General features: G+C 31.2%; 2 protein-coding genes and 1 long non-coding RNA gene across 6 annotated transcripts; all 3 read left to right on the forward strand.

The window, feature by feature from the left end:
• Positions 1-2,480: 2,480 nt before the first annotated feature.
• Positions 2,481-8,935, forward strand: LOC110282974 (uncharacterized). The gene is made up of 3 exons (XR_015431486.1): positions 2,481-2,713; positions 5,333-5,451; positions 8,214-8,935. It is a non-coding gene; the product is annotated as an uncharacterized LOC110282974 (long non-coding RNA).
• A 34,449-nt stretch (positions 8,936-43,384) lies between these two features.
• LOC147815968 (uncharacterized) lies at positions 43,385-47,954 on the forward strand. Its single transcript, XM_087157929.1, has 4 exons — positions 43,385-43,501; positions 44,689-44,796; positions 46,700-46,813; positions 47,640-47,954. Exons 2-4 carry the CDS (start codon positions 44,702-44,704, stop codon positions 47,797-47,799), a joined length of 369 nt encoding a protein of 122 aa, XP_087014055.1. The 5' UTR covers positions 43,385-43,501; positions 44,689-44,701; the 3' UTR covers positions 47,800-47,954.
• A 2,981-nt stretch (positions 47,955-50,935) lies between these two features.
• LOC147815969 (eukaryotic translation initiation factor 4 gamma 3-like) lies at positions 50,936-108,034 on the forward strand. Of its 4 annotated transcripts, XM_087157931.1 has the most exons (26): positions 50,936-51,252; positions 52,069-52,147; positions 55,060-55,158; positions 56,826-57,117; positions 57,203-57,333; positions 59,195-59,296; positions 62,202-62,358; positions 64,446-64,543; positions 65,060-65,165; positions 65,900-65,997; positions 69,578-69,799; positions 76,655-76,813; positions 77,748-77,954; positions 78,019-78,159; positions 78,274-78,350; positions 81,244-81,406; positions 84,363-84,461; positions 84,547-84,625; positions 91,213-91,307; positions 95,005-95,177; positions 99,666-99,870; positions 102,777-102,875; positions 102,958-103,089; positions 104,232-104,307; positions 104,386-104,532; positions 106,975-108,034. In XM_087157931.1, exons 3-26 carry the CDS (start codon positions 55,060-55,062, stop codon positions 107,160-107,162), a joined length of 3,345 nt encoding a protein of 1,114 aa, XP_087014057.1. In that variant the 5' UTR covers positions 50,936-51,252; positions 52,069-52,147; the 3' UTR covers positions 107,163-108,034. The 4 variants fall into 4 exon arrangements, with proteins under 4 accessions (XP_087014057.1, XP_087014059.1, XP_087014056.1 ...); XM_087157933.1 differs by lacking the exon at positions 104,386-104,532; XM_087157930.1 differs by lacking the exon at positions 52,069-52,147 and having other exon boundaries at positions 50,940-51,252.
• Positions 108,035-121,896: the final 13,862 nt, after the last annotated feature.

Here is a 121,896-nt window from a genome sequence, read left to right on the forward strand (position 1 = left end):
GATCCGAAGACATGCCATCACAATTTTGATCCTCTGCAGAGGGGATGGCACCCCCGCTTCGGTAGCCCAACGACCTGCACGCGAAGTCGAGCACTTTACGGTAGCACAGTTTAACGAGGACCAATACCGCACACTCTCGGTCCCTACGCAGACTGATCCAAGTTGTCACCCACCCGCACACTGACCGCAGCCAGTGATGCTTGACTTCGGTGATCTGTTGGAAACCGTGTCTTAACGATCAATCCACTGTGGGACTTATGCCTTAGTTCATTTCTCTTCTCAGCTATAATTTTTCCTCGAGACGTAAAATATAGGTCACATTCCTTTGCTAACTCAAGAGGTTTAAACAATTTTTTCCGCCTGCCATATGTGAGGCTATAACGCGATCTAGAGTCTGAAACTATGAATCGCTTTTAAGTTTCAAATACGGCTTGTTTACTCATTAGAAAATGCGGTTGATCGATATAAAAACATTATATGCTGATCGTTTTGTCGTAGTGGTCTTTCAGAGATTTCGGGGAACGAATCTGTTCATATCACTAAACCGAATTTTTGCTTCTTGGCTACCCTGCTAGATTGTCTTGCAAAAACTTCATCAAGTTGAATGGTACTGGAGGAGTGATATGATTTGATTACTTTATTCACATGAATAAAATAGAAATTCAAACAAAAACTTCATTTTATTCGATTTGACCCTTGTCAATCGAAGAGCAGATAGCACAAATTCGATATAGTTACAATCAGGGATAGAACGGAATTCGAACCCGATTCCTCGGAACTTCAAAATATTCGGCAGGAGGACCATATGTATCTTGACAAAATGATTAGAGAAAAAGCATAGACTTAATGGGAGGGTAACTGAGTATCTAATGTCTAAAGAGAAGCTGAGAGTCTAATGTCTCGGACGGCAAAGTAGAAGGTTTCAAGTTCGTGTCCAAAGTCACTAAAGAACCTCAACGCTGTAACGGAGTGGAAGAAACACCAACTGCATGAAGATAATACGTCGATTATACCACAGAAATCAAAATCATCACCTTCTTCGCACCATAAGCATTTAATGAATGGTTAACAGAAGTGAACTAACAACAGCAATATATTTTATTTATCAGGCTGATCAAAGTGGTCACCCACCCGCTTACTGACCACAGCCAGTAATACTTGACTTCGGTATTCTACTGGGAACCGTGTCTTTAAGATCTGCCCAATGCGGGACTCAAGCTTGAGAAGAACATCACAACGATGTATTCAGGATGGCGGTGTTGTTGTTGTAGTTCATTTACGTCGCACTAGAGCTGCACAATGGGCTATTGGCGACGGCCTGGGAAACATCCCTGAGGATGATCCAAAGACATGCCATCACAATTTTGATCCTCTGCAGAGAGGATGGCACCCCCGCTTCGGTAGCCCAACGACCTGTACGCGAAGTCGAGCACTTTACGGTAGCACAGTTTAACAAGGATCAATACCGCACACCCTCGGTCCCTACGCAGACTGATCCAAGTGGTCACCCACCCACCTACTGACCGCAGCCAGTGATGCTTGACTTCGGTGATCTACTGGGAACCGTGTCTTAACGATCAGTCAACTGCGGAACAGGATGGCGGTGGAATCCTTACCCGTTACTTCCAATCTAGAGAGCGTTTGGTGGAATGGTGAGACCACTTGTCCAGGGAGGCCCCTTTTATCGTTCTGTAAAAAAGTAATTACCCTACAACCTCATTTTTCCTCAGCACCTTTTGCTAGAATTTTTCCCAACCCTGAAAAGTAACCTCAGCTCACTCAAAGCACAGAGGATATATTACATATGAGTATTTTATTCATTGATACTTGCATGCTTGTGTGCTCAATTACATGCAAATGCTCAATTACATTACATGCATTCAATTATACAAGTACGACTTTTGAGTCTTTATTAGGTAGAAAGACAGATAGAACAATTCAAATAAGAACAATACGAAGATACATTCGGGGTAGGGCGGGTTTCGAACCCTCTACCTCCACGCTACAGAACGTTAGGCTCGTGGTTGTGGTTTATTTACATCATACTAGAGCTGCACAATGGGCTATTGGCGACGGTATGGGAAACACTCCTGAGGATGATCCGAAGACATACCGTCACAATTTTGATCCTCTGCATAGGGGTTGGCTTTGGTAGCTCAAGGACCTGCTCGCGAAGTCGTGCACTATACGGTAGAACAGTTTAATGAGGACCAATACCGCAAACCCTCGGTTCCTTCGTAGACTGACTCAAGTGGGTCACCCACCCGCACACTGACCGCAGCCAGTGATGCATGACTTCGGTGATCTGCTGGGAACAGTGTCTTAACGATCAGTCCACTGCGGGACCACAGGGTGGCCCCAAAAACGCGAATAGCATAGATCCACTTCATCATCAACTCAACTCAACTTTGACAGACAATAATTGCCAATCGTTATCGATATGAAAGGATATAAAATACGGAGCAAGACTGGTTTCCAACGAGCTCTTCATATCTCTGCCTTGTTGTTGCTTTTTTTTATTTATGAGTTGGTATAGATAGTGTATTTCGTCCAGCTTTACGTATCAAGATGGATGTAGTACGTGTTTTTAAATCTAGTGTTTTTTTTTTAATTTGTCTTAAAGAAATTCTGAAGATCTTAAATTAATGTTCGCCAGCTATTATGATATTCTGGAAGGTAGTTTATCGATGTCTCATCTGACGAGAACTTTAAAGTAAGTCTTTTTCTATTATTCACTACTTTTACATACTTAAAATTTTTCATGATAAAGGATGGTATGCTTGTTATTCTCCAAAATTGCGATTGAGTGTTTATGAGAAACAGTAAAACGAGAGTTTTATGAAACAATAGATTTAAATACTTAAACTCTTTTTTTTTCAAATATATTTTTAACAGCATTTAATATATCTAATAGTCTACTTTTTAAAACTCTGCTCTTTTTTTTCCTTCTCGGATGTTGATTTGAGCAGAATTCCCACTCAATTCTAAAATCTTGTATATTCAAGATTAATATTTTAATAGAGATTAGTGTAAGACATTTTTTTTAAATATTTGGGTTGCACAAACTATTAATTTTGATTAAACAAAATCAATGTCTTCTATATTTACTCTTGGCGATTAAGCTGTAGTTTGTCTAAATGAAGAACTTCCCTAGCCATTTGTCTGGATCAGTGGCGGTAACTATGGTCTTGAGGTTAGTGGGTTAAGTAAAAACTACTTCTAAAATACAAAACGATATAAGTTTTAAAATATTTGAGATGAATGAAATTACGATTTAATTTTTAAAAGTTACTTATATTAGTTCTTACGTAGGGGGTAGTTCTTACTGTAGACAAACTATAGGTTCACAAGTCCGATTCATTTTTATTCGGTTTCGCAACACCATATATGTATCTGGGATCTTTCCTCTCCTTTTCTGCTCTTAGACCAGGGAAGTAAAATTTCGTTATGTCGTTTATTAGTTTTTCATGTAGTTAAGCAAATGTTTCAACCTTTAGCCAGTGCGATTAAGGCAAATGGTTTTCTTCGAATTTAAAGTAAATCAATACTTAACTATTGTGAAATAATTTCTTCCTTGAAATGTGATTACTTTATCTGCAAATTTTGCTCATAATTCTTAGGATGAATAATGGTGACTAACTGGTTTGCAGGGAAATTTTAATCTGGAATAGCAGGGCAATTTTTTAAATTCCTTCAAAACCTATGAAAACTAAAGGATGGAAAATTTCGTTTAGTCTAAAATTTACTTTCGAAACTTTCAGATTTAAAAATTTCTTTATAGGGATTCTACTGTATTTTGATAAGAAATTTATTATAGTATTGAAATCTGCAAATCATTTGCTAATTTTATTTAGATATGTTAAATAATTTCGTAATGAAACACACTTAAATTGTTATATAGAATATACTGGTTGTGTATACTCAGGATTTTACCTGAATTGTTGGCTTATTTTAATTTTATGTATAATCTATTTGATTTTAAACGATGTAAAGGAATGAACTGTAACTTCCTACAAGGAGGTTGGGAAGTTTGCTGCCTACTTGAAATTTCCTTCGTAGGTCAACCATGACTAGCTGCGTTCATCAATTTACAATTGTGTAGGGCCCCGTGGCTGAATCGCCGTGACACGGCGACATTGTCGCAGAGCGTTAGAGTTCTTGCAGAAAGATTTTTCTTATGAAAAGTAAAAAAATACTTTTCATTTCTGCAGAAATTTTCACGTAATATTTGAATCGTGCATTTAAATCACTTTTTGACGCGCTAAATTTACGCCGATTGTATCGTAACTCCATGTAATGTTTAAATTTTATTGTCAGCAGTTATTGATGTTGATTTTCACGCGGATTTTAGATATCCCGATATATTTCAAACAATAGGGAACATTCGAATCGCGCATTTGAGCATTTACTTAAGGCGATAATTTAGCGAATTTTCAGCGGTTATTGCTATTGATTTCTCTAGCTTTTAAATCCGATAATTTTTTTATACAATATATATATCTCCAATTCTTCTCAGACTTGGAGATTTTAATTTTACCGCATAAATATTTAGCACCGAACTCTAGTATTGTAGCATTAGTCTACATCGTGCGTAGCGTTTTTAAAAAGTGCTTAAAGGTGCTTATTTTCGTTATTTAAAAGCCCTTAAAGGTGCTATTGTCATTGGATGTTTTTAAAAGTGCTTAATTTTCCCTTCTCGAAACATTTTTTTTTTTCGTTACCATGTCTATTTTCGCCACGTATAAGCAAAAGCAAGCTTTTCACAATATTCTATTCAACTTTTATTCATTTCGGCGTACCGTCGGTCCATAGCGTATGAAAGCGCCAATCACTTTGCATGTTTGATGAAATGCTTGCGAGTTCGTATGCGCGTCTATTGAGCTGGGTTCGGTGAGATATTTGCTATCTCATGTGCAACTCTGCTGCATTTTGCAAGATATTCTCAATTTCAGACTTCAATTTCCACCCTCTGATATCGAACCGAAAAATCGCTCGATCATTTTATAACTGCTAATATAATAAAAAAAGAGTTCTTTGTCAGAAACTAGTTATTTTATCATGATTATCTAAAGTCTTTGAGATAATTTTTCATTTTGTTAATGTAGTATATAGTGCTTAAAAATATTTTTGAGTGCTTAAAAAGTACTTAAAAGGTGTTTATTTTTTGTTGAAAGTTTTGTCTACGCACCCTGGTATAATATTATTGATTTATTAGTCATAAGTATAAAATGTCATCAGCCAACCTAAATTCTATTTCGCAAAAGTATAAAAACATATGCCGTTGCATATAGCAAATTTTATATTTTTCATGACATTTCCTATTTCCTTGCAGGATCCAAGAATCTACCATAAAATAGATGTTTGATATTCTACTATCGAAAGTGGCTTATGCTAGATTAAAAATATATTCCTTGCATAAGAATGTTGATTATCATTATCAGATTTAGATGGGTAAGTAAGCTTAGATTTATTTTGATCTAATTAAGAAACTGTTTAATAAATTTCATATAACACTTGAAAGATCGAAATTTAGTAAATACCTAAATTGCCCAAAAGCAGTCAAAATGACTACCTTGTGAAAGAATAGCTAATGTATAAAAAAATTTGTTTAAAATTTTTAATATCTTTTATATAACTTTAAATCCTCATATAATAAAACTTTAAATCTTTATATAACTTTAAATCTTTATCTTTTATAGATTTGCAGTTATATAAAAAGTTATTAGTAAATATTAACAATAAAAAAAATTATGTTGTACGAAAAGTCATAAAATTCTAAGAAATTTTTTCATTACATGCATTGTTTTTCTAATCGAAATTAAAAAGCAGTCAAAATGACTTGAAAGACCGATCTAGTGTTAATGTATCTGTGTAATGGGCCATCTAGTGTTAATGTATCTATTCTAGTCTATCATTTATTGAATTATAAAACATTTTACACATTGAACTATTCCATAAATAAAAATTTAAGGTATTAGACTAGGTAAAAAATAGGTTATTTCGACGAAAATTTAGAATTTTATTAACCTTGTTTGATTTCAACGAAGAGATTCATTGGATTTTCAAAACCCTTTTTGATCTCCGATTTTTAGAAATTGTGGTAATTTTTCCATACTGATAAATGAAAATGAAGGTACGGCCATATTAGATGCACTATAAGATTCTACGAAAAATCTTAATTATCAGGTGATACTGTACAACTCTGTTTTTAAGCGACTGAAACCGGTTGGCACTTGTTTACGTCCAGGTAATTGGTTAACATTGAAGTGCAAAACGTCAAAATTAAATACAAACAGGAAGTATATAAAAACTCTTGAATTAAAATCCATTACATGTGTGTTTAAATATAAAACTATTGCCTTTGTGCAAAACATGCAATTATTAGAGCACTACAGTGGGTCTAATTATTATGTATGTAAATATAATACGGGATATAATAAATATTCTATATTTGTCTTTTAATCGTTTATTTTATATAGCCTAATTTAATGAATTGCTACACGAACGTAAGCAAGTGCAAACCGGTTTCAGTCGCGTAAAAACAATAAATCTGTATAATATCTGATAATTAACATTTTACATAGAATCTAATAGTGCGTCTAATTTTTCAAGGAAACTGCTGAAGACACTTAAATATTTAAGCTTTGAAAATTTAACCTTTTTTATTTGAATAAATTACAACTTATTTAACATTATATAAATTTTATTTATTAAGAAAAGTATCTTTCTGAAATTTTCGCAATTTTTGTTCTCAAAATTTTGTTAAAATATAAATGCATTTTATGAACATAGATTTGGAGACTTTTAGGCCAGCACACAAGGCAAAAGTTCACTTCCTTGAAATTTTCGCATGTAGATTTTGTATAATGGTGCAAGTGTGACTTTGTTTTATCAAGCTTTAAGCATATTAAATGTTTCTTTAAAGATTTAATACTATATAGTTTTTAATTCTTTTTGAAATTATAAAATAGTTAAAAACTCGGGTAATAACATTCATCTACATATTTTTGTAATTTATGAAATAAAATTTACTGTAGAGTTGTTAGCGTAAAATGAGTAGTTTTGAATTCAGTTGATTTGACAAATATTTTATACATTTTTAAACAGGGTATCTGCTACATTTTAGATTTTCAAATTCATGACTAATTCCAAGAATTTTTATGACTTAACGAAGTTACTATTTTCTCCGACAAAAACATAGCAATAAATTTAAAGCATTATAATAAAATTAACTGAAATGATAGGTATAACCAAAACTGTCATACTCTGCTTCATTAGATTTTAGATTTAAAAAAAAAAGTTATATTGTGAGTGACAAATTTATTTCAATACAGAAATTCATGACTTTCCAGGTGAACAGAAACCTTGTATAAACTTTACATTAAATTTAATTTTAAAGCCCTGCTTACAAAATGTAGCCTTAAAATTGTGTAAATCCTTCCACGATCAATCTGACGGCAAGGAGCTTCTAACTCATGCTCCGATAGACTATATTTTACGTCAGCACTGTGGTCGGTGCTAGCAAAGAGCAGAATTTGTATCGACCAGTCTATGCTTAGGCAGAATCATTGATTGGAAGCGAACGCTAGGGGGCCACTACGGCTTTTAGTTGGTTTTAAAGTACTAAACTTTTGTCTCGCTGAAAAACTGAACTTGTTTGGACAAAACTTTATAGCATTAGTATTGCGTCCTATGTAACTTTCGTCATATCTAAAACTTATGTTTAATTTAGTTTATTGGTTGCAGATGTTTAACTTCTGCTGATAAAATCTCCTACTGATCAGGAGGCTAATAAATTTAGTCGTGTTTCACAAAGCTCTAAAATAATAATCTTAATGAATATCAGACTAATGTTCCCTCACGGTCAAAAGATAAATCTCTTCATTCCGTGGTTATTTAGAGTTTTGGATAATCGAAATTTTGACAACGCCATTAAGTTCTCATTTGAACTTCGTCTGCATTTGTTAATATAGATTTCTGTGTTACTCCAGCGTTCTTAAAAGTACGCACATAGCTCAGAGGTCCTACGAGCAGGAATTAAATGTTCGGATTAATAGGATCACCGTTATAAGATTTAAGAATTTTGTTAAATAATGCAGACCCTATGAATAAAACTTTACTTGATTCAATACCAAACACTGCCTCTGACTAGAGTGAAATTATTATGTTAATTTGACCAAAAGAGTAAAGACATTTTGCATTCTTAACACTAGGCTTTGCATTGAGTACTTCATCGCCAGATTCCTTGAGGATCAAATTTTGAAAGATCTCCATGACTGACCTAGTTACCATGAGGCCTGTTGTCTGCCAAGATCTCCATGACTGACCTAGTTACCATGAGGCCTGTTGTCTGCCAAGATCTCCATGACTGACCTAGCTACCATGAGGTCCGTTGTCTGCCAAGATCTCCATGACTGACCTAGCTACCATGAGGTCCGTTGTCTGCCAAGATCTCCATGACTGACCTAGTTACCATGAGGTCCGTTGTCTGCCAAGATCTCCATGACTGACCTAGCTACCATGAGGTCCGTTGTCTGCCAAGATCTCCATGACTGACCTAGCTACCATGAGGTCCGTTGTCTGCCAAGATCTCCATGACTGACCTAGCTACCATGAGGTCCGTTGTCTGCCAAGATCTCCATGACTGACCTAGCTACCATGAGGTCCGTTGTCTGCCAAGATCTCCATGACTGACCTAGCTACCATGAGGTCCGTTGTCTGCCAAGATCTCCATGACTGACCTAGCTACCATGAGGTCCGTTGTCTGCCAAATCTCCATGACTGACCTAGCTACCAGAGGATCGTACTCTGCTGAGGTGACCTACTTCAGTTGCCTGGTGGACATAACAGAAGCGCTGACTGTACATGATTTTTCAACTGAACAAAAGGTTTATTTTAAATATTCTCCTTGAATAATAAAATTCAATTTTCGGTATTTTGATTATTAAGAAATATAAATATTTTCTCTTATGAGAATTAAGCTATATAAATATTTTTAATTAAATCTAAATCCTTAATTATAAATTATATGCAATTAGAGTACATCGTTTAAAAGTTAATTTCAAGTATTTTTCTTAAACGTAAAGAATAATTTAAATCGTATTTACCTAATTATTCCTTTTTTATTTATATCAAATCTAAAAATTTTTGTCTTAAATAATTTTAAGTAATATTTAACAATTTATTGTCTTAAATTAATTATAGTTGAAATCTTAGTCTCTGCAAATTAGATGCACCCTATCTTATCTCTCGGCTATGTGTTATATATTCGTACTGTTAATGGTCTTGAAATTTTTTAAGAGAAGCTTATTGTTATCTGTTGCCCGTTATCAGCTATGACATAAAATTCATGAAGAATTAAATTTTAGAGCAAAAGAACTAGTTTTTATTGGTGCTTTTTCCTTTAAACTGTGGTTCAGTACATGAGCTAAAATCTAAAATTGTAATACTCAAAAGATTTTTAGTGTACCAGTTTTAAATTTAAATTCAAAATACTAAATTCAGAGAATTATTAAAAATTAAAATACTTTCGTTCGATTTTCAGACAAAACATACATTTAGATTAATAAAACTTTATATCATATTTTATTTTGTAATATTACAAATTCTTAAATATTCCTTTTCAATGTATTTCCACCAAATACATCTTGCGTTATTTTCATATTTTACAATCGGTTGAAGTAAATGTGGGTTAATTTCAAAGTCTACGATTAAAATAAACTCAATCTGAAGTTTAAGCAAAAAGATTTGAGGAATTTATATCTAATAGACAAAATTCGCATCTCAAATTTGCTGGCAATAAACTAAGTCTTAAACTTGTTTTAATCTTCAAAAAAAATTCAAGCGGGCACGTAAAATCCGGTGTAGTTTATTAAATAGACATTTTAGAATTTCAAAACTGAGGTAACTAGATGTTTGGAAACCGTAAAACCAGAACATACAATATCGCAAATTTAGCTTTACCTCAATAAAACACACGGTATCAAATTGATAGTTATGAATAAATCCCTCCTCATCAGTAAAATACATATTAAATACCAGTTTACGATTTTAAAGTAACCCGTACTATTCGAAATACAAATCTTATCTTACTATTCCAGATCTGTCGGTTTGTTTACCTATCACTTAAATTATTTAAAACCCTTCAAGCTAATGAATTGCTGTAGCGTCATAGCATCGCATTTTTCAAATTTTATTTTTGTCCTAATCTTAATTAGCTTTGATGGAAAACAATGTTGTGTAGTTAGCACTTTACACATTACGTTTTTATTTACGTAGCAGTATTATAAATTTCACTAAACAAATCTAAATTTATAATTTGTCCATCATTTATGTAGTATCTAATAACAATTCTATGTATTCAAACTAAATTTTAAAAGAATTAATGCGCATTATATAAAGTTTGAGAACGAAACTATTAAAAGAAAATTAATGAAGAATCAAGACTGTCTAGTAATTAAGTTAGCGCAGCGGAACGCAGTAGAGGTTTTTCTCAAGAAATGTTCTAATTTTGTCACTCAAAAGAAAACTGGTAGCTTTTAACACGCTTTGGGGTAACAGAAACTTTTATCTGTAGTTAGCACTAATTATACACATTATCGCATGCTCTGAAAATGTTAAATTAGTAAGAAGTTTGGTAAATAAAATGTTTCAAATTGTCAGTTGATTTTCTTAAGATAAACGAAAATTATATTTCTAATAAAATATATTGGATACATTAATAAATGGGCTTCTACAAAACTAGTCTTGTTTTTAATCTTATTTCTCTGCCGAGTCTATTTGCATAACGAAAATCTTTAAATGGATTTACCTCAATTTGCTTCATCTCACCTCTTAAATATTTATAGCCGTTTTGATACATATTCAGTGCTCAAAAGTATCTGTTCAACTAAATATTTAAACACTGAACACTATTACGGATGATTCGGTTAGTTTAGTTATGCGAAACTGGCTATGAGTATAGCACGTGATAAAAGGATATTTTATAAATTTTAAAAGAATCGGTGACGCACTATTTAGCCATAGTTTCAAAAAGTAAATTTGGAAAATTTTGAAGTTATCCCTTTTTTAAATGTAAATATCTCAGGATGAGCAAATTTAAAGTAATTCATGTTAAAGGAATTTCGTTATGCATTCATATTATTCATTCATCATCGGGCTAACTACTAACAGGAGACTAACTATAACACATATTTTAACCATAAGCTAACATCAATTCATTGACTCGGCGGCTAAATAAGTTTAAACAATGGGGCATAGTTACGCGGTATAAGTTATTTTATTTAGAGTATATTCAAAATTTATATTTTAAAATTATATTAGATTTTTATAAATTATGAGATGGTAAAATTTTTTAATTAAGATTATGCAGTTTCGAACATTTTCAGTTATTTTTCCAAGTTTAGTGAAAATAACGTGGAAAAAACGTTTAGAAATATTTTGGAAATACTGAAATTCAGCTTTGTTCGAATTTTGAAATTTCTAATTCGGATAAAATAAAAATTTTGTAACAGGTGCATTAAAGATACACACATTTTTAAAAAAATGCATCTATTTTAATGACTATAAAAGATAAAAATTAATTTCTGACTTTGTATAAACTAAAACAAATTCTAAACACATTAGGCTGTCCAGCTAAATATTGTGACTGAAATCCCGCTGTAATACGGGTAGACTTCAAAAACGTTCTTTCTTGTATATTAAATTAGTTTCATTATAAATTGTTTTCGACTAAGTATGAATCGATTAAAGGTTGACAACGTTTCACATATAGAGCCGTACATCCACAGCACTAATCTCTTTTCGACCCAGGTTTCAAACACCCTGGAAAGTACTCAGCGAGCTTTAAAACTTGCATAGCTATTAAAAAGAATAACACATGACAGCTGCTAGGCATTACGATATGAGGAACTTTATTTAACTATACTGGATCCTTAACTAGACATAAAGCTGATCTAAAACAAGAAAAATGGGTATTGGACAAATTAGTTTTCAAAGCATAAATGGTAGAGTTTAGTTTAAAAAAAAGGTTCATACACAAATTAATAATTATAGAATATTCCATAATCTGATAAATTTATAGTTTTAATAATTTGATAATTTCAAAAATAGGTACATAATTCCTATCGATCTTCAAAGTCTAAATCAAATTATAGAATTTACTTCAAAACTAAGTTACATGACAAAAATTGAAACGTGAACTTAATACGAGTATTACATCAAAAGTCTTTAAATGTATTCGTAAATTTAAAACAATATGAGTTGTGTATGTTTTAGTATTTATTACAACCAGATTTATTCGTCCTATTGAAATTTAGGATAATTTAATTTTAAAATTTTAAGGAAATTTAAATCTTTCAACGTGCATATGTATCTAATAAAATGAAATGGCTATTTAGTATTTGTAATAGATTGCGTGATTTTAAAAAAATAATAGATTTAACGTATAAATTAAATGTTACCAATTTAAGATTTTCAAAAATCTGATTTTGGTGCTACGTAAAGTAAATATTGATTTCCACCCAAATAAGTGTTTAAAGAGTTCTCGAACACAGATTTTTAAACTGAACTATTTCTCTTAACTATACCGATCCCGTGAAAAAGCTACAAATATAGGTTCTTGGTCAGAGAAGGCAAAATTTGATAGAAAATTGAATCTACTATTTGAACAGAAGCCGAAACAATCCACTGGGTAAAGTATAAGCAAATGTTTTTAATGTGTTCATTTTTAGATCTAACAGTAAAATTTTGAATTTTCCGTTTCTCATAGTATGTTGCAATTGCGTTTAATACTTAAGAATTAATGACATAGATAACAATAAGCTAGTTTAATAAAAATTTGTTTATTCAACTATTATATGAAAAGCAGATTTGCAATTCCGAGACATGTTTTTTTTAATCTACAAATTCATTGATTTGAATTCTATCCTAAGCGGATCATTGCTAAAACGGGCGAGAAATCTTCTATGCAAATATAAATTCAACAAAATGTTATAGATAAATAGAAATCGGGGTCATATAACTTTTGTAATCGCTAACAATTTTGAGCTAAGTTAAATTGTCGATTAAGTAAATTGTGAGATACTACATCGAAATTGCAACTGTATCATTTCATAGTTGTCGAGAACCAAATTTAAACCTGATAGCACGTATATATTAATAGACTGTGATTGAAAAACAGTCAGTACTACCGCATTTATAGTCGATGATATAGCAGATCTACACAATTTGGGGATATCGATCTGCTGCATGAGTGTGCAAGTGTGAGTTGGAAGCTTCGGAATGTTCTAGACCAGTGTGGATAATGACGTGGAGGTGGTAGTCGGCCGTTCTGCTTTCTCGTCATGTTTCACACTCGTCCAGCCGTTTCGGAACTTCTCGATTCACACATGTGCGCTTCTGTAGTGGATCAGTATCCTTGTGCTGTGTAGAAATATTTAACGGCAGTGTCTCGCTGTAAGAACTTGAAACTAGTTATTCCCTTTTGATGTGTACTCATTCAGCTTTGACTCTAAACAGAATAAATAGGATACAACAATGAATTTTCGAACGAAAGAGTTCTCCGATATCTTCAGACTCTATACTCATAGTGTTTAAAAAATCGAACGTTATCTATTTTGCTCAAAACACTAAGTAGTAGTAAATCTTTAGGATTTCAATATACACCAGCAGGTGAAAAAAATCCGTTCTTAGAAAAAGATGTAGCTAATTTTTGTAAAAAAAAAATTACATTTTTTAACTGCCCCTTTCTGAAAGATATAAATTAGCAGTTTAAATTTTTACAGCCTTATAACTTGAATTGAAAGTGAAAGGTAGTGCCAATTTTATGTAAAATTGCAGGCTAAAATTTAATCTAGAGAAACTCAATGTGCAAATCTGCCTTTCATATAAATTAGTTTGAAAAATTACATTTTCAAAATATAACTTAAATTTTTCGGAAATTAAGTTTCAGGTGCAAGAGACTTTTCAATTTTAAAATGAAATCTTTAAAAAACTTTTTTTGACGTTTTTTTAGGCACTATTTAAAGTGACAAAATTGAGAATTAAATTTTAATGCATTCAGGTTCATTATTTTTGTTCTGATACATATTTTTACAAGGAGAATTTTCAATAGATTATAAATTTTCATGACTCTCGCATTGTGTAATTAAATATCAAAGTTGCCGTTTGATAGCTTATTGTGCATTTTAAGAAATCCATGTTAATATTTCGTTGCAAGTTTAATGTGAAATGTTGCTTAAAAAAACTCCATTGTAAATGTTAGAGCTCCATGTAAAATAAGGCAGATATTGTTTAAAACTAATTTGTAAATGAGACACATGTAATGCCTAGATGCAGTTTGAAATATATGTAACTGTTAAATGTTTTAATAAAAATATTTGATCGACAAACTTGTTAGTTTTACTTTTGTTATACATAAGAATTTCTTTTTCTTCCAGACTAAGTTATTCAGTTTTAAGTTACTATTTTACAGATTAATGATATTCAAATTTATCTCGATTCGAGATTTTACTTGAAATTTACATTAGGGAAATATTACGCTGTTAGTTGAACTCTTCTCTGAATACTTTACGGATAATTATCAAAGCAAATGTAGATTTCATCAGAACCGAATTTAGTTAAATGTTGAGACACTAGACAAATATTTAGAAACATTTTATGCCCGTCAACATGTACACTTTTTAAAGAACTTTTCTTAGTGAAATATCTAATTGAAACAAGTAGACATTGACAGTAAAATTCTCAACTGACAAGAATAAGTGCTTTTATCTGGTACACATTGGTTTTTCTTCATTATTCTCGAGAATTGAGACCCAGATTATGTTCTTTGACTCACAATTTGTATTAAACAGAAAGGGGGCTGACCCCCCTGTTCGCTACCGCTCAAGAATCTCGATGATTTCATCTCAATAGTTGCTGTTTCTTGGCAGAAAACGGCTTTTCTTTAGTTAAAATTGCTCACTTACATATACGTACTAAAAGTAATTGTGTTTGCTTACACTTGTGCCTCCACTTCCCCAAGTCCAAATATTATCTATTGGTCGTATTATAAATATTTTGATTTAGAGTTGAACAAAAGTAATTTTTCTAAGTAATATTTTTTTATAACGTTTATATTGTTTAAGCAAATTTGAGTTCACGACCGTAATTTAATATTTTCGCTTATCAATCTGGCAGATATGTTAAATACCATTTTTGCTTGCATCATATTGTGCATGAAGCTGATCATTAAGTTTTATAACAATATATTAATGTTTGCACAAAATAATTATAAAACTCTTAATAAGATCAGACACCTTTTTTAAGTAACTTTATTTTAAAATGTAGCCCAGAATTACGTTATAATAAAATAAAAAGCAATTCTCTTAGTTTTAAATTCTTGAATTAAAAGTGTAATAGTTGTAGAGAAAATTACCTTTAAATTAGGGATACACATATTTATAGAAAAACAATACCTTTTGATTTTTATGCTGATAACAATCTGGATATGAGTGAGGAAAAAGTGTATCCTGCCATGTGCTTTTTCCAGTCAATGTAAGTGCTCCGACAACAGGGAAAAACTGTCAATTGTGTTTCTATGTTATATCTATTTCATACCTTTTAATTTTATTATAAGTTCAAAGCAAATGAAACCATATTAAGCATTTTAATTTTCTATTATAAAGTATTGAATGGCAGCATTTTTTCTCCTTTAAAAGTAAAATTTTTAAACCGCTTCTCATTTCCATTATTTAAAAATTTGCTTTTATTTGCAGTTAATTAGAACTAAGAAATAGTTATTCATCACTGAAATTTATGCGATTAACAAAATATAAAAGTTTTTGAAATATAACTGAAAATTTCTTATTTGGATTTTATATTCTAGTATAAAGTACCGATAATCCAGCAGGTTTTTTAATAACTATTAAACAGTTTTTAGAATTAATAACATCAAAATACATTTTTACTTGTAATTAGACAGCCTGAAAAATATATAAAAGGGAAACCGGTGTCCCATCTGCATCAAAGGTTAAAGAATTTTTTCACTGGGTATTAGTAGTTTAACAAACTAAATTCCGTAAATTTTATCGAATTCTTTTTATTCATTGAAAGTTCTTTTGAATTTAATTACCAAAGTTAAAAAGTTTTTGTATTTAAAGGTTAGACTAAAAAAGTTAATTTTAAAGCATTTTTAAAACTTTCAAAATCATAAACTTCAAAACTTTTTAGTAAAATTTTGTGACTAGTTTGAATAGAATGAAATAAACTGTTCAAATGGTTTACTTATTTTCTTCAGAATTCTTTTTTAAATGCTGAGGGAAGAGATCTTTCCAAAACCATTATTAAATGTCATTCTTAGTTTTTCATTATTACTCGAACTTAATAATCTAGTTATATAAATTCTCATAAGCAATCTACTGATTAAAGTGTACACATTTCCAATAAAGGTAATGAAGTGTTTTTAATTCTCTGACTCAGAATTATTATTAAACATGTCGTACTTTTTCATTATATTGTATAAAAGTCGAAACAATTGAAAATATTATTGCTAGAATTTTGATCATTTATGATTATTAAATAGAGAATGCCGCATCAGTTTTTTGTTTCTGCTGTAAAGGTAATTCATCCAACACGTCTCATTTCTAAATTTACACTTATTTTAAGTTAATTAGATCTAAGAAATAGTAGTTAATCATTGAAGTTTCCTTAATTAACAAAATCAATTATTAAATTTTCGACTATAAATAAAAAAAAATTAAAAAAACTTTTTAGATTATATATTTTAGTATAGATTTCAGATTATTTAACAGATTTTTAGTAAATATTAGACTGATTTTATGATTAAATATACCGAAATATATTTTTACTTGCAATTTAAGTGTCAAAAATACATAAAAGGGAAACTGGCTCCTCTGCGTCAAAGGTTAAGGAATTTCTCTCATTGTGTATTAGTAGGTTAACAAACTAAATTCCGTTATTTTATGTAATTCTTTTTATTCATTGAGAGCTCTTTTACACCTAGTTTCCAAATTTAAACTTTTTGCATTTAAAGATTAGACTAATAAAGTTAAAATTTAATTTAAAAATTTTCAAAAAAATTTGAGTAAAACTTTGTGATTGGGTTCAATAGAACAAAATTTAAAGAATTAACTGTTCCAATGGTTCCCTTAGTTGCTTCAGAATTTTCCAAATGCTGAGGTGGAGGTCAGATAGCTTTTTAAAACCATTATTAAATATCAATCCTGATTTTCCGGTATTATAGGTAATTTATAAAATCAATTTTTTGAAATATGACTGAAAATCTTGTATTTGGATTTTATATTTTAGTATAAGATACCGATTTTTTAGTAACTATTGAATAGTGTTTAAGAATTCAAAATATAGTTTTACTTGTAAATAGAGAGCTTGAAAATATATATAAGGAATACCAGTCAGTCAAAGAATTTTTCGCATTTTGTACTAGTATGTTAACAAACAAAATTCCGTTATTTTAAGTAATTCTCCTAACTCATTGAAAGCTCTTTATGCACCTGGTTACCAAATTTAAAAAGTTTTTGTATTTAAAAATTAAACTAATAAAGTTTCTTAAATTTTAGAGCATTTTTAAAACTTTGAAAATCGAGCATCAACAAAAAAAAATTCAGTTACATTTTGAGACTAGGTTCAGTGGAAAAAAAACTACTGAATAAAATAAACTGTTCAAATGATTCGCTTAGTTTCTTCAGAATTCTAATTTTCCAAATGCTGAAGGGGTGGAAAAAGACCTTGTCAAAACCATTATTAAATCTTAATTTCCCATTATTACACGAACGTAATATTCTAGCTATATAAATTCTCCACTTTGATAAGCAATCTCGATCAAGATAATTTTCAACTGACAAAAGTGTCTGTAGACTAACAATGAAGTTTTCTGAACTGTTTCATATCCTCGAAATACAATTCCATTAAAACAGCTTATAGTTTCCATTGCGCTTAAGATTTTATAGCTTTCAAAGCTTTTGGTTATTCTACAAACGCAGATCCTTATAAAATTACTAATTCCTTAATTGAAATTCTCATTTCCTTAATTAAAGCTATAAAAAACTACAACGGAAAATCTTAGCAATTTATATGAAGGTCTTATGACTATATACTCCAGGGACCAGAGCTTTTAACAAAAAAAAAATCGGATTTTTACATAGAAATATGTAGCGCTGCAACTCTTTAAAAAATGTGAGTTTAATTCATATTAGGATTTAAAGAATACATTTCAGCGGGTCTGAAAGCGCAAGATAAAAACGAATACTTCAAGAATATTTTTTTTTAGAACTTTAAGTTTCCAAATTTCTAATCAGCAATTTTTTATTGCCTAAAATATACCGGGTTGGTAATTAAGATCGCATCGTATTTTTTTCCTTTTTTTCTGAAATGTTTAAAATTTGCGTATTTTTTCAGCCCGTTTCATTTGATACTAGTTTTCATAATAAACTAGATTTAAGCACTCTTCATTAAACTCTGTTGGAAGGCCAGAAAGATTGGTGTCTGTGAGGTAAAAATTACCATTTTTAAATCAAGAGTGACTGATTTACACACTATCCATGCACAGCACAAATGTTCCGAGCAGCTATTGCTGCCTTAGAACCTTAGTTTGAAGCAGAAAGACGGAAGTGCTGAAAATTCTCAACTCGCCATTCCATTTTAATAATCTGAAAATTACCATAAAGTCATTCGAAAACAAATCAGTCTCTTTAGAATGATCTAAAACATTATGCCTAAAACATTTAAGCAACGTTAAAAATTAGGAAAGAAATTGGAACTTACCGACCCAATTTCATCCACAGAGGTAAAATGGATAGTTAAGTTAAGCAGTCGATCAACAGCCCGATGTGTCCAAAGGGTCAAGATGGTTAAGGGTGTACAATTTCATAACCAACAGCATGGTTGTGGGAATGTGATTAGCATTGCGCTAATGCCTCCTTTACATTTCAGACAAGCTGTTGCCCTTTGATCTAAAGATGGGTGATCTTCAAGTCTTCATTAAGACTTGAACCACAGTCCCACTCTGGGGATGTTATGTGGTTTGGTACGTGAAACCTTATTAGGATAACTTTTGACATCACTGGATATTAGTGAATAATAATACTCCTAATCTAAATTTCCAATTTCCCTTATGTAAGAGAACACTATGGTATGTGGCACAGGGCAGGTGTCAAGCTTTATTATACATTTTAAATGGCGATTTGTTGGAAAGCAGTTTAATTATACTAGCCTCAGCATTAATCAGATTAGTCAAAGTACAATAAAGAAAAATTGTAAACTCAAAAGCTAGTCGCAGCCACCCGTAATAGTCAAAATTTACTAATAAATCATCCAGACAAAATATAATTATTTTTATTATTTTTAAGGGATCGGAAAAAATATCAACTCAGATAATCCCATATTAAACTATCTCTCCCACCCTGCAGTCACAGGCGTTAGCATAGGAAACATCAGCTCGAAGAAATTTTCAGAGCTAAACTATAGTTGTCACATGACCAGGGCCTGATTTAGCCTAATTGGGGCTCGACGTAAATGCTTCTTTTAGCACCCCCCCCCCCCTTTGCTTTACTACTTCAGTATTGAAGAACCAAACTTAATGGAGTATTTATATTTTGCGATATGTAAAAATACAGGCTTTTCATTGGCTGAATTTGACCATCGTAATTGCGAAAATATAGCTGAATTCCACCTTAAAAAGCCATGGATTTACGAAATATAAATTTTTTGTGTTAATACGACAGATTAATGAAGAAGCTAACATAAAGCTTACAAATTTTACACTGTACTGATATTTTGTTTAAAACTGTCCCATATGCCCCTGCCTTAGTCAGGGTCTGCACATGACAGTCAACAATATCAGACAACAATAAAAATGTTGTCAACAATAACAATATAGACAAAATATAATTATTTTTAAAGGAAGGGAGAAAAAAAATATCAACTCAGATAATACCGAATTAAAATCCCTCTCACATACTGCCATCACAGGCATTCGCACTGAAAACATTACTTTGGAGACGTTTTCAGAGCAAAACTGTAATTGTTACAAGACCGTCAACAATATCACGCACAGTGTTTTCCTGACAATGCCTTCATTTCCAAACAGGAAAATGGATGGAGTAATGGTGATCCACCCCTTAACCTATTATGAGTATACCCACTTGTTTTTTTTCTAGTGAGGGGGGGGGGGGTTATGCTGCCAAGAACAGTTTTTGCCCTTGGCGATCTTCCTTTACAAACAAAGCTACAATGCAAAAACTTTAGTTGAATGTGGTCCAAATGCATTCATTGAAAAAAATGGATTTAACTTTCATGTTTATGCAAATCATATCTATCTTATTTTAAAGCTAATTCAACCCCATAGTTTATTTTTTGTTACCCAAATAAACAGCACCAAAAAGTAGGCAAGATAAGAAAAACAATGCATTCATTAATCCTCAAGGTTCTGAATGTCATAACGACCACGGGTAGATTTACTAAGTGAAGAGGCTCTTAGATTTGAACTACGCATGCGCGTGAATAGAACTGAAATGTGTGAAAAAATAACAAATAATGATATAGATTAACAGACGAGCTGAAGTTTCGGTTTTACTATGAAGAACATTCTTCCGAGACAATGAAAGAAGGCAACACAGTGAAACAGAAAAAAATGATAAACATGTAATAATAACAAGGAAAAAATAACGATCTCGAAATAGGGAAACAAATCTGAAAGAATGGAATACTAGAAAGGACATTAACTAAATTATTAGATCATAGAAAATCATTTGAACTTAGGTATATTATATGTTTGATTATATATAGCGTTAAACAGATTATGGCTCTTAATTCTCAACTCCGTAGCCCAACTAAGAAGATAAAAGATCTCCTGAATCAACCTTTTGAACCAACTAGCTGTCGTGGAAGAATTTTTGCTAAAACCAATTCACATTTGTGTTTCATGGAGAGGAAAAACATGAACACCTACTACGATAAGCCTGGCAGGAAGGGGATTCAAACCCCTGATACGTTAACTACTGAGAATATTTTACGTCAGCACTGTGGTCAACTCTAGCTGGGAGCATAATTCAAATCGACCAGCCATGACTTTGAATTGAACCTAGGAAAGCGTAATATCTCGTCTTTCACAGTGGTTTTTTATGTATATTGGGGAAACTAAACGTACCAACAAAAGGACATGAGACACTTTAAAAATCAAATGTTAAACGATCTCTTAAACTTAGCTCACCGATCATATTTCGATAATCATGGATTTTAGATTTCTTCAAATTAATTCAACACTGCTAATCAGTCAATCAGTAACTGCTGATAGAGAGTTGAGGCGAAAATCATTCAGGCGTGAAAGATGGCATGGGAAGATTCAGAAGACAGGGAAACTCCCTGATCAAGTAGTCGGAGAATTTTGCGTCCATGGAGGACTTTTTGATAGAGCTAACCTGTAATTGCGTTACATAGAAAGGGAAACGAGGAAAACCTCCCACGGTTTGCCTAACGGCAAGGGGATTATAACCCATAATATGTCTACCACTGGGGATATATTGCGTTAGCACTGTGGTTGGTGCGAGCCGAGCCGGAACTCGTATCCGCCAGCCATCACTGGGAATCGAATCCAGTTCACCTCATTGGGAGGCAAATGCTCTATCCCCTGAGCCACCACGGTTCAATCATCAATATTTGAAGCATGTGGTTTCTAAAGCCAAAGAACGTAAACGGGGCGGGGACTAATTAATCAATATATTTAAGTGCAGGCTCTTGAACCATTGCCATTGAGTGGAAATCCGATCATAAGATCAATAGTTAATCACGTCTTTTTTGTGTGCTTAGTTTAGTACATACCGAGGAGCTTCCTGAAACAGACAATTAAGTAAATTATTTATAACCTCATTTTTTTCTATAGAAAATACTTTTCTTTTTTAATTTTTGTCCTAAAAGATAAAACAAAGTTAAAAAAAAATTAATTAAAAGTGAAATTTTATTTGAATAAGAAAGAGTTTGGAAACAAAAAAATTTTTAAAATTTAATCCCTATTTTTTAAGTTTTCCGACAAATTTCTTCCATAACGCACCTAGCCCGCTCTTCCTTGAAACTTTTTCTTACCACCCGGGGAATAAATAATTATAAATATTATAAATAATATAATTAAATAGAAATATTAATAAATATTGTAATATTTTATATATATATATATATATATATATATATATATATATATATGGGCAGATCTCTAGAACCTTTAACTTTTGATAATAAAAAAATAATAATAAAAAACATTAGGCACACTATTTTTACACCTCCAGAATTGTTTGCAAATGTATAAAATATCAGAGAATAATCGTGAACATCGAAAATTTTGATGCCCCTATAAGTATAAACAAAAAATTAAAATTTTTGAATTTTCCATATTTACCCTTTATTTTTCATCAAAAATTATTGTATCATAAATGAATTGAAAATTTTTAATATTAAGTTAAATTGTTATAAAATGTATAAAAAGGCTTACTTTATTTATTTTCAGTCAAAAATATCTTCAATTCGTAAGACATAGGCCATTGACAAGCTTTCAATTAAAATGGAAAGCTTGGCAATGGAGCTTATTTACATCTGGCGTGTCTTTGATTACTGACGTACTTCAGGTATAATGACGATATTTCTGTCAATTTTGTTCGATAATGATGAGCACCTTTTTCTAACAACCGCTGGCTGCTTTTTTCCAAACCTATTTAATTCTCCTGTTTCATTTTAAAAGCAGAAAAATACCAATTATAAATTGTTTTGGTGTTTTGAAATATTTGTTAAAACAGCATCAATTGAATCTATGTATATGAATATATTTAACAAATTTCTTAAGATCATAGAAATACACTGCCCTAAAATAATGGAAGAGGTAATTTTACTTTTTGAAACTTTTTGAAATTTTTCAAGAAAAGCCAAAAGGATTATTTTGTAACTTTAAAGTTGTTTAAGTGTCATACTTATGAAACTTTTATACTCATGAAATTTTTCATACTTATTAAAATTTCAAGCTTTCAGAGGTTTGAAAGATCTACAATAAATGAGAAAGAAAACAAGTATTTTTGAACACCCTACAAATCCAGCAATAAGCCTGTTACAACTTGTATCGATTACTTTAGTTATTATTTTTAATAACTGCATGAAGTTTCGTAAAATTAGAGTAAATATTTATGGAGATATTAACATTTTTATATAAAAAAAATTCTTTTGCATTACGTGTTTTCGTTATAACTTTATAGATATTCAATGGAATTGAACAAAATTTTTGGAGCAATTTAAGATTATTTACAAAATTGTCTATTTAAAATTTTAAAAAAAAGTCGTTAAAGACTGCGCTATTTATGAGCATTTAAGCTAGTTATTTTATACTGCGTATACATTAAAAAAATTAAAAAAAAGTTTTTTCGTCATTTTGTAGTGAAGCGTATTTGATAACTAATTTTAAAAAATTGATTTGAATATCCTAAAATAATTTAAAAAGTTTCAAGCAATTTTCTAAGTAATTTTCGTACTTTACAAAAGAAATTTCAAAACGATCAGTGGTTTATCACATAGGTTATTTTTTATCATAAGATAAAATTTAATAACAAGTATTATTACCTTATAATAATCGTCCGGAAACTAAACTTTGAGGGTATAGAGAAAGAAAACATACGTTCATCGGGGAGAGATTCCCACAACGCCGGTCGGTCTCATTTTTAATAAATCTTGTTGAATAGTACAACATGAAATTTATGGATAATCCCTTATCGTTTTGAGCTTTCATTTAAAAAGTACAAAAACTACTTTAATTATAAATAAATAAATTTAAAAAACATTTTTTTGATAATTTAAAGGCGAAGCTTTTAAAATTTTCATTTCATTTTAACTATACATATATATATATATATATATATATATATATATATATATATATATATATATATATATATATATATATATATATATATATATTTTATATGGCAGGCACTGAACTTTCGCTCTTTACCTTGGAAGATGCCGGAAGTGCTGCTCATTTAACGTTACCCAGCTCATTTAACGGCACCTGTGAACCTAAGTCACGAAAGGCGAGAAACATTACCCACGCCACACTGCCACAAATACCAGTTTATAGGGTGAACCATATTCACACATCACACAACAGAGAGCAAACACATAGAGAGAAACATCCATGCCATGAGCGGGATTTGAACCCGCAAGCCTCATTACTAATATTACACATAACATTAATAAACACTTTTTCATTTTAGATGTGACAAAAACAATTAAATGCGTAACAAAACAAATGGGAATAAATAAATGGAACAATTTTAAATAAATAAATACAAAAAACTAATTAAAACAAATAAAAATATATATATATTTTATTCTGAATTTACTTAAAAACTGAAGGTTTTAAAATTTTCCATTTTTTTAAAATCATTTTTCAGTATTTTACATGAATACAAATTTTATTCGCTATGCTATTTTAAATAAATTTTTACCGATGTATTTTTTTCATTTATTTTTTTTTTTTTTTTTTTGTCAAAAGAAACCATTTGAATATTTTCTTCTTTTTTGTGTACTCATTTCCGATGTGATGACAAGGGAAAGGCATGGATGATTCGCGGTCAGAGATGATCCCAGAGGGCGCTGCTGAACTGGACTCTAAGAGGCAGGATTTTATTTTTGCCACCTGCATCAGAGAGATGATCATCCCGAGGATTTTATCGCATCTTTAATTCCTCACTTTGGTGAGTCATTTTTTTTTTTTTTAATGCCACATGTCACTTTTTTAAGTGTCCTTTGTACTCGTTTGGATGTGCAAAATGGCTCATTTTTACAGTTAGTCGAAGACTGTAATGGTTCTTCATCGAAAGCATTTACTATTAAATAAATAATTTCGCATATTTCAGGAAATTATGTATTTATCAATAAATCATTGCAAATAAAAATATTTTAAGCAAATCATAAATGCAGAAAATAAATACTTCAAAATGTCGTAAAAAATATTCTTTATCAAAAATAAATATAATTCGCTTAACTAAATAAAATCCACTACTTTTTAAAAAAATTCTTTTTTGATTGTTTGCCAAGTTTTGTATCCGTTTATTTATTTTAGAATTTTTAAATGAAATGAAGATTTTTTGCCTGTATTTAATAACAAAGCCTGTATTTAATAACAATCCTAATTTTCATTCTTACACGAGCGTATTATTCCAGCTTTATGAATTTGATACGCAATCTCTGCCATTTTGATAAGCAGTCTTTACCAAGATAATTTTCCACTGACTAAAGAGTACACACTTCTAATGAAGTTTTCTCAATTTTTTTTTCATCCTTGTAATACAAGATAATTCTATTAAAACAGCAAATAATTTCCATTGAGCTTAAGTTTTTATTAGCTTTAAAAGCTTTTGATTATTCGACAAACGCAGATCTTTATAAAAGTACTAATTCCTTAACTGAAATTCCTTTTTCCTTAATTAAAACAGTAAAAAAAGATTAGAAAACTGTAGCGGAAAATCTTATTAGTTTATATGAAGATCTTGTGACTAAATACTCCTGGGATTAAAGCTTTAAATAACGAAAAAAATGCGATTTTTGCTTAGAAACATGTAGCGCTGAAACTCTTCTAAAAAATGTAAGTTTAATTCATATTGTTAGGACTTCATATATTTTAGCCGGTCTGAAATCGCAAGATAAAAAGATTTCAAGAAGAATTTTTTTTAGAACAAAACTATTCCGATTCTTTAGATGTAATCAGTGAATAGAAGAAGAATGTGAGAAAGTTTCCAAATTTCTAATCAGAATTTTTTTTTATTACCTAAAATATACTGAGTTGGTAATCAAAATTTCACCATTCCAAATTTCACCATTCCTTCTGTTTACTACTATTACTCTTGATTATTGTAGTTGAAAAGTGAGGACGCCACGAAATCCAAAACAAGACCCATTTTGCCACTTACTCTGCTATTAGTTGCTTCTTGATAAATGTCGCGTTTGATTGAATGGTTCCATTTTTGTATTACCTTATAGGGGAATTTGTAATCAAAAACACATTAGGCCCATTTCTATAATTATTTCTTTTACATTTCGGTATTGAAATACAATATATACAATATTATTTAAACAATAATATAAAGAACAGCATAAACGACGGATATAACGGAGATATATGTTCAATAACAAATATTTAAAATTGTCGGTTAATGAGTTAAGAACTACTGTTTGTGACGTCGCTAAAAGACCTTGGAGATCTCAACGGCCTTATTTCTCGGTTTGCTATGGTTCAGAGCCGGAGTTTTTTTCTTCTTTTGAGCTTAAATTTTATTTTACAACCGTCGTTGAACAGCCATTTTTAATTCAATCCAGAAGACAAGGGAACTCCTGTATAGTATTGAGGGAAATTTGCCTTCGTGATGGACTTTTTGATGCAGCTAACCCACATTTGCGTTACATGGAGGGAAAGAACACGAGAACCTCCCACGGTTAGCCTGACTGCAAGGGAATTCTAACCCATGATCAATCAACCATTGAGGATATTTCACGTTAGCACAGTGGTCGGTGCAAGCCGGAAGCGGAATTCGTATCGACTGGGATTCAAACCCGGTTCGCCTCATTGGAAGGCAAACGCTCTGTCCCCTGAGCCATCGCGGTTCTTCAAGCTTAAATTCGTGAAATCTTCAAAACATAAACGCATTTTTTTTACAATGTACTATAAAGGTCGTGAGTCGTGGTGGCTCAGGGGATAAAGCATTCGCCTTCCAATGAGGTAACCGAATTCGAATCCCCACTATGACTAGTCGATACGAATTGCGCACCTGGCACGCACCGACTACAGTGCTGACGCAAAATATCCTCATTGGTTGATGGTTCATTGATCCCCTTGTAGTCGGACTAATCGTGGGAAGGTTTCTTCTCCATGTTACGCCATTGCTGGTTAGTTGCATCAAAAAATTGTCAACGAAGGTAAATTTCTCCAAATTTGTGATACAGGAGTATCCTTGGGTTCTGGATTGGGTTCAAAATGACAAGGCTGCGGAGTTGAACATTAGCAGTCGTAAACCCAAAATTGGGTCTACGAGGAATGTTGTACGAGGAAACGACAGTTCTTCAACGATTGTTATGATATAAAATAAAAATAATCAGAATGTAGGAGAGGGATGCTTTTGTGTCATATTCTAAAGGCAGTACACCGGAATTTCTCGCCTATATATTTTTAGCAACTATAGATTTCATTTTGCTTATCATTTTTATTAATTACTATCATCTGAACGGTATTAAATTGCACAGAAATTTGGTATATATGAAAAATTATCACGTGATATGTATTGTATATTGAGATTTCAAATAATCTTTCCTTAAAGAAGGAAACGCAAAATAAACTTTCTATTCAATTCGGGGGCCCCCCTCTGATGTGGGGGCCTGGGCAACTGTCCGGTATGCTCTTGCCTCAGTCAGGATCTGATTACAATATGTTTCAACTTACCATTTAAATGCTGTATCAAATTTGAACACAATTATGGTTTCTAACGGTATATATATTGAAATCTACCAAATCATTTCCTAACATCCGCAAATGACTATGTCTTTCCTGCCAATGAATTGATTGCGATCAATAAAATGCTCTTTATTTTCTTTTGTTCTAACAAGGAAATAAAGATAAAATAACTCGTCATTTATGTAAATATTTAAGCATTGCTGTCTTTATGAATGTTTTTTTTTTTAAGAAAACAATCATATTTTGCGCTACAGGGAAGCCACGAAAATAGCTTTCAGATTGCTTGACGTTTGAAGAATTACTAGCTAAATGCTTAGTAATCGCAATAATTTTTTTTATATATATAATGAATAATTTTTTTAATGTCTTTGCCAGACAGCCAGTCATCTTTGTGGATATAACAAGATGCTCTTCATATTTTTTGTAATTTTTTAACTCAACCCAAAAAATCAAAGTAACTTGCAATTTAAGTATCGGTGTAAAACAATATTTATGAAAGTTATAAAAATAATTTATTTTAACCGAGAATAAATTGAAATTGAAATTATAAAATTTTGCGTTGTACGCAAAGGAAAACCACGAAAAAGTTGAAGATCAATAAAAGCCTCAAGTTACAATGCCATGCGAATTCTCCACTTTTTTCTGTAAAATACATTGTTCTAAAATTAAAGAAAAATTATCAATGGTATAAATATATATATATAAAAAAAAGTACAATGGGGGGTGTTTGAAACCCCTCCCCTTGCCTACGTGCTTGCTGCAAGCTAATATTATCTAGCGTTCGCCGTAATATTATTTTGCATTAGTTTTGATGCTATATAATATTAGATTGTGTATTTTCTAATATTTTCTTACGTTGCTTTTTATTTTTGGAGTAACTAGCAGGAAGATTTGGATAATAGTAGAATAATTCCGTGATATAATTTTACTTAATTTTCTTTATTGCTGTGAAGCAGTAAAACCTAGAACAATAGTTTTATAATGTCATTCCATGCATTATTTACTTAGCAATACAGAAATACTAAATACAATTATTTTACCGAACTCTGCTACCATCCATTTTCCTTCCTCTTACTCCAAAGTATATCTTATGTTCAGCTGATTTCCTTTTTCTTTCTTTTTTTGAATATTTCAAATTTATTCAAGAAATCATACTATATCACAGCTTTTAGTGATATTTGTTTTCATTTCTTCATACAATGGGTTTTCTGACAAATTTGATACCATTAATAATTTTCAAGTCTTTAATTTTGCAATGTACTCTTAATTTTTTTTTTAAGAAATGAGCTTATTTTATTAAAATCTCAATTGAATTTGTTAGTTTGTAAAACATATTTCATAAAATGTGTAACTTAAGTCATTTGTAATTTCACAATTATTATTCATTATTAATATTCTGAAATTGTAAATTTAAAAAAAAAACACACTACATGATTGCAAAAATAAATTTACATTTTTTTAATTGAGTTCAAAATTTAGCTTAATTATTTTCCCTTTAAAATGTAACACAAGTCATTCATTTCCAAAAATATTAAAATAAAATTATACCTTGAATTTTTTAATTGTTATATTTTGTAAAAATTGAGACAATAAAGAAAATTTAAAAATATTCGAATTAGAATTACTTGCTTGCATAAATGTTTTCTCTTTTTTCGCTAAAATTAAATGTAAAAATTCTTACGTAACTTTATCCTTATAGAATATGAAATTTTATATACAAAACACTTGAAACAAAACCCAAAGGCATCTGTAGAAATATTTTCAGGGAGTGAAACAAAATATAATAATTTAATAATATTGAATTGAATAAAAAATTCCGAGTTATAATTGAATAAAAAATTTCGAGTTTAGTTTGTTTGTTTAATCTATGGACTTCATTTAAAATAGTGCAACGTTTCACTAAAATGTTCAGTTCACTAAAATGCTATATTTTAAAAACTCGATGTGCTAGTCAAAAACTAATGCTATATTTGAATTCATGGCATCAAATTGATATGAAATCACATCAAAAATAGCACACAAACCACTGTTGACCAGTGTAATATATGAACTTGATATAGATACTGTGGTAGTAAGTTTTTATGGTCTTTCAAAACGGATATGGATACTCTTTGATTTGCCGGGCGACCACAAAATGTAGAACTCTGCCAATTTTTTGTAATTATATTTATATATAAACACATAAAAATTAAATAAATCAAAAAAATTGAAATAAATAAACACAAATTAAAAAGAATAAAAATTTAAGAATTGGTTCTTTGACTTTTTCGAATTTCCCTGCTCCTGGCTAATCGAAAAGTATCCCGATAAGTACCATTTTTTTAGATTTAGAAACCTTTATTTTCTACTTGTACTAAAATCAACAAAGCAGTAAACGTAATGAAAATTTTAAATATCACTATTCATCTCTTGTAAGCAAAGTAAAGTAACATTTACATTAAAATTTTATAACCCATTTCTTCATAAATAACATTATTTTTCACCAAGTTATATACGTTAAATTGTAGCTCTTAAAAAGAAGTTTAGGTATTTAGAATTTTTGTTGCAAGAAATGAGAGCAATAAGTAAGAAATTACAGAAAAACTGAGTGCCACACCTTAAATCTGGCGATCACTAGTGCAAAGAAACTACGTGTTGCCTTAAAAGAAAAATTGGGCCTGTGTTTTATCTGCTACTTGTACTAAAGAATCGATTTTTACATTCATTTTCTATTTATAATCAGCACTCGCTAAATTTGAAGCATAAACAATTCCCTTGAGGCGTGATGGCTCAGGGGATAGTGCATTCGCCTTCCAATAAGGTGAACCGGGTTCGAATCCCGGCAATGTCTGGTAGATACGAATTCCGCATCCAGCTTGCATCGACCACAACACTGACATGTAATAGTGGTCTTCCTCTTCTTCCTGTAACGCAAATGTGGGTTAGTTCCTTCAAAAAGTCCTCCTCGAAAGCCAATTTTTCCCACTACTTGATCTAGGAGTTCCCTTGTCTTCTGGATTGGGTTCAAAATGACAAAACTACGTAGCTGAACATTAGATGTATGTGACAACAATCAGAAAATTAATCTGTCTGTTTTATAATCTTAGTTTATCATATCTGGCCTTCTTATCAGTTTTGAAGGTTCGTTTGTTTATCAATATATCGATTTTCAATGAATGTCTAATAAGTCCTGGTTCTAAATATTGTCTGTTAATATTCTCAAATCTATATAAATTTTATGCATATAAAAACAAATTTAGAATTACTGTATATTACAATTGTCTTTTTTTAGATATATTGGAGAAATAAAGTTAATGGAATGTTAACTGAACAATCATGCTGGAATGTATAAAGAGGCTCATTTCTCAAGGAGATGAAGAATCACTTGAGTGCTTGTGTAAATTGCTGAAAACTAAGGGTAAAGAATTAGATGATCCAAATGTTGAAGGTTCAAAAGAAAGGGTAAGTGTACTTTGTTTTCATTTTGATCTGTGCTTGTAGTGTATCTACCACTACAAATATATAATTCCAATTCAGTAGTATATAAGACATGTTAACTCTATTCTATAGAGGGGTACCTTTTCATAGATGAAGGCTTACATTGTCGATAGCTATCATACCCGCAGTGCTTTTACTTGTAATAAAATGTGAGGAAAAGTTTTCTTGTAAATAATATATGTTTAAAAAGACAGCTTATCTTCAATTCAAGTACTTTTTGTTTTTGTAAAAGCTTATTAAACGCATACTTTCAGATTCGTAGAACAATAAATCTTTATACAGATTAAAATCTTTATAAGATTTTCTGATTCAATTTGGAGAGTTTCTAATAATTAGTATTGATTTTTAGATTTTAACTGCATTTTTGTTATGGTTTGCGTAAGTATTAATTCACAATGTGTCTTTAATTTTTTTTATTTATTATTATTTGTGACGATTTTATAAATATAAATCCTGTGTGATTGCAAGTATGGAAAATGATTATAATATTACCACTATAAATTCAATGCCACTATAAATTCAATACCACTATAAACACAATGTACAGTCCGCAAAAAAAAAAGATATCACCCTGAATAACTTTCGTTCTAATTATTGGATTTTCACAAACTAAGTATCAATCTTAAAGGTTTCTGGGGGTGACCTCAAATATGCTAATTAATTAGTGCTAACTATTAATTAAATTACGAAATTCTCTGAATAAACATATAATTTTTTTTTACATATTTGGAATCTAGACCCTTGAATTAGTGGGGGTAGACAAAATTTTAAAAAAATTCGGTGGTAAATTGGGTAGCAATAAAGGTTTATATATTTGGCGATAGTCCAGAAAACCGCCAAAAAAAAGTCGCCTGCGCAAATGAATATTTTAAGATAACCCATTGACTAATTCAAAAGAGGAATGCTTAATTTTACTAGGTTGCTAAGCACTCAAAATTTGACCGTAAAAAAACTGAAATAAAGTTCTGTGATTGCTTTAAGAGGTTTTATTAATTATTAATAGAAAATATCTCGAAGTTTCTAGGCAATAGACAATTTTTAAGCTGATTTCCGTCCAAAAAGCAAAAAAAAAATTTTTTTTAATCCCCTTTGAAAAGAAAATTTGAATCGATTTATAAATTATTTATTACGTTCTGAGTTTTTAGTATTTAAACACATGAACTTTTCATCTGATATTATTTAGATTATGTTGTTTTTGCTATATTTATTCGAGGATTTCATACTAAAATCAAATTAACATAACTTATTATAGCTATATACAAAATTTTAGGGATTATAATTTTTGAAGGGATAAAAAATGCTTGAAAAATAAAATGTAGATTGTATAGTAATTCTAATGCACATTCACAGAGTTTTCTATAATTTACGATATTTCTTTTTTCTATAACTCAAGGAATTGCTGAATGTTTAGTGGCATTTTAAAAACATTGAAATATGTTATGTTTAGGAATAAGATATTGAAATAATATGTTGCATATTGTATGATTAATTGTTTAAAAAATCACTTCATTCTGCTAGATATTTAGGTTACATGGTTTTCTTCGGATAAAGATGATTAGAAAATAGCATCCTCATGTTTCGATACATTCTGAAACTTACGTTCTCAAATTCACCATTAAGTGTCGCACAGCATATTCTTCAATTACGATAAGCTACATTTACCACCAAATACTGCTCCTATGATTATTTTTGTTTCCCTTATGTATATCTGATACTCTCTTTCTAAACAGAGCTTGTAAGATATTTAAGATACTGAAATAGGGGCACAAAAACTTAAAAGATAAAATATTTAATTTCATTAACTGAAAATATCTGGTCACAAAATTTTAATTTTTAAGTTAAATATAACTTTTACAATATTGATGCTCTTACGTTTTTAAAGACCACATGAATCCTGTTAAAATATTAAAATGCATATGTTTACTTTAACGAGTGTAAAATCCTTATCAAAATAATGATCAAGACTCAACTGTAAAACAGTATAATTGACAATAAAAGTCAACTGGCTTCAAAACATATGAAGAGGGTACTAAAAGTCGACAAGTTTCGAGCGTTCAAATATAATCGCCCATTCTCAACTCTTGTCAAGTTTGAATAACTTGTGACTTTTATTATTCTACGCTCAAAACATGTCTATTTTTACTATTATCTATTATTTTTTTAAATCAATGAAGTTTTTATATTTTCGATTCAGTTTCTTGTGATAATCCATTTAGTTACACAACATATTAAAGTATTTCACTCGATATTAAAATAAGTTTTACATAAGTTAGAGGCACAGGTTCTTAGATTGAAAAAATTAATAATTCACTGCTTTGTGAAAAAATCAATGCAGTACAATTTTTTTTTTTTGCTGCAAACCTTAACATTTTAACTCAAGGACATAAAAAAATTCCGTTTACAATTGAAATTTCAAAAGTCGAATGTGAAAATGGAATGTCCCCTAGCACCAGGAATCGAAATTAAATAGTTACAAGGACAACTATTTAAAACAAGTTAGCGTTCCTGTCCAACTCGAAGTTGTTTGAAAAGGTATTTTTTATATATCGATTTCAAAGTTTATTTTACATATATTTTAGGGTATACATTCAGAATATTTCGATCGAGTTTAGTTTTACACCTTTATTTGCTTAAAATTATTAAATAATTTGCTTGAAATAAATTATTCAAGCTACATGATTTAATGCATTTATAGTATAATAGTAAACGGGGCTTCCATCGCATATCCTTAACCTTAATACCGTTATAAATGGAATAAGCTTAGATAAATAATAAAAGTTAATTTTCAAGGAATAATATGTTTCGATCAAACAGATTTCATTCTGGAAGCAGCGAAATATTGAGTAGATCCCTTGGAACAATATAAGTCTTTAAAAAAACTTGACTATAATTTTGAAAGGAACTTTACTTTAAAGAAAACCTAAATTAAAGTACTAAAAAAATTGATTAGTATATTAATGAGGAAATAATAAACTTAAAAGGGTAAGGAATAAGATTTTTAAAAATGTTAAACTTTAATTAAATAGTTGGTAAAATAGTTCTGCGAAACACTTCCGGAAATTTCTTTTAAGATTAAGACGATATAGGGTAAACCAACAAGTGAAGGAACACACCCCAGTAAAGGAACATTTCATAGATATTTTTTAAAAATACGATTTTAATCGTTTTAATTTCAATTGATTGGTAACAGTAGCTTACTACCTAACAATAGGAAGTCATCTAACAATGCACTGAGTTACCTGGTCTTAGAGTCTTCTCTGGAAAAAGTTTTGAATTTGTTAGTATCTGTTCAACGCCTTGTTTCTTTGACAAATTATAAGGTCAGGGTTTGTAGTTATCCGTTTAAACTACAATTAATTGCATATAATAATGCTTTTTCTTTTCATTGTGAAAAAAAGAATTCAAAATATGGTCATTGAAGTTACGTTTTATTTATTTTAAGCATCATAACATAAGCAAGTACTGAGATTAGGGGCTGTTTATTAACTGGATTACCAAACGATGAAAAACCAATGAATAAACAAGTGTTCCTTAACTGGGATTTTTTCAAGTTAATGAAAATAAAAGAAAAATTTTAATTTTCTTGTACCTTTAGTCATATTATACATCAAAATTATGTTAAAAATACAAAAATCAACTTCTAACCAGTGAAGGAACGGGCATGTTTCTTCCCTGGGAATAGATTTCCCAGTGAATGAACAGTATGTGTGAAATATGATTTTACATGGATAATTAGTATTCCTGCGGTATAGAGGACACCTAAAATGCAGTTAAATGTTGTATGAATAGTTCCTATAATGATTTCATTTCAAAATGCAAATTTAATTGCTAAATTTATTTAAAGAATTATAATAATAATTTGTTTATTATTTATCTTTACAAATGTAGTGACTACTTATTACATCATACCTTAGACACCTTAATAAACTATGTTTACTGACTAAATATAACAACTAAATACAATAATAAAAGCTTGAATGGAAAGTTTCTTTGCAGGCTTTTGTGCCAGTAATTAGCTAAATTATTATCTTATTGTGGTCTTTAATGTCCTGACGGGAACTGGTAAGAAAAATCCATTTAAAGACAATCATCCACGTGAAAAACGGGTGAAGTTTTTTTTAAGGCGACATCCACCGATAACTCAGTGCAATGCGAAGATAATTTCAAAAGGCAAAACTTCCCTTAGAGAATAATATTTGAAATACTGGATTTAAGAACTTTAAATGAATCTTTAGGAGGGAAGTAGCCCTGGCATCCTTTTAGAAAGTGATTGCATTTACAATGCGAGCGAAACAAGAGTTGAATACTGCCCTTAAACGGTAAAAATATTTGACTCTAAAAATTATAAGGATTTATATTCTAAAGTACCCAGGAAAGAAAAAAGTACCTCCATTGGTAGTTTTTCCTTACTGAAAAATTCTTTGAGATATTACAGAATCAGTCACTGCTATATATTTCATTAGAAAAAGCGATTCATGAAATGAAACGATGATCGCAGCAACATTTTACAAATATATTGCAGATGTTTCTACCCATGGTTAATTAAAAATGCTATCAAATTCCCTATTTTGCTTCTTCTGGATAGGTATAAATCTCATATCAATTTGAAACTGAGCAAGTTTTGTTCATCAAAACAAATTTTCTGGTTTAGTTTTCTACATAATCCATGGAAATCTCCCGTTAGATCTTGAAAACAAAAGAATTGTAAAACAATATGTCGAGAAAGTTTTGCATCCATTTTTAAATAAGATTTTGAGGCATCAACTGATGGTGTTAAAATGCTTTTATGAAATGCGATATTTTTCCATTCGATGTAGAAAACGTTGACTTTAACAAATGCATGCAAAACAGACACCAAGAGTTAATGATCAAGACAGCTTATCAACAAAACACATGCTTCGAGAGTAACGATGCAGTATTTCTTCTGAAGCTTGAGATGGAAATCTCACAAGTTATGTTGCAAATTTTTAAAGGAACATTGACAGAAAAGTTCCATCTCCCAATTATCCAATAGCCTGTGCTTTTCTCAATATTGAGGAGTTTATTTCAAAAATAACAGTTGGTTAATCAAATTTTGGCACTGACGCTGATAGAACTAACATTGATAATTAAAGTATCTTGAAAACTGATTTTGAGATAAGTCCTCTTGAGGCATTGTTAGTTGCAAAAACAATTGATTCCATAAGTAAATGGTAAGTACTGCTGAAGACCCACTAAATATAAGTCAATGAGAGATGGATTTTACTCAAACTTCGAAACTCCTTTTTCTCATTTATTATCCTTTTTCTCATTTATTATACTAGAAACGGTACTGAAAAACCAAAAGAAATTTCGAAGATACATTTACATTGGCCAAAAATTTAGAAAAAAGAGGAAGGTTAAATCGAAAGAAAAAGAAATAAATTACTTTTTTGCATTAACTTCAGAAAAAGAACGAAAATTTAAAGAGATTGAAACAGCGGAAAAAAATTTAAAGCAGAAAGAATGACAAAGAGAAAAAAAATACTTAAAACGATAAAAAAAGATTAAAAAAATATGAGGAAAAGAGTAAACAAAAAAGTGATCTAATTGTAATAATAATAAAAACATCATCGGATTACACAATGATAAACATTCATAATTTAGAACGGACTATTAAACTGTGAGAGAAAAAAAATAAAAACATTTTTTTTAAATTATGTATTCAAACATATTTTACTTTCCTTTCCATGACTGAAAAAAAGTAAAATTTTCCACATTAACTGTGATTATATGTTGTAATTCCAAGAAAAATCTTGTTTTTAGACATTTGTGTGGCCTATGGATTCCTAACGAGTATCAAACATTCTCAAAATTAAGTGTTCATTCACTGGAAAATTTAGTGTTTATTCACTGGTAAGAACTGTTCCTTCACTTGGTTATCTTACTACTTATTATTTAAACCACCAAAAGCTTAAAACAATATTATGTAAGTTATCTAAAAAATTTTTACATAATTTGCATTTAATAACAAATATGTCGACACCATCATTTAGCTAAAATTACAAATTTTGAAATTTTTATGATTTTTTTTAAAGGCAAGCTAAGTTTAAGTGTTCCTTCATTGGTTAGTTTACCCTAAAAGATGTTGAGAAATTTGCGATGTTATGAGAGATGCTTAAAAATGTTGACTGCGTATTTTTATTAATATTTATAAAATACGTATTAAAGAAATTGATAAATATATTATTCCAAATCTATGCATACGTATATTATTGAAATTGTATCAGTTATTGAAAAACAAAATAAAAAAAATAAAAAATAATCACATTAAATAAGCACAATCTGGTGTATTCTATCAGAAGCACGCATTTTTAAAACTAGACATTTGTTGAATAAAGTGTTTTTTATGCAAAATTCTTTACTAAATTGCAAATAAATTATTAAATGACTAAAAAAGAAACATCGTATTTTATAATGTGAAAGAAATAAAAATAAAAAGATTAGCAAACGATTATTAGCGAAAAAAATATGAATGAAATTTTACGCTACGCGCGCGAAGTCAAGTTCCTCCCAAGTTAATCACATTTTAATATTAATCGCCCCAATTAGTTATTTCTTCATTGTCGCCAAATTATTTTTTTAAAAATAATTAATTTTAATTTTTCTCAGCTTCTAATAAATAAAAACAGTTGAAACTTTAGATTTTTCAATTGAAAAATATGTAGATTAATATGGTATAAAAAAATTCATACCTTTTAATTCAAAATTCTTTCATCCTTACTTTAATTAAGTAATAAAAAATAATAAATAATTATTAAAAATTATTTTTTTAATGAAATTATCTTTGGGTGAATAAGTTTTATGAGTGGGGGCAATTTATTTTTGAATTGCTTCATTAGTTTTTAAAATATGACAGAAAACGCAAAAAGCAAAATTAACATTAAGGGGTACGAACTTTGAATCGCTGTCCTGACCAAACTATGGGGACCACATTTCCCATATTGCGGCTACCCCCTATATTTTGCAGATAAGAAATCCAAATATGTAAGAAAAAATACATGTTTATTCAGAGAAAGTATGTTTTTGTGTCTGATTTCGTAACTTAATTAATAGTTAGCACTAATTAATTAGCATATTTGAGGTCATCCCCAGGAACCATTAAGATTGACACTTACTTCGTGAAAATCCGATCATTAGAACGAAAGTTATTCAGGGTGATTCGTTTTTTTTTTTTTTTTTTTTTTTTTTTTTGCGAACTGTACATTGAGTAACATTTAAAACAGTAATCCTTTTTTTACTAAATATATAAAGGTTAGGGGAACAATTTTGATCATAGTTCTTAAAAATTAATTTTTTTTTATGGTACAAGGTAAAATTGGAGAGTAAAATGTATTTTTCCAGCCATTAAAGAATTTGCGTCTTAGAAATTAAAATTCAGGTTGTTAGATGCCCTCTAGACCTTACGCGTACTGTCACTCATATTGAATTTATTTTTAAATGTGTAATTTTTCCCCCTTTTTTATATTTTATTTGTTTTTTTGGTATTTTTCTTATTTTATGGGTTTGATGCACAGTGCGCAAAAAAAAAAAATGGCTGCACTGAATAACTTTTTATCTAGTGATCGGATCTTCACGTTCCTCCCGTGTTTCTCGAATAAACTAATTCAGTTTCATAGACATTATTTATTTTACAGAGAAAGAGAGAGAGAGAAAAAAAAATTTTTGCAATATTTTTTAAAGATTAGGTAGAGACCGTGTTCTTTCAGAAACTATGAAAAAGTACATAGCTTCATAGTCATGTGGTTTCTTTTAACGGACCGGTTCTCTGACTGCTTCCCTCCCACCGGCGATCACATGTTACGACCATGTAACAAAACATTATATTCATAGAAATAATAAATACATCGTAAATATTTAAGCAGACTTTAATTTGCTTCAAAATTGCGTGCTGTTAGCAGTATTGAATTTCGATATACATAGCATGATTAAAAAAAATTATAAAAATTTTGATCGATAGAAAATTTGTAGCCATTAAAGAGAGAGTTACGCAATGCAATTTTTTTTAAAAAGATTGAAAATCGTCCACCATATATCACATAAAACTGTCATTAATAAAATTAAGAAATCTTGTGTTATATAAACTTTGAGGTAGAAAAGCGACTTGTCAGTAAAATGTGCAACGATTGCTAACACTTTAAAGATGATCTGATACCTATTGATCTGAAACAATATGGGATTTCAGCCACCACAGGAACCGAACCCCAGTTCTTTGCTATGACAGCTCAGTGCCTTAACCACTGAACCATCACAACACTTTTCTTCTCTGAAACTTTGACGTTGGTAAAAATTTTGATTTCGCCGACCCCCCTTATTGCGCAGTGTTTTTTCCTCCTTTTCGTATTCAATTTTGTCCTTACGTTTAAACATTTATGATCATTTCTATGCTCGAATTCAGCTATATTGTTTTAGACATGTTATGTTCGATATCTACCCTACTGAAAATAATTCCTGGTATAAAAAATTTATACCGGCTTATGAAACACAGGTTCCGGTATAAAATTGATTCCGAACCCAGTATCATACCGGAACCGGTGTTTCATAAACCGGTATCAAACTGATTCCGGTTTGATACTGGGTTCGGTATCATATCGGAACCGGTGTTTCATAAGCGGGTGTAAAATTGATACCGGTATTATACCGGATCCAGTATCAAACCAGAACCAGTACTTTATAAGCCGGTATCAAACTGATTCCGTTATGATACCGGACCAAACAATAAACCGATATCATACCGGAACTTGTGTTTCACAAGCTAGCAGGATACGGGCTTTGGTATAATACCTAAACTGTTGTTTAAATGGCTGGTATCATACTAGAGCCAGTATATACTGGTACTAGTGTACCACGCACAGTATACTGGGATGGTGTTTTAAAAACCGGCTTATTTTTAACACAAATATAATGTGGTGCTACTGTCTGATACAGGAATGTTAATGAACAGCTCCGAATGGGAATTATAATACTCTGATTTGCATAAGGTAAAAACATACAACACACGCAATGAGAGAATCTATATATTATATAGCTTTTCTCTTAACTAAGAGCAAAATAATAAAATGAAAGATATAATTGAAATTCATGCTATTTTAAAAACATTTGGCGTCATTTAAAGTTTTTCTTTGCTATGGAGACCGTTGGTTTTAAATTTTTACGTAATGAATTAAACATTCCAACAACATCCGGTTGTGGATTATAGGGAGCAAAAAAAGTTGAAGTTTCGCAATTATGAGACAAAGGCCGAAATGGTGCAGCAATGACCGCCTTCACTTCACAGCCAAACTTGTACCTATTGTTTCAAAGCTGGGTGGATTTAAAAATGCTGCCGGAGTTCAAACTCAAGACTTTCGTAATGACAGCTTAGTGCAGAGGTCACCAAAGTGGTCTATATAGACCCCCAGAGGTCTATTTAACAAAGACGGGGGTCGATCTGAGACAGGGGGGTGAAAGGGGGTCGATCCGAATCGGAAGGGTCGATTGTGGGTCGAAAAAAAACAATACGCAAATCACACATACCTAATTAAGTATGTAAAATTTGTGAATTTTTTTTATAATTGACTCAATATCAGTTTCTTTATAAAACATAAATTAATAAACGTATATTTATTGGGGTGAAACAAGTATTTACGCACCACCGCGCAGTGGCACGAACTCAGCGCAGTTTATAAGTCATATGCATAAGTGCGCTTGTCCAAATGTCACGTGTGACGAGCATTGACGTTACAAATGCAAATATCATACGCAATTTCAGCTATCTTTGCAAACTGTGTTGATTATTTGCAGTGTCATTATTAAAACTTTTATAGTTTTGGATAATTAGTTATTGTTTCGATAAAACCATTCGTTTAGCTTAGATGTCAATTTTAATTATCAATTCACAAAAAAGAAGGTAAGCATTAATAATATGGATTAGTACAGCCCGTGACAAAACTATAGTACACTTCGTATTTTTTTACGAAAATTACAAAATTGATCAATTTTGAACCCAATATAGCGAACCTTGCAAAAAAAACACCAGGCACACCCATTTCATTGATCAAGAAGCAGTAAATCTTTAGTTACTTTACTTATTATATCTACTTATGCATAAATACTTATTATTTAATAATAAGGTATTTAAATTTCAATATTAATATATTTTTCATAAAAACAATTGTTACACAATGTACTATTACTTTAATAAATGTTTAAAATCATAAAATAAATGTCAAACACAGTATCTAATAGAGTTTTATTTTAATTAACAGAAAATTACTTTTGTGGGGGTCGATGGAGATTTCGAAAAATTATGTAGGGGTTAATGATCAAAAAAGTTTGGCGACCCCTGGCATAGTGTTTTAGCCACTCTACAATCGATTTTCAAGTTTTTCACTGAAGTTGATATGTATTTAAATTTTTTCTTAAAACCACTAAATAAGTAAATGAATAAGTTGGTCAGTTTTTTTTGCAACACTGAATAAAAATAATGGTAGCTAAAATAAACTGAAAAATAAAATAGATTAATAAACAACATAAATAAATTAATTAATTAATAAATAAAATAAATTAATTAATAAAATAAATTAATAAATAAAATAAATTAATAAATAAAATAAATAATTAAATAAAATAAATTAATGTGTTAAATTTAAAACTATTAATATATAAAATTATTAAAATAAAGATCAGTATAGTGTAGTGGGGAAGTGGAACTCATATTTGCCCTATTTACATAAACTCCTTAAAAGGCCTAAATTTAAAGAGTCAATTTCCCACAAAATGAATTTCTTAAAAAGGAAATAATAATATCCGCCTTGTTTTTATACGTTTTACTTAAAGCAAAGTTAAAATAATTTTTGTCAATTGTATCCATTGAATATATAAAAATATATGGAAGAAATCAGTTTTTTTAAACTTGATTCTGAAACCTATCACCATTATTATTTTTTCTTACATTTGAATTAGAATGACCAATTTTTATAAATATTTTCAACAATACTTAACGTTGAAACTTTTACAACAATAAGGTTGTAGAGAGTTATATAAAAATTTTAGGCAAGATATAATTTATACAATGGTTCACATTGTTGCAAAAGTAGCATCTGTTAGTTCGATTGAAAAAAATTTTTTTACTCATTCTTGTTTGAGATTTCTCAAATGCTGGTTGTCTTTTTGTGAAAATAAAAAGTTAGAATTATGGATAAAAGCGATTTATATCGTTTTGCTCTTTTGAATCATTGGAGAAAGGAAAGGGAAAAGTATCCCCGACCTAATCGTAAGCATAAAAACATAATTTTCAATATTTTTGAAATTTTATCTATTCATTGATATGGAACTATAATAGTATTAAAGCGATATAAAAACATCTGTACAGTGATTAACATTAAACCGAAATTTAAAGAATATTGAAGAAATTTCATAAACATTAAAAAAAATTGGAAAATATTTTAGACATTTAATTATAAATAATACTTTAGTCTTAAACTCAGAAAAAAAATTATGGATAATTTAATAAACCTTCTTTTTTTTCAAATGGGTTATCTAATTCAACTTCTTTGCTGCATTGCAATATTAAATAACGAATGAAAAACAAGTTCAAATGGAATTTTAGAGGAAAAATAAGTTTGAGTATAGAATAGGATGCTGCTTGGATTGACACTATAACCTGAAGCTTAATATACTGAATATAAAATCTTTTGTTTTCCTGTTATTTCTATCCCGATTTCTTATTTCCTATTTTTCTCTATTTCTCGAAAACAGAGAAAATCTCCCTTATAAATATTTTTACCGTTTTCAGCAAGAACTTGAAAAAAATGCCAAAATAAGTAGGTCACTCAATTATAAACTTTTATCGAGAAATTTAATGATGATATAGATTTTACAGGTAAAATCCTAGAATAGCCAACCTCTTGGCGACTTTTTGAAATCTCGCCAAGTTGGTGATTAGTACTGGGATCAACATTGCTCTTTGATTGTTAAGAAAATATTTAAGCAACATTAACAATTTATTTGAAAAATTAACAATTATTAATTAACAATATAATTAATTAACGATTTTTTAAGCAATTTATTTATTAATATTTCCCAAAATATCTTCCGGAAATCTAGTTTGGCGAGATTTTAAAAAATCGCCAAGGGGTGGGCTATTCTAGTATCCACCCGATTTTATGTTTTTCTATATCTTATTCAAGCATTAAAAATAATCAATAAAAAATAAAATAAAGTAAAAAACAAATAAAATATTACACTATAATGTTATTTACCCATTTGAGTTCTTCCCATTTCATCCTTTTTAATTGAATTTAAATAAAAGTTGCGAACGATTGTACGTGCGGTAGTATGTTCAACTTTCTTTTATTATTAAATTGAAGAAACATTTATTTTCAAACTTATTTAAGAAAGACTTATTTTCAAAACTTAGTTTTATTCAGATTTTATTTAAATTAATGTTTCAGCATATGAGGATGGTAGCGAATTCGATGATGAATTCGATGGGGATGATTTTGAATTGGATGAGATTGATGTAACCGATGAGTAAGTAGTTATTCTTAAAATTTTCAAGCTTTCGTCATTTTTTTTTTTCAAAAAAGGGTACTCTTTTATAGTAACTGAAAGATTTACACTAAAAGCAAACACACAATTAAAAACCATGAAGCGAATGAATGAAATACAGTCGAACCTCGCTATAGTGAACATGGTTAATAGTGAACTCCCGGATATAGTGAACAAAATGTTCGCTCCCGTGCCTTACTGTACACATATAATATGATATTATTTTTTGTGTATATAGTGAACCGAAAGAAGAGAGAAAAATTGGATATTATGAACTTTTTTCTGTCTTCGACTGATTTTCCTTCCTTCATTTTTTGGTAATTTTGAAATTTTTTCATAAAATACATGTACGGATTTTTAAAACCTTCTATTGACTGGAATGTAGGCATATGTATTTCTTCTTGTTTTGCTTCTTCTATCTCAGTTTCCCATCTCTAAATAAAGGCCATCCCTAAATTTTTTGCGCGCAAGACGAAGAGTAGAAAAAAATAAAAGTTATAACACATTTTTTTGTTATTTCATATTGTTTTTTTTAATCATTTTTATGTTTCTTTTAATGGGTTATTTATTTAAATAATGTGTAATAAAAGGGAGCAGTTTGGAAAAATTAGTTGAAATTGTTTGCAGTGCAGATATAATGAAGTCCTGGTTATAGTGAATCGAAATTTCGGACCCTTGAAGGTTCACTATATAACTATAAGTTTGACTGTATAACTAAAGTACTAGAACTTATCTTTGGATTTATACACATGTCTGCAATTCTTTTTAATAATTCGCATTTTGCACATTCATCACATTTTGCAGATTACTTTTCAAACTTTGAGGGTAAAAAACTCGAAACAATTGAAAAAAGACATATTTAGAGAATGTATGTTTTTGCGTCTGATTTTTTTTAAAAACTGTTTTTTTTGTTTGATTTTTTTTAATTAGAAGTTTGCACAAATTAAAAGGCTTTTTTACTGTCAACCCTCAGTTTAAATATCTGTAGCAGAAAATACGATATTTAGATCAAAAAATTTTAAAAAACTCATTTTTATTTTGCACACTCTAAACCTAAAGAAAGTCAAATTCAATGATCACTTGAATCACTGGATGTCACAATTTTTTTTTAATAAAAATCTATTAACTTCTGAAATATTCAAGAAAATATATTCTTTTTACAATTTCAGTGGTGAGGAATGTATGATGGAGATGAAAGCTGAGGTGCAAACCTCTGATGAGGATGATGATGAGGTTGATGATGAGGTTGAGAATGATGGAGATGAGGAGTTTATAAGGTATGATAATTATTTTTCTTCAGGCGACAAGGGACTTTTAAATTTTTTTTGAAATTATCAAGGGATTTGCTTGAAATTTTCAGAATACATTTATATTGTTACAAACAACTTTTATAGAAAATTTCGAAATTTAAGAAATTAAAAAATTTAAATTTTTGAATTTTTTATGTTTTTTTTATATTACTCCTCGCGTCTGAAATTTTGTCAAAATGACAAAATTCTTTTAAAATATTACATATTAGGTAATATTGAAAAAATTGTTGGGAGTACTTTTTTTATTTTTTATTATAGAAAAAAATGACATTAAAAAAACGTTAAAAAACCTACATTTTTAGGAAAAAATCATGATACCTCTATAAAATATCATGTATAAAAAAAATTCTATTCACTTAATTCAAAAAACTTTTCCAACAAAATGTTAATAATGTTCATAAATATATAGCATTAAATTCTCAGGTCAATAGAATGAAAATTCATTACGCTGGAACAGTTTGAAATTTGTAAATTTGTCAAAAAAGACATTTTGAGAAAAAGGACATTTACTACTTTTTCATTGCAAATTTTACTTCTGAACAAATATTTCTTTTTTTTAATATAAATACCTATAAATATTGTCTAATGAGCTAGTTTAATAATTACATACTTTAAATTTCTTTAAAAAAATTAACAAAATATTCAACCAATTTAAAACTAATTTTAAACGAAACTAATTTTAGCAGTTACCTGCGGGCAAAAAAAGGTAAAAAAAGGGGTGTGGTCAAGACTGAAATGGCCATAACTTCCTTAATTTTGCTCTTATTCCTGAAATTTTTTTTTTTAAATGTTCAGTTAAATGACAAGATTTCAAAAATATAAAATGTAAAATATCGATTTTTTGGCAAATTTTTGCTTCTTTGAAAGTCCTTTGTCACCTTAATGGTAGTTTCATATTTTAGTTAAAACGAACTTCAGTGTTTGAGATTTTTTTTTTTTTGGCGTATTTTAAATAGTACTTTCGTAACAATTTTAGAATAAAATGGTGATATAAAAATTTAAATGACAACAAATCTGTCGATTAGTTTAAGTATTTTTAATCCCTATGAATCAATGGTACAGATGATTTAAATGAACTTATCGAGCATGAATCGAATGAATACGTCTGATTATTTAAAAAATTAAATTCTTCACTTTCACAAGAAAAACATTTAAGTCTTTTTAAACAATTTTAAGCACATTAACTTTACAAGAATTTGTTAAATGAAATAAAATAATTAGAAATACAACTGCTAAAGGAAGAACAAAATTACTCGTATAAACCAATTTTCTGAAAAGGGTTAAAAAAATTCGTAAAAAAAAATAGCTTAAAGTCTTAAGAGATCTAAACAATTCTACACAAGAAACGACATTTAGTTTGATACAAAAAAATATTCGAATGAATTATACTAGAAAATTTTTATTGTAGGTTTGATCTCATCGTTTTACTCTTTTTTAATGTATTTTGTTTATAAACATCAGTCATTTTTTATAGACCATTCTCAATAAAAGAATTACCGAAAAAACAACATAAAATAATAAAAAACAAAGTCTCTGCTTCACAAATTTTAGATAAAAAAACGAACGTGGTTAATAACTAAATTGCAAACATACTTTTTTTAACTGTTAAACATTTTTAGATAATCCATGGACACAGTTTTGGATTGCTACTTTAACAATCACTCTTACGACGAACTAAATGTTTTTAATTAAATTAATAATTAAAACAAGTATTTAAAATAAATACTTCCATATAGTAACATTTTTAAAATATCTAATTGTTGTTTAGTTGATAAATGCATTTGATCTTTAACAGCAAACTTATTAAGCAAAAGCACTATATTGAACTTGTAAGTTGAATGCTTTTTTTTCCTTTATTTTTTACTTTTAGGGATATCTTTACTTATCCAACTTACTTATTCACTGAGGAAAAGATTGCAAGATTATATAAGTTGGATGTAGTACATGATAAGGACTCCATCGAATATGGCATTGAGGAGGAGAGGTATTTAAGCTTTTTCGAAATTGTCTTAGCTTATATGTAAAGTAATGATTTTTATTTGTGCTCAATAATATATATATATATATATATATATATATATATATTAATGTATATTAATACCTTGCGCAAGTCCAGTATTCGGGCCAATTCAAGGTAACCGAGAAATCAAATGTGGTTCTATACTTCAGTAAGAGTGCGCCTTAAAAATATATCCCAATGATATCTATTTACGCTTTAATGTCATATTTTGTAATCTTCGAACTTAATTACGAATATATATTTAAATCATTTTTGCAAGATGTCCATAAGTAAGCGACCGTTCTCACTTATCGCTTTATGCTACCATTTCTGTTTTATTTTGTGTTTTTTGGATTTTTGTGTGATAATGTACTATTTTTAAAAAGTTTTTTTTTGGCGCTCTTCCCTCTATTGAGGTATTTTACTTTGGCTAAATGGATTTTAAAAGAAATTAACAGAAAATTTATTTTGAATATTTTTAACTACTTTTAAGCAATTAGGATAAATTGATTGATGTAAAAGTTTTAAATCAGGAAAATTTGCACAAAACACATCGTAAATAAATCTGCAAAATTAAATCTTTCGAATAAATCCATCACGAATTTGTTTCACAGTGTAAGTCAGATAACGGTTTTGACCATTGAAAAGCTTAAATTGACTTTTTTTGAAATCTGTGCATTAGAAAATTTCTCTGATTTTAAACGCATATTACTCCGAACGAAAAGCTTTTATTTAAAAAAAGAAGCTGTTGTAACAAAACAAAAAACTGCATTGAGTTTCTAATAAAGTGAATGTTACTTTTAAATTTTAGATTGATAAGTCGTGATTGTCCCTTAAGAGATGAAAGAGATTTTTGGCAACGAAGTGATATTGAGCTAACCATCAACGAACAATCTGAACAAAATACCAAAGAGCAAGGATGCTTTTGTTGCTTCTCTCGAATGTTCAGGAGATTGTTCAAAAGAAAGTAAATCACGACTGATCTAAAAGTTAATCAACACTTAAAGAGTTGTAAATCTTATATCCTGTAGAACATGACATTGAAACAATGCACAACTGTGAACTCCTTAACAACTCTGATTTTATTCTGTATGAATTTGACATTTAAATAATAATATTGCTGTGATTCCTTAACATCTGTATATTTGTTTTTTAAAGAAAATATAATACTTGTCAAGCTCAAAGTATATTTTATTTATAAATAGAGTAAGACATGCAGCTAATTTAATATTATTTACTAGTAAAAAGGGATAGTATGCATATACGAGGCACATCCGGAAAGTAAGTTTCCTGAATTTTTTTAAAAAAGAAGAACTAACACTTTCAGGAACTTATTTATTGGCAAGTACAGCAATGTTTCAGTGAGTTTTTTAACAGGCGGCAGAGTTCTCCGGCAGAGGCATACAAAAATTGATCCCTCGATACGACAAGTGTCTCAATTCTGGTGGTGGCTATGTTGAAAAATAGCTGAAACATTGCTGTACTTGTTGCCAATAAATATGTTCCTGAAAGTGTGAGTTCTTTTTTTAAAAAAAATAGGGAAACTTTCTTTCTGGATGAGCCTCGTAGTAAGCATATCATATAGTAGTATGATAGTAATCATATCATATCATGACGGTATTTCTTTCTATCAAGCACCGTCCCGCAGTGGACTGATCGTTAAGATCACCAGCAGATAACCAAAGTCAAGCATCACTGACTGCGGGTGGTTGTCCACTTGGATTAGTCTGCATAGGGACCGAGGTTGTGCGGTATTGGTCCTTCTTAAACTGTTCTACCGTAAAGTGCTCGACTTCGCGTGCTGGTTGTCGGGCTACAGAAGAGGGGGAACCATCCCCTCTGCAGAGGACCAAAATTGCGATGACATGTCTTCGGATCATCCTCAGGGATGTTTCCCAGACTGTCGCCAATACCCCATTGTGCAGCTCTAGTGCGACGTAAATGAACAACTACAATTAGCAAGCACCAATATAATTATAAAAAGGCACTACGCTTTACCGTTGGATCCAATTATAAATATTTATGATATTATAATATTAATATATGATATTCAGAAATACTTTGTTAAAATATTTTTTCTTTTCTTAGGGAAGAAAAAAAGTCCTTTTAATCTATAATTTTTAATCTATCCGATATATCGTTAAAACCGTATTATACTACAACACCAAGCCGCTAAATTATAGACGACTTAAGGGTCGCTCAACGGGGCATAATAGGTTGCACCCCATGCAAATCCGTGGAAACGAATAAGAAGCTTGATTCCCCTTAAAGACAATGACAACTCTCGTGTGGTATTTATTAAACGCCAATCTGCTAATCCCGAAGCACAGGCTCAAAATCCGGTGGTGTGCAATATCGTATGCAAATAAAAAGACAAACTATTCATTAATTTTTTTTCTTCTTTTTTAAAGAATTAACCCTCTTTTTACATTATGGTAATTTTATTGTTGTTGACATTTGTAAAGTCAATATTTGCTTTAAAATAGAAGTAAACTCAATTTCTCAAAATACATAATGGCTTACCTTTAACTACCACATCAAACCACAAAATTATAGAATTATATATATTGTGGGGTTGATTGGTATCTTTGTTAGAGTCCCCACTTAAACTCTGAAAAAGAAATATAACTCTAGGAAAGCGTTCCACATGAAAATGTTTCCGAGAACGGGTTATAGGTTTCTTCATAAATAACACTAAGTTTAAATAAATAACTATCTTTATTAACATTTAAGAAACTCGAAAATTTAACTAAAACATTTTAACATATATAAAACTTAACCACTTTAACATGGAAGCAGCATAGAAATAAACTGCGAAAAGGTAACCGGCGAGAACATGCCGGATTGCTAGCTAGAACCGACGGGGAGAGAGAGAGCAAGCTGTGAGGATGCGGCCAAGTTATACCCAAAACATACTGTGCGCATTTTGCTGATTTCGCCCTTCACGCATATCTCCATTCAGGTATGAGGTTTACGTCAATTATCGGCTGCGAGCGACGTAGTCCAACGTCAGAGATTCGTAATTCGGACTTTGCATTTCAGACCGCAACGCCACAATATTAAAGCGCGAATTCAATGTCCGTGATATCGAATTCAAACAAGAAGGCTACTTATTAGTTAGTTTTATTTTATAACCGTCGTTGAACAGCAGACTCAATTTTTGGGTTTAAAACTACTCCAGCCGCAGCCTTGTAATTTTGAGCCCAGACAAGGGAACTTATGGATCAAGTATCAGGAGAAATTTTACTTCGTAAGGAACCTGATGAAATTAATCAGCATTTGCGTTACATGGAGTGGAAAACAACGAAATCCTTCCATGGTTCACCCGACTGCAAGGAGACTCTAACCCATGATCCGTTTACCACTGAGGATATTTGCGTCAGCACCGTGGTCGGTGCTTGCCGGTTGTGGAATTCGTATCGACCAGTCATCGCTGGGATTCGAACTCGGTCCACCTTATTGGAAGACGAACGCTCTATCCCTGAGCCATAACGGCTCGCACGAAAGAGTAGATAATTCACAATAAGGCCTAATTGTATCGTCAATATAACCTTTATAATAGAAGTACTACACTCATTTTCTAAATATTCATTTCGAGCTAGATCTTTTCTTAATATTAACTTATAATTTTAAAATTTAATCAGATATATTGTTTTAACGTACTAAAATACCACACAGAGTCACAAAACTATAAAACTATAGAATAATTTATATGCCATTAATACTAATATTACAAACTTTTCAAAAAAACATTTTTTTATTGAATTTCCTGAAAAAATAAAACAATGAAAATTGATATTAAGCAAACACAGATTTCATATAAGAATTAACCATATGCTAGAAATAATTTATAAGTGATCAGATGTTTACATTTAAAAAGTCCTACTGATTAAGTTCTTTTTCACTCGTAATTGTTTAATGAATTAACCTCACTTATTTATATTTGTATGCATTGGTGACCATGATCTATGAAGAATTCATGATTTTACAAAGAAATATAAAGATAACTTATTTTAATTTAAAGTTACGCGACAACAATCAGAAAACTAATCAAGCACGTCTGTTATTTTTATCAACATAGTTTATCATATTTGGCATTCTTATCAGTTTTGAAGCTTCGCTTGTTTATCAGTGTATCGTTTTTTAATGAAAGACGGAGGTGATCAAAATTCTTGGTTATAAATATGTGCTGTTAATGTTCCTGTTTCTAAATAGTGGATTTTATGTATCAAAGGATACATAATGTATAAAGGATGGATATGTATAAGGGATAAATTTAAAGTTATTGTCTTTATTGGTTTATTGGTGAAGAACTCTTTAAATTTGGAATGTTAACTGAACCAATCATGCATGAAAGTATCATGAGGTTGCTCTCGCAAGGAGATGAAGAATCACTTGAGTGTTTGAGTAACTTACTAAAAACGGTAGGTAATGAACTAGACCAGTGGTTTGAAACTGGCGGTCTGGGGGCCGCATCCGGTCCCCGAAGCCTTTTGTGTCACCAGCGAACTAAAATATATTAGCTGTCATTTTTTTTGCGGACAATTTTCGTAAAAAATCTATATGGGTTTAATGTACTTTTCTCGTTAATAAAAACCGAATTTCTTCGTTTCTGTAAAATTTATCATACCAACGGTGCAAAAAAAAAATTATTTCTCAGGTTTTGCATCCAAGAAAATATTTATTCAAATACAAAAATAATCGTGTATGTTGCTCTTTTTTATTTAATTTTTGTACTTTGTAAATATAATTTAGCATGTGTGTATCACAAATCTTCTCGAAGAAATTCTCCGATTTAACTTTTTGAAACCACTCATTTTGGACGAAAATATTTACACACGCATTTGTAAATTTTAAATTTAAAATGTAAATATCCATTCTCTGGTTTTTGCAGCAGACAAACCTCAATTTTGTCACTGAACATTTTGTGTTCTACTATGAAAGTTTTAATATCAACCTCTTTAAAGTTTCACATCTCAACAATTAGATACCTGTTGCACATTAATTGTTTAATACATTGGATGCTCATTAAAGTTATTGTAGCCCGAATGTTTTAATATGCAATTAAGTATTTTTAAAAATCTACTTCTTATTTTAAATTTATAATTCAATACTTTTGTTTTGTACAACTTAGTAAAAATATGACATTAATATTTAATGTTCCTTCAAACATAAAAGAGTCCTACACAAAATTTTGATTAAGTTGAGGCCCGCCATTTGATTTTTGTTTTTAATTGTAGCACCCCCCCCCACCCCTGCCTCATGTCAGTTGGAAACCCATGAACTAGACGATAAAAAGCTAAACGTTCGAAATAAAGTGTAAGTGTTCTTTGTTTTCATTTTGAACAGTGCTTTTATTTATAAGGAAAAGTGATGAAAATTATTCTTGTAACTAACTGCAAGTTTGAAGTTTTTAAAGATCTTCAATCTGAGTTATCCTACTGGGAAAGCTAGTCAAGCACCTACAGATATATTGAGCTATAAAACATTACAGAGAGTGTTTCGTAATGACCTCCCTTAATCATGAAAATATCTGATCAAAAAAGTGCACACGATATTAAAAATTTTAAAATTTATATTTAAGTGTTGAAAAAGCAAATACGTTGTTGAAATATGTTAAATAACTATTGGCAGAATAAAAATTTACCGAGACCAGTTTTATAGCCAGATATAACTTGAAGTGATATATATATATACTTTATTTTAGTGATTTTCATTTTTTTTTCTTTAATAAGAAATTAAATTCTCGATTTGTATAGGATAATTGTATCAGAAAAACAAAACGTGTTAAAATTGAGAAGTTTTTCTTGACATTTTTCTGTTTCAAGCTCAAGTTTTAAATATTTCAGTTCGTTATTAGTCCGAAGTTTATGAAGGTTCATAAAAAATAATCTTGGAAGGTTTGTGCAATTATTTTGTTATCAGATTTACAATCTATAATTAATCATATTTCATACTTCGTAATAAGAATTAAAACTTTCAGAGGTTTCAGGAACCAACAATAAATTACGGAAGAAAACAATTATTTTTGAACAACTTATGCCAGAAAATCAAGCAATAAGCTCTTAACTTATGCCGATTACTTTAGCTATTATTTGCAATAACTGCATAAAATTTAATAGACATAGCTTAAATATTTATTGTGATATGGGCATTTTTTATTTTAAAAAAAACTAATTTTTTTGTCTTACGTTTGTTTTGTTATAACTTTAAAATTATTTCATAAAATTAAACAAAATTTTCAGAGCAAGTAAAGAATAATTACAAAATTATTGTGTTGAAAAACTTGAAAAAAAATTGAGCAAAATATGACTATTTAAAATCGTTCTTTTATACTGCGCATGCGCGGAAAAAATTTACAAAAAAATACTTTTTTATAATTTCGCAGTGAATCGTATTTGGAAAAAAGTCTGTTTTGAATATCTTAGAAATTTAAAAAGTTTAAAGCAATTTTCTAAGTAGTTTTTGTGTTTTTTTAAAAAAAAGCTTAAATTGATAAGGGGTTTTTCACAAATTTTATTTTGTATTATTAAACAAGATATATTAAAAATGACACCTGTATTGTGGGGGATCATCTCTCAAAGAAGAATATTTTCTTCCGCCTGTTTTCTTTTCTTATACCATCACAATTTTGTTACCGGATGATTATTGTAAGGTATTAAAATTTATTATTAAATTGTGTCTTTTGGTATAAAAAGAAATTTGTGGAAAATCCCTTATTATTTTAAGTTTTTTCTTTTACCCATTGGCATTATTGTTTTGGATTTGATAGCGTCCGCACTTTATTTGAACGTCATCACACTTTTCAACTCTGCTCAAGAGTAATAGTAAACAGAGCGCATGCGTTGCTATGGCGACCGCTCTGTTCGACAATTTTTTTAAAATTCTTTTTTTTCACTTTTAATTTTGTTATTCGTTAAGTTGGTGAGTTTATTTTTGAGATATGAGACCATGCAGTGCGCATGCGTCGATATTGCATGCGTTGCTATGGCGATCGCTGCTGTTTGATAATTTTTTTAGAAATCTTTTATTCTTTTTATATTCACCATCAGTCATTCTTAATGTATTTACATAATAATAATTTAAAGTATTTTAGATTCTTTTTATTATTAACTTTTAATTGTCTGTCTTGACGGTGATTTTAATATAAATATGAATACTGAAGAGGGAAAAGTATTTTGTGACGTCTTGAAACACGTATACAGCCAGGATTTGAAAATCAATCCGAAGATAAACATCAATGGAGAGAGTTTTTGCAACCCATGATTTTAAATGTCGTGGCGTTTATCGGGGTTAAACCAGAAAAAAAAGCATTGGACCAATGGGTAACCAGTAATCGCAATAAAGCGATCACAATTTTTTTTTTTTAAATTTGTCTTATGATTAAAAATACAAATTATAGAACACCCCTTATCTTTTTTTAAAGAAATACAAAAATTACTTAGAAAATTGCTTGAAACTCTTTAAATTAAAATATTCAAACCAGATATTTTTTCAATTAGTTGCAAAACACGAGTCACTTCGAAGTTACGAAATTAATTTTTTTTAAATTTTTCCTATCGCCTGCACAGCGTAAAAGAACTACTTTAAATAGTCATATCTTGCGCATTTTTTAACGATCTTTTTTCAAATTTTAAAACAATAATTTTGTAATTAGTATTTAATTGTTCCAGAAATTTGCTTAATTTTATTAAATATTGTTAAAGTTATAGCATAATAAAACATAAGACAAAAAAAAATTTCTTCTTTTATACAAATGCCCATATTACCATAAATGTTTAAGTTAGATTTATGAAATTTAATACAGTTATTGCAAATAAAAACCAACGTAATCAATACAAGTTACAAGTTAATTGCTCGATTTTTTAGCATATTGTGACGCCAAATGATTTTCTGTTTTGTGCATGATTGCGCAATACTTTTCAATATAGATTTATAAATTGTTTCTCATGTATCTTTCATTATATTTCTTATTTATCTTTTTTTATGCTAAACTTTTCACTCCTTACCATTTAAAAATCTTTTGTTTATCATTTAAATAAATAAAAAAATTTTGTTTGATTAAAAAACCTTGGATAAATAAATTTCAAAAATGCGTTTTTGATTTGCAGAATTAGATATAAATATAAAAGCAATGAGTTTTAAGCATGTCATTTCTTTTAAAGAAAAATGAAAAAACTCAACTTCTTGTCATATTTTTTGCTTTATTTTGACAGTCTCTTTTTTTTCAGATGGAAGGTTATTTTACACAAATTCAGAAAATATTAGACAAACATTCAAACAATTCTAAGGTCAGATTTAAGTTGGAAGATGTTACAGTTTTAAAGAGGGTAAGTCATGAAATACCATATCAAAATATTACTTTTTTAAGTTTTGTATGAGTTTAGTGGAAAATAATCAATGTCTAGGAGACTCATGATGTGACGTATTTCAGAAATTAAATTAAATTGGAATTTTTCTCATGATCATAAGTCATTGAAACTAATTTTAAATTTTCTATAGCAGTCTTTTCTATTCATTCCTTTGGTTTTATTTTCACACTTATTTTAAATATAATTATTCAAAATTACAATCCATTTCTCTACATTCTTAATATATTAAGTAGAAGACTATGCTTCTTATTTACCGGCTTGCATTTCTCTAATTTGTGGACTGCAAGGTAATTGCAATTCTTTATAATAGCTGTCAACATTACTGGAATTTACACTGTTGTCACAATTTTCTCTTCAGAATATTGCGTAAAAAATTTAAATGATTCGGTCTCAAAAGTCAAAACGATAAGATATGATCTAGATAAGCGCATTATCTAACAAATGATATTTAGTTGCCTTAGTCCAGATTTTATTTTGCGTCCTTATTTTTTACTAAATAATAAATTTTAAAATTTTTTTTAATTGATAAATATTGTTATAATAGAATTAGATCCATTTGCCGGATAAAAAAAGTAACTTGCTTAAGCATAACTTATAGGAAAGATAAATTATTCTTCTATTTGCATATTCGAATAAGCAATAGATTTGTCCCCTCAGTATTTATATTCGTGTCGAATATAAATATTGCTTGTGCAAGATCATTTTTAAAATGAATGCAACAAATAAATTGCTCTTATAAATTCAATGAAGTAGTTAAAATATCATTTGTAGGGATTAATACAAGTAAGTTTGTAACGCAAGCAGATCTAATTAAAAATGCTCTTGATGATGGTTTTCATAATACATATTGGGAGAAACTTAAGCTCTTAGCATGAATCGTTGTACAATGTATTGTTCTATCCTAAGAATTGTTAATCACCCTAAAAGTTGTTATTATTATTTTGCTGAATATCATAAGAAATGCTGGAGGTTTAATAGAGGTAAACAAAGCTGACCAACTTAATTATTGGGGTTTCCTTCCAAAATTTGTGTCAGCACTTTTTTGAGAAAAATTGTAACACTGCCTGATTTTAAGGAAGGATTTGATGAATAAACTTGGAAGAGAATTGCTACAAACTACATACATTAAAGTTTATAAAATTAACTCTATTTTAGGAGTTTGTTAAAATTAGTTTTTGATATATTTTTTCTTTTTTTTTTTGTTATTTTATCTTAACAATACGATGCACATGGTTTTCAAAATCATTGTAGAAGGAAACCACTTTGCAAGAAACCATTGCCACGTTAACTTAGTTAATCTTATTTTGATGGTTCTTTTATATTCCTCTTAAAATAGACGTTTTACAATTTTTGACTTAGATTTTCGGATTTATCAAGGTTTTTTTATCTGAAGTTATGCGAGTTTTCGGAGGTTTTCTGACACAGCCAGTGCATACTCCTTATTCATTTTATTATCCATATACAAGGAATATAACCCATATACAAGGATTATCTCACTGTTTTTTAATATAGTCAATCTTTTATTAATTGTTTAATTACTGGAGTTGAGTGCATAAAGACTTGATGCAGAGAATATCAATTTATTTGTGTCCGACCATTTTTGACTAGATTTCTTCTAATTTCAGGAGGTTGTTGCAGTGTCAGTTGCAACCGCTCCAGAAGTCCCTCAAAGCCAAGCAGATGAACAGCCTCTATCTCCTGCTGCAATTGTAAATAGTGAATTACTTAATACTATTCCTCTGCCTGGGGAAACACTCTCTGACAATTCACCTCAGAGTGATATCTCACTAGTTGAACAGCAGAGTGATTCATCTTCAGTTTCACCTACAACTGAAAATGAAGACAAAGAAAATGTAGATGATCAAGCGCAGAATAAAATAAAACAATCAAATAAAATAAAATACAACTACAAAGAAGGTGTGTGTGTGATTCTTTTGATACTAATTATTCTTTGCAATTTGAAATCATTTGTTTATAAACCATGTGTGATTTTTTTTTATAGATCAATGGAGTCCTGTAAATAAAGAGGGGAATAAGCGATACGATAGGAATTTTCTTCTTCAATTACAATGCGTGCCTATGTCCTTAGTTAAACCTCAGAAATTGCCAAACCTAGATGTCATTAAAGACAAGGTATAATTATTATTCCATATATTGCACATACTAAAATACCTTTATTATTTTTCTTGCATAAGCGCAGGGATTTCTAAGAATTTCAACATCATTACAATATACACCGAAGAGCCATTACATTATGACCATCCTGCTAATAGCATGTAGGATCACCTTTAGCCCCCAAAACTGTTAGCACCCGCCGTGGCATTGATTCCACAAGGTGCTGATAGGTAGTCTGAGGTATCTGGTACCAAGCGCTCACCAACTGGTCCGGCAATTCCCTCACATTGCGAGGGGGTATCGTGGCAGCACGAATTTGGTTTTCCAAGTAGGACTACAAATGCTCTATTGGATTAAGGTCAGGTGAATTTGGAGGCCAAGACATGACTTGAAAGTCACTGCAATGTTCCTCGACGATTCGAACCTTATGACATGGTGCATTATCCTGTTGGTAAACACCATCCCCCGCAGGAAAAACTGTCGCCATGAATGGGTGAACCTGGTCTACAACTATGCTCAAGTAGTTTACAGACGTCAGGGACTGTTCTATGAGGATTATGGGTCCTAATGTGCCTCATGAAAACATTGTTCCTGGGCCAGAAACCATGAAAACCTGGGTGAGCCCATTGTTATAGATGGTCATAATGTAATGACTCTTCGGTGTATTTTATAGCATCATCAAAATTGTTAAAATTTTTTACTGTAAAGTTTTGAACAGTCTGTCTAGACAGTCTTTTTATATCATTTTTTTTAAAAAATAAGTAAATCTGAATTTATTTTTGAAGTGATGTTATATTTTAAACATTTTGACATTGTTTCCGTTACTTCAAAAACTCAGTTGTTTTAATAACGATAATATTTTTATGAATATTACAATGCTAAGAAGGAATAAGATATGTTGTAATGGTCAGTGTTAAAGTTAACCTTCATTGTCGAAATTCTAAATCAATTTTCTTGAAAGAGTTGCCCATCTCTTTAGCAATCATGCATAAGACGGTCATAAATTGAAATAAGATGTTATGAGTTTTTGTTTCTCAGAAATATTTTAATTATGGTTGTACAGGGTAATTCAAAATGAATATTGCGATTACAAAAAGCTATAACTATTTAATGAAAAATAATTTATCTATAAAACTTACACAGAATGTTGAAGGAACTTCAAAATTTTGCATACATGCATTACAGATTTTCTATGTGACTTCCTTTTGTCACACGGACAACCTGTAGGCGGTAGTCCATTTCAAACCATACATTTTGAAGCATTTGTGCAGTCACCGACGCAAGCGCATTGCGTCGCAGCCTTCTTGTTACGTAAATGCGTCAGTAATAAGAAATTTTCTCCATATGTTGCTTTTACTTAATGCGTGGAAAAATGAATTAGAAAGTTCTCTCAAATAACAAAAATATATAAAAATGTAACTGTACCAAATTTCATTCACAAATTAAAGTTAAATACTTCTTCCATTTAGCTACTTCTTATATACACTAGGGAACAAATTATACTAGAACAGTAATAAAAAAAATTTGTCCAAGATCCTCTGTGTATACTTTAACGGTATTATGTCAGCATCAGTAATTATTAATTTTAATCTGTATCAATTATGAAAAACTTCAACATTTTATCCTTGTATTTAACTTTTAGCTTTGCTTTTAAAGCTTCTCGTGTTAAGTGTATCTACAGTCTAATTTATATACACAATTTACATTGAGAAATATAATTTAAAAATCTTTGCTTTTATAAGTTCTGTATTGTTTACAAAGTAACATTCATAAGGTAGATGCTTAGATAATAAAGAGTTAATCCATATTATTTTTTATTTTTATTTCATATATATTTTTTATTATTATTTCATTATAATTTTTTTTATTTATTTAATAGCCTCATGTACATAAGTTGGGCAGACCAAAGTTATTGCCTGTACTGTCTATCTACCGAGATCACTTTTGGCCAACTTTAGCTCGGAGAGGTGTACCAAGAATGGTATGTTCAAATATACTTTATGTGCATATATCTCATATTTTGTATGGCACATTAGAAGTGCTGTTAATGCTCAATTGACATGTTTAACAAATGTTGACTATCTTCTTTTGTGGTACAATTTAGAAACTTAGAGATAAATAAATAAGATAAGAGATACAATAATTAACTCTAAATCAGGAAGACCTGAATTCCAGATCTATATGAAATACAAGAAATATTCAACTAATATAAAAGGAATTATTTTAAGGAGCAAAAACTTAATATTGCGTTCAAAAATAATCTTGATATAAATAGTGATTTAGGAATAATTTCCATTTTAATACAGGGTTGGGATGGCCTTGGCTGGTGGCCCATGTCCAAAAGGTCACGAGTTCGATTTCTTCCGTGTTCAAAATGGCGACTGATTCTCGCTAAAATCTGTCGGGGTCACAAAGTCCTCCAAGTACCCATAAACCATACTTCTAGGAATACTGGATCGAAGATTGATCTTACTCTGGTTCAGTTCAAAATGACGAGTTGCTGATGGATGGTGGATAAATGCGTCCTCCTCGCTGTGAAGTAGGCTGGATGGTCCTCATGGATATTTCCCAGACAGTCGCCAATAACTCATAGTGCAGCTTTAGTGCGACTTAAATAAAAGTTCCGTTCCGAAACAGTTTACTACAATTGAACTTCGATTCATCGTTTTCCCATATGTATCGTCTCTTTTTCCGTTCCCGTGAGAAACGCTATGCGATAAGAAAATAATGTTCATATTACCCGTTTAGAATGTTTCTGAAACTAAAAGATCTATCGCGCTTCTATCGTAAAAAAATTTCACCTACACATGACTCTTGGTGGATTTCTTACATTTTGGGGAAAACATCAACGTTTGATGTATAATTCTTCAGTTGCACAGTGGGCCAGCATCCAAGGTTTTGTGGCCAAAAATAGTATTTCGATAAAATTTGTTACAAAATTTGTATTGAGGGGTTTTTATGTGCAGGTAAATTGAATTCATAGTTAAAATTTTGAAATAAACTAAAAATACCCGAAAAACAAAATGGCGGCTGAAATATGACGAGCAAAAATTAAAAAAATACTATAGTACGTTTAAATAATTAAATATAGCAATGAAAATATAATAATTTTCGTAATTTTGTTGCTGTTGTTGTTGTTGTTAATTTACGTCGCACTAGAGCTGCACAATGGGCTATTGGCGACGGTCTGGGAAACATCCCGATCCTAAGACATGCCATCACAATTTTGATCCTCTGCGGAGGGGATGGCACCCCCGCTTCGGTAGCCCGACGACCTGCGTGCGAAGTCGAGCACTTTACGGTAGCACAGATTAACGAGGACCAATACCGCACACCCTCTCGATCCCTACGCAGACTGATCCAAATAATCACCCACCCGCACACTGACCGCAGCCAGTGATGCTTGACTTCGGTGATCTGCTGGGAACCGTGTCTTAACGATCAGTCCACTGCGGGACTCGTAATTTTGTATTAAAAATGAAAAGCCAATTATATTTCCGAAGTAATGTTACAAAATAACGCGAATTAATTACAAACTAACGTGAAAACATGAAAAAAAAAAAACATAATTTTTGTTTTTCGATATATTTAGTCCACCTCTGCAATACGGGCAAAATGGGGCAGGTTTTTTCAAAAGAAGAAACATCAAAGAAGACAGCAAAAAAAAGTTTAGCTAATTACCTCGTGGAACTTTTCGGAACTAAGTTTCGAAAGTCATTCAAACATTGTAAAATGTCAAATGATAAGATATAAACTTTAAGTTTGTCAAGAGTATTAACTAATCCAACAAATTGAAAAATTGTACTATAATTTCAGACTAATTACTTTGATAAAAATGTAACAGTAAGGTGAAATTCCTATATATATTTCTGAAAAAAAAATTTAAAAGTTACATTTAAAAAAAAAAAAATTTAACGTATTTTTCATTACATTGTCCTCTCGTCGATCCAAAAAGTAAATTACAATGTTTGGAATGATTATGAATACTTAATTTGGGCTATATTAAAACTGCCTACACATATTTTAGTTGAAAATTTAATTTTTGACTTTTGGCCAAAGATCATGGTCTTCTGGTCCACAGTGAGTTGATAAAAACACAGAAACTTGTGGCGGGATGTCAGTTGGAAAACTGGTAGCAGAAACCGAAGAAGTGCAAAATGATATCGATGAAACAGAATCACAATCAGTGCAAATATTTGGTGCCTTTGAAGCATTAAGAAGCTTTCTATCTTTGCACTAATTTATAGAAAAAAGTTGGAAAAAAAAGTCGAAAATTTATTTTTGTGTTGAAAAGAAAGTGTTCAAACCAAACTTTTTTCCATATTTTAAATAAATACATGCGCTAACTCGTCTTCCTTTTGCACAAAAAATATTTTTCCATTAAGTGCGTAATCTCTTCACTTAAAATTTTTCATACGTATTGTAAATTTATTAATTTTCGAGTCCATCACTTCTTTATTACTTATCATTCGTTGTAGTTATATGTTAAGCAGCATTCGATTTTTTCCCGTATATATCGTTCGCTTAATTCGTCACTTAATCACAACGATCCCTCGAAGTTCTACTGTACTTAGTTAATTATTGCATACATGTGCAATTGTCACTTAATCACAGCGATCCCTCGAAGTTCTATTGTACTTAGTTAATTATTGCATACATGTGCAACTGTCACTTAATCACAGCGATCCCTCGAAGTTCTACTGTACTTAGTTAATTATTGCATACATGTGCAACTGCTATTTTCAAGCTCATACAGACTTAAATTTATGTTGTTCTAAGCATTCTTGCATTGAGGTAGTAAGACTTTAGTTCTTTACATACTACTTTTCTTTTAGTTTTATTTGAGATATAAAGTTAAGTATAGAGATAATTCTTCCGCACTTTAGAAAGATCGGTTTCCTAGAAGGGACGAAAACAATCCTAAAGCCATCAAACTTACTCAAAAAGAAGCTGAACCTGAAGCACATGAGGAACAAGAGAGTCCCCAGAACGTTCCCTTTCAAAAAAGAGTACCTCATGACCAAGACAGAAGTAAAAATATAGGTGTGTAACTTTTTGTTAAAACTCCAGAATGCGTTTCATGCTGAAATATGCATATGTTGTCCATATTCTGATTTATTTTATTTATATTTTCTTATTATATTTGAATTTTGCTATGTTTCCTTGTTTGTTTTAGTTTAATACGGGAATTTGTAACGTTGCTTCGCACAACGAGGGGGGAAAAAACGAAACTCCAAGAATAATTTTTAATCTTTAAATGATCGTATTTTCACAAATTAAGACTCAATCTTAATGGTTCGATGACCTAACCTTAAATATACTAATTATTTAGTGCAGACGATATTTTCAGTTGCACTGTTAGAAATTTCTCGAAAAAAATGGTTAAATAACAATTTATTGAACGGTTATTTCACCATATTTCATCGAAACAGTCGAATAACCATAAATAAAATGGTAATCAAACTGTTAAGTTTGAGAAAAACTGTTTATTAACTGTTTTCACCTAATATGGTTAAACAACCAGGATTTTATCGTCCCTACTAGAACCACCTGAACTAATCGCACCAACTAATGAAGCTGCTTAGTTTCCTGCAACTGCGTACATATCATAGCCGAGTGGGTTTGTCTGTCAATCTCGTGTCCGGCAAAACTGGAGTTAGAGTCCTAGTGTTGACACCACAATATTTCCTCCATTCCCTTCAACACATGAAGAGTTTCCAGTGTCCGGCACTCTCCCATGCCTTATGAAAAGCCGAACTCCTATGTCTAGTTAAATAAATATTTTTCTTTTTAAAGTTTTTGAAAAATGCTAGTTGCAAATGGTTAAAAAAACGTATAATTTTGTATTCATGGTTTCATAACCATATTTTTTGTAAATGGTTTAAAAACCATAAAAGAAAAAAAAAATTTTACCGTAAGCTTTACGGTTAATCTGATGAACAGACAGCTGCCAGTTATTATACCATATTTTTGGAATGAAATTCTTAACAGTGTATGATATCTAACAAAAAACGTACTTATACATATCTTTGATACATAACATAGTACATATATTTAGTTATTGTTTTCGACCGATTTGAGTTTAATACGGGCCCAAAAAACATGGAGGGTAGTACCAGTTTAGGTTCAGTCGGTCCAGTTAACTTGGTTCAGGAGAAGAGTCGAAAGTTTGAACCCTTTTTAAGTTAATTATACTTTTTTGTGTATTTCACCATGTTTCGAAAACTTTTTAAGTGAATAAAAAAAATTGCACAATTACAAAATTCCTTTATAAAAAAAAATTCCATGCAAAAATAATTTTTAATAATTACTTAGTATTATTTACTGTTTTATTTAATAATAGTTGAAGAATTTTGTAAAGTATACGATTTTTTGCATTGTTTTAAGAAGTGAAATTTTGCTTGGCAAAGTATACAAAATTTAGAAAAATAGTTTCTGAGTTATCAAATTTTTAAAAAGAAGTAGTGCATTTAAAATTTGATTTCACAAGAATTAATTCAAATGCAGTCTTTTGTTATGTAAAATAACATTTTTTAAAACAGTTTAAACATTTGTATACCTCGCAGGGCAAAGTTTTTTCGATTCTTATTAAAGGAAGTAATAAATGATTATTAAAAATTATTTTCTGTATATAATGAACTTTCGATAAGTTAATTTTATAGTTATGTGCGAATTTTTTTAAATTTGTTTAAAAAATTTCCGAGGAGTGGTGAAATACGCAAAGAGGAAACATCAAGATGTAAGGGGTTCAAACTTTATTACCGTTGATCAAACTATGCGATCTGCTAGTTGATCGGGACTTTTTGCAGATATAAAGGGGAACTGACGCGACGGGGCCTTCTGGACCCTTCCAGTCTTTCTTAGAAGTCTTTTTTTTTTCTTATAATAATAAATGTGGCTAAATTTTTAACATTGAGTTGGAAACAGGCACTTATTATTTATCTTTTGAAAAAGTATTTCATTTCAAGTAAATAATAGTTAGCGTGATTTCAAAACTACTTTTCTGAACCTTATTTTCCCTCGTTCTCTTTTAGCTCAAAACATTTATATATCTTAAGAGCACTTGATGGCACCTCCATTTAATATACAAATTATTTTTCTGAACCTTATTTTCCTTCTTTCTCTTTTAGCTGAAAACACTGAAATATCTGAAGAGAGGTTGACGTCTTCTACAAAAAATATAAGTAGCTGTTGTATTGTTGATCCTAAAAAACTTGCACTGACTAAGGTTTGTTTGTTTTGTAAATAGTATATTAATTGTTTAATTAATCCAGTTGTAATGACTTCATTTTCAACTCATTATGTGTGAAACTTCTTATCTGAATCGCAGGCCATCTTCCTTTTTTCTTCGCTTTTAGTTGGAAAAAAAAGTTTTGTCCATCATAATTAGTGAAGAGCAGATACTAGAATAAGATTTTCCTTAAATAATATTGTCTCTGATGAAACTCTTCAGACTAAGAAGCTTTCCCTCTTTAAATATTTTCTTCATCAAAAAATATTTTATGTAATATTGTGATCTAGTTCGAAATGCCTTAATTATTGTGTTTTTTTTTAAATTTAAAATTGTTTTTCTTCTTAAGCAAAACAATCTTTTTTTCTTTTGAAAGAAAAGGAATGCGATTATACACACGTTTCGTGATAACGATTTATACATCTAATTATAATTTGTCTTATAATCAAAATTCATTGAGCAAAAATATTATATTAGAAGAAAACTTAAAAATTTTAATTTTGTTTTTTGAAGCTTACTGATGTCGACAGCATAAGGCTTGGACCAGGAAGAGCGATGCAAAGTTCGAGTGGAGGTGAAATTGACTGTAATTCAGGCTCTAGTCCTGAGAGGGCAGCAGGTTGCATTCTATTTATTTTACTGATATTGAATTGAAAACCTGTTAACATTGTAAATCTTTGATTCCTTCGTATATAATTTAAAATTCTTGTTGATAGACGATGTTCGCTTTTGGAACAAAGCGATTGAAAATTTCTATTTTGGATTGTAGGGTCATTTTTACTTGATACATCTACTTGGTCATCTGATAAGTTCTTTTTAACCCTGAAACAGTTTCGTTTTTATTGGGTAAAATAATTTGATTTCTCGGTTCCCAGTTCACCGCTGAATCAGTCTTCACCGAAATCTAATCTCTCTTTCTAATTTTTTTGTTACTTTCGTCATCAATTTAAGCTAGTGCTTTTAATAGAAAGATATAACGGAAAAAATTTTTTTAACATTAATTGAGGAAAATTCATTTAAAGCAAAGAAAATAAGAATAAATTTCTGGACCACTTAAAACTGCAATAAAATTCAAGCAATTTAATGATCGAAAGAAAAATCAAAAGTTCATAAATGAAATTGACCCTTTCCGCACTTCAAATTTCAACTCTTTAGTTGCATTTCTGCCGTCTGTTGGACGGCCTGCATGATATTATTTACTTCAAGTTTAACAGTTAAAAATTTAAAACTAATTATTGAATGTAATTTTTTTAACCGACACACTCCCTGATTTTTTTTCCAACTCACTTTACCGAACTTTAGTTTCTAAGTGTGATTTCGAAACTATTTTTTTTTTCATTCTTTCTCTTTTAGCTCAAAACTCTGAAATATCTGAAGAGGACTTGATGTCTTCTACAAAAACTGAAAGTGGCAATAGCAATGATGATCCCAATGAATTAAAACTGACTGAGGTATATTTGTTTCGTTAATTGTTCATTTGTTCCTGAACTAATCAAGTTGTAATAGTTTTTGTTCAACTCATAGTACATGAACTCTTGTCTAAATTGTAGACTAACTTCACTTTTATTTTTCATTTTATGATATTTTATCTGGTTTAAGTAACCCTCAGACCTCAGATTATACGTAACCTTATGTGGTAAGTGCCACATAAGGCTACGTATAATAACCCAATGGTGGAAAGATTTTAAACTTCCTTGAAGAGATCAAATTAACACCATACAACACAATTTAATTAAATAATAATATAATGTAGTATATACTATAAAATAAAGTACAATGTACACTTAGACAAAAATGGCAATTACATAATTTACTATTAAATAAATTACATAACTGATGCACGTTAAAATTATGTCGAGTCGCAAAGTTCTCCATGTTCCCATAACAAATCAAAACCTCTGGGAGTACTGGATTGGAGATCGGTCATCTCTGATTCAGGTCAAAATTACGATCTGTGGATGAATGAATGGATGTATGAATGGGTCCGCCTTATAAACAGGTGTGAAGTATGGTGTGGTGAAGTCGAATTCTTGGCCATAGATGGCGCCACTGAAAAACAAGAATTGCACACTCTGCAGTAAATTTGCTCGACTTCACCAAGCAGGCTTGCCTGTGTGGCAAGTGGCATTACAATCAACCAACCAATATTGAAGTACAATCCCCAGCAATGTGTATCAGCAATCAACGGAGCAGCATGGCCTCGGGTAATATGCTCCTGCTGAAATAAATTCACGGCTGACTACAGTTTAGAAGTCTGTGATGATAATCGAAGTTTTGTTTGTGATGATGATCGAAATTTTTAATCAAAGTTGCAGATTAAGATCATAGATCGGCGCGTACAGCGCCATTTTTTGATACTTGTTGATGTTTTATAATTTTGCGTTCTTTATATTTAGAGTTTATGTTTACCGGACACTCATCAAACTTATAATAAACTATGAACTTATTATGCACTAAATTTATAATAAAAATATCGAATTACTGTTTAATAATTGTAAAACAGCTCATACGTTAAGACGCAAATTTAAATATGTTTATTATGAAATTTTCATTTATAGGATATCATAGGGTTACGTTAAAATAAAAGAGTACCGCATTTAAGCCTTTAATTCGGAATAACCATTAATCCACAGTCACTTTTCACACTACACAATTGATTCCAAAAGTCACTTTTAAATACTGTGTTTTGTAAATGCAAAAAAAAGAAAAAAAAAGGTTAAAAAAAAAACAGTGACGATTGTCGAAACTCATATCTAAAATCCTCTACCAATTAGAAAACGAAGTTATATATGAATGTCCTTGCTGTGGAAGATGATTACAATAGATGATTACAATAGACTTAATAAAGATTACAATAGATTTAGTCAAGCAATTCTGAACAGTGGGGAAGTAGAAAATACAAGCAATGAGAATGAAATATTATTATTAATTTTGAAATAGAAGAGAGATAATGTTTACGTGAACTAATTAAGCAATTAAAGTAATTTTTTATTCTCATTAACATAATCTAATTACTAAAGCCCGGATTTTGATGACTTTTGCATTTTTTTGCATTTTTGGACATTCTTTGTTCTTTAGAGCATTTTTTTAGATTTATAGGGCATTTTTCTTTAAATTTTTCGGCGTATTTTGCATTTTAAAGCATTTTTTTAATTTTTTGTTAATTTTTTCCAATTTTTATTATTTTGTTATAATTTTTTATTATTACACTGGCTTCCAAACAATGAAGAAAATCTCTAGGATATTAACAGGTGAAGCAACATCTTTTCAAATTGAAGAATAATTGTCAGTAAGTGAGACCGTCTTTTTCACGTACGCACCAATAACATCAGTAGACGTTGAAAGAAGCTTATCCAGGTATAAAAATTTACTTTCAGACAAGAAACTCTCGTTTACATTTCAAAATATCAAAGAAAATTTAATAATCCACTGTAATTCTGATATTTAGTAATATTATGAGATGGAAGTTGTTATATTCATTAAAGTTTTTATACAAAATGAAAATGTTTTGGAGTCAATATATTTTCCTTTTTTTTGTTATTTTAGGATATAAAACATATTTTTCAAACTTTAATGAACAAGTATTGCATTGCTTTATATTTTTTGAAACGACTCATAATAATTTTAAAGAGTATAACATTGTTTTAGTTCAATATTTTTACTTTACTTAAGTCATGTCATAAGGCATTTTCAGCGCAATTTTCGCATTTTTAAGGGCATTTTTCGCACTTTTTAAGGGCATTTTTTGCACTTTTTAAGGGCATTAATTGAGATTTTTTAGGTCATCAAAATCCGGGCTCTACTAATTACCAAAAAACAAATTTAATTTAATAAATGGCCCGAGTACATGCTTGCTAACGTTTTCAGCTTCAGCCGAAATTTTTTTCTTAAATATCTAAAGTTGCAGCAATTTTCATAATTTAACATTTTAATTAAACTATTTTTGAATTCCATGGTAATAAATAATCTTTATTAAAATTTTAGTGAGTATGTGGTAATATTTTTCAAATGCTGGTGAAGTTTTAAACACATATTGTTACGCATATGTTATTTTAAATATCACACATTTTAAAGCAAAATTTTCCAATTTATAACTTTATACGTAAGCTGTTATGATTCATAATACATTTTGTTAGTTGTTGAAAATGCTCATTAATTCGTAAAAATATCATTTCAGGTCACGTTTCTTTGCGTTCAATCTGTTCACGTTGCTTAATAATGATGGTTAATCCATTAAACAAACATAAACTTTAATAAAAGTAATTTCCTGGTTACGCATAAATAAAATGTTACATAGGTGCACGACCCCAGGCAACGTGCGTGCTTCGATCGTGCATTCAGGAGAGAGAGTGGCGTCATGTGTCGCCAAAGTTCGAAGTTGAAGTTGTGGTTTTTTGTCTGTGGCTCGCGTAGCGCCATCTAACGTTTAACAGATAGAGCCATGGTTGAGCTCAGCCACAACCTTATTCGGGAGGGTGGACTGAGCCTGGTTATATTGAGACAAATACATTAATTAATGACATAAATGGTCGTCAAGACATCAAAGAAGCTAATCAAACAATAATGACCAAAATGCTTTTTCATGGTCAATTTTAGTTTAAAATGATCCTTCCTTATTTTGAAAAGAAAAAAAAATTGACAAATCAGGTTAAAATTTTACAATATATCATGCAAATTACTTCGAAACAAAATACAACATGTGTGTACTCATTTTATGCAAAATTTATCGATCTACTACAATTTTTGAATTGTGAATTTTTGCAACTTTCACTGAAGAATTCTTTTAACACTATAAAACTTAATACACTTGATATTTTCAACGAGTTTGTTTATTTCTGTGTCAAAAATCTGTCTGTGTCAATTTATCATGATCATATAGGACTTTGAAAATTATTATTCATTTTGTTAAAGTATATAGTGCTTAAAAAGTACTGAAAAAGTACTTATTTTTTGTTGAAAGATTTGGCTATGCACTCTGATTTAGTTTTTTATTACATTTACTTTTCACAAGTGCTTCATTTTTTTTTCTAGCAATATGCTTTTACTCAACAATTGTCTACTGTTCCAAGCAATACACCTCATGATATGAATAAGCAGGTTGCTGCAGATCAACCAGGAATGTATACTAACTCTGGTGGAATGCCTACTGCTCAGCAGCACCATCAGTCGATGGCAGGTCCAGTACCTAACCCTCAGCCTGCTACTTTAGCACAGCAGGGTCAACAGATGTATACTAAACCTATGCCAATGCCGGTAAGATAGAAATAAATCTTAATTTTATAAATTGTGGGAATATATAGATTCAAACCAAGTTTTTTGAATAATTGTTCTTGAACAGTGATGGCTCAGGGGATAGAGCGTTCGCCTTCCAATTAGGTAAACCGGGCTCGAATCCCACCGATGGCTGGTCGATACTAATCCGCATCCAGCTTGCACCACCGACCACAGTGCTAACATGAAATATCCTCAGTGGTAGACGGATCATGGGTTAGAGTCCCTTTGCCGTCAGACTAACTGTGGGAGGTTCTCGTGGTCTTCCTCTCCATGTTACGCAAATGCAGGTTAGTTCCGTCAGGAAGTCCTCCACGAAGGCAAATTTCTCCCAATAATTGATCCAGGAGATCCCTTGTCTTCTGGATTAGGTTCAAAATTACAAGGCTACGGAGATGAACATTAGTTGTCTTAAACTCAAAAAAATTGTGTCCGCTGTTCAACGACTGTTACAAGAATAAAATAGTTCAAGTTGAATAACATATTTAATCACTTAAATGTTTATCAAAATGTAAGCCTGCCTGTCTGTTCTAAAACTGTTGAAAGTAATATAAAAAGTAGCATTGTCATTTGAATTTAACCTAAAATTCAGAACAGATTATATATAGTTTTAATGTTGTTCATTATAAAGTACTCGATTTTTATTTATGCGATTACTTAAATTGTTTACTATTATGCAACCTTTTTTTAGTGCTTGTTTTTAAATTTTGATACATTAATTTTGATACATTAATTTTGATACATTAATTTTGATTTACATTCTTTTTTTTCTCAATGCCCACCTAGTTAATGACCCAGGTCATACAGGCAGATTTGTTGGCCACTCTTTCAGGGGCACCATATTAGGAGGGCCAACGTTGCTCCCACAGTAAGGACTGAAGTACAGTAAGGACAGATAGTAAAGAACATTCATGCCTTGCCCGGGATTCGAACCTAGAGCCTTTCTGATGCAAGGGCAGTCCCCTAACCCCTACACAGGCCGGTCGGCTGATTTACATTCTCGACGTGTTTATTTTCTCTTTCACTGTATTACTGTTTTTTAAGAAAGTTCGATTTTCTATTTATCAATAATATTCCTGATTCATGTAATTTCACTATCATTTTATTCTTCTTTTTTATCAACTTCTATTTTTGAGCTGCTGATGACAGAAATTTAATTCGTGCTATCTTATACTATAAATATATATATCATAGAATTATTGAAAAAGGTTATAGTTTCACTGCCTTTCTGGAATCCTAGGCTTGGCGACATAATTCGATAAATAAGGAAAATATTCGTTCTTGAAAAAGAAACAACTATTTGACGTTGCAAGAACATTGGATTTAATTGGACTACTAAAAGTGGCACGTCTTAGCCTGAAATGCACTTAACTAATCAAAAGCGAGATAAATAATTTTTACTTTTGTTTCGCTGTAGAAGAAAATCGTCAGCGAGAAACAATATATATTATTAAGTATTTATTATTACTTCAAATGTGAACAGAAAGGCATATATTTGGTACGATATTTTGATATCATTTTTATTAATTCTTATTTATGGCTAATTGATTATTCAAAAATTTTTTTTTCATTTCCCACGATATAAGGAAGCAAGCAAAAGAAGGCTGTGCAACATTGTTTCAAAAGTTGGCGATGTTGATATTTGTTTAGGTTTAGAGCTTGGCATCCATTTGGCGTGCACTAAATTCAAGCAGGCTCTCTCCATAGATATAATGGTTTTTTCTTAATTTGCAACAGAGCATAGACATTTACATTTTAGAGTTGCCAGATACTTCAGAGAATCCCTCAGTGTCAGCCCATGCAGCACAATTTATCCATTAGACGTTCAGAATTCGTCTACATGATCCATTAGATGTCGTGGATGAAATATCGGCTTATACTAGACGTTTCCCTACAGCTTATTCATGGATAATTCACAATGGCTTAAATTAAGACGTCTTATAGATAACCATAATAGACGTAATGAGAATAAAACAAACGGTAGACCTTAAGAGGCGTCTACGAAACAACAATCCAAACGAGTCTCTCAGAATGTTATTCATAATGGAGAATTAGAATTAGACTTAGGATTGAAACGAAATGATTATCTTAATGAATTTTTCACATTTAACAGATATTATTAACAATTATTTACAATTCATACATAATGCGTTCGAAATAAATTTGGCATCAAATATTTACAATTCGTATAGCACAAAAACAAAATAAAAAGAGCGAAAAGAAAAGCAATTCCAAAATTAAGAATGAAAATGTATGTCAAAAATTTTGACCTTTTTTTCTATGTTCGCCTTAACTATATTTACTTTCACAAAATGATTCGAAAAAGACTCAGTCATAAGTTGAACCTCTCTGTTGGATATTGTATAATTTCTTTGAATAAAAAGAAATTGTTTCCCACCCCTCCCCCCGAGAACGAACCACCTTAAAGAACCAGATTTACTTGTGTACCCAGGAATGGAACGCATTTACAAAGTTGCTTGCACAATCGTTTGTTCTGCTTTGAAGAAGGAATTTTCTGTATTCTCGTTCCATTTCAATGTTTCGATTCTTGAGCATTGGACCAAGTTTTCTTCCTATTCTTATGTCCGAACGAATAAGTAATAAAGATGGGAGAAATATAGATTTGCTATAAAAGTTAAGCATTCTTACAAACCAGCTTAGTTGCATTAGTGTGGTCGGTAGAAGAGTCAGTAACTCCTGGTATTCGATCGAAAAAAGGTTTCGATTCTATTTTCGGAAAGTTTAAAGTCTAAAGCATTTAGAGAACTTTTTCCGGAAGCGCATTTTGCGAAATTGATGCAAAGGCCCGTTATTTGTAAAATAAGGTTTTGATATGTGCCAAATATTTATTAAGATCTTTTGAATCAATTAAAATGTCAACCACGAAAACGTTAACACCAGATAAATCTCTTTTTACCACATCCATGAACCTTTGGACTGTGGCTGATGCATTACATGGCCAAATTGCAACTTTCAAATAACTCAAATGTTGTACAGATAGCCGTTTTCGGAATATCAGCAGTGTTAATCGGCAATTTATGATACGCTTTAATAAGATTGACAAAATATTTTTGCACGATGCAATTAAGATGTGGAACCACTATAAGAATCTGATATTTTTCTTTAACGGTTTGAGTACTCAAAGAACATTAATATCCCTCGGGTATAAACTGCAGCGTTCCCTTTTTAGACACTATGTGAAGTGGGGATGCTTAGTTACTTCGTGAAGTTCTCATATGGCCCAATCAGATCATATCTTACAACTCAGCTTTAGCTATTTTTAATCTATCGAGAGCTAATCAACGCGGTTTTACTGCTGCTGGCTGTTTCTATGTAATGCTGTCTTATGCTTTACCGGTTGATCGGAGTGGAGTAAGATGTAATACTGGGAGATTCAACTTACAGTGTAGGATACACAGAATCGCCCAATATCGTCTTCACTGTTTCGTTAACATTTCCCATTGATTGTAATTTTGTTTCTTAATCTTATAGTCATTTGTTCCGGAGGTCCGGAACTAACTAAAATAACGAAAAAAAGTCTGCTCCGAGAATGTAGCACTGTTTGCTATGAGAAATGTCCAAGAATTAACCTTTCTTAGTTTACAATGTCTTTTTTGTCCGCAAGCATTAATTGGTGATGAGTAGGAAGTGAAAATAGTTTGCTGAGTAGGATTTCTTTCTTTATTAGTTATTTGCTGATAGAATTGACTCGTCCGATCCAGTACCGACCAAAAATGACAAATAGGTGGTTTGATCACATATAAAGAGGCGACATGATATTTGCGGCGAAGAACATGTCGCTTATATTCTTCGCGGTTTATTTATGTGTGGGTTTAATTTTTTGAAGTGAATTGCGATGTATGTGCAATACACGCACATATATGAATAGTAGTTATTGACGTAGGTTATTGAGATAATTTGTTGTAAATTTATTTCCTACACAATCATAAGTCTTCACAGTATCAATTTCTCTTGTCTAGGCATTGTTTATCAATCCTCAAGCAAAATTTGGTTTTATGTTTAAATTATATAGAAATGAGTTTATTTTTTAATTTCATTTGAATCATGTACCCCAAAAAGCTTTTTAGCATCGTTAAACATTATCAGACATTTATTCTTTCCTTTCAATCATCCCCATTTTTTCTTCCTCATTCGTGTGTGATAAACGACTTATTAATACTGATTTGTTATAGAAAAACGTCATTTCAGATGACTTTGAAATCCCGGAACTGAAAGAAAATTTCCTATTAACTTTAACTGGAACCACTGAAGTATAAAATTGATAATCTAAAATGTGATTAAGAAATAATAAATATTTAAAAGATATCATTTGCTAAAACAAAAGATACTTTTTTAAACTCATTGTGTAATGAGTAGTAGTTTTATTTTCCAAATTTGCAATAGAGGAATTATTTAAGCATTATTTAATTATGGATGGTGTTTTCAATAGAAATGTAAACAATAACAATCTCGAGCTCGGCACCTACTCTAGTTCCGGTTAAAAAGTTTGCAGCTGCTTACTACATGTTATTCTGATAGGTGATGTTTTCAAACGGATAATTTTGTTTTCAATAAAAGAAATAAATTAGATAATTTCTGAGCTCAAATCTGACATATTTCGTAAGATATTAATGTTAATATGCAATTCTGGTGAGTTTGAAGTGAAAATTTGTATTAGTTTTTTAGAGATATATTGTTAAAAAAGGTGACATGGTTGCTATATTTTGAATAACTCGCTTTTTTGGCAGTCTTGATATGGCCTCTTTCCATAAGTTTATTACTGTTTGTTCTTGTTGCAAGCTGTGCACCATCTTACGTTAGTGTTTGCACTTTTAGCATTGTAAACACCAGTATTGTTAGCATTGTAAACACAAGTAATAAGTTATCAAATACATTGTTTGCAAGAATCTCAAAACACAATGATGCCAAATGGCTTTAAAATATAACGGAAACAGTAACCCGGAATTTTAGGCGGCACCGAGCTTGCAGCGTTCCATGGTGTAGAAAACACCATTCATAATTACATTAATAATTATATTAATAATGATGTAAATTATTAATAATTATAAAAATTATTATTAGTTATATAAATTAGTAATATAAATTAGTAATAATTATATTAATATTACATTAAATAATTATTTACGAATTGTAATTGAAGAATTATTAAATCTAATTAGCTTTTAAAATATTACTACTCGAAAATTTTATTAATTTTGAAAGTTCGAATGTTAGATCGAATACTATTTAATTTTATATAATATTAATTCTAATATTAGAAGATACGATTCAAGAGTATTTCGTTTTCTAGCACGGCAGTATTATATCTCATCTTTCTAATATTAGATCATATCTTTTTGCTACCTTGGAATTAATAACCTTGTCATTAATTACCTTTTTTTAATAATGATTTGACCATTCAACATGAATTAAAGAAATGCGAAGGCACAATCGGACGATATGAATAATTGAACCCAGAGAATATCGTATTTCACAAGTAATAATTCAAACAGTTCCAGAAAGATATCACCGTAACATTAAATTACGTCCACTTTATTAGCAGAAGAAATTAACTATTCCACAACTCTTTCAGATACGTAACTATTGTGCTAAATGTCCGTTTAGTAAGCAGGAAAATTAGCTATTACAAAACCGTTCCGGAAGCAAATAAAAATAATGTTAAATAACTCCTGTCTCATAATTAGCTTATCAAAACAGTTCAGAGTTACGTAACTTTTACGTTGAATAATCTCCTTGACATTACAGATGCCCAACAATTTCAAAACAGTTCTTGATGTGTAACGGTTTCAATAAATAACGACCAATTGGGTTCCTGCACTTCAAGAAGAAGAGCATGCATACCCACACATGTGACCTATGACGTCGCAGCCAAATTCGATCGTTTAAAAGCAAAATGGAATGCTAAAATTGAGCTAAGCTACTCCATATAAATTAGAATGCTAGTTAAATACAACGCCGTATCACACATCGAATTTATTGAAATATAATTCTCGATCGTCTGCGTCTTTTACTTAACTTAGATTTATTATTTATTTATGCATTTTATTATAACCGTGACATATTTTTGCTTCGCCGACCCAGAAACTTTGATGCATAACTAGTTTGTTTATAGCTTTGTGTTATAGTAATAAATGTATAGTGAAAGAATTTAAATCTTTGTGTAAGAATATAGAATGTGTCACTTGGGAGAATTGATACATGACAGGCTTAGCTTACTCGAAACAGAATAGAAATAACAGTTGCTAACGTAAACAAATGTCATGTTTCAGCAACCAATCAGGATCGAGATACCACTACGTCACACTCGATAGATTACGAAACTTAAAAAAAAATTACATGATTAATATAACTTGAAAAATTAAATGTTGACTCTTTTTTTTTAATTTAGGATGTTAATACAATTCGACAAATATGGTTAAAAAATACAGTTTTTAAGTAAAATTACTTTTTTCTTTGCATACATATTAAACTGTTATTTTAACCTTCTGCTTGTGCTTAACATTCTATAATGCTTAACATTCGGGTAAATTAGTTGTAGGAGCTTTAAGCAAAGGATTAAGTTTATACTGCTTGAATTTCTGTAGAGATTCTTCTTTTGTTGTTTAAGAATTGAGTTGAAGTATTAATAATTTTGATGTTTTACTTTTTAAATGAGAAATTAATTGTTAGGTGAAAATAAATTAATTTAAAAAAAAAAGAAAAAGACTGGAAAAATGTCCATAGCAATTCCTTTGTTTTTTAATATTTATATCTAAGTTATGCAAATATGTTTAACATGCGTTTTTTTCTTTAAACTAAGTTCTTGTGTCTTTACAGCCCCAGATGAACAATTATGCTAATCGACGTAGTCTCCAAGGTAGAGATTCTAAAACCAAAAAAGTTATATCCCTTTCTCAAATTGTTAAACTTCATGAAGCTGATAATGCTTGGAAACCTTTTTACAAGCAAGATGCCGCTAGTGACCAGATGGATCTTGTATGTTTGATTGTTTTGTATTTTTTATGTAAAGAATTTTTGCATGTTGGTAATTTAATTAATTTATTGGATAATCAATTAAATTTGAAATTTTAAAGTTATGAAAATTAATTTTTAATTTATTATACAGCCTGATTCCGTAATAATGAACTCTAGATTTAGTGAACACCCAATTGTAGTGAAGGTTTTTAGTGGTCCTGTCCATACTATCCTTTGATTAATATTGTTACTTCATGTGTTAAAGTGAGAAGGTAAGAAATTGGCAGTTCGTTTTTATTGAACTTAAGTTTCCCTTTTTTTTTAAGTATTTAAATAAATGTCGCAAAATTTTAATTTAAAATGAAGTGTTACACTTGTGAAGGAGCGTTTAGGCTAAGTCATTTCATTGAAATGAAGCTCTCATAAAAGGCAGTAGAATAGTGAATCGAAGCTTCGAAAAATCCAACAATTAAATGCAATTTTCCTCAAAAAGGGAGGGAATAAAAAAGATAAACTTAAAAATATTGGCTGAGTAGCAACATTTTTTTTAAAACCTTTAATAAATAGCAATTTACACATTCTGTTATAAATTTCTCTCCTTCCTTATCATTCATGTTAATTATAACTACTCTTTGCTGCATTACATTTTTTTAAATAAATACACAAGTCATACTTACAAATTCATTGCGCCTTCATTCTATTGGAATATATATCAGCTTTATGTGCTTATCTGTTTGATGCAGGTTTTACTTGCTTTGAAATTGTATTTTAAGTATATAAAAAATTTTAACAAAATGAATTTTTTAATTGTTTTCTTTCGTAAAATTCATTTTTCTGAACTTAATTTTTTTATTTCCCTCTACAGGTTGTTTTAATGTAAGATTTAACTAAGTTAATGTGTACAAGTTTGTAATACAAATAATGATTTTCATTTTTTTATTATTATTATTAATAGGATAAAGAGAAACTTGAAAGAAGTGTCCAGGGAATCCTTAATAAACTCACGACACAGAAGTTTGGAACTCTATTGACTCAAATCAAAAATCTTAACACTGACACTGAGGAAAAGCTGTGCACAGTAACTGATTTAATATTTGAGAAAGCTGTGGCAGAGCCAAAATTCAGTGTCCCCTACGCATACCTGTGCAGGCATTTGGCAATGGTAAGCCAACTAATTTTGAATAAAATGTGTTGAGGTGTATATTAATTTATCTATTTTTAAATAGATTAAAGTGCCCACTAAGAACGAGGACTATGTGAATTTCCGCAAAGTTCTTTTAAATAAGTGCCAGAAAGAATTCGAAGAGAGTAGGAGTGATAAATTGAAACACGAGGAAAGGGTTAAGGCTCTGGAAGAAGCTGCTCCAGTGAGTTAAATTATTATAATAAGCTAGAAAAACTGTTTTGCCCAACAAGTGGCAAATATTTTTAAGTAGTTTAGAATTAATGTCTATACACATTTAAAATTTGTTCTGTTGTAGGAAAAAAAGAAAGAATTAGAGCAGGAAATGTATGATGAAGATAAGAAAATGAGATATAGGCAGCTTGGCAATACAAGGTGATTATTTCCCACACTAAAAAAGTTATATCTTATACAGGGTTATTCATAATTCCCTTCGCCTGTAATCGCCAATTTTACTTTACTACAACTGGCTTCAGTGGTAAATGTTACTGCCATCTACCGGCAACTGCTTAATACTTTCGGAATAATTTTATATGTTCATTTTTGCCATATTCGTCTTCGTTTTTTTACTATAACGCTTCGAAACCCCGGAGGGAATTATGAATAACCCTGCATATTTATTGTAAATTAAAATATCCTTAAGAAATAACATCTAAATCTCTAACAACTGAAACTATATATAATTTTATTTAATATCTTACTAGTTGCTGAAAATAAAAACAAATATTTGTGTTATTTTGTTTAAAGATCCTACCCTTTTTTTAATATTTGCATTACCATGACAGAAATGTTAAATTTAAATTGATTTATAGTGTTAAGAGTGTAACAAGCAATTTTAATAATGTAGTTATTTTTCTTATTGTAAATTTGATGATTACATAGTAAAATATTAAAATAATTTAAAATGTTATCTAGTTTTAAGCTATATATTTTAAATAGCAATTAAAATTCAAAAACTTGATAATATCTGTTATTAAGTAAAATGTAGATCAGAGGCCGATACTATGCTGTAGAGCAGTGGTTCCTGAACCTTTTTGTCTCGTAGACCCCTTGCCACGTTTTTCGGCTTTGGGTAGACCCCCAGTTTACCTGATATTGATTTTTTGTAAATTCATCAACTTCAAATGTATTTTTGACAGCTGGTATAGTGCTACTCACTGTGAAAGATTTAAATTTCCTACTTTAGGGAAGTGTAGTGTGAAAAACTTAAGAAAAAAACACATGTTAAATTTATACATTTATTTATTAATTAAAACTAATTTAATTACTAATTTAATTTAATTAATACGTAAATGGAATAAAATAGTGCACTATAAGACCCGTACTCTGCTACTAATATTATAATTGTGGAAATAAGTTTGTATACAAAACCGCAGTAGTGTATTGTCGGTCTGTTTATTACGTTTTCACGTAAAAACTAAGTAACAAATCTCCGTTATCTTGCGCGCAGATGAAGTTGGAAGTCTAGCTAGCTAAAGAGTTGACACTAGCTAGGCTACAATTTACAGCGGAAAAAAACTTTTTTGTTACAAAACAAAACCTTACACGCAGAGAAAATAAAAATGTACCCGGGCGGAGCTGCAGGCTCATTAATAATAATTCAATTTCATTTATTAAAAAATAATCCTAATAACTTAAATTTCAATTAAAAGTTTTACTTCATAGCTACTTTTATAAATTATGGTGTGTGCGTGTGTGTGTGTGCGTGTGTGTGTGTGCGTGTGTGTGTGTGTGTGCGTGTGTGTGTGTGCGTGTGTGTGCGTGCGTGCGTGCGTGCGTGCGTGCGTGCGTGTGTGTGCGTGTGCGTGTGCGTGCGTGCGTGTGTGTGTGTGTGTGTGTGTGTGTGTGTGTTTTTTTTTTTTTTATTTATATTATTAGGTACTATCAGTGTATGTTGATTATTCCATTCATGAAATGCCAAAATTATAAGTCACGACCTGCTTATATGAGATCCACTATCGTTGACCCCCATTTTCATTTCATGGACCTCCAACTTTTTATTCACTTGACATGGACCCCTTGCAGGTAGTCGTCGACCCTGGGGGTTTACTTTGGGAATCACTGCTGTAGAGTCTCGATAATTCGATGTGGACGGCACCGAGCCTACCTCGCTTTTTCGAAAACTCGAATCATCGAAAATTTAAAATTTAAGAAATATTTAAATAAATGGAAATAAAGAAATTTTTAAATTTCAGTATTCAAGTGAAGGATATATTTAAAGAAAATTTACTTACATTAGATGATCAGGGTACTTTTACTGCATTACACCAAGTTACAAAATTAATTACTGTATCAGGTTAATTGTATTTTAAAATAATTGTCTAATATGTTTTGTTTAAAAACATCGTTCGCGTGTTTTAGTGTTTATACACAAATTTGTTTTTCAAGATTCAGTCGTAGTTATCATTCCAAGTGTTGTGTGTGCGTGTGTCATTGTCTCTGAGCAAGACTGATTTAGCTCGGATTTATTTGAAACTCGAACAATCAAGACTCAAACTCTTCATGTTTTTTAAAGAAACTCAATTTTTTTATGCTTCTTGAACTCCTGAAAAAATTGTTGACAAATTTCAAATTCTTATTACAGTTTATTGAAAACATTATAACAATTTATTATTTATAGTTTTGTGACTAAAAGGAAACACTATTTCCTGTCTTTATTTATTTTCACAGAATTTTATTTCCTAAAAAAATTGTCATAAAAAATGTTGAAAGAGGAACTTCACATAAAAATGGATATTGAAAAAACATTCAGATGTTAAATATTAAAAAAAAAACTTATATAGTTCATTTTCATCTTATGATTTTTTTTTATGTATATTGGTGTATCTAAATTATATTAAGCAAACACACATAGGAATTAACCATATGTTAAAAATAATTTATAAGGGTTTAGATGTTTACCATTAATAATGCCCTACTGATTAAGTTCTTTTTTACCCGCAATGTTTTAGTGAATCACCTCACTGATATTTATTTGTATGCATTGTTGGCTATGAAGAATTATTAATTTTACTTGAAAATATAGGATTATGAGGACAATCAAAACATATATCGGTCTGTTTTTATTTTTATTATCATAGTTTATAATAACTGGCATTCTCATTAGTTTGGAAGTTTTGTTTGTCTATCAGTTTATCGATGTTCAATAAAAGACGAGCAAGATCAAAAGTTCTGGTTTTAAATATTGGCTGTTAGTATTCTCAATTCTATATAAATTTCATGCATATAAAAACAAATTTAAAATACATTACTATTGTCTTTTTTTCAGATTTATTGGCGAACTCTTTAAACTTGGAATGATAACTAAACCAATCATGCATGAATGTATAGAGATTCTCATCTTCCAAGAAGATGAAGAATCACTTGAGTACTTGAGTCAATTGCTGAAAACGATAGGTAAAGAATTAGATGATCGAGAAGTTGAAGGATGTGTAAGTTTTCTTTGTTTTTATTTTGATCTGTGATTTTAATTGTAATAAAATGTGAGGAAAAGTATTCCTGTATCGGGGTTGTTTAACTATTAAGAATAGAATTAAAAAAAAAAAGACGTAGAAAAGTAAAAATTATTAATGAACGAATTAAATACAAAAATTAGAATACCCCTTTAGAGGGATATAAAATATTAAACTAAAATTACTGGTCAAATATAATAGTGAAAGTACTAAATTTTGCGTTGTTAAAAAAGTTAGTTAGAGTTATAAAGAAATTTACTGCAACAAGAATAAACATCATCTGGAAACGCTGAAAGGGAATGGATTGAAAATTGAAATATAAAACATGAGACTGATAAAAAAAGAATTACAAAATATAAGTAAAACTCACCACATGTTTATTTCACAAACCAACAAGACAAATTGTTTAACTCGTAAGAACATTTTATATTTATTATGTTCTATGACAAATGATAAATGTGTAAATTCAATTGCGATGGAAAAAGATTGAGTATGCCTTGCTCAAGAATGAAATTTTTTCTATCACTCGTTGCATTACCCATGTGTACCCCCTAATGCACATCAGTGCATCGGGGCACACCACCGCGTCAGAGTATCACAATTTTTCACCAGGCAAAAAGGAAGAATCCTGGAACTACTGGGTGTTGCCATCACTTCAAGAATCAATCTGTAAATACTCAGAGCAAGTTGTAGTTGTAGTTAATTTACGTCGCACTATTGCCGCACAATGGGCTGTTGGCGACGGTCTGGGAAACATCCCTGATTATGATCCGAAGACATGCCATCACAATTTTGATCCTCTGCAGAGGGGATGGCACCTCCGCTTCGGTAGCCCTACGACCTGCACGCGAAGTCGAGCACTTTACGGTAGAACAATTTAACGAGGCCCAATACCGCACACCCTCGATCCCTTATCAGACTGATCCAAGTGGTCACCCTCCCGCACACTGACCGGAGCCAGTGATGGAGAACTGCATCATAACGATCAGTCAACTGCGGGACAAATACTCAGCTCAAATGTGTCGCCGAGGGGAAAAAAAGTCTAGTTTATTTTCTTGACGTATAGCAGGTAGGTGATAGCAGGTAGGTGAGACAGTAGTGGTAGGGTGGCTTCTGTGGGTGTTGTCTGTTTCTTTAATCAGTCCAAGGCATTTTCTTGCGTTAATGTCAATAAAGTATATCAGTTCAATGCATTTTCTTGCATAATGTTAAACGAAGTTTAACTTCTTGTAAATAATATAAGTTTAAAAAAACAACCTATATTCAAATTAATGAAATTTTTTTTTTAAAAAAAAAAAAAGCTTATTAAACACATACTTTCAAATTCATTGAACAATAAACCTTTAAACAGATTAATCTTTGTCGATTCTGAATTCCTTGTCGAAAAAGTGAATGTATTGGTTTTATCTGATTTAAATTTAAATGAGGGAAAAATGAAAAAAACTTAGATATTAGCAAGTAACTAGTAAGTCAGAATGAGATATATCAAAACCACTTAAGATTGCCTATTCGGAGGGTTTCTAATAATTAGTAGGCATTTATTAGATTTTAAAAACATTTTCGTTATTGTTTACTTAATTATTAATTTTCAATGTGTATAAGTTATTTTGTATTTCATTATTTGCGAGGATTATATAAAAATAAATTCTGTATAGTTGCAAGTATGAAAAATTATTATAATAATACCGCTATAAATTGCAACACAATATGCACATTCAACTTAGCTTAAAATAAATTTTAAAGAATTATTGCCTTACTTTTCTTCTGTAATCGATACTATTGTGACATGCCTTTCTAATGGTACCAAATTTCATATTGTATGTTTTATAAGTTTTATTATAATTTTCAGTTACTTTTTATTGATAATATAAATTTTACTTCACTATAGTGCTGCCTTGAATAAAAGTATCGTGCTTGAACTTGAAAATCGAGATAAATGATAGTTGATGTTACTAGAGATAGCTGGGTGTTGCATTTTTAAAAAGTGCTTGTTTTTTGCTTTTGATTTTTAAAACACTCGTGATTTTTAGTAAGGTGTTAGTAAAGTGCAATGTCGATTGCTGTTATAAATCTCGCAAAAAGTGTGAATGCATTTCTCAAATCATTTGACAGCAATCAATTTCGACATATTGTTATTTGCATGTTGTCTGAATTACCCGCAGGTCCACGCTGCTTACTCGATGCTGGAATGGGAAGTATTTTTTGCAATCACATACAACCTACTGCATTTTGTAAGAGACTTTCGATTTCAGGCTTCTTCCAAAGATTTTCGATTTCATTCCAGGGGGTGGAACTTTTGCTAATCATGGGGGCTAACTTAACATCATAAAATTTTCCTCTTAGTTCTTTGCCAAGAACTATTTAATTTACCTAGATAACGTTAAGTCATGGAAATTATTTTTTCATTTTGTTTATTTTTTGCATACCTAAGAACTTTCGACGAAAGAAAAAATTCTTTCTAATTCATATTTCTTTTAAATTGCTTAAAAATATTTTTTGATTGTTAAAAGAGGCTTATTTCAGGTGAAAATTATAGCTTAATTTTAAAATATTTCAGCTTGCATTATTTATTACCCTATTCAACCAAATACGCATTTGAATAACTTAACAATTAATATATATCTTTCTGATGAACTTCTTAGAATAGTAATTATTTATATTTTGGATTTTGCTATCCTATATTTAATATGATGCAAAAACTTTTGCACATTACAATTCAAAAATTTATACTATCAAGATAAATAACAAGCAATGATTTGAAATTGTTAGCCTATAAATTTTTACCAAAATGAATTACATAAATTTGTATGTTTAATTTTCATAGTCAGTTATTGAAGTAATATTTATCGTAATTAACCATATTTTAGCATGTTTTCTCAAAATACTTTATTTTATCATATTTTAAACCCATATTTCGGCAATCTCTCCTTTTCAGATGGAAGGTTATTTCACACAAATGCAAAATATAGTAGACAAACGTTTAACTGGTTCGAGGGTTAGGTTCGTGTTGCAAGATGTTATAGATTTAAAAAGGGTAAGTTATTAAATACCCTATTTGATGACTTTAAGTTTTGTTTGAGTTTAAAATTGAGTATTTAAATTTGTTTTTGTATTTTTAGAATGATTGGGTTCCTAGAAGAGAGGAAAACAATCCTAAAACCATTGACCGAATTCACAAAGAAGCTGAACGTGAAGCACGTGAGTAGCAGAATCTGCAGAACATGCTCTTCCAAAAAAGAGTACCCGTCAGATGAGGTGCCAAGCATACCCTTACGAAAATGTACGGTATATTTGAGGTCGTTTTGAGGTATCGAGGTTGTTTTGAGGTATGTTTGAGGTTGCTGAGAAAACAACCATGAAAATTATACCTCGTAAAGTTTGTAATTGAGGTGTACGAGGTTGTTTTGCATACACTTCAGCTTATTTTGAAGTTGTTTAAAATTCACTTCAAATCAACTAAGCTGATGGGGTGATTTTCAAGGTATACAAGTTGTTTTTCTGATACTTATAACAAAAAAGGTATTTATGAGGTTCAAAAAAATTTAACTTATTTCAACTAAAGAAAGTGAGGTCTTTATTGAGGTGTATGAAGTCATTTTATTTATACCTAAGCCCATTTTGAGTTTGTTTTAAATTAACTTCCTGTCAACCAGACTTATAAGGTGATTTTTAAGGTATACCAGATTGTTTTTCTGACACTTGTAACAAAAGAGGTATTTATGAGGTATATAAAAAATAACCTTATTTCAACTAAAGAGAGTGAGGTACTTACGAGATATAAAAAATATACCTTATTTCAACTAAAGAGAGTAAGGTATTATCTAAGGTGTATGAAATCATTTTATTTATATCTAAGCCTATTTTGAGGATGTTTTAAGTTCACTTCATATCAACTAAATTAATGAGGTGAATTCTAAAGTATACAAAGTTTTTTTTTCTGATACTTGTAACAAAAGAAGTATTTATGAGGTATAAAAATATTTACCTTATTTCAACCAAACAGACTGAGGTATTTATAGAACTGCATGAAGTCATTATATTTATACCTAAGCTTATTTTCAGGTTGTTTTAAATTCACTTCAGATCAACCAGACTGATAAAGTGGTTTCTAAAGTAGACCAGGTTGATTTTCTTACATTCGTAACAAAAGAGGTATATATGAGGTATAAAAATTTCACGTTATTTCAACTAAAGAGAGTCAGGTATTTATTGGGGTGTATGAAGTCATTTTAGTTATACCTAAGCTTATTTTGAGGTTGTTTAAAGTACATTTCATATTAAGTAGCTCATTTCCCAGAGTTCCGGGTGAGCCGGCGAATGGCGTGTGTGTTGACAATCGAAAGTCGATGCGAAATTCGGTAAGTGTGTTTGACATTTATTAATTTAGTTTTATTACAGTTATTCAGATATGCTCAATTTTCAAACTTAAATTTTATTATTTTTGTTTCAAAGACGTTACCTGATCTTAGATAATTTAATTCGGAGGATATTGTTAGAGGCTGTTGTTGTAAGCTTAGCAATAAGAGAGAGAAATCGGAGTATTTCTCGTCGCTGCTCAGGGTTACTGGTGAATCGTTACCGCGGAATACGCATAGTATATTTTATTGTTTGCTATTTATTCAAATATAACTATTTTTCATTTTGCTTAAATATATATGTTTTAACGTAGCAGTATGCAAGCTGATTAACTGAATGAATGTTCTTAATTTCCCTTATAAAAAAATCATTGAAAATTGAAAGATTTTAAAATAGCAATTTTGCTTTAAAATTCTATGAAAGCTGTATGCTGATCGTTTGCTTGGAAATCTGTATGCAAAGTTTATATTGTTGTTTATGAGTGAAAATATGTATAATAATACTGCATTTTAATTCTGATTAACATGCAATTTCTTTTTGTAATATATATATTTATTTACAGAGCTTATTCACAAGTTGTTCTTTGATGTTGTTGAGATGACCCAGGCTGTAAATAGCAAATGGGCAGCAGCGAAGAAGTGGCTAGCAAGCTACTGCTCAGCCTTCCCCTGGGAAGAAGTTCTGAGTTTATATCAAAAGCAAAAATTAATCTCTCCTAATAAACTACAGAATTTATGTTTTGTTGATAACAATAATTTACCAGATTTTTGATAATTGAAAACTAGTAACTGTACTAGCTCGCTTTTTCATGTTTGATCACAAAACTGCTATTTTTCACTACATATTATTTTCTCGCAATTTACCCATGTTAATTATTTGCTAAGCAGATTGTTATTACTTATTAGAATATTAAGTAGAATTAAATAATACCCGATTTCAGGTTTATATGGCTATTTGTTTCAAGGTTATGAGAATTTTTATGCAGCTCTTTATACTGCTTCAAAAATTAGCGAATTTTGGAAAGCTTAAATTTTTTAGAAATTAGTCAGTATTATTTCTTATTCACTTTAATGCTGAATTGCTAAAAAATCAATAGCAAGTAAGGAAAATTATATGCATTTTTTTGAATTTCTTCCAATGGGATATGCTTTTATATCTAAGCAAATGTTTGAAACAACTAAATATTAGTGTCATTCTGCTCGGTATTAAACTCCTGTTTGTGAAAATTGCAACACCATGAAGGAGTCGTCATAATTGAATGAAATTTAATACACAGTTGAGTAGTAGTGGTACAAATAAATGATTAAACTTTCAAAGCAAACAAACAATGAAAAGAGATCGAAATCAGTATTTTGTGTAGCCACCACGCTCCGCAGTAAGTGCTGCTACATGACGTGGCATGGAGTCAAGCAAACTTTGAATGTCTGTCTAAGGAAAAGAATTCCATACTGTTTGTATGCGTACCCAAAGTTCGTCTGTAGAAGCAACAGGACGAGGATTACGAGCGAGACGCCGACCAACGAAATCCAACACATGTTCACTGGCGACATATCCGGGGAATACGCCGGCCGACGAAGAAGTTGTACCTGTCGCGATGCAAGGAAGGATTGAACAGTCCTAGCAATATCAGGGCGGGCATTGTCCTGTTGAAATACAGCAACTGGCAAGGCTTGAAGGAAGGGAACAGCTTGGAAAGTAGATTGTAGAACTTCACTGATGCACCGGTTGCTGTTCACATTACCCACAATTCGTAGCAATTGAGATCGTCCATGATATGCTATGGCACCCCAGACCATAACTCTGGGTTTTCGTCCACTGTGGCGTTCGATAACGCACTCCGGAAGATGGCGTTCACCGGCATAGCGTCTGACAGGAATGCAGCCATCATGGTACCACAAATTGAAGCGAGATTCGTCAGAAAACACGACACGCTGCCAATCAGCAAGCCAGTCCCTATGCTGGTTAGCCCATTGCAGCAGCAGGCGGCGAAGGTTTAGTGTGAGGGGGTTCCTGTATAAAGGAGTCCTTGCGCACAGTCCACGCTGCAGAAGACGTCTACGAATTGATAAAGCACACAATGAAACACCTGTGGCTATTGACCACCGAGCTGCCAGTTGTCTAGAGGAAGCCGTATGGGTCCGTTAGCGCAACGCCAAACAGGTGCCTATCATCGCGAGCTGGCGTGACATTTCGGGGTCCACTCCCGGATTTCCGAGTTGTCCGACAGTCGTTCATCCACTGCTTTCAAACACGCATCACTGTGCTGCTGTTACGCTGCACACGAGCGGCTACTGCACGATAAGATAATCCAGATTCACGAAGGCCGATGGTTCTCCCCCGTTTAAACCCCGTAAGTTGTTGAAATCTCGCTCTCTTTCGTCGAATAGGCATAAGTAATGACTAAGCTAACGTTTACCACTAGCAGATAACCACCGATAACCATACTCGCTTGGCTACAGCCGTCTATTTATTCGGATCCATCCGCCGTTCAGAGAGCGCTGCTCAGCATACGCATGCGCTACGGGTCTGAAATTCTAATCATTTGCATATCATGCTCTACTTTGCATTTCCTGAAAATCAGCTCACTCGCGTAAGTCCATCATGGTGTTGCAATTTTCTCAAACATGAGTTTATAAGTTATATGGGACATATTTTACTCAACTTTTTTTTAAAGTTTTATTTCAAATCGTTCTCCCTTAGACATTTTACTCACATAAAATTGCTCACAACTTTAAAACAAATGCTCCTTATCAGCCTGTAATTAGTTTTATTCGATTGAGGGAAACAAATGCATAAAAATTGGTACATAACGTTAAAATTTTAATTTATTAAACTATTGTTGATTCTTGATTACATTGATTAAATAAGTATTAAAATAACTATTTTTTACGATTGACAAAAACGGAAGTCCTTTTCGGAATCAGCGTCAAAAATTTATAAATTTATAAAAAAGCTATTAGTTTCGTGAAGTCTGAGAGAACGTTTAAAAATATAGACTAGGTTTACTGAGTTTAAAGATTTGTAAGAAAAAAAAATTAATTATCAAACTTACAAGTATCATAATGCTACCAGATGTATAGGAAAATTAAAAGTGTTAAAATTTCATAATGAGATTGGAATTATATATTTGAATTTTTGTAAATGTTGTTAATGGTAGTACTTTCTTCAGTGTATTTTATTTTGTGGCTGTGGTACCTGTCATGCTTGTTAGCTACGAGGATTGAATAGAAATGATAGAAGTGGAATGCCATTTATCTGAAAAAAGAAAATTAATTTCATCCAGTTAATTTCAATCATGAGAAAAACAATTTCTAATATTTTAAAACCTTCCACTATTATCGTAAATATGACTTTCTTACTAATTCATATTTTTTTTTCTTTTAGGTTCCAATACTTCCTAGTTTCAACAGGTAGATGGAAACAGTATTTAAAATAATTTTGTTGATTTGTAAAAGAATGAAATTTTAGTTTTAAATAAAAGTAGTTTGAGTTTCAGTTGACTAATTATTTAAATGTGTAGTTTTGTAGCTTTAAAAATGCAAGCACCTTAGACAACTATCTTCTAAAAATATGAGTTCCCACAAATAATTTTTTCTAACTGTAGAATTCGGATAAGTTTCATTTCAAGATGATTTAATTCAATCTATTAAAATTACAAAAGAATTATGAGTTCGAAACTTTCTTTTATAACTTAACAAAGAAGCAATTACTCCTGAAAATTTAATATTAAAAATTTCAGGTTGATAAATGAAGATCTCTACTAGTGAAAATATGTAATGATAAGCATTATTCTTCATATGATAAATATAATATCTTTATATTATGTAGACTGGTCGGTAGGGCGCTGGGCCCATGTCCAAGAATTCGTGGGTTCAAACCCTGTCGGCCGAAGACTCCCCGTGTAGTAAAATGGTGACTGATGCACGTTAAATCTGTCGAGTCGCGAAGTCCTCCATGTTCCCATAACAAATCAATGCCTCTGGGGGTGCTGGATTGGAGATCGATCCTTCTCGGATTCAGGTCAAAATGATGATCTGTGGATAAATGGATGTATGGATGGATCCGCCCTATAAACGGGTGTGACGAATGGGTGTGGCAGAAATCCAATTCTTGGCCATCGATGGCGCCACTGGAAAACAAGAACTATCGCACCCCTCTGCCTAAACAAGCATACGAAACCGACCAACCATACATATTATATTCTTTGCATAGTGAAGTTAAAAACTTATTAACCATGTGGATCGTATGACACCTCACGTTTGGGAATTATTACCTTCGTAATTATTTAAAAAAAATCTGCTTAAGGTTGAGCTATGTAAGCCTGAAGTGTAAAATGTCGCATCTTAGGTTGATGAATCAATACTTCCAAAAATGCAAACATATATACTTCATTTTACGAAATAATTGCCTAAGCTAGAACATGTAACACAGGACGTAAATAAGAAATAAATAACCTCTCCAAGTGTCAAAAATTACACTTGAAGTTGATTTATAATAACCAGAAGTGTAAAATGGCACACCTTCGGTTGTAGATAAATAAATACCTCAACAACTATGTAAATCTATAACTGAGGTTGAAAAACAACAACCTAAGGTAGAACATCGAACACCTCAGGTTCATCAAAGTCAAGCTATCTAACGTTCGAAAAATACGCTTGAGTTTGATTTATAATAACCTGAAGTGTAAAACGGCTAACCATACGTTGATAAATAAATACCTCTACAAGCATAAACATCTGTACTTGAGGTTGAAAAATAATTACCTGAGGTCGAACATAATGCACCTCACGTTAGTAACAAATTACCTTTCCAACTGTCGAAAAATACACCTAAGGTAGATTTATAATAACCTAAAGTGTTAAATTAAACAACTTAGGTTGTTGAATAAAAACTTCCACAAGTGTTAAAAGATATACTTCAAATTGATTAGTAATAACCTAAGGTTGAAAATGAAACACCTTAAAGTAGTAAATATATCTTCCTCGTTACAGATGCAAAATTAAACACCTCAAGTTGATGCATATATACCTCAGGGGTTATATTTAAGGTATATTTGAGATGATTTTGAGGTATTCATTTGCACCCTTTTCAACCTAACGACGTGTGACAACCTCCTTTATACCTTTGAAAAATACCTCATTTATACCTCAATTTTTTCGTAAGGGTCTACTTTTTTTTTGACACTTTCTCCATTTTTATCAAACGTATTAATTAAATCAACTATCAATTATTTTTAATCCTAAATCCTTTTTTACATAACTTCCCGATTTAAAATATGTTATTAGTTCTGATTTTTCACGTTTTATCCAAATATTTCCGATTTTTATTTTGTTTTAAGCTTATTTGTGATTTTTTTTATGTATAAACTTTTTCAAAAGCTGTTGATGATAAAGTATTGTTTATTAACCTCCAGCCTTTTATTTTTCCAGAACATAAGTTGAAAGGTCCAGAATATAATATTGATCGGATGGAAATTAAAGCTAGGCTCCTAGTTGATGAGTTTTTAGATAATAATGATTTTGAGGTATGTTAGAGCTAACTTTCAATTATAATTTACAAATACTAGGGGGCTATCGCTCGCCAACCCCCTTTAGGATCAGAGATATGTCGTTTGTAGCTGTTAAAATAGCTCTGTCTTTTAAGTGTTGAGGTGTAACATTTCTAAAATCGATATCTCCATACAATAGTGCAATGGGATCTTGAAACTCAGGATAACAGATTTCAGGGAGATTTAAAATATCCCCATCCTTGCCATCTCCAACGTCCAAAAGCCACTTTGAAAAATCTTTTTCTGTATCCAGAGCTCGCATATTTTGTGTAAGAGTCAGTTGTATGAAATTCGACCAAAGATGATGCTTTTTAAGGCAGCTTGCCACAGTCAAGGATCTCGACCCCCGTAAAGTAACAGGTAGAACTTGACGAAAATCCCCACCAAGCAAAATGGCTTTTCCTCCAATTGGTTTTTCACATTGTGTGATATCACATAGTAATCTGCTGACAGCAACAAAGGCATGAGCATGAGTCATTGGGGCTTCATCCCAGATGATCAATTTGGTTTTAAGCAACCTTTCTGCCTCTTTACTCTTAGGTTTTATGTTGGAAGTGGAAGTAGCATTTAAAATGATAGGAATTTTAAAGACGGAATGTGCGGTTCTGCCACCACTCAAAAGAGTTGCAGCAATGCCTATTGAAGCAACGAGTGTTGCTATGTCCCCTTTCCCTCGAATAGTATACAAAAGAGTATTGTAAAGAAACGTTTTGCCAGTTCCTGCAGGTCCATCTAGAAAAAAACACTTAGAGGAATCTTCATCATTACTGTAAACAGCTGATAAGACTGTCTCAAAAACTTTTCTCTGCTCGGTGTTAAGTTTTTTTTTACATATTTCTGCATTTTCCTGTTTTTGTAAAGCATCATAGGATGATGGGCCAAACAGTGATAATGAAACTGCAGGAGGTTTCACCCTGTCCAAATTTAAATTGTATGATTGCAGCAATTTATTAATCTCTGATAAAGCGTGCTGTATGCCAGTACTCTCAGCATATATATGAAGAAAATCTTCAGAAAGAGCATCCTTGTGTGTTTCCCAAAGTTGAGGAATATCTTCAACTTCCCCGAACGCACATATTATGGCAAACAGCATCCGCAACTTATTAGGAGATTGTGCTTCTGCAGCCTCGCTTAATGTTTGGTTCCAATGTTCATCTCCTTGCGGAAGTCCTGTCCTCCTACATGCTACTTGAAAAGAAGTACACAGCATTCCGTCCACAGTAAGGATATCTTCAAAACCAACGATTCCTTTGCATCTGAGTAACAACATTCTTAAATAGAATCTTTCACTGTCCTGAGCACTAACTACAGGCATCCTTCCAATCACCTGCTGTGATCCTCGCTGGCGCCTCTTCCATTTTGTTCCACTTTTGTCAAAAACGTAGTGATGGGGAATGTCAGAGTAAGTGTAGCTGTGAGCTTCATTATCCGTTTTATTTAATTCAAAAAAAGTTGTCAAGGTTGTACACTTGATAGCAGCTTGTTCAGCTGCTTGAGCTTCTTGCCCACCCATGAACACTATTTGCTGCTGGAGTGGTGAGTGAACTGCCAGACGCATGACTGTATGAGATCTGTCAGACATATTAAATTCACTTAAATGCCAAATTGCTTCAGAGGCACTTACATATCTACCATCTAAAAATGTTGTTATTTCATCATGGTCAAGTCTTCCGCTTTCAGTTGTAAACCTGATAGAAGCAGCGTCATGACCTTTGTAGACATATTTGTAGAAGTACTTAACGCTTTTGACAGAAGCACATACTTCTACATTAATGTGTGCATTGAATTTCTTAGAAAGCCAGGGATTGTATGGGACAATCCATCTGATGTCTATTTCATATTTTCTCACTTTGACAGGCTCTTCTTGTCTACGCTGATATACAGGGTATCCGTTAACATTTTCTTCAGTACATTCATTGAATTCCTTAGGAAATTTTTTTGAACACTCCCCATCTCTCATGCACGGGGAATTAGGATTCAAAGGGGCACACCGCCCATGGATCATGCAATTTGTTATGATATCATACAGGCGTTGTTCAGTATTAGGATTTGGCAATTCAGCTCAAACAAATTTGTCAATGTCATCTTTTGTGCGGATTTTCGATCTATCATCTAATGTCAACAATATATGAGCATGTGGTAAGCCCCGTTTCTGGAACTCTATCACAAATATATAAGCTACAACAACACCAAACAGGTTTCGCTTTAAAATGTCTTCTAAAAGTTCAGATAACTTTATTTTAAACACACGGACAACAACATCTGGTCTATCTTCTGACCTTTCCCTACAGCATCACTTATTTCTGACCACTTGGGGTTGCACGTAAATGTGAGAAATAGGTCAGGTCTACCAAACTTTCTCACAATTGACATGTTGGATAGATAATTATGTCTCGGTTTGCAGGGGGTTCCCCATCATCCCCAACAAAAATAGCAGCAACCTCAGTTGTGGTTGTAGGTTTGTTATATCTCCGCAAATCCAGGTTGCCATCCTCCATAAAAACCATCTTTACGGGAACTATTAGATTACTTTGAACAATTTGATGTATCTTGGTGAAAGAATCTGCAAAGGGACTTACTTGACGCAATATATCATCCAACTTTTCCATAAAAATTTCTAAACACTTTTCGTTTCTTCCCATTCTTCTCTCTGTAGCCTCGCTCAAGTCATATATATATAACTGTCCGTATCCTGAATTGTTTTCCCTGTCAGCATAAAGTGGCGACACCATACGGTAGATCTGGCCATGGATTCGAAAACAGTATGGCCCAGTTCCTGGAGTGGCCTTTATTTGGGCTCTCATAGAAGCAAAAGCAAGAGCAGCATTGTATTCCCTTATGTGAGATCGATAATTTTTTGAGTCCGATGAATTGCCGGTCGGAAGATCTTGGAGTTCCAAGATCTGGCAACTGTACTTTACCACCATGGCAACATTTCATATAACGTTTGCTAGAGTTTTCCTCATTCTTCCAATACCGTGCAGAGCAATATTGGCAAGTTTCAGTCATCGACCCGCAATCATGCTCCGTTTAGTGACGCTATATCGCAAATGCCGATACCACGATCACGTGCTGCACGTCGCAACCTGTCCGCCTCTACGTGATTGGCACGGTGATAGCTGGCTTCCTCGGGAGTTTCACTTTCTCTAAAAAATCTTCAACGATTGTTATTGCAATAATACTTCACAGCTCTTCTTAAATCCATCCTTAATTCTTAATGAGAAACACATCATTAAAAGGCAGAATGCTTTGTTTTCAAAACGTAAACAAAACAAAGCAAACGTTGCTACCGGCGGAAAAGAAATACAGCCAAAATTTGGGAGCCACATAAGAGAATTATATATATTAGATTATAGTTATAATTTTTCATTATAAAACTGAAAGAATGTATTAGGGAAGAATTTTCGCTAACAATTTAAATGTTAAGGATTTTTCCAAGTTTTGATTGGTAGTTTTCTCATAATTAAATTAAATGGAAAAGTGATGTTAAATGTCTTTTACTCAATACAGTAAAAAAAACATTCATCATTTTTTTTAAATTTTTGTGTTTGGCGAAAAATTAGTTATCTCTTTGCATATAATTTATTTTGAATTCGGATCCTTCCCTCTTACTAACCTCTAATCTCTGAGAATATATATTTATAAATCAATAATTTTATTTTTACTTTTTTAGGAAGCAATCAGGTGTATCACGGAGCTTGCTTCTCCTAGTACAATCCATTTGTTCATTAATGCTGCAATCAACCAAGTCCTAGAGCGCTCTAGTCAAGCGCGCCATTCCCTTGGCCAACTACTTTTTAACTTAGTCAAACAAAATATTATCACCTTCGACCATTACAAAAAAGGGTAGGTTCAGAATTTTTTTTTATTAATTTTCAATTTGAAAAGTGAGTTTATTAAGCTGGTTTGGTTAAAAAAAATATTGTTTTATTGATAATCAAGTTGAGCATCAAAAGTTTTTAAAGCTAAAACTTTAATGCTTTGCTTATGAACTATTTTTTACAGTATTGTCAAGCATCTTAATAATTTTTGCACAGAATTACCTTTAGCTATTTTTTGAAATGCATCTTTTCAGTACTTACCAAGCTATTTCCCTTTAAAGGCAAGGTGCACACAGTTTTTATATACCTTTGAAACTCCTTAAGAAGTACTTGAAACTACAAAAGTTGCAAAATATCGAGTTACTAAATATCCCTTAAAAACTCTTTAGATTATGGTAAAGCTAAGTTTTTTATAACTAATACAGGAAGAGAATCCTTCGCTTTTCTGCTAAATTCTACCTGTTAGTGATTTTTACCAGACTTTCAATATTTATTCATTTTCCATTGTTATATGAGGGTTATTTTTTTCAAGGTCCGAGTGGTCGCTAAAGAAAACTTAAGGGAAAATCCGCTAGATCAGTGCGCAGACGTCTTGCGCTGTGTCCATAGTTTCACAGGGGAAAGTGCGGATTAGCGGTTGTCAATTTTTAGTACGTATGGAGCACATAAACATGCTTCAAAAAATAGAGTCTCCCGCCAAATGTAAATTGCGTTCAGTCATTCAATTTCTACATGCTGAAGGAAGCAATGCAGCCGAAAGTCATATACGAATGAGTAACGTGAACGGTAAAGAGTTCATGAGTGATAGCAAAGTGCGGGAATGGAACAGGAACTTTGATGCTGGACGCACAGACGTTCATGATGCAGGAAGCCAGGAAAGGAAATCAGTGTCAACCGATAATCTTGTTTAGCGCGTGGATCAGGCGATTCGCGGAGATCATCGATTCTCAATTTCTGGGTTGAGTGAATTGCTTCCGGAAACTTTTCGGTCAGCTCTCTATATCATTGTGAGTGAAAGACTCGAGTACCGCAAACTCTGCGCGAGATGGATTCCCAAGATGCTGTCTGACCATCACAAAACTCAACGAATGGGCGCCGCATTAACCTTCCTCCAGCTCTATCATCACGACGGAGATGAGTTTTTGGACAAAATTGTCACAGGAGATGAGACATGGGTCCATTATAAAACTGAAGAAATGAAAGAGAAATCCAAACAGTGGATGCATTCTTACTCCCCCAGTCGCAAACCAGTGAAGTTCAAGCACACGTTCTCCACCAAAAAGTGTATGGCTACAGTGTTCTGGGACAGTAAAGGTGTTCTCTTGGTGGAATTTATGCCACGTGGAGCAACGGCTCACTACAGCTTCGTACAGCAAGACTATTCAACGTCTTTGAAGGGCAATTCAGAACAAGAGAAGAGGAATATTGTCGTGTCCTTCTTCATGATAATGCGCTGCCGCACACTGCAGTTGCAACAACGATCCTCCTTCAGAGTTTTGGATGGGAAGTTTTTGATCACCCACCATACAGTCCTGACTTGGCTCACCCAGATTTTCATATCTTTGCTCACATGAAACGCTGGCTAGGAGGACAAACTTTTGCCTCAGACAATGAACTGCAAACCAGCGCACAGAATTGGCTGAAAACACAGACGGCTGCTTTCTATGATGAATGTATTTAAAACTTGATACCACGCTACGACAAATGTATGAATCGAAACGACGATTATGTCGAAAATTAGCTTAATGTTGTAACATTGTTCCATATAAAATTTTCTTGATTCTGGCTGTGATTTTCTTCTAGCGACCAATCGGACCTTGATCGGAAATAACCCTCGTATTAACAAAAACTTGGAAATCACGGTAACAAGATCCAGAGTTTGGTGATTACGAGTCACGGTGTGAAAAATCATGGATTTTTAAATGTTTAATATGGGATTGTCAGAACAAAAGTTTGTTATAAAGTGATTATCCAAATTTGAAATTTTCGAACTGCAACAGTATTCCTATCAGTGGAAATCTGTAATAATAGCTGTTTAAAGCAAAATGTGATCGACAAAACCAAGTAGACAACATAAGTGGCCCAAATTGAGTGCATCAAAAAATGATTCTTCAAATGCTAGATTCAAAATTCCCCCCACAAGACAAAGTAGTACTTAAAAATCAAAATTAATTCAATATTAATCAAGCTAATTAGGAATACCCTCTTCAACATCGACCTCAACTGTTGCTATGACACCCTTTATTCCGAAAAAGTAGGAGATGTGGCCAGGGCTGTGCTCCATGCCTTCGGTCCCATTTGACTTATACTTTTCTGCACTTGTCAAACGACAATAACAACAACAGGAATAACTGCAAAAATAGCCGTTGACAAACCATGTAAAAAAGTGACTCCTCAAATGCGTAATTCGAAATCAACGTACATTATAATGTGGGCATTTTAAAACCTATGATTCAATTTGTTGCAATATCTGCCAAAAATTTCATATTCGTAGAAAAAAATGGTTTAAGTTTGGAATTTATCAGAAAATTGATGGTAGCTCAAAACCATGCAGTATGTCCAGTATGTAGTGTATCTACCACTATTAAAATAGAATTCCAATTCACTAGTATATATTAGACATGTTAACTCGATTTCAGGCTGGGGTGCCTTTTCATAGATGAAGGTTAGCATGGTTGTTAACTACTCATTCCACAAGAACATTAAAGTAAAATTGCATAAATTTAAGAAAAAAATTTATTCATTTTTATATATTTAAACGGCCATGATAAATTAATTTTTGTTTGCTGCATAGTTGAGTTTGAAAGGGATGTAATGACATTTTTTCGCTTTTTTTTCCTTAAGCAGTGTGTTTTATGCATGTAATAAAATGTTAAGAATTAAGAATAAAACTTTGCTTAAATTTTATATAAAGTTCTTTTTCCTTTGAATAGAACAATATTTTTTATAAAATTTCCCACGGCGTAAAAAATATATAAACATGTATATGCATAGCTGTATATGCATAACTGCCAACTCTACTGAATTTTGCCAGTTTCTACTGGTTTACTAAAATTCTCCTGGTTTTTGTACATTTTAGAAAATTCCCTAAAATTGAGTAAGTTTCCTAAAAAAATCCCTATTGAAATAGATTTTTTGCACAGATTATTGCTTGAATAATTAAATAAGTATTACTTATACATAAAGTGAACCTCACTTATTAAAAATCAGTTCAAAACTTTCTTTGTTCTAAAATGTTCAGTTTATTTTTTATTCAGAACTCTCTTTTTAAATTAATTAAAACAAATCGTAACTATCTTTGAGGAATTAAATGCCTATCAGTATTCGAAATTATGAGTAAACATAATGCATAACATTTCACGTGTGTTGAATGTCAATCATAACTGGAAATTATTGCAGTTTTTCTATTTTTATGACTCCTTAAAATTCCCTATGTGTAAAATATTTAGTACATCATTCAACAGTTATCTACTGGATGTTTTCCTATCCATGTTGGCAGCTATGTGTATATACACTCTATAACAAAAAAATCGACGCACCAAGAAGCAATCATCCGATTGCTTTGAAATTTCGTATGCTTTGAACAGATATGGCTGGAATGATGCCGACAGGGGAAGTATAGTCTTTAGTGACGAATCCCGCTTCTAACTGTGTCCTGACGATCATCGAAGACGTGTTTAGAGACGTACAGGGCAGAGGGGGATCCTGCCTTCACTATTGCACGCCACACCGGTCCTCAACAAGACATTATGGTCTGGGGTGCCATTTTCTTTGACAGCCGGACCCCTTTGGTCGTCATTAGAGGTACACTTACTGCACAGCGGTACGTCGACGACATCCTAAGACCTGTTTTGCTACCGTTCCTTTTGCAGCGCCCTGGGCTGGTTTTTCAGCAGGAGAATGCCAGACCACATACGGCACGTGTTGCTATGAACTGTCGGCAAGCTTGTCAAACTCTTCCTTGGCCTGCCAGATCACCAGATCTCTCTCCCATCAAGCATGTCTGGGATATGATGGGAAGGCGATTGCATCTGACACGGAATGTTGATGACCTCGTTCAACAATTGGATCGAATTTGGCAGGAAATACCGCAAGAGACCATCCGGGACTTTATCAGTCTATGCCACGCCATGTGGCAGCTTGTATCCAGGCTAGAGGCGGGTCAACACCTTATTGAACTTGTTACTGTAACTCTGCAATAAATTATCCAATTATTCTGAAATTTTAATTATTAACTATTCTGTACATTGTCTTCCTATCCACCAATTTTCGTTTCAATCGGACAACTCCTTCTTGGTGCGTCAATTTTTTTTTTGTTATAGAGTGTATATTAAAGGACTTAACATATATTATCAGTTAAAACTTCAAAATCTTTGACTCCTTTGATTTTTGTTGTATGAACCCTGTTTGAAGGTGTGTTCAACTTTAAACTGTCCTAGGCCAATTATCTTCTTCTAATTTCTTTTTCCTTATTAATTACAGTGCCCTGTTTCATAAATTTTTTATTTCTTAGGTTCAAAGTTGTGTTGGAGTCGATAGATGAGTTCGCACTAGATTTCCCCATGATAAGGGAGTACATTGGAGAGATCCTTGAGCCTATTCTAGAAGATAATAAATTTACTCTAGATGTTCTTAAAGATGTCCTAAAACCTTGTATTCCTTCCCAGACAGCTGGACTGTTGGTATCAGCAACCCTGCATTGTGCAGCTGAAAGAAAAGTTAGCAATTTGTTTTCTTGTTATCCAATTTTTTTTTCCCTCTGTTTTATATAGAATAAGTCTTTTTCTTCCATTTTTTTACGGTTGATAATTCCACATCGCGAGTGCAAGTCTCCGTCTTTCGAAAATGTCCGCAGACAGATGTAAGACAGAAGCAAAAAGTGACTCGAGGACGAAAGAATTAACAAAAATGTCTGTGAGCAAAATATTCTTTTTTTCTGTTCTTAAAAAAATTATTTTTCAGTACTGACTATATAAAACAAGGAACAACACAAAGTGATACTTTCCAAACACCAGTGAAGTGATACGCAATTCTTTTACTCTTTTTTTCTATGCAAATTCAACAACCATCGTATACACAATCGCACAAAACACGGGTGCAGTCCCATAATCCAAAAAAAAAAACTCCCAAAACAAAACTTGGCAAACTTCCAATCACAACAGATTATTATTACTTTATTTTTCTTCTTCCGGACGAGTAAAAACGTGATAAAACAAAACGATCCTGTTACGCCCGAGTTTTCTCGGGATAATAAATATTTGCAATATATACATACCCGAGTTAACTCGGGATAATCAGGGAAGGGGTTACGTAATCACCTCTAGGCACTCTTGATAAACAAGAATTATAAGGGGTGATCAAATGAAAAGGTACGAAACGACGTAAGAACGTAACAGTTAAATATTTGCATATTCCGCTTTGGGAGAACGTAGCGAGACATCTCGGGATGCGATTGGAGTCTCTGACTGGGATCGGAGCATGCGCGCGTGCCCGCATGAGCAGGAGAGAGCAGAGGCTCTTATCAAAAGCGGCTTCCAAATGATGCGGTCGTCCGTATGAGGACTGGATGGCGTTCGCGTTGCAAAATTCGACGATTGAGGAGCAGCGAGGTGTTATCCGATTTCTTCGAGCACAGAAAAACCATTAACTCTAATGTGTACTGTGAGACACTCTGACGCCTACGCAGGTCCATCAGGAACAAAAGACCGGGGCTGCTCACGGAGGGTGTGGTTCTGCTCCATGATAACGCGCTTCCACACGTCTCCAGACTCACACACATGGAACTGGCCAAGTTCAAGTGGGAGACGTTGGACCATCCGCCCTACAATCCGGAATAGTCGCCCTGAGATTTCCATGTGTTTGATCCACTGAAGAAACACCTGAAAGGGAAGCTCTTCAACTCGGACGACATACTCAAGGATGCTGTGAAGGACTGGGTCTCGTCACGACCACAGGAATTCTGGGAACAATTAATCCTGCGGCTTGTTCATCAGTGGGATCGCTGTGCTCAGGCCTATGGTGTATATTTTGAAAAAAGTCTACATTTGTATCCACCGTGTCGTTTCGTACCTTTTCATTTGATCACCCCTTGTACATTCTAAATCCATGTTGTGTTTCGGTGGTTGAGTTAGCTGTTGCTACCTATTTTATATGGTTTTTAAAATTTTGATATTACAATATGAAATCTGCATTGCTCAGAACATTCCTTTGGTAAGATGATATATGAAATCTACTTTATTATTGAATAAAACATGAACAGTTATAAGTTTCAAAGTGAAGACTGGATTGTTGCTCCTAGAATGGTATAATGATTAAACTTCAAAATTTAAGATGCACATGCCACATTTGAATCTTGTGTAGATATGGCCTCATAACTACGCAACGGGTGAATTATTAGGTATATGGAATATTACCAAGGGCGCCGCCAGCGGGGTGCAAGAGGGTGCACTTGCACCCCCCTGGCTTTTTTTTCAAACAATTAAAGAGATACAGAAAAACAATTTTGCTATAAAAAAATTTTATTGAAAATATTTTTATTCAAAAACAAATACTTAAGTAATTGTTGAAACATAACAATTAAAATATTGTTTAATCAAACAAGAATTGTAATCGTCTTGTTTGCTGTCCAAATCTGTTTATAAATTTTTCAATGAATTCTGAGTCATCTTTGATTCTTTTCTAATGCACACTGAGCATGCACAAATTTGGCAGATATCTGTTTTTTTATTTATTTATTTATTTCCTATGAGCTGCACAATCAGTCTTCCCGATGAGCAGATCTAGTGCGTTCTTCAGAAGTGGTATCCACTCTTTCAGGACAAGCACAATGGGTGAGATACCGTTGGCCATGTTATTTGGCAGATATCTGAGCTACATATTTAAATTTCATTTAATAAAATATAAATAATATTATATTTTTTATTAGTTATTTACTTTAACAAAGGAGTATAACACAAACTGACTTCTCACAACTGTAAAACTTCATCAGCACAATAAATACCAAAGTTAAACGTGCACAAACACGTTAGTATACGAAACTACTGTTTGTAGTTATTTGTGTTTCAAAGTTAGTAGCTAAGCCAGCGCCATCAATACAGTTTCTCGTGGCAAAATTTGTACAAGTATGTATCTTGTACCTTGTAAAAAATTAACAGATGAAAGTATATGTAATAACAGGGTATTTTTTAAAAAAAAAAATTTTTGGGGGGGGGGGGTAGTTTGTTAGAGGGTTGCACCCCCTTTTATATTATTCTGCCGGCTCCCTTGAATATTACAGTATCTGATATGTTTTGTGGTTGGCGCATTTTGTTTCAGAATTCCTGAAAGTGAGAAAGTCTGTCATTTATTTTCACTCTCACACTTCAGCTAAATTTACTAGATTTTTAGCAACTGCAAATTGCTACAACAATTAAATTTGGTTATCCAAAATAGGCTTCCCAATGGTCACTTGAGGTTTTATTGTAGTGATGAATACTTTGTTAGCTTGGGATGAAGAAAGTTAACTAAAATTTATAAATCAGTGGCTTTGTCTTAAAGAAATTGTTTCTATTTGTTCTCAATTGGATTTAAGAAATGTGCCCAAATTAGCTTTAGGTTAATCAATCATTGAAATTTCTTTGATCAGGGAACTATCAAACTTGGACAGCTCTGGCGGGAATCTAAGCTACAGTGGACGGACTTTTTAGGAGATGATGCTAAAGTAGATGAATTTATTCTAAAGCATGTACGTAGTGTTGGTTTTAATAAACAAGTGTCAAAAGAAACATTTTGAAATTGTATAGTTATGATTTATTACTTTCTTTTAGAAATTGGAATTCACGATTTGTCCTACTAAAGTAAAGCCTACCACGTCAATGTCAATTGAAGAGATTAGAAAGAATCTCCTTGATTTGCTTGAAAAAACTGACGAAAGTGAAGAAATATTTTATTGGATAGATGTAAGTTGATGTATTTTGTTTTTTAATTTTAAAATAAGACAATAAAAGATTCATAATGTGTAAAGGAAGAAATAAGTCCAGCTAAATATTATTTGTTAATTTATACATGTATATTGTTTATTCTTTGTGATATGTTGCTTAATATAATTAACTTTTTGAATAATAACAACAAAAAAGCAGTGAAGTGTAGCGGAACAATATTGACTATTCATTAATTAATACAATTTTTAATCGGGTCTTTTTTAATTGCAAGAGAAAGGTGAAATAAATAGCTTTATATATTTTGCAACCTTCTAAATAACATTTCATTTTTTTAGAAGGGGGGGACCCTTGTATTAGTTAGTTTTATTAAATTATGAATATGAAGTTTGTTAACATAAAATGTGCATTTTCATTGAAAATCATTGATAGTATTAAAGTGTAGAAATCTATTCAAATGAGAACTTTAATGTTTTAACATATAATATTGAAAACTAAAAATTAAAAGGTTTTCTTATATTTAAACAATTAACTAATTTAAATTTTGGTGATATTTTCATAGTTTTATAAATATTCTCATGGCATAAAAATGATCACTGTTTTTGGAAATGCCCAAATATATTTGAAATGTTTTTTAAATTTTCTTTGAAAAATTTTATTTTGTGTATGTATGTTTTGCTTTTGGTTTAGAAAATTGCAAATGTTTACAAGACCTTCAAAAATATGTGCTATAATTTTAAATAACTTGATTCCGAAATTAGCCATGTTTCTCCAGTTTTTCCATCAGAACTGTCTGTTTTTTTTTTGTTTGTTTTTTCTTTGTTTTTTTTGACTGAAGAAAAAGTGTTACAATATCTGATAAATAAGATTAAAAGTACTTTCAAAAATTTCTATCAAGCAAATTGGTTTCTTTATTAAATCATTTGCTTGACTTTGACTACCTAATACCAAAAAAATGCATTTTCATGTACTCATTTATTTTTCAGTATTTATTTGTTTCTTTAAATTATTTATGCTTTCTATTGATTTTTATTATGCACTCTATTTTAATGTTACACTATTTTTTCCGATAATCAAGCTCTGTTCATCCTTTCTTGACTGACTTTTTCTGCTTTTTATTTCCCTCTTATAAATCTGTGCTCAAATGGTTTAATTTTTTGCAGGTCAATGTATCTGAATGTACAGAACCTAAATTTATCCGTGCCTTGGTGTCTGCTGTGCATGAAAATGCCATAAAAGGTATTTATTTTTACTATACATGCCCCTTCTATTCTAATTTTCTTTTTGAAAACTTGATTTTAAAAAAAAAAATTTTAGATACTACTTCTGGGTGTGAATTAGATGTTACGAAATTGAGAAAAAGGATATCTATACTAACACGGTACATAGATCATAATGAAAATCTAGAACTTCAAGCTTTATATGCTGTTCAGTCACTATTGAATCAACTAAATCAACCTAAAGGTAATTCATTCATCCACTTACATGGCGATTTTATGACATATATCTTGTAATCTCATAGTCTCTAAAGTTTTATAAAAACTTCATAAGAGACTACGAAAACTTTGCCTCGCAAGATTTTGTATATTACAAATTATTATGTTATGCATTTTTTTTTCAATTTAGTTTAAATCTAACTTTGATTATTGAATAACATATCGTTTGATATTTTTACGTTGAAATATTTCTCTGCCATGCTTCCCAAGTCTCCTGTTTTTTAACGAAGACTCCTGTATTTTATGACTGTCTCCTGTTTAGCTGTATATTCTTAAACTTCTCCACATTTGAAGAAACTCTATAATAAAATAAAAACGACGGTAAAATATCCGCTGGTGGCAAAAATACATCTCTTATTCCTCAACAGATAGTATGGTGCTATTGCCAGTACTGCAGCATGTTGAGTGTTTACAGTTTGAGTAATTATTAATAATCGTTTAAAAAAATCTTTAGATTAAAATTTATATACATATTTCTTACTTTGCTATATGTAAGAGCTTATATTTCCAATTTTGAATTTCTCTTTCTGACTTGCATGATGTATCAAAACTGAACTTGTAGCCTAAAAATGTCCCTAATAAAATCTTTGTTATTTTATTTCTCCCCTGTTGGCAGGTGTGCTTTTGCACAGGCATTTGGCTGATCAGGGAAGTAAAGTCCATTGGTGAAAACTTTCAACATATGTCGTTCGGGGATACATTTTGCGTTTTTAAGTTGAAAAGATTGTCGATAATCAGTTCAAAAATTATGTCTGCCTCAGTTTTTTTTACATCAGAATGGCCTTTTCCTCATGGAGAAAACTCAAGAGTTTTATACCAATGAGTAGCGACATTGAACGAGTAGGTGCAGTTTTTTCCAAGGGTTTTTTTCTTTTAACGATACTACTTTACTGTCTTATGCCATACGACAACATTATTATAGTCCTCCGGGATGTTTCCCAGACCGTCGCTAGTGCGACGTAAGTACAGCTCTAGTGCGACGTAAATTAACAACAACAACAACATTATTATAGTTCTTCCCATTAACTCAGCTTTTCGTATAAGACGATCAGATTTTGCTTTGATATCCCTTAGAGTTTAGCAGTCCAAAATCACTTATATACCATCTTGAGTTTTCCTCTTGGAATATTTCTCTGGGGAGAATGGGTGATACATTTGTCAAATTTTTTTAATAAATATGGATAGATGGACCGAAAGTTCATTGAAACTTTTCATTCAAAATGAGAGAAAAACCTTTCCAGTTTGCCTTTCGAAAATTCCATGACGCTTTCTTTGATGCCTTTCTGCATATCTTGAGGTTTTAATAGCAATTGTGGTGACAATTTATGTGTGGCAAGACCCAGAGATGAAAAATTCTATAGCATAAATATAGTCTCTTATTTTGTTGACATTTTCCTGTATGCAGTCGGGTATTTTTATTATGGGGGAACGCTGCTTGATACTTTCTTCCTATGAAATAAAAGCATTGTTATAGGGTTGTCACAGGTGACTAAAATAGGGCTATTTGCAACTATTTTCAGCCTGAGGCGGCTGGCAACTTTTATTGCCTGAAAAGGTCAAAAAAAAAAAAAAAAAAACTATTTTCAGGAAAAGGAGACTATTGGGAGAATTTTAAATTTTTTTTAGCATAAATTGGGTTGACAACCTGCGGCCCACAGTAGCTTCTGAACAGAATTTTTTTTTTTTTTTTCAAAAATAAAAAAATGTTTAATTGCAAATTTCAGTCATCGCTTTTTAATGCGCTTAATTTGCACAGATTCCATTGTAAATCTATTTTTTTTCTCAATCGCCTTTTCTGCGGTTATTGCTATGAAATTCTGCATGATTTTAAAAATAAAAAAAATTTTAAAGATTAACCAATTTCAGATTAATTTCAGATTAACAAATAATTGATTTAGAAAAAAGAAAATAATATATATATATATATATATATATATATATATATATATATATATATATATATATATATATATATATATATATATATATATATATATATATATATATATTCTTTTTTCTTTTTTTTTTCTAAATCAATTATTGGTTAATCTGAATTTTTTTTAGAAAAAGTATGCTTTTTCAACGAAAAAGTCTTTTTTTCTCTAATATACTAAAATATATTCTAGTAATTAAAAATATTTAATTTAATGCTAGCACTAACGTTTATATAAAAATTATCATATTTTCTAACAACTTGACTAAATAGATCATGGTATATGACAATTAAGCCATTTAATAAAATTTTAAGTCATATAATTGAAAAAATTTTCTTATTTAGGCAACTATTTTGTTCATTTTTTTATGTGGAAATCATAGTCTTTGACAAATATGTTATTTAAATTTTTATTTTGTTGAAGGAATTTATATTTTACAATCCTTGCTAATGAAGCAATTTTTTCTTATATTTTAGGAATTCTAAGACAGATTTTCGACATCCTCTACGACGATGATGTTATCACCGAAGAATCGTTTAAAAACTGGGAACAAAGTGATGACATAAACGAAGTGGAAGGCAAAGGCGTAGCATTACATTCTGTCAAATCCTTTTTCACTTGGCTAAAGGAAACAGATTCTGGTGATTCTGTGACTGATGAATGACGATTCTTATGCTCTAAATTATTTTACTTAGATAAAGACTCGAAAGCAGTTATTTTGTGTATGACGCAAACTTATGTAATGAATCCTGATGCGACTAAGGAATCAGTTGGATCTCTATTCCGAGTTTACTGTAGGAAAAATGAATTGTCTGTGCAATTTAAACAAAGTTATCCCCCGTTTTGTAAATTAAAGAAACATTTGCAGCGTCTGGTGCATCTTATAAAAAGAAAAATATTCCTTTTGTTATTGAATGATTGACTTGTGCATGTGTTTAAAAGGGTGCAAGTTTTATCTTGTTTATTTATATTTAATGTGAACAATTGCTTCTGATGCTGGGATGGTCACGTGACTTTCTTCTTAAAAAGCCGTGTCGGCCGTTTCATTGGTTTTGATCCGTAATAAATGATGAGAACCACTGAAAAAGAAAGACCCGGTTATTTTTAAGACATGAAAAGATTTTAGTTTTCTTTAAATTATGTAAAATGACACATTGTACATACCTGCCATTAAATAGGCTAATTTGTGAATTTTTAATTTTTCTTAAAATTGTGCATGTTGTCTCAAGGTTATGCCTTTAATTATTTTTTTCGGCCATTTTGCTCAAGTTAAGTATCTGTTTATTTCTGTAGAGGCATAGAGGGGGGTTTGGGTCAACCATATTATTTAAACTCTTAAATTTGTTACCTGGCATTCTTTTTGTCCAAACTGTTAAGTCTATTTGCCGATCTCGAATTTTGATACTGTTTTTATGCTGAAAATGAAATAAACTTTGTAAAAGATAAGAATACATAGAAGCAGTACTGTTCCTACTGGTGGTTAATGTAATTTTTTTTAAAACGAAATAAAAAAGTGTATAATCACATACTTAACAGCATACTGCCACGATGAAATAATGAGAAGCTGAGATATATACCACAAATAATTTAATTTCAGACTACTATGTCAATTGTATTTCTACTTCATATTGTGATATCAAATTTTTTAAAAAAAAAAAAAAAAAAAAAAAAGGATTGTAAATTAAGTAGCCGCAGTTTTGTGCAGAGTATTTTCTTTCTGGATATGACATTAGATTAAAAGTTTATGTAAGTACTTCTGTGACATATTTATTATAAATTCAATCCAACTAGAGAATACAACAAAAAAAATTTTTTTCGTCTGTAGAAAGCCAGATCATTTTTAACTTTCTGCAGTATGTATTGAGAAATAGCAGCAATATATATATATATATATATATATATATATATATATATATATATATATATATATATATATATATATATATATAATACAAAAATTATAAATACTTTTGTATTAATAAAAGCATTAAAACTCTTTTCATAAAATGTCTTTGGTAAAGAATAGATGTAAAGATATTCTATTTTGGAACTCAAGGCTGAAAACATACCATTGAATTATAATTAGATTTATATTTCAAAGGAGTTATTTTTAGAAGCCTTCCCTCCTTCACTTCCATATTAGGAAGCATTAAATGATTTTCGTTAATAAGTAGGGTTACAAGGTATGCGACGATTGAGCCTTTTCACCTCCTTTTCTATTAGTATAATCCAGGAGCGACTGTTTTCGCATGTCTCTTGCTGTATAATGTATTCCATGTAAGAAGTGCAGGATATATATATATATATATATATATATATATATATATATATATATATATATATATATATATATATATATATATATATATATATATATATATATATATATATATATACATAATGTTTTATACGTAGACTGAAAAATGAAAATTTTGTATTGCTAAAAATAATTCTGAAAACTTGAGAATTTTTAATTGTGTTTGCTTATTTTCTTAGTGTTATGTTTTAATTTGGGCAAAAGAAGAAAAAAAAACTTATTTCAGTTTCTTTGTAGTAAAATATTGATTTTTTGTAGTTCATCCACGAGTAGATGTTATCTAAAAGCAGGCGTGGTTGTATTCCGGATGTACACCGGAATTTCAGGGTTTTTTTTTGTATCATCTTTCCAGGTCTAAAAACTAGGAACGGGGCATGTGATTTTTCACAAATTCCGCGTATCTAAGGACCATTGATTCGCGGAAGTCCACTGTTCAAAATTTATAATTCAACGAAAGTTCCACCGATTAAAATTTATTTGAAACTTTCGGTAAATCGTGTTAACTAGACGCTTCCATAAATATTATTCCGCCGTTAATTTGATAAAGGCGTCAATTTCAACATTTGAAACCGCACCAGAATCTGTTAATATCGCGATTCATATCCCGCGACTTTAATATCAAACATCGATAGTCGAATTTACCTGTATTAATATTTTGTCTTTGATTTGAGTTTGCAGGTTTGCGTGGCTCGTATTACGAGATATTGTTGATCGGATTTTCAGATAAATGACAACAAAAAGAATAAATTGCGGATTAATAATTAATGCGTTTATTTTTAGCAGCGCATTGGACTGTCTCTGTAGACGCAATGAAACCAACTAAGAAGTAACTTTTATTGTTTTAATAAATGTAGGTGGCGCTACTCAACATACCGGGCTTCAACGTACCGGGCCACCGGCCACCTTGAAACATAGTTTGAAAATTTACACATAATTTGACAAAAATAAAATTAAACTATATGCATCTAATAAAAGATAGTTACAGAAAACTAATACAAGATACATGAAATTAAAAATATAAACAGATGTATAGATTCCTTGATATAAACCGGATAACTATAACACAAAACAAAAAGAAAAGTCTAAAATAAAGAGAGTTAATCAGTCAATAGATAAAACTGACAGTTTGTGAATTGGTCTTTTATAAGTTCCAGTCTCAGTTTTGACACTGACAACTCTTACCTTAGCGTTCAAAGGGATCATCCGACACAGGACACAAAGGACGAGAGTTCAAGCAGGATTCGAGTTGTGCAATAAGAGTTAAAAACTCTTCAAGTGTCAATTTATGATCACCAATTGTTCTTTTCAAATGCGATTTTGTGGATTTCACAGCAACTTTCCAAATTCCTCCAAAGTGAGGTGTCGAAGGTGGGTTAAAGTGTCATTTAATTTGTTCATCGGCAAAATACTGATAGATGGATTCTTCTTTTTGAAGAGATTTAACCACTTGATTAGTTTCCTTATTTGCAGCAACAAAAATTTGAACCACAGTCTGAAAATAATTCATTTGGTTTTCCTCTTCGCGCAACAAATCTTTTTAGAGCAGCAATAAAAGATTTAGCGGATAAATTTCCCACAACTTCGTTGTGCACTGCTTTTATTGCGGAACACACAAAAATGCAAATGTATATTTTAATTGATCTGACTCCACGTCCAGATCGCGGTTTCACAAAAAATGGCCCTGCATAATCCAGGCCGGTCTTGGAAAATACTCTAGAAGACGTTACTCTTGAAGGTGGTAACTGAGCCATTATCTGTGTCGCGATTTTTTCTTTTAATCAAAAGCATTTTATGCATTTCCAGATTTGCTTTTTTATAACTGATCTAGCATTTATTATCCAAAATTCTTTACAAATAATAGAAAAAGTGTTCCAGCATGGAAGAAGGATTCATGATAGTAAATTATAATTAGATCAGTTAAGTGATGATTTTTCGGTACGAGAATAGGATGTTTTTTGTCATTCGATAATTGTGTATTTCCTAACCTATCGCCAACACAGATAAGGCCTTCTTCATCCAAAAAACGGATTCATGGAGAGTATCTTACTACTCGAAGAAACTGGTTTGTTATTTTTTAGCTGTTGATATTCGTTTGAAAATTCTTGCTTTTGAACTATTTTGACCAATATATATATATATATATATATATATATATATATATATATATATATATATATATATATATATATATATATATATATATATATATACCTGTGGCCGACTATATATATATATATATATATATATATATATATATATATATATATATAGTCGGCCACAGGTAGCGCTCCTGACTGCGAATCCAATGCCCGGGGGTTCGAATCCCGCTCTGAGCATGGATGTTTCTCTCTCTTGTGTTGTTGTCCTCTGCTGTGTGTGAACGTGGCCTACCCTATGAACGGGTTTGTGGCAGTGTGGCGTGGGCAATGTTACTCGCCTCCGTGACTTTGGTTCGCAGGTGCCCACTGGGTAACGCAAAATGAGTAACATCTCTGGCGTCTTCTGAGGCAAAACGAATTAAGTTCAGTGCCTGCCAATCGAAAAATAATAATAATATAATATATACATATTTATATATATATATATACAGTCAAACCCCGCTATAGTGAACTCCCGGATATAGTGAACGAAATGTTCAGTCCCGTGCCTTGCTATACACGTATAATGTTATTTTTTGTGGATATAGTGAACCAAAAACGTGAGGAAGTTGGATATAATGAACTTTTTTCTGTCTTCGGATGATTTCTTTTTTTCATTTTTTTTTGTAATAATTTTGAAATTTCTACTACAAAATTAATACATATACCGATTTTTAAAACCATCTATAGAAGGGAATGTAGCGATAAGCATTTTTTCTTGTTTGCTTCTTTTATTTCACTTTCCCATCCCTAAACAAACCAAGCAGATGTTTCCAACTCAGGCAGATGATGTACCTGTAAGGTCTCAGTGGGATCAATATGCATTTTCTGTCAGAGGGAATGAGCAATTATTCATTATTGGTCAAAGGGTTGGTTGGACACTAATATATTTTGATAAGGCCCTCATTTCAACTCCTTTTTGCTCTTAGTTCAGTTAAAAAAAATCCTGCAAACAAGTGTCTCAAATTTAACTACGGTGAGCAGTAAACGTAAAACGTTCTCTATTGAAGATATAATGGACGTAATCAGAAAAATTGAAAATGGATGCAATCAGGCTGATATTTGCAGGGAATATAAACTATCCAAAGCTGCAGTTTGTAACGTATGGAAAAATTGACAATTAATAATTTCTGTTCATGAAAAAAATTAGATGGCAGAAAAAAGTTGAGAAAAGCAGATCACAAGGATGATGAAGAAGCATTACTGAAGTGGTTCACCAAGCGAAGAAGCTGCAATCTTCCAGTATCTGGAAAAATGTCGATGAATTTGCTAAGCGATTTTATGATACTACTTTTATGTGCTCGAATGGAAGGTTAGACAGGTTTAAAAAGCGGAATAACAGAAATTCAGAAAAAATTATCTGATAGTCGGGAAGTGTTTCCATATCTGATGTTGAGGATTGCTCATCAGCTAAAGATTAATAATTTCTTATTGTACGCAAGACGAAGAGTAATGAAAAATAACACATTTTTTGCTACTACATAATATTTTTTAGTCATTTATTTGAATAATGTGTAATAAAAGGGAGCAGTTTGGGAACCATTCGTTAAATTACCTGAGTAACGGATATAGTGAACTCCCGGTTATAGTGAATCAAACTTTCGGTCCATTGAAGGTTCACTATAGCGGGGTTTGACTGTATATATATATATATATATATATATATATATATATATATATATATATATATATATATATATATATATATATATATATATATATATATATATAGTATCTAAAATACTAGCTTAATAAAATTAAAAGGATCTTTTGAGACTAAACTCAAACAGAATTATATCTATCTGTAGATAAGCTTATCTGGTCTCTGAGAACATTAAATTTCGTCTTCACATACTTAACTTGGCTCTTCGCGCATACATTTAGTCCCGTTGAATAGCGATGAAATCTTTATTTATAAAATGAATCCACCCCGCACAATAAGAAGCCAAATTCCCATGAAAATCAGACTATGTTGAGATATTAATTCATCTCCATCTGCTCTTCAGATGTTACAGAACGCCGGTCCTAACAAAGAAGATATAAAAAATGGTCTGGATTATTTGGGTCACATGACATGAAGGAAATTATATGTAACACGTAAAAAAGTGTACACTTATCTTTTAGAAATGAAACTGTAAGCATCTATCCAGGAGCTCTGCTCCGTGTATATATAATTTGTAAATAGATTCCTTATTCTTAATCTCAATAAAAGCATAGAAAATGCATTATGTTGTCATCCTTATGTAAAGGATATTAAAAATATTAAAATATAACTGCAAATTCCTAGAAAATGCAATATAATGATGAATGAAAAGCCACGGCTAAAGAGTTTACGAGGAAAATAGAGGAGGAGCACTACATCAAAGCCGGCAGGATTTCTCTCTGCCCGGAACCCAATGGAATGGCAAGCGAATTTAAAGATTATTGCAAAGAATTTTTGCTTTGAAGAAATTAACTAGAATTGAGAGATGCAATAAGAAAGGTTTGATGAACTCCCGTTATCGGCCCCTTCTCTGCTTGGGACGGAAAGTCGGAGGTTCCTTTTGCCCCCCTGAAACCCGATGGAGATCCGATGATGAAATTCGCCGCCCCTATAGAGATCTGAGGGTGAACTTCGCCGAAGGAGGGATGACCTTACTTCCTCCCTGTATGCTCGCTAAGTGATTTTCGCCGCCCCTGTTCTTGATGCGCCATAAGAGAAAGACTGACTCTCGCAGGAGAAAATATTGAAGAGTGAAGGAGGAAAGGGACTGTTTACTGTGCGCTCGCGTTGTTGAACAGATGAAGATCGGTAAGTTTTGAAAATAATTTTGTTGAATTAAGTGTATTACAAATAATAGTTTTATTACAATACTGAAGATAGTTATAAATAGAAATTATATTTTATTATGGAGTGTGTTGCAATTTTAAAAAGTATATAGAGTGTGTTGGTATTTTGAAAATGTAATACTTTGATTTTTATTTTCAATTGATTTTCATTTTCATTTCTCTTATTGCAAAATTAAGTATCTTATTTTTAAGTTATTGATAATTATTGTTGTGAAAAATGGCATATTTATGGAAATTAGTTAAATCGGAACTGATAATTTTAGCGAATGAATTAGAATTAGATGTAAATGAAAATAACACAGTTCCAGAGATAAGAAATAAAATTGTAACGCAAGAAAATTATGACGAATCTATAACTAAAGAAATAGTTAATAGAATTTTAGAAGAAAAACGGGAGAAATCAGAATTACAACTTTTAAGAGAAAAGGTTTTAAGTCTAGAAAATAATGACAAAGATATATCCTATTTAGGTAAACTAGTAAAAGCTGATTTAATTGTTTTGGCAGATGAGTTAGGAATATTAGTAAGTGATACCGAACCAGTTTCCGAAATCAGGAAAAAAATAATATCAGATGAGAATTACAATGAGGGGTTAACCAAAGAAATTGTAAGTCGTATGCTAGAAGAAAAGAAAGAAATGCAAGAATTACAAATTTTAAAGGCTAAAAATCAAGAACTTGAACTTTATAAACTAACTTTTCAAAGTAATGATAAGGAAACACGTTCAAGTGTAAATTCATCTAATGTAAACATTTCTTTAATGAGATTGTCACAACCGTTTGACCCCCATAAAGATGAGATATTTTGGTATTTAAAAAATTTCGAAACTAAGGCCAAATTGGCTAATATTCCCGAAACCGAATATGTTGTTTATTTATTGAATATGTTACCCCATGATATTGTTAACCAACTAACACGGGAACCGGGTGAATTGGCTCATGATTATTCACATATAAAAACCTTATTATTAAAAAGGTATAAACTTAATCCAGAGCAATTAAAATTTAAATTCTTTTCAACTCATAAAAAATCTCAGGGTTCTTGGCGCGATTTTTGCAATGAAATATCTGCTTATTTTAATGATTGGCTAGCTGAGCTTAAGATAGAATCATTTGAAGAATTGAAGGAATTAATTATTGCTAACCAAATCAAAACTAGAGTACCAAATGAAGTAAAGCAACATTTTCTTGATACATGGAATTCTATGAATAGTTCTTTAAATTTGGCAGAAAAACTAGATGAATTTGAATCTTTAAGAATCGGTATGAATAAACAGACAGACACTAAACCGAAACAATTTTCTCCTACTTTGCAGAGACGCGCTGCAAATAATGCACCACAAGTAAAAAGAAATTTTTCAAATAATTATCAGAGTGGTCCCGGACAGTTCAGATACCAGACTGATCAACAGCATTATATGGGACGAAATTATAATTACCCATATAGAGCTGGTTTCAATCAGTATAGTAATCAGTCTAAATATAATAGTAATGAAATGAAACGATCAACTGAAAAAACTCACCACGGCACTGTTTCTGATAAATCTTCCCGAAACAAATATGACAAAAAGAGTGAAAATTATAATGATAAGTCTTCTCAAAACAAAGGTAACAAAAATGTTGGAAATGGTGTTGAAAATGGTATTAATGATCAATGACAATTAAAATCTTTATATTTTTGTGATATGATTATGTCGGGAAGTGATGGCACAAAAATTGAAATTCCGGCCCTTTGTGATACTGGAGGAACAATATCAATTGTTCCCTCAAAATTATTAAAAAATATTAACTATAGAAAAATTGAAGAAAGAGATAAGGTGCCATTGCAACAAACACAAGGCACAATTCATGATTTTGATTTAATTGAAATAGATGTTTGTATCGGTAAATTGACAAATAAAATTAAAATGTATAGTATTAATACGAATTTGAATTATTGTTTGCTATCACTACCTGACATGTACGTATTTAATATTAAAATAGATTTTGATAAAAGAATTGTTGTTCAAGGTGAAAATGAAATCAAATGCTCTAAAAATATTATAACTCAGTCAAAATGTTTATGTCTCAGTGTAGTTAAGGATAGTCTTTGCTCATCACCAACGAGAAAATATTCTAAATCTAAATCACTTGAATCTGTGGATTGTAATTCACCACAAGAAATAGTAGATAAGAGACTATCCTTATTAAAAGAAAAATATAATGATATTTTTAGTGAGGATAGATATGATGTTGGACTCATAAGATTAGAGCCTCAGAAGGTTATTCTTACTTCTGAATTGCCAATATCTTTACGTCCATATCGTTGCTCTCCTCAAGATAATATAGAGATTGAGACACAAATTAAAAAGTTGTTAGAAAATGATATTATTAAACCTTCACATAGTCCCTATTCAGCCCCTGTAACGATGGTTACCAGAAAAGATGAGGGAAAAAGAAATAGACTTTGTATAGATTTTAGGCGATTAAATTTAGTAACAAAATCAGATGCTGAACTGATTCCTCGAATTGATGATGTTTTTGATGACTTAACAAATGCAAAATATTATTCTAAAGTGGATTTATGTTCAGGTTTTTGGCATTTAAAAATTAGAGATTGTGACACTGAAAAATTTGCGATGGCCACTAATTTTGGCTTATATGAGTGGGTAAGACTCCCTTTTGGTTGGAAGAACAGCCCAAGTATATTTCAGCGAGCTATCCGCCAAATACTACAAAAACATAATATTAAATTTGCTAAAAATTTCTTTGATGATATTATAATTTATAGTAACTCTCTTGAAGAGCATTTAGCTCATTTAGGAAAAATTTTCGAAATTTGTAGGTTAGAAAATATCAAGTTAAAAGGTTCTAAGTGTGATTTTTGTAAGACAAGTATTAAGTTTTTGGGTTATGAAATTTCAGAAGGTAAATGTTCTCCTAATGATGCAAATATAGAGACAATTAAAAAACTTCTGCCCCCTCATAATGTCAAGTCATTACAGAGGTTTTTAGGTTCGATTAATGTTTATCATCGTTTTATTCAAAATTACGCAAAGTTAAGATTGCCGTTAAATAAATTACTTAAAAAAGATGCTAAGTTTGTTTGGTCTGAAGACTGTCAAAAATTATTCGAAGAGTTAAAAAACGCGTTAATTTCCAAACCAGTTTTATGTCTTTTCAACCCACAAAGAAAATGTCATTTGTATGTAGATGCTTCTGGTGAGGCTATAGGTGCAGTCCTTAAACAAGAGCACCCGGATGGAACACAACATCCAATATCTTTCCATTCGAGGCAATTAAGAACTTATGAGAAAAATTATTCAATTACTGAATTAGAATGTTTAGCAATAGTAGATGCTCTTGATAAATATCAACATTATCTTCATGGAACACCTTTCACCATACATACAGACCACGCAGCTCTAGTTTGGTTGAGAAATGTGAAACATCTGACCGGTAGATTATTTAGATGGTCTTTAAAGTTATCAATGTATGAATATGAGATAAAATATAAAAAAGGAAGTACTAATTATGAGGCAGATATGCTCTCTAGAAATAAAATTTCTCACCATAATTGCTATCCAACTCATTTAATTCAAAAAGAAAAATTAATTGAACATCAAAGGCTTGATAATGTAAATAATCCTAATTTTAAGAAAATTAATGATGTTTTAACTGTTAGTAAAAAGGGTTTAATTAAAATTGTAGTCCCCTTTTCCTTAAGCGAAGAATTAATTTCAAAAGTACATGAAGAATATGGTCACCCAGGTGTAAAGAAAATGTTAAGCATTATTTCCCCATACTATTATTGGTCAGATATTATTAAGGACATTAGTAATTATGTTAAGCACTGTGAAACTTGTCAGTTTAATAAGATCTCACACTTGAAAAAGTACGGTTTGTTACAGTCAATGCCACCCTGCAAAGAACCTTTTGAGTTAATATCACTGGATTCTGTAGGTGGTTTTAACTATTATAACTCTTCTAAAAAATATTTGAACATTGTAATTGAACATTGTACCAGATATATCTGGGCTTTTTGTAGCAAAAATATTACATCAGAAGTGTACTCGAATTTGTTGAAGCCTTTATTTACATCCTATGCCCCAAAGGCATTATTAACTGATAGGAACCCAGCCTTTACTTCTAGTCGATTTAAGAAATTTTTGAGAAATCATAATGTAAAACAGTTGCTGACAACTAGTCACCATCCACAATGTAATGGAAAATCAGAAAGGGTAGGACAATCAATAGTTACTAGATTAAAATGTAAAGTAAATAACTTTTCTAAAAAGATTCCTTGGACTAAAATTCTTGATCAACTTGTGTCTGAATATAATAATACTCCTCATGCTGTTACAACTTTTCCACCTGCTTATTTATTGTTTGGCTCCTTGCCTTTTGATTCCCCTATTGATCAACCTTTATACCCCCCAGTCGAAAAAGCCAGAGAAATAGCTTTCGAAAAAACCAAGGAACGTCATTTGAAAAATAAACTTAGATATGATTTAAAATTTAAAAATGCAGATTTTAAAGAAGGAGATTTGGTAATAATGGAAGAATATAAATACCCTAACACTAGAAAATTAACTTCTCCTTATTCAGGCCCTTACACTATATTAAGGAAACTTTCTAATGTAAACTTTGAGATAGATAAATATAATAATCAAACTGAAATCGTTCACTCTTCCAAATTAAGATATTTTTATCCAGTTGAAGAATTTTATTTAACACCAGAAGGTGAAAATTAAGAGTACATTTTATGTAAATTTTAGTCGATTTCTGTTATGATATTTTTGTAATTTTGCTATAAGGAAAATTCGAATTTTGTAATTTATTAAAAATGATACTGAACTGTTATCAATAATATTAATAAGAAGAATTATTGAAGGAAAAATTATGAATTTTGTTATACATTAAGACTAAGTTTGAACTGTCATATATATTGATGATGATGATAAGAAATATTACCCCTTTTCTGGAAGATCCGACCCTTAATTAGTGAAAACCCGCGTAGTGCTTACCCATACCTGAGATAACAGGTTATGTGGACGAAGCTTTATCTTTTCTTTTGTCTTTGTGGAAATATTAAACCATAAATGCATATAATTGATGATGACACACTTAAGGTTGCCAGGATCTTCCATAACTGGAAATTATGTTTGGAATTGTATTTTTCTTTACTTTATATTTTGATGTTTGTATTTTATGAAGGTGTTTATACTTTATACAGTGACATGTAGTCACAAAGAATGAGAAGTGGCAACGATGCCAAAAATATTTAAGAAATTGAGTTTTTAAATTTTAGGCCTAAAAAATGAATGTTGTTAGTGAAAATGAGTACTAAAAAATGAATATTGTTTGTGGAAATGAGTACTAAAAAATGAATATTGGATGTGGAATGAGTACTAAAATTGATTATTTTGTGAAAATAAGAAAAGTTGTTGTAAGGTATGTACTAGAGAGAATAGTGATTACTGAGATTAAGTAGTGTATTTGAGATTTATAGAAATGAAGAGGAAAGTTAGTTTTTTTTTTTACTTGAAGTATTTTAAGGAGTTAGTTAAAGAGAATATTTTGAATAACTATTTCAAAGTGTAACAGAAGAGGGAAAATTTATGAGTATTTCAAAGCTCTGTGAGATGAATATTTAAGAGATTTTGTAAGAGATTTAGGATAATGATGAAGTTTTATAAGCATGCTAATAGGTCCTCAATCAAGTGACTTATGTCACAAGGACTTAAACGTACGTAGCAATTTTTAAGGCCTATTGTTTAGTTGCAACTACATTTTTATATTTATATTTTTAAAGTAGATGTTACTTTAGCATCTTAGGAAGTAGAATATTGAGTGTTTTTATAAATGTTTTATATAATCTATTTTAAAAAATTTTGAGAGTTAGTACGAAACCATTGCAATTGAGGTAGTTTCATATGTTTTGTTAACATTATATTTGAATATTGTTTTTATTTTTAGATTGTTTTTGTAATTCAGATCCTGTGATCTGAATCATCCAGATTAATATTCATTTTAAATAGTTAAATAGAAGATGGTAAGTAAGGATTTTGATCTTTCCTCAATGAGATGTGATGTGGAGCCTGATCACCTCCGGGTCAACACCTTTGAGAGGGGGGATATTGTAGTATCTAAAATACTAGCTTTATAAAATTAAAAGGATCTTTTGAGACTAAACTCAAAAAGAATTATATCTATCTGCAGATAAGCTTATCTGGTCTCTGAGAACATTAAAGTTCTCTTTCACATACTTAACCTGGCTCTTCGCGTATACATTTAGTCCCGTTGAATAGCGATGAAATCTTTATTTATAAAATGAATCCACCCCGCGCAATAAAAAATCGTAACGAAGCCGAATTCCCATAAAAATCAAGACGTGTTGAGATATTAGTTCATCTCCATCTGGTCTGAAGATGTTCCAGACGCCGGTTCTAACATCTGGGTTATATAGATCACATGACATGAACATATGTTAGTTAAAGAAGGTACACTTATATTTTGGAAATGAAATGGTAAAGATGTGTCCCGGAGCCTCTGCTTCGTTTGTATATAATTTGTAAATAGATTTCCTTATCCTTTATTCAATAAATTCATAGAAAATGCATTATGTTGTCATCCTTATATAAAGGATATTAAAAATATTAAAAAATGACTGCGAAAATTGGAATCAACAAAATAATCATTCATGAATGAAAGCTACGACTAAAGAGTTTACGAGAAAGAACGAGAACGAGCACTACATATATATATATATATATATATATATATATATATATATATATATATATATATATATATATATATATATATATATATATATATATATATATAATCAAACGCCGCTATAGTGGACCTTCAAGGGACCGAAATTTCTGTTCACTATAACCGGGAGTTCACTATATCCGTTACGCAGGCAATTTAACTAATGGTTCCGAAACTCCTCCTTTTTATTACACATTATTCAAATAAATGCGTGAAAAATATTATTTAGTAGCAAAAAATGTGTTATTTTTCATTACTCTTTGTCTTGCGTACAGAAAAGAATTAGTAATCTTTAGCTTAATCCTCAACAACATCAGATATGGAAAAACTTCCCGACTATCAGATAATTTCTGTTATTCCGCTTTTTAAGCCTAACCTGCCATTCGAGCACATAAAAGTAGTTTCATAAAATCGCTTAGCAAATTCATCGACATTTGTCCAGATACTTCGATTGGTGAACCACTTCAGTAATGCTTCTTCAGCATCCTTGTGATCTGCTTTTCTCAACGTTTTTCTGCCATCTAAATTTTTTGAATGAGCAGATATTATTAATTACCTATTTTTTCATATGCTATAAACTGCAGATTAGGATAGTTTATATTCCCTGTAAATATCAGCTTGATTGCATCCATTTTCAATTTTTCTGATTATGCCCATTTTATCATCAATGGAGAACGTTTTACGTTTACTGCTCGCCATAGTTAAATTTGAGACACTTGTTTGCAGGATTTATTAAACTGAACTGAGAGCAAAGAGGGGTTTAAATGAGAGCCTTATCAACACATATTAGTGTCCAACTCTTTGACCAATAATGAATAATTTCTCATTCCCTTTGACAGAAAATGTATATTGATCCGACTGACACCTTACAGGAGCATCGTCTGCCTGGGTTGGTAACATCTGCATTGTTTGTTTAGGGATGGGAAAGTGAGATAAAAGAAGCAAACGCTACAATAGATGGTTTTGAAAATCGGTTTATGTATTTTTTTTTTGAAGTAGAAATTTCGAAATTACAAAAAAAAAAATTCAGTTGAAGACTGAAAAAAGTTCATTTTATCCAACTTCCTCACTTTTTTAGTTCACTATATCCACAAAAAATAACATTGTCCGTGCATAGCAAGGCACGGGACCGAACATTTCGTTCACTATAGCGAGGTTTGACTGTATATATACAATATACACCAAAATAGAATATTTCAAGATCCTGAACTTTTCTAAGGAAAATCTTGAAATAAAAAATATTTTTTTAAAGGTTTATTTACATATATAAATATTTACCTGTGATGACTACCACCGTGCTTGCTGATAGCAGAAGGTGAGCGTTCTAGAGTCAAAACCACTTCTCATTTACTCTAT

This window comes from Parasteatoda tepidariorum, chromosome 2 (genome assembly GCF_982258835.1).
Source record: "Parasteatoda tepidariorum strain Cologne lab strain chromosome 2, Ptep-v5.0, whole genome shotgun sequence".
In the NCBI taxonomy this organism is placed as follows: domain Eukaryota; kingdom Metazoa; phylum Arthropoda; class Arachnida; order Araneae; family Theridiidae; genus Parasteatoda; species Parasteatoda tepidariorum.

Excerpts from the sequence above, each read along its gene's own strand:
- LOC147815968 (XM_087157929.1), top strand. The coding sequence starts at position 44,702 with ATGATGGAGATGAAAGCTGAGGTGCAAACCTCTGATGAGGATGATGAT. Across the intron at positions 44,797-46,699 it reads GGAGATGAGGAGTTTATAAG|GGATATCTTTACTTATCCAA; the intron begins GTATGATAATTA and ends TTTTACTTTTAG. Across the intron at positions 46,814-47,639 it reads TATGGCATTGAGGAGGAGAG|ATTGATAAGTCGTGATTGTC; the intron begins GTATTTAAGCTT and ends TTTAAATTTTAG.
- LOC147815969 (XM_087157930.1), top strand. The coding sequence starts at position 51,157 with ATGTTAACTGAACCAATCATGCATGAAAGTATCATGAGGTTGCTCTCG. Across the intron at positions 65,166-65,899 it reads TAGTCCTGAGAGGGCAGCAG|CTCAAAACTCTGAAATATCT; the intron begins GTTGCATTCTAT and ends TTTCTCTTTTAG. Across the intron at positions 81,407-84,362 it reads ATCGAGAAGTTGAAGGATGT|ATGGAAGGTTATTTCACACA; the intron begins GTAAGTTTTCTT and ends TCTCCTTTTCAG.